We start from the raw sequence: 144,179 nt of genomic DNA, 5'->3' as shown, positions 1-144,179 counted from the left end.
GCATGGCGTCTTTGTCAGGTAACTGACCCTGCAAGACAGGAACAGACTGCTGATCGCTGGACTTAACTTCTGTTTGCCTCACCTGGCTGTCAAGAAATCTGTGACATTAGACAGACAGACAAAAGAAGGCGCTATCACACGCACCAAATCCTTCTTTACATTTGCTACTCAATACTATGCCTCACTGATTATGTACAGACGTTCTGAGGTACCCTTCATTGGTTGCTCTTCCTCAGGTTTATCCCATTTTTTCCATGCTTTAGATTTTTCTTATCTGAAATGAGGTTCTATGGACAGAACCCACTGTACCAACATAGCTCCTTGCTATTCTGGGTTATATAAAGAAAATTGACTTGACTTTACTGTCTCTTCTCAAGTACACATCTGTACACCCTCAAGCTCCTGGACACTTGCCAGTTAGGGCGGACATGGCACAGAAGGGGGCCTCCTGCTATCTGCCAAAAATCTAGTGCAACCTCCAGATGATATTAGTTATCGATATTTTACTAGTTGCCATTAAAGGTTTAAGAGGCTGTGATTAGACGCAAAAAACAAAGGAGATCCTTTATGCAGGGGGGGGGGTTCACGCAACGTTGTAAAACAGGGCTTAAAAGAACCCCTTTTAACGATATAAAGCTCTTCCCGGTGTGTGATGTTGTGGGGTCGTAAGAAAGGAGCTTCTGTGCTGTGGTGTTCTGCCAGCTCTCCAGGGTTTAAACCACAAACATTACAATTGCGGTAAGCATCGTTTGCTGCACTACTGCAACTCAGAGAGATTAAAGAGAAGCTCCATGTTTTATCTTCAGAAATGGATTATATGAGACCTGTTCTTTAATGCATCCATAGCGTTAAAATCAACTTATTTACTTAATTTGTAATTTTTAATGTAGAGCAGTCTTTATTTTGAGCTCCCCTTCAGAGAACCCACAGGACTCGATAGACGTGTGGTGAGATGTGTCACAGTAAACATCATGGCATTGTGTTATGTCTCACTAGGTGTCACTCAGCAAACAGGCTGAAACTTCAAATAAACATCTGTGTGGTATTGATAACTGACGACGCTCCATCTCTTTGGGAGATGCAACATTCTTGGAATTGGAATTTCCCTCTGGGATTAATAAAGTATTCTGATTCTTAACTAAAGAATGTGTGTGATGCTGTCTCCTTGTTGCCTACAGTGTATTGATCATGGTTGGCATGGACGCCGTGCAGCAAGAGATCTCGTCTGGCATCACTTCCATGTCCTCTGACCACTGTCATGACAGGAAAGCCACAAGGACGAGGAATTTTTGCAATGCGGTTATGGTAACAAGAGCAAGACCATAAACAAAGCCTCTTGGCTTCCAGTTCATCCAGTCCAACTCTCCTCATTGTTTTTCCCATTATACTGGCTTTATATTCTTTGCTTCCTCTGCCTCTCTTGCCTTTCGGTGTCTCCTTCCTCTGAAACACCCACCGAAGCCCTGGAGGATCTGGGCAGTCGGAGCATCATCATCAGAGGCCATGTGAGGTTGAGGTGAAAGATGAGATTTCCACAAAGCAACCATGACAATGCTGTCTTTTAATGTAGCCTGGAAATAGTGGCCTCACAGCTACTCTGCAGTTGACATTACAGTCCAAGTATCCGTAGATGATACGGTTTCTTCCGCTGTTTAAAAATTAGGTCAGCTTCCCCTGGATAACCTCCGTTTTGGGTTCTATCGTAAATAAATGTTATCTTCGGATATAATTTTATTGTCTTATGTGCATGTTTGCGTGTGTTCATGTTCAAAAAGATCTACATAACAAAAATAAATAGATGGAAAAGCACATTTCTTTCAATTTACCAGCGCCGTGCACTTTTTCTGTGGACCTCTGTTTACTAAGCTGCCAACAATGTATACATATTTTCTGCTACGTATTATTTAAATGAAATTAAATGCTTGCGGATTATATGGGTTAACGCTGTTATGGCTTCTCCTTGTCTTGCCCCTGGATGCCTGAGTAAAATAATGAGCCTGCCTCCACACCAGACCAGAGCTGCAGCCCTCTTTATTCAATAACTCCTGATGCTCTCTTTCTCTTTGCATCATTCACTTTTCTCTCTGTCAATTTTCTCAAACGTCCACTTCCACCTTCCTTTTAATTAATTTAGCAGTCCCCCCCCCCCCATGTTGTGCTACCTTTCCTGAGGGAGGTTCTGCCATGAATAGCCAACCTTGAAGGTTAGCGCTCAGGCCCGGCACCACGTCCCATTTGGCCCGGCTACGGTGGAAAAGCCGAGTGGTGACCACATAATGACCAGTGTCTGAGGGCCTGGTTAATTTTTCATGTTCAAACTGGCGGCTGACTCACAGGCCCAGACTTGTGATAATGTAAGGCTTGTCAGGCTCTCCGGGGGTCATAAAACACAGTAACCTGAGCCTCTGATCTCTTTTACACAATTTACACCAAGTCCTGTGTGATATCCACTTGTTGACAGACTCGCTAAACCGTCTTAAAATTATACTTTTCTTGACAATTTCTTTTGTCTGTATTTTGTATTAAAAAAACAACTCAAATTGATTATTTTAGATATATATTTTTAAGGTGCTAAATTTTCAAAATCTTTTTCTGCTTAACCAAAAAAGCATTTGTCCTCTTTGAATGCCCCTTTTTCATATGATCTGACAATCAGAACCTCTGGCCTGTTGCCATTGGTTCACAAATGCGAGCTTACTTGCATTGCCCTCTGACCTGTGCTCCCCGAGGAGCAACTCCTCCTGCTGCAGGCCCCATGGAGTCAGTCTCCCTCCCAGCACGGTGATGCTACTGTTCACTTGAAGCTGTATGGATTTGTTCCAACAAACTGTAAGCCAATCAAACTTCCAGTAAGGCAAAACATATTACACCTAAAATGTATTAGGAACATCCATCTTGGTGCTATGTGGCAAAGAAATAGAAATATAGTTTTGGGAGGCCTTCTAAATGAAAAGTTGGCTATCCCATGTGTGGGTGACTTCAGACTTTAAATAGGTTAGTGGGAAGAGTGCAGCAAACCTGAATGTGTTGTGCCATCTAGATACACTAATTACTTGTAGGTATAAAAAGAATAAGGCACACAGATGAGCAGGAGTAAGAAAAATAGACCACCTCTATGGTGACCCATATAATCCATTACGTATATAAATGCAAAACTCACTATGTGTTTGTGGGAAGTTGGTAAGTTCACAACTGTCAGGATTCTGTTACTGTTGGCCTTTGCATTTGTGACTGTCCTTTTACATCCTCATGAATAGGATATATATTTATACAGTGTATACTGTATATAAATCCAGACTGAAGAATCAATTTTAAACCACACATAAAGCTCACCAAGAGCTGCACGCCGCTAAATATGTTGCCAAAGAAAATGTTTGAATTCTATTTTTTAATAATGACTATGAGTGATCACCTTTGCACCATGTTATAATGATCTCATGAGCGCTCTGCCAGATTAGTTATAAATAACACATAATGCATGCATTCAAGACGCGCACTTGTATTTGCTGCGGGATAAGCCAGCACATACGAGGATGTTAAAATGGCACATCTGAGAAATCTCAGGAAATTGCCACTATTTGCAGTAAATCAGGAGTGCAAAGGCGGTGTAGTGGTTACTACTGTCGCCTCACAGGAAGAAGACTCAGAGTTTGAATCCAAACTCCAGGCCTTTCTTTGTGCAGTTGGCATGAACGTTGCAGCCATAGGTTCCCAGTGTTCCCAGTGTCAGCTGGAATAGGCTCCAGCAAGCTTGCAAAGAATGTTTGTTTTGCCAAATCAACTGAATAAAGATTTCATTTGCAATATTGTCTGTGAGTCTTCCTAAATATATTAATAGGTTTGGTGACACCAGCAAGGGGATTAGAACTGGTGAAGAAGCTGCAGTACTTCATCCTGCTGGTGATGTCCAACATACAATATCAGGTATGTTATCAGCGTTCCTAACAGACGGACATAAAGTCCTTGCTATGTCTAATGCTTCCAGCTGGAGCACGATGCTCAAAAAGTTTAGACTTGATTTCTCTGCAATCCTGAAGAATAACAGGTGCTAAGAGAGAGAGATAGAGAGAGAGAGAGAGATAACAGGCTTATCCAGAAGCTGCTACGGATCCAGGAGTCTTTGAATTAACAGTTGTGAAACACATCCTCGTGATACCAATCAGTGGTAGAGTAGATTGGGTCACGACATCTTCTTAGTGGTCAGCTGCTAATGATCATTTTGGCCAGTATCAAATGCCACTGAAATAAATCGTATATCACAGGAACCGCAAAATCTCCAGTGGACATAAACCTATCAGAGAGTACTGTGCTGAGAAGCCTCACGTCTTGCTTGAAATGACTCTCTGTGGCTTTTAAGTTAGAGAAACAAAGACTGATCATCTGCTGGTCAACGAAACTGGAATTTTTCTTGAGGTCTTCTGATGAAAGCCTGTTGGTTCTGGTAATTTTTTTATCTTTTCACACGTGCAACATAGCCGCGACCTTGGTGGAACTACCTTGTGGCTTTTGGAACGTCTGTCAGCGAGTGAATGAAGCCTGTGCAACAAAATACGAGACACACTTCATTCTTGAGTGGTGCCATCAAACACTTTGAGCAGTTTCCTCACAGCCGCAAAAACAGAGTGAAAGAACGTTTTTGCCTATTTTGTAACGTTCATTTGGACAGTTTGGCTATAATTGATGGGTAGCGTGTCACAGATCAATGCCAATTTCTCAATTTGCCACTTTGTTAATGAGAAATAAATATTTAGCATGGGAAAAATACATCTGGAAACTCTGATGGGCATGATATATGCATCTGTGCTGTGGGTTTCTCATTGGACTGGCTGGTATGTGGAGTTGTGTTACAGCAGCGGCTGGAAATCAAACGCAAAACATGACGCAAAAGAGGACAACCTCAACGGGGGTTGTAAAGGGGGAGGATAACCACACCAGTTTTGAGTTTGTGGCTGCATGGCAGCTGCCAAAGCTGACATAGACTCAGTAATAAACCCAAATTCCAGCCTGTTAATTCACTGTATCTATAACAGAAAACTGTATCATGCGTAGGATATTTATGTGATTGGAGCAATGGCAGATTCCTGTGCACCACTTATGGAGAGAAGAAGAGATTGTTGTCATTTTTTTAAGGCGGTGTTTAGACACTGTACATGCAACCTGGTTGTACATCTAACTCAGCTCTGTTTAAATGCCCTTAGGATTGCAGTGGATGTGGATTTAATGTGGAATTTGTTTTCTTTTAAGAGATAGACAATTTAAAGACAGGTGGAATTACATGACCTGAAACCTCTTGGATGAGAAGGGAAACGTCTTTGAGCCTTTCTTACAAGTCCAGTTGACTCTATATGCAACACAGAAATCCATTGGAGACATTCTTCAATCCTTTTGTTGCAGACTTGCACTAACAGGACTGTATTTGTCGACATCCTCGCACCACACGATGACATCCCATTCGTTGTCCGACTGTATTATGTAGCACAAATCACAACCGATTAGTTTCATGTTAGACAAATAAGCCAGAGGGAAACTGCCAACCTCAAAGGACACTTAATTTGCGTATGTCTGCATTTATGAGTTATTTGAGCACGAGGGTGGGGGATGAGGAGCTGTCAGAGCCTCGTCTCATTTGCAGGTGGGTCCTCCATTCGTCAGGGCTTAAGTAGTTTTCCAACAGTACATTGACCTTGAGTGCCTGGTATCGATTTCCTGTGGTACCACACCGAGAGGGGTCGTTATCACATCGCCCCTACCGTAAGGCACGATCAGGAACAGATTCCTGAAATCTTGATGCAGTGTTGATGGATCACCAGCCTCTGAAGACCATCCATCTTCGTACACCGTAGCAAGGGTGACACCTGCACTGAATTTATCATCATAGAAGCAACTGACTGGGATGCATTGTTACAGTGTGAGATAAAGTTCCAGGCTGGTACAAACGAATAGAGAATCACGTGTACTACGCCTGACCTTAGCGGAGACTCGTATCACGCTGCCTCCCTTAACTCATACCCGACATTCCCATTTGCTATAGCTACAGAGTTCCCGCGATTACAGCGAGGATAACATTTAGATTGCTGATCTGACAAGATAATATATGATGAGATAAGACTGTGTCAAGATATAGTTGCTCAGCTGCATATTAAACGCGTACACAGTGGAGCTACTCACGCGGTTCGTCCAGGCGTCCTCTGTCTAAACCTGTGACCAGAGTTTGAAGGAAAAGAAAAGATTTGACTTTCCACGACCTGTTCATTGGATTTTTGGGATGGATCACCTGCAGTCCTATCCCTATCACATGTTAAAGGCTAAAACAAGCCCCTTTTTTTTGACATTGTGCCTTTTTCATATAAGATCTGTTTGAATCGCATCACAGATTTTCCATGTTCCTCATCCTCCTGAGGTAACACGCCTGACTATCACCGTAATTGTTTCAGCGGGAGCAGTCTCTTGTGGCATCCAGACCACAGCTCAGATCCTCGACTGCAGGCCTCATGTGGAGAAGGGGGGGGGCTTACAAGCTTTATCCGCCAGGAGAACATGCCCTCAGCACAATGCTCCTTTTCACTGAATTCCTCCAGAGGCGTCACACAAACACACCCTGAGAGTGAGCTCGGGCTTTGGGCGGATGCACACACACACGCAGAAAGAGAGAGTGAGACATGGGCATTCAAGATCTCCCATACATCCATCTCCCTATTTCATTAACTCTGACAGCAAAAGAGATTAATGCAACGCACCACTAATAACAAAAAAGCAGCACCTAGAGCCCAAAACTTCTCAATATGCAGATGCTCTTCTCCCAACATCTTCATGTTAAGACTTGGATTAGGCTGCATCAAAGACGAGACCGTAATCAATTGATTTTTTTTTATTTTTTATCTGGGGTCTTTCACCAAAAGCAAAACTTCAAATTCATCTTACTTTCTCGTTACATCTGAAGTTTCTAATACACGTATATTGATATATATATTTATATGTCTCGAACAAGCATTTTCTCTATTTTATTTAAAAAGGACTATTCTAACACCATATATGATATTTATCCAAATAATTTCACAAAGAACTGAAAAGTTTATTACTGTATAAAGTTTGCATCAACGCTATCGTTATTGTACAAAACAGATTCCTTTGCAAATGCTAATTCACCCATTTTCTGTCTTCTTTGAAATGTTCCCCTTTGATCCACTCGGTTTGACACAAGACTGGCCCCCCTTCTTACCGGCTCGATTGAGAGCCCAAAGAGACAGGGCTAATCTATTCACACGTAGAGGATGGCCCAGGCCATGCTCCAGAGCGCTGCGCTTTGATAAGGACTAGCTTTGAATGATTACTTAAACTATTGATTGACATTTGACGGCAGGAAAAAAATAAAAATAAGAAAGAGATATAAAATCAATGAATCACTTCTATAATACTTAAAAGGACATGTTTATGGATCTGGGTGTCTCAGGGGTTTCCTTTCTTGTTACCGTAAGATGGATTCTCATTTGAATATCAGAATTTCCTTGCATTTCAAAATAAATCTGTTTCATTATTAATAAACCTTTTTTAATATACAGTTAAAGATAATTGGCCAAATTATGTATGTTCTGGCTGCATGAAGGCATTTCAGACAGCACAGCTCCAAAGGTAAAGCAAAGGGCTTATAAATAGACCTACTGGCGTGTGTTTGCATATTTTCCTTCATATTTGTGGTGTAAGCGTGGTAAAATAAATACAGAAATAAAGGCATGGGGCTGGATGGGTTTGCAGTGGTTCTTCCTGTTTCCACTTGTGGTGTCCTTGTCTGTGGTCTGCTTCTGGCTGGGATGGCTGTTGTTAGAACAGCCTCCTTCCACCAATTATTCACTCTGTGCACCACATAATTCAACCAGGGATGTACAGATCACCCCTAAAGAAACTAGTGTACATGGCGCTGCTCATTTCCTCCAGTCTGATGGGGAGGGATGAGCAGCAAGTGACCATGTTCTGATTTGAAACATTTAAATCTGTGGCCTTCCTTCCCCCTATCTTTGCTGTGCTTTGTCTTCCTGTGTCTTCTCTTGCACAGCATAGTTTGAACAGCTTTTCAATTGTGCGGCATCTGTAATTATTACTGGGGTGAAATCTCTCCAGTTTGTCTACGATGGAAAACAGTAGAATGTAAAAACGTCTGATTACTTAGATATAGTTTTCACAAAATAGTTTTTTTATATTTCTTAAATTAAAAAAATAATCTAAGTACAACTTTTGTTGCATGCGTTAATATCCCAAGTGTAAATTAGATGGCATACACCATCTGTTTAATAGATTGCCCTGTTTCTCTCTGTGCATCACTGACCTACATGTCTTCACCCACCCGAAAGCCAGCTTTCTACCCTTCTCTGTTTCCATCACTGGCCTCCTTGGAGGCTCTGGCCGCAGCTCCCACTGTGCTGGAACGCAGCATAGAAAGGATGCTGGAAGGGGAATAGACGGATAAGGGCCACTTAGAGTCTTAGAGGATGGCAAAAAAATATTCTCCAGAGACAGGGTGGCTTGGTGATCTCTGTGGGTCTATGTCTATTTTTTTATTTGCTCACCCACTCTGTCTTTGTTAATTTTGCTTGCCAGTTGTCATCTTTTCTTTATTTACACTCAATAAAAATACAAACAAAGCGCTTTCTTTTTGTGACAATTTTACCAAGTTCAAGAAAATATGTATTTTATTCTCAGTTTAGTCATACATTTAAATACATGTATATATATATATATATATATATATATATATATATATTTAAGAGCATTTGCCAGAGACCAGCCACCCAACCAGCTCTATTATACCCATAATTAGACTGGGTGGGCAAATACTTCCATTCAAAAGGTGTGAGTCACATGACTCCTGATCTCACTGCACCAGGTGCATGGCAGATGTAGCAATGAGTAAGCTCTGCATCCCAAATGCAGTTTCTTTTTTTATTGGTACACCTGTAGAGTGATTTGCAAAACCATCATACATACTAACAAAACAACTGAAATCACATATAACGGTTCTATCAAATATTATAGTGATAATATTATGTTTACTATTGATCTGAGGCCCCACTCACCCCTCTGTTTTTCTTTAATCCATTACGTGCCACTCGTGACACTGGATAGACACCAGAACCGTTCGCTTGCCACTGTGTGTTAGTTCAGAATGGAGCCTTCAGCTCCATGCCCAGCAGCCGTCTGTGATGGGTACTGGCCGAGGCCCAAGCCTCACGCCCACCCCAGACATATGGGAATGCAGTTTGAGTCTGGTGTCACCTCAGGATAAGCTGGAGTCGGCTACTCATTTTCCGAACCTTTCAGTCTGCTGTCATTCCTGCCACGCTGTCTCGTTTCCATTTCACCAACACTTCATATAAGCCTGGACTTCATATTCTATTTACCTTCTTAGACTTTACTGTTTATTTCATGATACTTGTTTTTAACTCAAATTTGTAGGCTTTTTTTTTGGTTAGCCTGGAGTTAGAGAGGAAAAATATATGTCCAGAGTGGAAACAATTTTCTTCTTTCAAAATTTTATTTGACATGTATTAACTATACAGTGTTGATTTTTTTTAAAGGACAGGTTTGGGCAGTTTTAGGTAACAATCAGCTTCATTTAAAAAAGAAATTTCCAAGAAAAACATCTACATGCCTTTTTTACAGGCACCTTTTACATTATTGTTATATTTATCCTCCGTCCATCCAGCCATCCATTTTCTTGTCGATGAGATGACCTCAATCGTCTCGTCTACAGTTGCTTCATCAGCCTTGTGGGTCGCGGTTGTTGCTGGAGCCGAACCCAGCTGACCACATGCGAGAGGTGGGGTACACCTTGACCCTTGTCACAGGGCCTTGTGTGACCTGCAATGTACAAATGTTGCAGTGAACATCCCAATAAGTAAATTAACATTAAAATAACATACAAGTGTCAACGCTACTAAAAGCACCCAACTTCTCCGAAAAATGTGTGTTTTCTGCCACAGTATGGAATGTACAATTGTTGAACTGTAGCTGTTTATGTTGAGAGCAAAGATGGATATAATATACGCTAGTGTCAGGGAAGAAATATGCAATGGCAAGTAGAAGTGCAAATGTCATCCTTCAGAAGAACCATTCAAGTCTCAAGGCTTTCTAATTGACTGGCTGGTGTTCTCCTGCCTCCATCTATCCTGCGGTCCCCATGGAGAGCAATCAGATGGATTGTGTAAACTGGCCCCTAATCAAGACCACCACTAATGAGAATGCACTGTTAATGACCAAATAATGTGTGTGCATGTGTGTGTGTGTAATTGGTTTCATAGGTCAATGTGTTGGTAAAGTGGCGAATGTACGATCTTGGAAAGAACGAGCAGTTTCTAAAATAAAGATATTATTTATTTTAGCACAGAAATTAAGTCACTAAAATGGCATTTGAAGTGTAAAGCCTTGCTTGTAGCTGAAATCAAAAAGATTTTGTCAGTCCACCATCCGGAGGGCGACTCAAAAAACATTACAGTCATTAGTGTCAAGTTCATCGCATCGTGGGCGGCAGGTAAAGGCAGGGCCATCGTGTGCTCACTCTCGATACCACATGTATGTAATGCCACCTCGCTGTCAAGAAAGGGATCAGAGCTTGTGCAGAATGTGGAGCACAAACTACTGGATATAGCTAAACTCACCTCTGGGTCAGCGCAAAAATTAGTTGCTGGGCAAAGCAAACACGTTTATGTATCTTGGGTATAATGGGGCATGGAAGGAGGTTTGGCATGCGATCAACAATTGTCAAGGTGTTTTAGTGGATTGGGAGATTGGGAATGGAGCTTTATAGGAGGTTAAACCTCTCAATTTGCCAGTTCATACAGCTTCCAACCCTCACAGATGAGCTATGGGCATTGAAGCAAGAATGAGTGTGTTGATACACCCCACAGAAATAACTTTCCTCTCAGTTTGGCTCCGCCTTATCAATAGGGCGAGGAGCTGGGGCATCTGGGGGCAGGGGGGGAGTTTGGAGTATAGCCCTTGCTACTTCATGTCAAAAGGAGCCAGCTGAGGTGGCTCGGGTATCTAATTGAGATTCCTCCTGTGTGCCTGTCTTTGGAGGTTTTCTGGGCATGCCTAACTGGGAATGTAGCCAGATATTGCTGAAGGGATTACATATCTCAGCTGGTCTGAGAACACCCCAGGAGGCGCTGGAGAATATCACTGAGAAAGCTACATCTTGAATGCCTTCATAGACCCTATAGTAAAAAAAGAAAAAAAAAGATCCATCAGAAAAGAGTCAAAATGACCCTTTATAAGAACACTGATGACTGTTTGAATTTAAAATAGTTAATGGGACGTGTTCCAATGTTTGATCAGTAGCAAATCAGCAGGCCACCTTTAATCCATGTTCCTATGTGGTGCTTTGTCTTACTGCTATTGGAACTAAAATGTAGGATCTAATTTCTTGCTATGCAGAGTTGAACATGTAACTGTTTTCTATGTTAGACAAGCAGCTGTTTAGTATCTGCATTATTTGCTGAACAACGCAGGGCCAGCTGGCATGGGTGCAGGCACAGCAAAAATGCAGAGGTCATGGAAGTTTAGGATGAAATTTAATTTCTTGGCTGGTAGAAGCAAAATCCATAATCCACTGGCACTGACTGGACAGCAATGGCCTTGTGTTTGAAACCTTATGACTACCAGTACTTTGAATTTAAATATTATCCAATGTAGTGAACTGGACTATGCGTGTGTGCGTGTGTGTGGCTGTGACGATACAGTGGGGTACATGATCAATCTGATCTCAATCTCCTGTATCACACCACAATCTAGTTCATCCCCAGAGGATCTCTTAAGACCTGTTTAAAATTGTAAACATGGAAGCGCTTAAATAAACTGCCAGGAATATCATACTCTTATACTTTGGTGAGCTCGGTGTCCTCATGAGAGCATAGAAGTAGACACCCATTAAGAAAATGCTCTGGATGACCATTTGCCGGTCTCCGATACGCCTCTAACAGTATAGGATATTGCGTTAAATACCGGTAGGTCCTTTCCGAGCTGACTGCACTTCGTCTCTGGAACAGATTAGACAGCAGGCAGCAGGATCTTTGGTGAAGGAGTACGCTCCTTTCTACCACAAGAGAGACAACTGAGAGGAGTAATCCATCACTACTTTTGTAAATGCCCTCTCGCAAGGGGATGCACAGCTAATGACTGCTTTGGTAGAGATGGGGATGGAGCTCTCGGGTATATCGGGGCCTTTTCCTGAGGTATAGGCTGAGATTTGGGGTCTGGATGTGATTTTTATTGTCCGATTGAAGATAATGGTAGAATGAAGGGTGCAATTGAACTCTGGGATGGGGGGGGGGGTAATAAAACGTTTGATGAGGTCTTAGTTTTAAGGCACAATTTTAGTGATTGCTGCTTTCTTGCTCATCAACACACCAGGCCTTAACCAGAGAGCTGCTCTGGCTGGGTTATGCTCCTCTACTCCACACTGCGTAGGGGCCAGGGAAGGGGGGAAGGGAACTGAAGATTGATGTCCTTTGGTGACACACACTGCTCAGGGTCTCATGTAAATGGAAAAAATGAGATGTTTAAAAGTCTGGCAGGGAAATCAAGCGCTCTTTAAATCCTCTGCTAGTCAGCCAGCGTAACAGCATTATAACTGCAGTTCGGTATGATAATGCCATTAATGACAGTAAAATGTCTCGTTTTTAGCAGACTTGCCGACTTTTATTTTGCATCTGTCTAGTATTTAGCCGTTTGAAGTACAGCATACATAGCAGTGCATGAAAGGCTTTGACGGGCTAAACGCTCTTTTTACTGGCCGTGAGTGAATTTGATATGACCTGAAGAAGCCCAACTTTGATGACCACAATTATTATAAAAACCTCTTATATATTATGTTTTCCAGGTTGTTCTCAAGTTAATCTCTGTGCGCCGAGTCAAAAATAAACTACCATGGTCTTTCTCTTATATATATATTATTTGTGCGGACCAAGGCAGGTAAGAACCCAAAAGCTCGACAGTAGCAGGGAAATCCAGAAACTGAGCTTTATTGTTTGTTACAGGGTAGTCAGCCCAAACCAGTGGACAAATCCAGATAGGGGCTGGCAATGAGGCAGTTCCAGAAACCAGGCAGAGTTCATAAACTGGGCAACCAGAAAGAACAGACAGGGAGATCCAAAGGAGCAGGCAAAGAGACAGAGTCCAAGGGTCAGGCACGGTTAAAACACAGGGGGTCAATTCAGAACACTAGAATTTAGGAATCATCGCTAACAATCTGGCAGGGGTGTGTTGTCTGAGCTGAGTATATGCAGTGTCCGGGCTGATGACAGATTAGCTGCAGGTGAGCCTATAGGAGCACAGGTGACCGGAATGAGCTGATTGCAGGAGGAGGATCTGGAAGACATGAGAAGTTAATGCTTGGAAAAGCACAGGCCCACCTCAAGCTATGACAACTTTGTCTTGATTTTAATTGTTTAAATTCTCCATTGCAAACACTGGTTATGTTACTTTAAAAATAAATTGACGAGAATATAATTTACAATTCATTCTTAATACAAATATAAAATTACATTTGAATGGTACAAATATAGTCGGTCAAATATACTTTATTTCCCTCAATTTAGATTTGAACAACATGTTTTTGGAGGTTCTTATAATGTAATTAAATGTTTAACTCTTCTACTCATTAGACCAGAACACAGTATAGTTACATAAATGTTGTTTTCTACTGAACCATGAAACTGTGTTATCTCCTCTGTAATGGCTTCACTACCATCATGACACTTGCAATATACTGATTAGAGATGGTTGTCACTGCCGGACATCCCTGTTCAACACTTGAACCCCGGCTCGCCCTCATCAACCAACCAATCCCAAAAACAACACTACGGGAGATGACAGCACTGCTGTGTAAACCACAGATACCCCTCTCCCACCTGAGCACAAAACCAAGGCCCACTACAGTAGAATTTCATCCAGGGAAAGATTAGGCTTTTTCTAAACTAACCCTTGGTCATTGGTCTTGCAGGGAGGAGCCTGGCTAAGGCAGATCACAGGACTGTAATGAAAAGAGCTTAACTGCACAGCGGCTGCAACGACAAACTGAATAACTATTCATTAGAACTGATTATTTTCATTTCTTGTACCATGTACACAATTACAAGAGCTTTTTTTTTATTGCATGAGCATTCGTGGAATAATGTTCTTCACCAGCATTAGTAAATTATTTGGAACAATATACCCTCCGGATTACGATGTTTGTTCACCACAGAAAGCCGTCCTATTAAATCTCGTCAAACAACCCATATCAATGTCTTCTCCAGCCCACTCTCCTCAGAAATACACGCTGCTTATTCTATCTGGTCTGGGCCAGAGCCAAAAACCTTCTAGCAAATCCTAAATTCATGTAACAAGATCTGGATGTTCAGACGCATGCCTACCACAATAAATAGGCATCATGTAGAGAGAGAAAATAGGGGAGGCAGGGGGACGGCAGTAAAGCTTGTCAAGATGTAAGCCAGCAGTGAGAGGTAATCTTAGAATCTTAAAGGCTCCATGGCCTGGAGGGGCCCTGCCCCCCTGATGCGCAGCATTTGGCCCCAACCCAAATCGTTAAGACAAACATCATGTCTTCTTCAATTAGACACATTTCTTACTTGGTTGGCAGTACATAGTACTACACACAGTGAATTTCTGTAAGATAGACAGGGTGCTTACTCAGTTTTGACTATGAATTATTTCTTACCCAATTGAACCCTTCTGGGAAATTATGTGCTTAAAGTCTGTAGTTTAGGAAATGAGCAGGATTTACAGTTGTTTGTCTGTTTTTATCTTGCTGTCTGGCAGCAGGTGAAGGTGTGAAGACAAATATCTCCCAGTGGTAACAAGGCTGGTTGAACATGCAATGCATATCCTTTGTCACCTCCCCTTATCTCGTGTCCAAGTTACATCCAAACCCTCTGCATAATGTTTTCATTACTTGGGCCATGTTCGTCTTTTAATGGGAGGTGCAAATGAAATCACTTGTTCAGCTGCCAAAAGAAGTAGAGCTGCATAATGTGAAACACCATTGAATGCTTTGGACATCTTCCATCCATCCATCCATCGTCATCCGCTTATCCGGGGCCGGGTTGCGGGGGCAGCAGCCTATGCAGGGAACATCTTAGCTTTTGTTTTCCTATAATATAATGTCTTATATAATTTTGTATTGTTAATTAACACTAGCTTCATGCAATTTTTAAATCCTGCTTTTGTTTAATTCGCAAAAATTCAAACATTACCGTTTGGAATGTATTCAGAAAGAGCCAATAAATCGGAAGTCGAATGGAAACGGCATCTTTTATATATATATATATATATATATAAACTGTTACAAGAGCTTTGTGCTACATATGGAACATGTCTAATTATCACCTACATGTGCAATGATGTGAGGTGAGTAATGGATGGTTAAATGTCATAATTAAAATGAGCATCAGCACCTTGATGCCATTGAGGCTGTTTATATGTACGAAGCTTGTGGGAACAGGTTCCTTGGGGGGTCACCCAAGTTGCTTAAGAGCAAAGAAACACCATCTCAGTAGATGTAGCATTTACAGTAAAATTAGCTCCTCCTGTTCCCTATAATATAGTTTTCCTGACTTGATGACGTGTGTCTGGACGCAGGCTTGCGTCTCTCTTAGGTCCGCCGGAGCACAATGGGTTAAACCCAGAGACTTCCTGTCTTGGCAGCGATCCCAGACAAGGACAAGCCTCTGCATGTAGAGGTGCAGACAGTGAAACATCTATGTAGCGGCATTGTGAAACACACACACAGTTCACAATAATCTATCTGCAAAACATCCACACAACAACATAACACATGTATTAATGCCAAATGTAAATGTATAATGCAAGCCTTTCATTCAGCAAACTATCAAGTAAAATAAAATGTTAGAAGTGTTGCTGCACACAGAAAATATGAATCAGTTAAGGGATTTAAGTGCGTTGAACCCCTATTTGTATATCGTGCCTTCTTCAAATCCAATTAAAGCAAATTAAAAGCCACATGTCTAAAAATATAGCTGTTCATGCCCATACTGTTAGAAAGTTTTGTTTTCTCGTCAAGAATAACTGTTGCAGAAAAACTGGACTTTGCTCTTTTCTTCTGGGATCAAATTGTCTGTTGAATTATCACCAACGGTTATCCCTCAGCTTTTGGCAGAGCCGAGCAGCCGTGCTGCCGCTTTGGCCGCTGCACCACACTAATAGTCTCTATACTATTCAGACTGGACCAAACTGCCAACCAAAGCAATCGCTTTGCTTTTGAGATTAACAACTTTGCCATGCCAGTACTGTCCCCAGTACTCCCACCCCCGAGTCCCAACACGGTCCAGAATGCTAAGTATTATAAACTGAATGTGCAAATCTGACTGAGTGAAGAATATATTCATTAAAATCTGCATGAAGCAACAACAGCACTATTAAAAACTGAAGATTTAAATTTACACCATCCATTCATTCGTGTTCTTCAACGAAGGGGCAGGAAAGAAGCCCAAGTATCCGTTTACCCAGCCAACTACTCCAATCTACCCCAGGGTCTGATGCCCAGAATACCTCAACAGGGAGACGTCCTGGCAAATACGAGAACCCCCACAGCTGACTCCGCTCGATGTGGAGGAGCAGTGGCAGTGATTGAACTCCTCACTAGCTCAATCCGCTCATATCCACAATCTTGTGCTTTTATTCATTTCCCAGAGTTCATGATCGCAGGTGAGAGTGGGAAATGTTGATTGACAAATAAAATGAGAGGTTCGTCTTGTGGCTTAGTTCCATTTTCACCTCAACATAACAATAAAACATTAGCATCACTGCTGAGGTTGTCTCCCACTTCATTATTTCCTCAACAACTTTTACTTTAAAAAGTGACTATTGAAACTTTCAGTCATCTACTTAGTCAGGCTGCTGATTGATTTAATCCCCCCGCTCTGCTGTCGCTCTTCTATTTCCAAATTTGAATGATGTGTTGCGTTATTAGACGGTGTATAGCAATGATCTTTTCTTTATTTAATACTGACTGTGCCAGATTGTGCAGTATGCCACACGAGAGGTGCGGTGCCCTGAAGCAAATCAAAATAGCAACATTTAAATGCAGCCAAAAGCAGCTGTTGTGCAGCTTTTCATGTTGAAACTGGCAAAACAGAGGGCGGCATTGTAAATTTGAGTATCAGTATGAACGACTTGATTTATCTGCAATATTGTCGCCGCATGGAATCACGTAGTTTTATATTTGTATCTCAAAGTTGCTGCCTCTTCGTGCTAGAGGCAACGATTCATGCACGTGCAATGGAATTACTACCTTTAAGGTGCAACTCAACTTGCTCATCTCCTGCTTCAGGTGTGCTGTCTGATCCGTTTGTCTCAGGGCTTCACTTGTCTCTTTGTTCTCTTGCCCCATTATTTTGCTACTCTTCCAGGAAAGGTTTGCCTTGCACTGCCGGTAAAAGCCTCATGTGCAGAGGTCACACCCCCATCAAGACTGTTCATGTCACTTACTAAGTTGAGGTTTTGGGTTAACTGTGCTGCAACAACAACAAAAAAACTTAGATGGAAATTTCAGGTCAGACCAGAAATTAGACCCAGATTGGTTTTGATTAAAGTTATGCACAAAGGAGAAACTAGGTTGTGGTGTACAACCAATTCATAATTTTGGTTTTGATATTTATATCGGCATTTGTAGAGTTAGCACAATGGCAGGAGTCATGGACGTAGTAAAGTTGGACATTGCATTTTTGTTTATGGGGATGTCAGAAAAGTAACCATTGTTCAGTAAAATTCCAGAACAATATATTTGCTTTATAACGAAAAGAATTGTGGTGTCTGAAGACAGTGCGTATAAAAGATAACGTTGGGACTCCCCACCATCACAGGATGTCATATGAACATCTTGCATCACTTCCTGCCTTCCTCTCACTGATATACCGCATACTCAGAAACACTCGAGCACATTCCCACACAAAGGATGAGTTGAGTCTTTTTTTGTTGTTGCGGTATTTCGGTTTTGCTTTCTCTGCTACTGCCCTTCACCTACTTTTTTGACTTGTATTTCCAGTCTGTTTGCAGGTTAACCTCTCTGATGTGTTCGTGATCTTCCAGAATAGCAAAGGAATAATGTAGACTTTGACCGCCATATTTATCTGAAAGTGTTGAAAGATTTCTCAGCAAGGCTGTTCCCAATCAGCCTACTTTAAAAAAAACAAAAAAACAACACAGCAAAGTACATAAATAACTGTAGCACATATATTTAAATGGATACAGCAGAATGAAAAATGGAAACTTTAACTAAGAGAAAAGGAGCAAACTTTGTTTTGCTGTGTCTGTATCTGAATCAATGCCCAGTGTGCATCGATGACTAAAGCACACAGCAGTGATCAGTGAAATACGCTCTCAGACCTTCCATAAACCCTCTTCACTCCAATTGACAAGTGTAATTTGATGGCACTCATAACAGAGTTAGAAAGCAATTAGCATCGTGGCCTGTTGGCACAAACAGTGCAGAGAACCCACCTGTTGGTCACTTTTTAATTTGGCGAAGTGCATAGCGCTGAGCCAGAACTCCTTTGATAGACTCAGAAGATGGTAAATCCTGTTAGTGCCAGCACAAACTCATCCACCGACCAATATCCATCTAATCCACTGGTTAGGAGCTCACCAAGGCACGCAATAAATTATTGGGGTGTCATCTGCCCTAGGATTAAAATCTAGACTCCTTCACGTTGAAATAGAGGAGAAGTTGAGAAGAAAGAGAGGGGAGGGAATGTAAAGGAAGAGGGATGAGGCAACGATGGGGGAGGGTGTTTAATTAAAGCGACTGATCCGTGCTGTTTGTTGAAGGACTAATTGTCTTTCCCCTGAGGAGGCTGTTTCCTCAAGGAGCCTCTCCAAATTGCACTCCAAACAGTAAATCCTTGTTGGTGGTGATGACTGCTGCACTAAGTGGGAAGGAAAGGATAATTTGAGGAAATAAGTTCATTCAAAAACAATAACTGCACACAAGTAGATCACTCTCTTGTTTGTGCTCTTCAGAGATCTACCGAGTCCATGGTGTTTGTCCTAATTAGGCCAGTGCTGTTGATCTTGTCAGACACTGTGCTGTCCTTCTTTTTCCCTGGGGAGTGTGTTTAACATGTCGTCCCCAGGCAGGTACTTGACCCACAATGGCCTTTGACCTTTCATTAAAGCTGCTCAGATTTCCTTTCCTACCCATGCCTCCCTGACCCAAATTTCATGCCTCGCAGCGTTTGACTGTAAACCCAGTTCTTTACATTTGGTAAGAATTTAATTTTAAAGGTGTTTTAGTATTCACGAACAAATCACATGACATCAGATTGTTGCAATGTTTTAGACCAGCACCATAAATGTAGTGCTACCTCCCACAGGGCTGTGGGTCCTCATTACGGTGCAGGAGAGGTCTGATATTTACTGAAGACCTGTGCAAGACCGTCCGCTTGCCCTCCCCCATGAAGAAATGTCCTTGACATATATACGTTACGGCCGCGAAGGCATGGATTTATTTGGACCTATATATACATTTTGGTATAGAAGGAGTTGATTTACACAAATATATACATACAGTCCTTCGGAGGAAATAATGGATGGATACCCCCGGAAGTCACCCTGGTGAGGTATTCCTGGCATGCCCCAGTGGGAGGAAAAACAATGTTAGACCCAGGATTCATTGGAAGAACTAGGTCTCTTGGCTGGCTTGGTAATACCCTGGTGTACCCCCAGACGTGCTGGAAGAGGATGCAGGGTAGGGAGAGGGTTGAGTTTCTCTGCTGAGAATGCTGTACCATGACCTGGACTTGGATAAGTATAGGAAAATGGATGGATGGATGGATGGATGGGCATTCAGGACTTTGCTTGGGCCTGAGGAGATGGTCCCAAAACATATTAGAAGCATTGGGAGCAGGAGGGGGGAGTATATTTGTTAGCCAACTTCATAAGTCAAGTCAGGATCTGTCCTTCTAGCATGTACAGTTCTGTGTATAGCCAAAGGACATCCTCCAATTGGTGTACAGCAATCTGTCACCAGGCAATTCAAGCCAGTGAGCTTTTTATAACTCCTCCCATATAGACAAAACGAACTCTCTCGCCCCCACAAATTGTGATTTGCCACAGCATTAGACAATGTAATAGTGTAGCGTTGACATATTTGAATGGGAATATTCAGCAAAATTGAAAGCGAGAGAGCTCATTTTCTCTCCATGTCGATGCTGCTGCAACATCGTATAAAACACAATCTCATGATGTGGCATGGGCTACTAATTCTGATGAACATTTCAAAGTGGCAAAATGTCAACTTTGTGTTGCTTTACATTTCAAACAGACACCTACAAGCTATCATGCAAAATCAGTTCTGCAATGGATATCACAGCCATTTCTTTTAAAATAAATAAATAAATAAATTAAAGCAGCTGTCATTGACATATGTTCCATTACTATTCTGTAGCTGACTTTATCTGTGTGTTTGTGCCTGGATGTGAATTTACCTGGCACCGTTGCAACATTTCCAGCCTGGACTAATGCTTTTAACAGCCAGCGTCAGCCTGAATGGGGTGCAATAGGAAACACATAGCTGTCATCAAAAGACACACTGCCAGTATCTAAAATCAAAAACAAGGTTTAATTTATGCACTGATTATGTTTTCATGATCACTGCCAGATAACTTTGATTTATAGGTTTTTTTCCCCCATTAGATTTGTTCTTTGTATTTTTTGTTTTTTTGTGAGAGGGACAAGGTTATAAATTAATAAATATAAACATGTTCTGCAGAGTGGCGAGCAGTACAGCGTCTTTGCGTCAACTCTGCATGGAGTGGGAGCAGCAGTCACAGATGGTGAGCAAATGTTCTTTTGAATGAGCATTACACAAGACTTGGTTAACTTTGCTGCAGATGGTTTGAAAAGCCGCCACCAGCAAACACGCCCATTGCAAACTTCTTCCATCAATATGTGATGCAATGTAACTTGATACATGTCAAACTTGCTGTATTTTTGTCTTTGTTTATGGCACATGCAAAAATAATTGTACTGAAAACCGCTATTGATTAGAAGCAGTCTTGTTAGTAATAAAACACTTTCATTATTGTCATTATTATTACATTTTCCCAATATTCTATATATATAATATAAGTATGTGTGTGTGTATATATACACACACATGCACACAGACACACACACATGCACAACTCACACCATTTCCAATTAGTGGTTTAGAAAAAATAATAAGACTGTCTGCTGTGCCTGGTCAACAGGGACAAGGTAAAATAACATTCCTAGACTTTAGTGAGATTAATGATATTTCCATTACATCTGGGCTATTTTATCTGACACTGAATTACAAACCAGATTTGTTTTCTTTAAAAAATTGCAGTGCTTGTTATTAACACGTAATTATGTTGTGTGAATAATGTCCATGGACATGAAAATACTACCACTGGACAACATTGATTGAGTTTTATGTCAGGAACGGAAAGTTAACCGACCATGTCTGGGGACTATCAGAAAAACACGCTTTGTTTCGACAAAATGCCTACAATACCACATTTCACCCGCTTTCACATTTGTACATCCAACAGCCCCTGAAGCCTCTGACAAATAGTCCCTCTGATAAATACAAGTTTTACAAGGTAATTTAGTCTTCTTCCGTTATTTGTGTTGGGACTCACAAAACCAAAACACAATCATGCTGCAAACAGCAGCCATCATGACAATGAAATAGAATGACACAAAAATGACAATAAAGTAACACCAAAAAAATATAAAAAATGCTGCTTAGTTTTAATTGAGTCTTGGGAACTATATCATATGATCAATGTTATTACATTAATTTGAGAACATGCAAAGATTGAAAATTATTCTTATGAATGAGCTCAGATTAATAACAAGATTATAGCAGGAGCAGAGACAGGGGGGGGGGGGGGGAGAGAGGAATGAAGAGGGTCTAGTGAGGGTTGCCCTTGTGTGCTAACAGTGATGCCCATTGTTTTTGTGAGTAGGTGTTTTGGTCTAGATCGGTGGGCCCGGTGCTGTAATTGCTGTTTGGAATGTCAGTCTGGCTTGAGGATGTGGTCCAACAACTGGGTGTCATTGTCCATGTGCACTCTAACACCAGAGCTCCGGAGACACGAACCACAATTTAGATTAGGAGCTTTTATTAACCAATATAGATCCTACGTCCTCATGGGAAGAGCATCCAGCACAGAGAGTCTCTTGAATATCTGCTCTGACTCCTCAGAATGTACATGTGATGTCTATCTTGGAAATTGAACTAATTCTCATATGCATAGTCTGTCTGTCTGTTTGTGCGTCAGTCGTGCCAGGCTATGGGTGCACGTGCGTCTTGACGAAACGATGAGACCGGTTGATTGTGATAGAAACTCTGAAACATTTTACTGAGAGCGTCAGCAGATTTAAGGCTATATAGACACACAGTAGATTAGGAATTACTTTGGATTTGTTGCCTGCATCTTCTCTCCATTGAACACTAAATGTTGGTTAGCCTCACAGTTAAACATGCTCTGGTCTGGTCCGTTATTGGCTTATCATTTATCACTTTAAAGATTTCGATAGTTGGTAGTACTACTGTCATAAATCAAGAAGGCCCTGGGTTCAAATCCCCTTGAGGATTTTTTTCCCCATGACTGCCTGGGTCCCCTACATGTATCTAAATTTCCGCCCAAAGTTCAAAAAGGATGACTGATAGATATCAAATTTATTTTTTAAGGACACCAAAACGCGTTTGATCACAAGTCCGGCATGTGACTTATTATGACAACTGATAGATCCGTCATCATCCAATACTGAAATTAATATATGTATCAAATTATGGCTTAATACTTAAACTGACAGCAGAACGTTAATCACAGCTTTTAAGAATGTAGCATTGCTGTGTTTGTATCCTGTGGTACCTACATTATGCATGCATCATTGCATGTAAAGCCATGGTGCTGCAATGTTATCAGTGCCAATGCAGTATGTTGTAAAATAGGTTATTACAATAAGGTGTTGTCGTCTCTCTCTCTCGCCATCTCTCTCTCTCTCTGCCTCTCTCTCTCTCGCTCTGTGTCTCTATCAGGCAAGCGTGGAGACTCATTGTTCTGCAGGAAATGCTGTCACCATACAGACTGCAGGATTGTATACTCTAGATTTAACCTTATAATAGTGTCACCAGCATTTAACCAACCAGCTTCCATTTTGCTTCATGTTGAAGCCCTGTAACTACTACAAAATAGAGTCTGGCAAATGTCAACTGAGGCTCCCTCTCTTTGTGTGTGGTATTTATTTATTTATTTTATATTCAATCTTTGTTTTGACATTTTGCTTCAATTGCTTCAAAAATTGGGAGCTTTGTTTGGCATCTCCTGCCTTCAGGCCTTTGGGCTTCCAGACACTTATAGAGGTTCACAGGAGGAGCAGCTGCAGTAAAGACCACTTGTAAAGACTGACACTTATTTACTTACATGTGGAGGCACTGGCTGTCTCTCTTCTCCTCAAACACTCTCCCTGTCACAGACGGTGCAGGTGTGAGGATGTTGAGATATGGTAATTTCCAAAGGTCATGACATACGCAGGCTGTAAGAGCCAATAGAAGCTTCAGCTTCACAACACGGGTCCGGAGTAAGAGGTTTTTCAGTGGTCAAGAAGCACACCTGTTCACCTGTTCCTGAGTTGTATGCGACTCCATCCCCCCACTCGACCATCTCTACGCTAACATTTTAGAAGGTTAAATGCTTTACTCAGTATTTTTATATCGGTCATCAACAATATTTGGAGTGAATCAAAGGGCAACAAAAAAAACATTTTAAAAGATCGTTGTTTTTTCGTTTTAAAATTGTAATTGTAATTTCATTACGCAGGATTTATTTGCTTAAAGGAGCCTTGTCTCATCGTTAAATCTATCCTGCGGTTGCGAATGCGCCTGACGAGCTGCCTCTGAGCACAGCCTTATGAGTGTCTCCCCAGTCTTTCTCATTTCATTAGGAGTCACTCAGCACTTGAGAGAAACATTCAATTACGCTCCAATGGTAATGTTCCTCAAATGAGTTCAATTAAATCATCTTCATTTGGGCTTCAGTCAGGTGTCTTAATGCTGGGTGCTCAAGGCAGGGCTCAGCAGAACATTAAGCGCCTCACCCACTGGGAGTGTTTGAAGGGCCGCGATCACAGTCCCAGAAGGATGGCTTTTTAACAGCTTAGCATTGTAATAGTTGAGAAGATATAGTTCTAAGAGCAGAGCAGATTCAACCACTCATAGGCCTTTGTAATATTAGTAAAGATATTGGTAGCAGATGGAATGCAAGTGATGCCTATTCACAGGTCACACAGCACTGTGGTAACTATCATACCATAATCTTGCAATTTGAATGTGAATGCTTTTTTTCTTGGTGTAAAACCGAATTGATATCACCCATTATTCCTGAGCTCACCATGCTGGATTATGAGTAATTTGACATGGGAAATGGGAATGTGAGGAAAGAGTGTTTTGTGTGGCATAAGATTTTCTCATAAAGGTTTAAATGTGACAGTAAAATGGTTAAATGTCATTACAAATCCAACAATTAGACATGGTGGAAATTCAGGGGCAGACCTGCAAGGATATTATAGGGAGGTTAAACATGATCATTCCAAGGCAGTACTGAAACTTTATGCGGATGTCCTTTCACTAATCTTACAACCCACTAGAAATGCCACAGCTGTAGTTACATAGTGGCTAATGTACGACTTTAAAAGGTAGAAGCTTCACAGCGGATTATCAGTGCAGTGTATCCGTGTGGAATAAACATTTAGTCACCTCTATTGTGTGCTAAAAGGTCCACCTCCTACCACAATGGCCGAACGCTGCACAGTCCAACATAATGAATGCAATAATTATGTGTTGCTGAAATAACTGTAAATCATTTAATGACCCTAGAAGGCAAGAGTTATTTATAAAAGGGGATTAATCAATATTCTCCAGGGGTGCATGAATAAAGGTCAGAAAATCTCTCATTAAGCTGTGCGCATACGCAAGGGTGTCTTCCTATGTGCACCGCTGTAGTCACGCATACATTTGGGAGCAGTTTTTTGTGTGTGTGTGTGTTTTCATCTTTTGTGTTTTTATTTACTTGCTTGTGTGGAGGTAATATCCGCTTGCATGCGGAGATATCAGAAGAACGTGAGATAAGCGGGTCCTGTATATGTTCTACAAGTCATTGGCCTATTTGACAAACACTATTTTGCACATAATTTCAGCAACATGATCCAGTAAGTGATGAGGAGTGAATCATAAAACATAAACTCACCACACAGAATTGTTTTTTTATGAAAACACAGGAAAACTGGGCAAGGCATTTCACAAGTCCGTTCAGCGACTTGATTGGCCTATAGTTGCAAGTTTCGAGCTCTGTTTGTTATCATGTAGCAGCTAAATAAAGATTCCCCCCAACAAATGTTGATGTTTTAGCCGTATGCATTATTTCAATACCATGAACCATGTGATATTTTATACCATGATAGATGGATTCTAATGATTTCTTTGATGAATTTGATGAAATTAAATTCAGGTTTTGCCTCTCTGACGAGAGCTACATCAAAATGTAATGAGTTCTTATCTGATACCAGATTTTGTGTAGTATTTTTGAAAAGAAAAGAAAGAAAAACATTTTGAACAATGCCTTATGTTACCCTTTATCTGGAGCCATATCAAAATTCGATTATAATAACTCAACTTAACTCAATAAGAGATAATATACCACTTAATTTCTATATACATTAACCTAATGCAGGCCAGCAAACCAATGCATCATGTTCATGTGACTATAATTATGGCTAACATGCAAGCCAGTCTCCCAACTCTTGTGTACTATTTACCAGGCTACATTGTTTACACTCAATTTCATGCACATAATACTCTTTACATTTATAATGCACATATAGGGCAAATAGCTATTATTATTAAATAGCTACCATGTTATTTAAATGAATATAAAAAAATATATAAGTAATGAATATGAGAGACTAAAGTTCAAAACGATGTCGCTGCTGATCATGTGACAGCGAGATAATCCAGCAAACATGTGTGACTCTTGGTGTTTACTGCACTGTAACACAGTCGGTGCTCGTCCCAAGCCACAGCATTTATGAGCTCAGGGTCTTTACTTCTGCAGTCACTCAAAGCCCACCAGCTGTGGGCTACAAATACTTTCCACCTATGGACCATCCTAAAGCCATCTCACACTATAGATCCGCTCTCACCCTGACATTGTGTCCGCTCTGCCCTCCATTCCACCTTCTCAGTGTCACCATCCTTCTGACTAATAGATTAAAGTAATTATGTCATGGCTCTGCCCACATTCTGTTGGTGGGATGAAAACTGACATCCCGGCTTTGTTGTACTAAATGAACTGTTGAATTGCATTGACTGGTGCAACACCAGCTCTTCAAGGTGATAAAGATATAAGGCATTCGAAGCTTTAACACTCAAACAAATGTTTGTGCTTTTGTTCTATTAATTCATTCATCCATGTTGCCTGATGTGTTCGAAGGTGCTTTCAGAGTCCAGGTATTTTTCCAATGCAGACATGGATGAAGTCGTAATTCTCAGTTAAGGGCTGTTTATAAAAGTGCAGGAACGCAAAGAGGCTGATTAAATGGCCTTATCCAGCCCTGTCTGGAACTGAGCAGCAGCCCCCCATTCGGAACACACCCACACACACACAAAAGCAGACACAATCTTGCAGACATAAAGCAAACAGCTCACTGACCTCTGCTCTTTTACTTTGTCCCTTCTATCGCTCACCAGACCACGACTAATAATCTGATTTTAATCGCAGTATTTTTGTTTTTGCTGAATTGAGAAGAAATTGCCATTTTCTGGGAAGATTTTTGCGAGCCATTGATAGATGTCCTTCATACATAAATTATTAAAGATGAGACAAGCATTCAGATTTGTTCGTAGTTGTTGAAATACTTGATAAAGAATTTTTAATACAATGACAAATGAAATTCTGTTGTACAAAGCTTGAGTCCAATCATCATCAGCATTAACAATGGCAATGATATGCTACAGGGATCTAATAACCATTCCTAAATAGGATTGGCTGATGTTTGGAGTTGAAGGTTTCTGATTCCAATCCAGTGCGGCAATTGGAACCAGAATCACACAAGATGCTTGTGACTTGTGGTGCCGAACATGGTCCACTCACTGATTTGTTTGCAGTGCAGGCAACGGTGTTAAGTCGTGTTAGCTGTTTCCTTCCTTGCACAAAATACATTTCAGTTGCACTGTGCGCTGCATTTTTCAGGCCAAATTAAAGTGACACATTTGTATTGTTGGGGTCTGCAGTGGTGCCCCGATCGAAGCATTCATCCAACCAGTGACGTGGAAACTACAGAACCCTCCCCACCTGACAAACACAATCAATGTGTTGAAAATGGTCTTCATGGCCAAGCAAATGTCTATTTATTTATCCGTCTGTGTTCCATAAATCCCTGGTGGGGCGGGAGTCTCACCCAGCTGACATTGGATGTGAGGTAGGGGAGACTCGGGACAGGGTTTCAGTTTGGGACAGGGACGAGAGTCACCTGCGAATGACTGTAATCTCTTCAGACTGTGTGGGAAGAAGCTGGACCACCTGGAGGGAACTCACATAGATGTGGAGAGAACATGCATGAGCACGGTGCAGCTCGTTCCCCAAAAACAAGCAACAAAACAAAATAAAAATAGATTTCCCGTTGGACATCTTTGTTAGACTCATTTTGTCCTCCACCTCATCGTTACTTCTCCCCTTTGATAAGTTCTTCTTACAGCACCGAGAGCCTCTCACTGTAGATCGCTCAGCTCCGCATCATCAATTATGTCAAAAAAGCACAAAAGCAGTTAAATTAGGTCCGCCACTTTCTTCTGTCATGACTAATGAGCTCTCCCTTCATTTGTATTAGCCTCGCTCTTCCGTGTCCATCCCGCCCCCAGGGAACGGGCCACTGCTGTGCATTCCTGTGAACAGGTAAGCCCAAACAGATGACAACTCAACTCAAATGGAAACAATGGAGTTTGTTAGAGCCACACATGCCGTGTTGAATTAATATGCAGGCATACGCATTCATTTTATGTTCAGTAACTGATAAAGATGCTTCAAATAGCAGTTATTGAGAGAGAGAGAGAGAGAGAGAGAGAGGGCGAGCTGCACTGGCATTGGGCACCTGATTGATTTGACCGATCATTAAATTGTGTCCACCAAGAAGAATAAAAAATCATCAACTATTGCAAAACTTATATCACATTATTCAGGAGAGAGAGAGAGACTGATTGTATGCTTTTGTCACAAGAAAGAATTGTGTTACTTGTCAGCAAGAAGGGAGACCACAGAGGAAATCAACACTCAATGAGATCATTTAAATACTCTTTTTCCAAGATGCAGAATTAAAAATATTTTTGTGTTTGTGTGTGTGTGTGTGTGTGTGTGTGTGTGTGCACAATACAACTGTATAAAATCATCCAGCCAGTCCCTGTGTCATCTTACAGTGCAGCACACAGTTAAATGGGAGATACCCATGCAGCCTTCGTTGTGTTGCTGTTGTACGTGAGTCAATTAAAAGTAGGCGACCTCTGAACTGAGATAAAGTCCAATGTACACCAGTGGTTTATGTGACTCCAGAGTAACACCTGTGCAAATGGTGAGATAAAGTCACTTTTATGGCTTTGGAATGTGAAATCAGTTTGATGACGTGACTTCTTCCACGTAGGTTTAACATTCTTATTTAAAAGGACCTACTCTTATCTTTTCCATAATTACATAAAGACATTAAATTGTCTACAGAATTGGAAGGAACGTGTTTTTCCACCCTTTTATGGGGAACTTTTATTTCTTTTAAAACGTGCATGAGGACTGGTATCGCATTGCCGGGCATGTCCAAAAGGTGGCAGTGTTGAGTTTTATAATGTGAGGGGGGGGGGGTCCTCGATCCACATTTCTCCGCTCAATGTGATCCATAGATTTTACATTTGCGTGTTATAAAAAATTATCTGCGTTGCAATACAGCAGAAATATTAAAGACGAACAACAAATAAATTACATTTATGTTTTCTGGACAACAACAAAAAATAACAATAATAACGCTGCATACATTACAAATTAGGAATTGACTCTCCTGCATCGGCAACTATTTACATGCTCTCGATTGACTAAAAAGTGGAACGTTGTGACCAACTTTATGTTTCAGACAATCCATCTATCAGCGTTTCGTTCTATCTTTTCTCAAATTGGTTTCCGTCCCGCGTCAGTGGATTGAAAACACACGCTCATCGCGTTAACCCGTGTAAATCCAAAGAAGTTCAGCGGCAGTGATTTTTTTCCTCCCCGGGAAACGCTTTAAAGATCTAAACGGTGGTCGCGTCGTCCCATCTGACAGTCAGCTGACGGCTTTTGACAGTTGCGAAAAGTTTTCTTTCTCCGGGCTACTCATATGTTAATTAGCTCTCGGAGTGTGCGACCCGATTGGCTCTTCGTCCGAGTCAATTTCCCATTTCCAGCCTGACGTCAGGGCAGCCACAATGCTCTTAAACTCATCTGCTGTACGTGATCCCTCTAAAAAAAGAAAGAAATCGCCGCACCAGTCAGCGGCTCCGAGCGTGCGTCTTTCCTCCCTCTCTCCGCTTGCGCAATGCATTCGTGAGGAAACCGTAAAGTGTTCAATGTTTGAAACACAAAACCGCCGAGTTTCACATGCCGAAAAGGGACTTCGCTCCTCGTGCGCGCGGCACTGGCGTGTCCGTGCAATAGATTCTGCAAAGAAAAACTACTCTTACGCGCCTGCAAGTCCGTGGCTGCGAAAAGGACGCTGAGAATCTCTTTTTTTTTTTTTTTTTTTTTTGCGCCCCAAGATTCGAGACAAACGTTTAAAAATCAAACTGGCTCACATTCTTCCCAACCAACACAGTTTGACAGCTGGGCTTCATCCCGTTTGGAGGACTGTCAGCAGCAAGAGGATGGCATCAGAGCTGGCAATGAGCAACTCCGACCTGCCCACCAGTCCCTTGGCCATGGAATATGTTAATGACTTCGATCTGATGAAGTTTGAAGTGAAAAAGGAGCCGGCGGAGCCCGATCGCAACATCAGCCAGTGCAGTCGCCTTATCGCCGGGGGATCCTTGTCTTCCACCCCGATGAGCACGCCGTGTAGCTCGGTGCCCCCTTCCCCGGGCTTCTCCACACCCAGTCCGGGTTCGGGGAGCGAGCAGAAGACGCACATAGAGGATTTCTACTGGATGTCCGGTTATCAGCAGCAGCTGAATCCAGAGGCGCTGGGCTTCAGCCCGGAAGACGCAGTCGAGGCACTGATCAACAGCAGTCACCAGCTCCAGTCGTTCGATGGCTACGCCAGGGGCCAGCAGTTCGCTGGCGCAGCCGGCACAGGGGGCCCCATGGCCGGGGAGGAGATGGGCTCCGCCGCGGCCGTGGTGTCGGCAGTCATCGCCGCGGCGGCCGCGCAGAACGGAGGGCAGCACCACCACCACCACCACCATCACCACAGCAGCAGCCACCACCAGGCGCCCGGCGTCCAGTCCAACGGCACTTCGGGGACAGTTCACCAACACATGCGCTTGGACGACCGGTTTTCAGACGACCAGCTGGTCGGCATGACGGTGCGGGAGCTCAACCGGCAGCTCCGCGGGGTCAGCAAGGAAGAAGTGATCCGGTTGAAACAGAAAAGGAGGACCCTAAAGAACCGAGGCTACGCGCAGTCCTGCCGGTACAAGCGGGTCCAGCAGCGGCACGTCTTGGAGGGAGAGAAGACGCAACTCGTCCAGCAGGTCGATCACCTCAAGCAGGAGATCTCTCGGCTGGTGCGGGAGCGGGACGCGTACAAAGAAAAGTATGAGAAGCTCATCAGCAGCGGCTTCAGAGAAAACGGATCGAGCAGCGACAACAACCCCTCATCTCCAGAGTTTTTCATGTGAGTCTCGACACTATCGTGAAAAAGAGAATATCAGATGAGGTGCTCACCCACGTTTACATTTTTTTTTCTTTTTTCTTTTTCATTTTGAAACTTTTATTTAGATTTGGCACAAATGCCTGCAAGGCCGACTTTTTTGTCAACTTTTTTTTCCCCTTCATTTTATGCTTTTCTACCCCTCCTCCCCGCAAGAAGTTTGATTAAGTCTGACTGTTTTTACATTTCTCATCCCCACTTTTAATTTTGGACAGGCATATTTTCCAAAGTATCATCTTCCATTTTTTTTAAAGTTCATCATACATAGCTATTTGTCAATATTTTTATTTTCCATCGCTGCGCATTAGATTTGCAGTGTTTGCGTAAAATCGGATTTTTGAAAGTTCATCCAACTTTATGCAGAATAAGAAGTGTGGATGCACGCACTTAAGGAGGGCTGTTCTTCTCTGAAGTTCAGCTTGTCCTCCTTCATCGTTTCACCTTTAGTTCAGTGTACATACCCCCGTCAAACCTGCATCCATCGACATTGTGCTTTTCCCCCCCACCTTTTCTTTTTTTTGTCTGCCACACTTGGAGCGTGGCGAGCCTGTCGTTTAAAGCCACCTCACTTTGTGCGTTTGCTTGTTTTTGTGTTGAGTAACAAAAGACTATATTCATTACAAACTTGTCATTGTTTTTAAGAACAAGTTATTGAACTGCCTTGCATGCTGGACATGTATGGTTTCTTTTTTTTTTTTTCTTAATGTGTTTGAAGATGTCCTTTTTGTCGGATGACTCCAGCATGACATTCATACATCATTTATGGCCTCCTCACTTTTTTGGGACAGCAACAAAAAAGTGACAAGACTCCCCCACCCATCTGTGCACAAGTGCATCTCGGCTGAGTTGAAGTGCACCACCACCGGCTGTCATTAGGCTGCAGCGAATGCGCTGTGCATTCCTGGTGGAAGTTGATCGGAGGGGATCCTGGTGTGATGGGGGGGGGGGGGCTGAAAAGACTTAACACTGTTAAGGAAATGGCCATTTCAGTTATGGAAGTTCAGTCTATTGCTTTAGCTCTATTGTTATTTAAATATTGTCTTTTTTTCCATCCTGCATTGGACAAACTTTGTGTAATTTAATACACATTTTTTTATAAAGCAAGTTTTAAAAGAGAACGTGCTCCAGGTTGAAACTTAAGTTAAGAGTATAAGTAACAAGAGTATAATTAGTGAGGAGACTATAGATGTTTTTAGGACATTGGTTTAAAGAAATTGGCTCGGTTCCAATGTGCAGCCTACATGGAGCAGTATTGTGCAGTGCATAAACAGCGCTTTTTGCAGCATGCTTTCAACAGGATTGTGAGAGCTGTCTGGTCTCCGCCACGCATTTCTTTATTTTATTTAAACAAAGAAAAATGAAAAGTGTGTCTTCTACGAACTGACGTATATTTTGGGCTGAAGTGCACTAAATAAAATCTCGCCTGTGATGCACGTGGAAGTCAAAGGAAAAGTTTGCATTCTCCACTTTTCAAGATGAAAAAGGTTTGCACGTCTGTTGCATCCCAATCGTTACGTTTTCATTCTTTATTGTCAGCTCAGAAGAGCGTGCTGTTTTGTCTTAAACGAACGTAATATGTGCAAAGCAATAACGATTATAATCAATGATGTCTGGACATTGTTAGATCGCCAGGGATTGAAACCCTACATGTAAAAAAATAAAAATAAGGGAGTAGCATTCGCCAATAAATCTTGAATATGTTAATTAACCATTAATCTTATATTTGGAATATATATATATATATATATATTTTGCTGTGCAAAATTATTTCACTCACTAACCATATGTGATGTTTCATGTTGGCTCGTTTTTTCCATTTCATACAATTAAATGATTTCATAAATAAATGTACGTAATCGTCTTCAATGTGTTTCTCACTGTTTTTGACTTGTCCACAGAGTTTAGGTTTTTATTTTTAATGATTTGTGATTGACACCTACTGAAAGATCAGCACATGATATTCTGCATTACATAATATGGAATACTATATTATATATTCAAGCACTGATTTTTATGAGCTTTCCTCCATCACTGATAGAATAACAAAAATCAGAAATATGAATTCATATCAGGTTATTTGCAAATATTCCCAAATTGTTAAAGAGAAAACTGGAATATACGGGGAATGTGTGAAAAGTTGCTGCGACACAAGTCCATTGTTACTCTGAAGGTGAGACCACAAGCAAAGATTAAGGCACATCGTTGCCAATGAAATATGCTTCTGCTCTCACAGGCTTACTTATCGGTCACATTTATCCCTTAAAAATTACTCTGAAGGAAAATCATTTTTTTACAATCATGTTTTCAAAAACATATCAAAGACTCAAATCGTATCTGCTGTTGTGTCATTGTTTTAACCCCATCCTAGTTTGATATCACCTACACTCCACTCATTAAGTGTGATGAGACATTTTCTTTACATATATACATGAACATCTAATGTTATTACACTCTGTTACTCCTATATCCTAAGGCGTGACCGTTCATTTGTATGTGTGTTACTTTAGTGTGTGTGTGTGTGCGTGGGCGGATGAGTTTGTGCATGTATGTCTGAACTTAAACGGGTATCGCTGTGTGTCTGTTTCATGGAATGACGGTGCAGATGACATCGCAAATGAACATTTCTTGTGGCGGTGCATGTTCTATATTCACATCCTCCTTTCACCCCTTTGCATGGCTTTTTTCTTCCTTCCCCTTCTGAGTAAGTGTAGTTTGAACACTGTGTTTTTTTGGACACTATGTGCTCACCGTCACCACTCTGTCATTCTTTGGCTTTCCTCGATTTTTGTCTTTGCTCCGTCCTGTTTGTCAGCGGGGCAGTCATGCAGGCATACTTCTAGGGAGGGGATGCAGTGAGGGCACGTCAGGCATGTGAGGGGGCGCCGGTAGAAGGTGCCAGCGTCAGTCAGCCGCTGCTGTGGTCAGGAGAGGCTCGGCGCTGCTCTGCCCTATCTTGCATTTCAGTTTGTGTCTCATTTGGACTCGTGCACTATAGCTGAAAAGACCACTTTAATGAAACACCAGAGGAGAAGCTTTTCTTCTAAGTTCTGGGACAAGGAATAGCTGTGTGGGCATCTAATTGAACAAAATGAACAAAATATTGGATGGCTGGAACAGGAAGACCGAGGTGCCAAAACACACTTAAAAGAAACACATAAGATTTTGACGACTGATTGAGTTTGGGTTTGTCCTTTTTGTTTTTGTAATGCAGCCACAGTTATAGAACAAAAGGTAACTTTCATAAACGTTAATTTCACACTCAGCACTGCATGTGTGTGTGTGTATATATACACACACACACACACACACACACACGTTGAATTTACAATGAAAAAGGCATCTTCCACACCATCTGCCAGCAATGATCTTCTACACAGCTCGTAAAAAATCCAGTTTTAACCCAACGCTTGTGTCCCACTCTGTTGTGTATGATTTCCTCTGAGGTGCTCGCTGCTGCTGTGGTGGCTGATTTGCCCAGAGTGAGGCAAGAGACTGAGACAATAGTCGAGCTTGGGCTGAATTAAATGATTTTGCTGATGATTAATAGTGGTGTGGGCCGCTGGCTCCTGCGATGTAGAGATGATAAATCGCGAGTGCAGCTCTGTGCAGCTGTGCCAGTGTTGGGTCTTACCATGCACACACCATGCAATTTACAGCCAAGCTTCTCTCCTTCTTCCTCAGTTTATCTAATTACATCTATTTGATGCGAGCAGCGGCTGTATTTTCATACCTCATATTACAACAATGTGCCGGCTAACTACAGGGAGGATAATTGTTCGCATTCCACTTTATGGAATTTTTTTAACTTGCCCTTTCAAAGAGAAATCTTTTTTTTTTGCTTCTTTGTTTTATTTTGGAACTTAGCTTGGTTTCTTTAAAAGCTGATGTGCATTTATTTGGTGGTTATTTTGATGTGTTTAGAGACACATGTAAAAAGTAATACTTTTGGTTTTCGGTTTAAGGCGGCCCTTTTTGACTTTTTTTTTTTATTGTATCCTTGTTGGGATAGTTATACCACTAATGCCCATGCACTAGAAAAGAAAACAAACCCACCATCCTACTTTTACAAACACAATTACACAGGCAAATAATGGCCCAACATAGATTGCTGTTGTTCCTTGCTTCCTCCGTATTCTGGCATTTATGGGCCGCTGAAACGTCAGTCTCTGAGCTAAATGACTTTTGCGTCACGGAGGTCTGATTTGCAAAAGCTGTTTGCTATCTGTGGCACCAGTGTGCAATGCCTGTGTAAGTCATAAATCTATAGCTTTTTCAATGATGCTGTTGATGCTATGCATTTTTGGCAGCGTGAGGAGGAATACAACAGTTGACAGACCCAAAAATTAGACTTGATGTGGATTCTAAATCCGTTCAGACATTGCCACAGGCAGGCCTGACGAGCCTCTGGTGTGTTACTGTTTGTGTGTGATTCTGCATTTTTTTTGTCTCCTGCTAGCCTGTGTGAGAGGTTGACAAGTGTCGTTGATACATGTGCTCAAGCAAGTGTGTGTTTGTCCATGCATGCGTGTTTGTGATTCTCGCTCGTCGACTTTTGGACAAGAGGATAAACAGAGGTCAAAAGTTAAGGCACACAAGGCTGCGCTCAAAGTCATTAAAGTAATCCCTGCCCTGGGGAGCTTATGCTCATTTCCTCTGCCCAGAACCCCTTGAATAGATGCACATGCACATCCACAGCACACAGTGAACCCAGGACTGATCGCTGCCATTTCTGTTTACCTACATCCTGCATTCATCCTTGTCCTCGAGAGTCACACTGTCATAGTATGCTCTTATTGTGGGAGTGTTCTAAATCTAATTATTTTAAGGGAAAATTGGCTTTCTATAATTTCTTTCAGTGTGTGTGTGTGTAAAAAGAAGAGGCAAGGTGATAAAACGATGAATGCGAGCTAGATCAAATGCACAGAAAAGGCCTTTATGTGTTTAATGATCCCAACCAGAATAAAGTCAATATAGTTCTATAATAATCCTAAATAAAATTTAGCCATTAAATTAGCACACGCCGGATGCCGTGGGGAAGCTTTCGGGGTGTACCCCGCCTCTTGCCCACAGCAAGCTGGGATGGGCTCCAGCGGCACCCATGACCCGGTAGGTGGAAAAGCGGCTGTAGAAGAAAATAGAAAAGGAAAATGGATATTCACAATGATGGGCATTGCCCAGTTATCTTCAGGTTATCACAATCAGTAGTCAAATATGTCTATATCTAGATCAATATATTGGATTAATATATATATACATTTTGTGGAAGAAAGTCACACCATGCTTTAATCGGACATGAAGCAGATATTTGTGGCGTCGTCACTGAGGTGTCCTTGAAAGACTGGGTGCAGGTGATGTTGGTATCGAGGTGGGCGGGGCTTGTCGGGGTAATATTCTATGTCTGTAAATGGACCGAAAAGAAGAGCCTGTAACTTCAATAAACACGTCACTATCTCTCAGCAGCCCCAGCACACGAAAGGTGCCACAGTTACAAAGTAAGTGTCATTGTGATGTTTCAAAATGCAAACACAGATTTCAAGTGTCTTCACCCAGATATCTGACAGAGTATTTGTTTCTATCCAAAATTTCTGTTGCCATTTTTAGTTAAAATGTGATTTTAATCAAATGTAGAGCTGGAAGAAGATTAATATCAGTGTGCAGCAACAATTATTTTAACCTGGAGAGATACAATTCATTGTGTTTCCCCTCCTCTGGATCTACAGTTTAATTAACTGCAAAAACCAGGTCGAGCACTGCAGCATACATGAAGAAATGAAGTCTGCCTTGCAATATAAGTGAGGTATTCTCATATATTTGTCACAGGTACCAAATACCTTGCTGTGATTTTGATCCAGTGCTTTATCATTTAGTAGTGCAAAGGTCAATTTGTGTCTGTTCAGCAAGCGCTGCTGACTTTTCTAAACTGCTGACATGTATTTAACATTTTCATTGAAATTAAATCATCTGTCACTTAAGAGAAAGTTGACACTTTGTGATTGTGTTTTAGGACATTCTGGTGAGCTGTAATCATGCTGCATCAATAACGCTTTTCTGCGTGGTCTATAATATCTGTATGTGGCCACGACTTGAAACCCAAATGATCTAAAATGTCCTTAAAGTGGCGTTTATAGACTAAGTTTTTCTACATCTGTCGTTTTCCACAACATTTAAAGGGGATACTACCTGGAATCACTGTGCAGAGAGCTTAAGCTAATGTCACTATTTTATTAAAACTAATTAGGGAATATGAAGAAAATAAAATCTCTTTCTACTGACACGGATCCTCGTATTCCAGCCTCCACGATTCTATTTGTCTGCAGAATTCATCCTCTCCCATTTAGAACAATTAACTATATATAATTTTGTGAAATGAGTACTAGGCCTTTTTTTCTTCTTCTTTTCTTGAATCTCTGACAGCCCAGTGTGTGTATATATTTTAGCTTAGTCTCTTTAAGTTACAGGGTTTTGATGCATGGGTTCTATCATTAGAATTTATTTGCATGCAAATAGTTTTTACATTTCTCTCTGCATCGAACGCTTACCGTGATACATGTTCTGTGTTTCCCCGTTACACAAGGTGAGAGTGGATTTTGCTCAAAATGGATCTACTTGTTTATTTGTGATTGTTTGTACCAGTATGCTTGTGTGTGTGTGTGTGTGTGTGTGTGTGACTTTGAGTTTATGTGACACACATGTCTGATGATACAGGAGTAAGCAGCGTGCGTATTTGCCCTGATTTTGATTTACATGTTCTTTCATTTCCCCCCCATCTTATCCTCTCCTTTAGGTCATCGAGAAAATTCCTTCATCTGTGATTTCAAGCCCCGCTCCTCGTCACCCTGGGATCTAGAGGTAGCAGCCCTTACTGTTTGATCCGTCTTTGCCTTTTCCATTTTCCTTTGCCCTGTTTATTTCACAAGAGCGAAATCCAATTTGCTAAACAGGTCTGATATAATGATCACTGCAGTAAAAATCTTGTCAAACCTAATTAATGCTGTTTATTTTGGTTCTGTGTTCCTATTGTATGCCCACGCCATGAAATTCATATTCATTATTCATTAATTTAAAACTCTAGTAGGCCTATTAAATAGAAAGTAGATACAATCGCCACATATATTATTGACTGTCCTATAACAAATTGCAGGTGGCTTTAAGGCTTCCATGATGAAGACATAATGCAGCATAGATTGTCAATTCATAGGGTAAAACGCACAGGCCTTCTTCATATTGACAGTATCTTTCCTAATCGCATTTCTATCTCCCCAGCACCATAACTTGCTTATTAAATGAAGACGAAAACACACAACACTGTTATGGTGTTTTCTGTCCTCCTGGATCAACATTCAAATGTAAATGACATGGTCACATTTTGTTTGAAAAAGGAGGAGAGAGAGAGAGGGTCCCGGACAGCCGAAGAGACGCAGAGTGAAGAATAATCTTCTAGTCGTGAAATCAATTCACTGAGACATACAGTATAGGAACCTGGGTGAATGTATACGACCCATCCGATTGTTCCTGTAATGTTTTCACTCATTGTTCCATCGTAACCATCCATGATGTGCTATGAAAGGATGAGAGAAGTTTTCCGTTCACATTCATGACTTCCCAGCACGGAGGGAAGCCGGATACATGTAAGTGTTTTTTCTGTGTTGGTGTGTTCATATATGTGCAGCCACTCTTATTTACTTGATTGTGTCTAAGTGGGTCATGGGATCAGTAGCTGGCCTTTCTCCAGCCCCACTTCACTTCAAGCAGGTATAGGACAAAAAGCCATCAAGGAAGACAAGGACAAATCATCTTTAGATGAAGTGTTTTAAGTGCTCTGATTCTCCTCCCACGTCATCACCGTGAATTAGGTGCCCTCTGCTCGCCGCTGAGAGGTGTGCAATATAAACAACACCAAGGGAACGGATGTTAAACGAATGAAAGTGGAAAACCATGAGGGGTGTCTATCTTTGTCAGCCTCGTAAATCTCAGCTCCCTCGCCACGCCGCCGCCGCGCCGACAAACTCCCAGCCGAGCTCGGAGAGACTGCGAGCACTGCGGTCTAGCTGATCCCTTTCTTAGCGGCTTCAACGGTGGTACAGGCAGAGTCATGTCTTTGTTTTATGCAAATCCATGCATATGCAGAGGGGTGGGGGGGGGGTGATGAGCAGTCTGGCCACGTAGCTCCAGGAGGACAGGCTGAGTGATGGAGAAGGAGAGCCATGCAGGTCTCTGTGTCCTTGCCTGGGGAAAGAGTGTCCTGACTCTGGACAGGACTGCCTCGACACCAGCGGGATACCGTGTCGCCGCAAACTGCACCCAACTCATGCAAGAGAGAAAGATTGTCAGGCCCACTGTGATGATGTTGAGTGGGCAATGAGATAAAGTGAGGCTTTAGGATGAGATTGCAAGTGTGTCTTACCTGCAAACGTGTGTGTGTGCGTCTGTGTGTGTGTGTGTGTGTGTGTGTGTGTAAGGAAGGCGGACACCTCTGGGGTTTTCCATGCAAAGAGATGCTTGAGTTCAGAGCCCAGCAGGGAACTGAAGGACTGAGAATACGCTGACAAAGATGAAACACCAGGTGTGTGCATATGTACTGTAAGTCTGTGAAAAAGGGAACTGGGTGCAAATATAGATTTTGGAAACCGGCTTGAGTGTATTTGTGTGTATTTGTGTGTGTGTGTGGGCGATCATAATAGAACAGGTAGGCAAAGCCACCAACCATGTGCGTGCTTGCACGGCAGGGTGCTTTGGGTGTAACATGCTGAAACGCTGTCACCCACATGCAGCATCTAATCATGACTACACCTTTCCCATCTTTACCAGTGCATCCCCTTTTGCCAGATTATTTGTAGAGTAACTAGCGTTTTTGTTTTCTAAATGTATTTGGTCCCCTGTCCTCTCTCAGCGGATGCATGCTAACAGTAACAGTTGGTCAGAGGCTCTCCTATCACAGAGCGCTCTATTCCTGGGTGCTAAGATGTAGGTCTCAGTCATCGAGGGCAGATGTAATCGATCCATATTGACCTGTCGTGGGGAAGAGAAAATTAATGAGATAGAGGAGGGGTGCAAAGGCCATAGAAAGAGCAGAGCAGCTCAGAAGTACAAAAACAAACCTCCTGCTCCATATGGGTCAAAAGTCAAAGGATGATTTATTCAAAACTTGATGTTATCCCTCCGCCTCTTCCTCCGTTCCACCTGCCTCTCGGAAAGGAGTGAGAAACTGGAGACTGCTCAGGAGGAGCTGACTATATTTAGCCTCGGTGACCGAAGACACGGTGGTGCAACTTTAAAGTTAAAAATACAGATATCCATGTACAGTGTGATGGTCACAGTTTGCGTCACCACAGGGCACCAAGCACAACATTGGGCGCTCGATCCGACTCAGATTATTTTAAAGAACTTGAAGCAGCTGCTGGTTCGCCGTGGTGCGAAGGAATCAAATTCAAGTGTGGAAGCATGAACATGAACTCGACTGTGAGCCAGTTCTAGATTTAGTCCAGCGTGTTTGGGTAAAGCGCCACTTTGCTAATTATTTTCCTGTGGTAGAGTTCTCAGCACGCCGCTCCTCTCTCGCTCTGAGCAGAGCGGCTCAGCAGTAAGTGCTTAGTCAGCCCTACTGGAGTGTGAGATACTGCCAGGCTTCTGTTGGATTGTCGGCGGGTTGCAGCAGGATGGGGCCGGGCCACCACAAGGGCAGAGGCTCGGCGAATAGGTCAGATCTACAGTCGCCCATCACTGAAAGGAACAGGAAATAAAATACCAGTATTGGGTACGAGAGCTCTGCATTGGTCTTCATCATCATTAATAATATCGTTGTCAGAGCTTTAGCTGAGGGCGAGAGAGTCCAGTGGTTTTGGATAATGATGATGTAAAAGTTTAGAATTTAGCAAAGGCATGGATTTAAATGCATAAACGTATCGTTTTATGTCTACACTGCTTTGCTCTCTGTGCCAATTCCTTGCACTTTGTGTCCTCCTTCTGTGTTTGTACTCCAAACCTTTCCTACTATATTTACCCCTTCTTTTGGACTGACATGCAGCTCCTCCCCTCCTGTTTTGTCCCGCTATCCTCCAAATGACTCTCCTCCTCACGAACCCCCCCCCCCCAGTCCTCATTCCCCTTCACTTCTGTTCCTAATACCACTTTCCCTCCACCCTGGCCTCACGCTGCACCTGCTACCCTCCCATTCTCTGCTCCCTTTCCAAACGTCACTTTTCCCCTCCCCTTCACTCCTCCACTCTTATTCTCCCCCTCGTTAGCTTGATGAATGGCTTCACTGCAGGGAAAGTGCTGATTTTCATCCCTCTGTCTGATTTCTGCTGGCTGTTATTAATTTCAAACACTCAGAGAAAAGCGAGCGAGTCAATAAATAAGGAAATGAACACACTTCATCCTGCCATGCAGCAGCTTTCAGAGTCATTCACCCAGGATGTGAATCCTCTGTCGGGGCCAGGGCTGCATTTATACTGATAGAGTTTAGCTCTGCTCTTGAATCACTTTTCCCTTTAAAAAAATAATAAAAGTTGTACATCACCGTTGCATCATATCAAACATTTCTAGGATGTTGTCAATGTCCTCCTTCAATCACACAAACAAAACCGGAGAGAGCACGAGACATGATGGCACAGACAAAAACAGCTCCAAGGAGACCCACAGTGTCCCTTCTCATCTTTCATATTTCACACCAATGCACCGTTTAAGAAATGTATACAGAGTGACAATGGGAAGAGAGATGGAGAAGATGCAGGGTGAATGCGGGGCTTTAAGAACCAGCAAGCTATCAGAGTTATTGCTGCACATTAAACGCTTCTGTCCATGCGGGATGGCTCGGGATCTAAGTGCATATAACTTGCATTCCAGGCTTAATGCATTGTGCTTGCCTATTAACATCAAACACAAGGACGCCTCTGAAACAACAGCTTCTTACTGTCGGGTGAGAATCATTGCAAGAGTTGTTAATTACTTTACTATTAATTGAACTGTGTAAAAATGGATGAATATAAAACCGAATCAGATGAATGGATGAACAGACACAGATAGCATTATGGTTCATACAACAAATTACCGTTCTAATCATATGCATGCATGTTTGAGAGACAGTAACACATCCTCGGTTGAGGGGGATATGTTTTGCAGGATAATTTTCTTCCCTTTTCTACGTGACAATTTATACAATATTTATTGTCCTGCTAATAAACACACAGATTTTATTAAGACGAAGCCCTTTAATTTTGCTGCTATTTCCTGACAGTATTTTATTGAACTCAATTTTGTAGGCTATTTAACCAAATCAGAGACAAAAACAAATATAATTCTGTAAACCTGTTAGAAATAAAATGTTATTTGCATATGATAGACAAAAGAAGGAAGGCGTGCTTTAGTGTGAAGGTAACATCTTCCTGTTTGACCTTCATATTTGATTCCAAGAGCATTTCCACAGTGTGAAAATATTAGTTTTTTGTATACTTTTCTATCTCTTGTGAAATACCTTGTGTCCAGTTACAATGAAAAATTAAACACTGATAGCAGGTGAAGCACTGTAACTGTCCCATTGAGTTTCTGTCATTCCTCATTTTGCCTATAAATAAATAAAATATTCTGACAGCTGAATGTCAGAGGAGGAGGAGGAAGGAGAGGAGAGGAGAGGAGAGGAGAGGAGAGGAGAGGAGAGAAGGAGGAGAGGAGAGGAGACTGTATTAGTCGTAGCTGCAGGGGTAGTGGAGCCTGTATGTCTGCTTCATGGCTCTGCGAGCGCAGACATAACTATTGTGTTTACAAGGCTGGGTTGCTCTTACTGTTAAATTATTGGGGTTTGGCGGGGGGGGGGGGGGGGGGGGGTTAATAGAGGGAGCAGAGAGGCAAGGGGTGGGGGACGTAAATATTTGTCCCTCTCTGTCATTGTTCGGGCTAACCACGCTGTGGAATGCTCTATGCTCATGTTATAATGACAGAGTTCGGGTCGTGCTTTGGATTGCATGACCTCAGAAACCTGACAGTGGAGCGATTCCTCCACGTCTGACGTCACGTTGGAAGAACATTTGTGATGAGCGGCTCACGGATGAAGGGATGCTGCATGTTCACTTTGAAAACTGAAATATCTTCACTTGTTTTTGTTTCAGAGTATATTTATTATTACGAGGCAGTTTTTCTGCGAAAGTCTTTCATTTATTTCATTTATTTATTTATTGAATGCCAATAAACCAAACTGTTTTATTTTGTTATTTTACACATTTATCCAAATTTTTTAGCCATATTACTTCAAGAAAAGAATTTAAAAGCTGTTTGATCCACAGTTTGACAAAACTGCTCAGTTAGAGTAAACATTTCTCATATCAAGCATTTTTCTTTTCCTATTTAGCACTTCAGATATGAGGAACAGAAGAGTGCATCATTTGATCAAAAGGCATTTAATAAAAAAAGACAGTTTTTTGTTGTTTCTTATAAGGTTTTTTTGTTCAGCTCTATCACATTTGTCATCTTGCCAAAGCTCTTACACATTTATTATTGGCTGAGATTAATGACTTTGTAGCAAACCAATCTTATTTGACATGGTGATACATGCACATTGATCTTAGTCAGGACTATGCATTTCAAGCACAATGCAATGTTTAATAATTGTGTCTAAAATATGTATAATGAGGGCAGATAACCTTGTTTTAACATGATTGAAGTAACAAAACAAGTCAGAGTCGTCACACTTTTCTAGAGCTTGATGTCTTTTTTATTTTTATTTTAATAGCTCTTGTGGAAAAATTCACACGATAACTCTGAAGTGTAACGCAGACCAAGCTGTGAAATCTATCGGTCAACTTGCTGTCGTCTTTTTGTCGACTTCAAAGGATTCACAGTCCCTGGGAAAGAATGTTGTGGCATTCACAAACACAAAAATCAAGAGACACCCACAACAAGGGATTCCTCACTCTTTTTCACATTTGCACCCCCCCCCCCCCCCTCTACCGGACATAGACAACATCCTGCCTGCTTCTTTCCAGTGCTCTTAGGTTTTTCATCCTCTCTGTGACACGGCCATTAAAGCAGAGCAATGAGTTCAAGGCTGATAGTCTCTGGTTGCGAGGAGCGGAGAGCCGTGTAGGATGACATTATCGGAAATTGCTGCATGTAGATAAAAAAAAAAAAGACACAAACAGAAAGAGAATACTATGGTTCATTTATCTCAGTATAAACTTCTGTCTGCTTGAATAACACTAATGACCCCCAAACCATAATAAGACGCCTGCATATACGTGGACATTAGCCATGACCGAAAGGAAGATTCTGCAGATTGAAAATCTCTGTCGCAAAAAAAATATATACTACCATTAGTCTTCTTCTGGATCCTTAAACCATTATGTCAGGATTTCAAGTAAATGCACTCTTTCTATAATAACCAGTAACGCACAACTACCAGTGGAGAGAGAGAGCGAGAGAGAGCTGAGAGTGATGGAGAGGGACAAAGCGTTCCCTCCTTTCCCAGCAGCTGAAGTGGAATAGTTGTGTTGATGGGTTGTGACAGCTGAGGGAAGGAGGGAACAAGAGGGAATATCAATCCAAAATCACCAAGAAACAGAGAGGAGGGGAGAGTAATTGAGGATGAACCGCCTGTCTGTTTCTATTGTCTTTCTCACTTTTGGGGCTGCATGCAGAATCTCATGTGTCTCCCTGACAACCGAGACCTATGCTCTGGGTAAGAAATTTTTATTGAAGCGATTATTCTATTAACTCTCTGGTCACTACATTATCAAAATGATTGAGCCAGTAATATTAATTCCACTCTGCCCGGCCCAGATCCCTTGGTCAAAATTAAACATTCGTCAAACGCGTACGCGTTAGCAGAATTAGATGCGGGCGGGATGAGCGCATCCACGCTCATTTCCGTCCCCCCCCGTCTCTTGATAGTAGCCCTAATAGACCCCACTCCCAGTGGCATACTGCTGTTCACCTACTATGGCTTTAATGAGTTGTCTCTGCTGTTCTGTGTGTGTGTGTGTGTCAGTATGAGCGTGTCTGTGTGCGCCTGAGAAAGAAAGATGTTAGCGATCCTTGTGGCCCTGTTTATCTCCACCCTTGCATTGGAGACGAGGGAGGTCAGCGGTAGGGCTGCTTGTAGCCATCTCCATTCCCACGGCTGCTGTCTCACAGGCACAGTGGTCGCAGGAGGATGAAAAGACGGTAGATTTGTTTTTTTCCATTCCCCTTTACACTCGCCAGAGCAGGAAGATCGGACAGGGGATGAGCAAAGCCCGGCCTATTCAAAGCATCTTTAAGGCCGACGCTGGAGGTGCCTGACCCGCACGCCCTGGTTCATGGAGCGCAAATGCTCACAAGACGAGTGCGCCCATGAATGTACTCAGCTGGGATGTCTTGGTTCAAAGCTTGGTCATACATTGACCCCCCCCCCCCCCAGACCCTCTGTGTGTTAACACACACTGGCAAACACAAGAGAAGAATTGACTGATATAAGCGCTCACTCTCTTACCAGCAGTCTCAGATGGGAGGCTGACAGTTAGCGCTTGAATAAAAATATATTTTGGGGGAATCTTGATGGAGGCTGAGGCGAAGCCAGTCAGGAGGGAGGGAGGGAGGGAGGCGTAAAGGAGTCAGGGATCGGGAGACAGAGAGATAAACACATTGATGCCAGCAAAGATAAATAGGGGATACAATTCAAAGGGTTGCTGCTCTCACTACCAGTTAAAATTGTTTTGGTATAATTTGAAGAAAGCTTGAGCTGTCTTATCAGTCAGACGTCTCCTCCTCTTTCCCATTTCTCTCCCACTTAACCGCCTCCTCTTTCACCTCCTCGTCCACATCCAGAATGCATGAGAGATCCTCGTGACTGGAAACACACTGTCACAATGTGCACTGATCGCTGCTACCATACGGTCACCTCCTCTCAACTCAACGCCTTTCACCTGTGTCTCTTTACTCTGGTACGCACACACGCACACACACACACACACACACACACTGACAGAGAATTAGCGGCTGCATTTGATTTTTAGTAATAGTTAATGTCTTAGCTGTTTCAAACAATGCATTTGGGGAAATGCAATGACTCTGTGAATGTTTTTTTTTTATACTAAGAAAAAAATCGAAACATTTACATTTTGGATTTGTATTATATTTGGTTTCATAAAACAAAATCTGGAAGAGGTCCTTAAAAATTGAGGTTCCTAATTTGAACTATGTAAAGAGAGCGAGTGAGAGAGAGATGCAAAGATGCAGTTACAGACAAGTTGTATGGGATTGTTGGGTGATGGTGCAGTCTTTCAGGTAACCTGGTTTCAGAGGGCTGAGCAAGGTGAACTGGTGCACTATTGGTCTCCACATGCGTAACCAAACTGTCCTATGATCGAGAGGTTGGTGGTTTGATTCCCGGTTCAGGCACATGTGTACACTGTCGTTGTGTCCTTAGGCAAGACACTTCACCCACATTGCCTGGGCGCACGCGGCGACCAGCAGCAGACTACAGTTAGACTGTAACTGCTCTAAACCGAATTGCCCTCCGAGGGACAAAATCAATAGTTGGTATTAGTATACGCACCGTGTACAAGCAGCATGTGTGCATCTGTGAAGAAAATGACACAAGGATTTAAAACACAAAAATCACACAGGAGGAAAGGTTTTTGTGGATGTGAAGAGCTTTATTAAGCCTGCCCAGAACAAGGCAGCAAGGTGGCAGCATGTCTGCGTCATTTGGGAGGTTGTCCCGGACACGCAAGGGCAACGTTCCAATGAACAGGAGGTGGTTGCGGTGACATAAGTAGGGCACAATGCCCTCGATGTACACAACAGTGTCACGACAGCTACATAAGGAGGGGTCAAGGGCATGCACAAACGCACGTGCACAGACATTTTATTTCCTATTTTCCCTATTGTTCTTTAAAGTGAACGTGTGACTCAGAGAGGAGATACAGTGCAGCGCCCGGTGTGTCTGGTTCCATCCATTTGGCAGCATCCTGCACACACACTGGGAGTGCCGTAAATAGTCAGAATGTGTCGCGCATATCTGCTGTGTTTGGACCTATTTTAGAGTTGACACAGGAAACAGGGCCATTCTGACAGCCACCCTGCCAGCCGGTACTACACACAGCAGTCCCAGAACCTTCTGTTGCAAGCACACACACACACACACACACACACACACCAATTCAGGAAAGCAGGCATACACAGACAGAGCAGATTTTTCCATGTTAACAACCAAGTGCTTCATCCAGCTCATAGACTTCCACGAATCATTTAATTTCCTTTTTAAGTCAACACGCTGTCTCTTTGTCTCGCTGTTCTATTCCAGCTTTCCACAAACTCTGACTGCAGAGACCTTAAACAAAAGCCCCCCCGCTGTGTGACTTGGTAAAGGCCCCTGTTCTTCAGATTCTGCCTTTCGCGTTGCACTTTTCAAACCGTGCAGAGCATAGAGAATCGAGCTGCTTTGCTGCCTTACATTTCTCTGCATAATAAGCTAAATGATAACTGTGGCGGAGGGAAGCTCAATTACCCAAGACAAAGGTTTCTGCATTACACGAGGCAGCTGGAGACCTGCTACGGTGTGCAGAATTAATTTAGAGCTAATCCAGAATATAATTTATTTATTTATTTACTTTTCCTGCTATGGTTTTTGTTCATGCGCCCATCAGTATTTCTTTTTCCTTTTCTTAAATTTCATTTGTACAAGAGGGCGATGGAATTTAAGGAAGCATTTTTGTAATTTAATATTTTTTGACACGGGGGGTTGAGTGTTTACCTAAATGAAGCTGCATCCATGTGATGTGACCGCGTTAGCTCATTTAGAGGCCATTAGCATACAGACTTGAATGACTTTTCAAAGGCTGCAGCAGAGTCACGCTCAGCAGCCTCTCACATTCGAGGTGCAAGATAAATTCTGCAGGCTGCTCCTGCTTTCCTACGTAATTATATGCTTTTACAGCCTGCCTAACAGTCGGAAATTATCTCCCGGAAATGAAGTTCAATTAATTGTGGCACTTTGTGGGCGTGCGTGTGTGCAGAAACACTGTCGTGACACTTCACAGGAGAATTGGCTCCTGTTGAAATATTTAATGAATTAAATAGCGAGGTGGAACATTTTTGTATGATAGTGACATGCAATGCTTATTCTTTTCATGCACGCACAAGTACAGTTCAGTTTCATTTCAATCAGCCACTCAAAGAACATTGAGGATGCGTCACATTTCAGCGTGACGTCACTGGTTTGTGTCACGTCCATCTTTCTCTCTCCATGCTTCATGTCACTTTTCTTACTGTCATTTACTAACGAGACTTAAAGGTTGAAGGACAAAATATGTGTTAAAAACTGGGAGTATTTCATTCTTTAGATGCTTTGCATTATTTTCAAATAAAACATATTTGGTGTTTATTTCCTGTATATGTTATAACTTCATTCATTTGATGTTCATGCGCATTAACCCAATTTGCAATCGATCCGCACCCACTCAGCTTTCTCTTGATATAAAATGCAGTTCATGTAACTAAAAAAAGAAAACAGGTAGCCAATATTTAAAACAGTGCTTGAAACAAGTTCCTGAAACTTGCTCATTTTAAGCATCACATTCTGCAGGTTTGTAGCGTGTGTGTGTGTGTGTGTGTGTGCGCACATTTACGCTCACTTCCACCTGTATTTTTATTTCTTTACTTTTATAACATACATCCACATTACCTGAGGTCATTCTTCTCTGCTTTGTTACACATGAAAACATGCTGGTCAGTGTGTGTGTCTGTGTGTGTGTCTTGCTGTGCTAGATCCGACGAGAGGCCCATTCGGCTCAGCAGAACGGCACATAAATGGCACCAGAGTGGTGTGAGTGTCAGATGGAACGTGTGCTTGGCAGACAGTGGCTACGCTATTAGCAAGCACTAACAGTTTTATTATTAGAAAATAAACGGTGCGCTGCAAAACTCTGAATGTTATTAGCACCTCACCATCTGGGTCTGACAGCTGTGTTCAGCCACCATCATGGCTGAACCGCTAACGGCTATATCTGAAATCGCCACGTTTCTCTACAGTTTCGCAGTCATTCCCAGCGTGTCTGTCCGTGGCTCTTCCTTCCTTCCTTTCTCTTTCGTTTCTCTATCTGTTTCTTGTCCTTGCATGTTTTCTCGCAAACACAAAGACATGCACAAGCACAGACAAGCATGGCCTGTATTTAACACAGCGTCTTGTATCATTTATAAAAAACACACCGACAGAAATCCAGTGCTGCATCCTCCTCAATATATATATTTTATTATTAGTTGTTGTTTTTTTAAATTTGAGATGCAACAGACAAAAAGAACAAGGTATTTTTCAAGGGTGGAAACAAAAAGCTCATAAATTATCAGAAAAGAAAGACTCATAAGCGTAGTGCTTGCGTGCACGCAACGTCATACATGTTAACATGTTAACTTATGCACTATGTTGCCTTTAATGCATGTGCAAGAGAGCATCTGCACAGATGTGTGTGTTTTTCCTCCCTAATCACACATCTTTTCAGGGCTTTATTTAAACAGATAACCTGCTACTCAAAGACAGCAGCATTACCAGAACCTCTTAACTTATTTTCTTGCCTTCAAGATTTTCACAAAAAAGAAAAGAAAAGAAAACATTGAAGGGAGACACCTCCACCTCTTATTGCAGACACTGCAGAAAAAGACAACCCTGCAAACTAAAACAGGCCAAAACTAAGGGTACATCGCCCATGCTAATCTACATGTATACCTACCTTCCTTATAGTTAGGGATGTCGATACCAAGTAGCGTGAAGGACTCTGGGTGGCATATGAATCTATTTCACATATGGATGCACAGGGGCAGTGTAAAGCGAGAGGATATAGAGCAGGGAAAAAGTGCACTTTCAATTTCACACACTCTGTCCACCTTTATGGCAGCTAAATCTCTATGTCTCTTTGAACTTTCTTTAAACATTTTACTTTATATTTATTTTCTTTGTGATTTAGTTTTCATCACTTTTGGCCGTGTTGCCTCAGATGACAGGATCACGGCATGGTGAACTATCATTTATTATGAAACTGTTCCAAATCTAATCACAAAGAGCCAAATAGGAAATACCATTTATTGATTTAACTCAATTATAAAGTACAAATACAAAAGCTTATATATGAAAGAATAATGTTTTCTTCAATACACAAATTACAGCCTCTGTTCATTATTTGAAAGTGATTTCTTTTGAAATCTTCAGCAGTTGTGAATTATTATGTTCAGGTTACAACTCTTAAACTATGAGTCACATGAACAAAATATAATATACCATCATTTTCATGAAATGTACATTTTTTGTACAAATCAGGTGAAAAATTAACAATACTATTCATTCCATTCATCGTCATCATAAAGATGTGCCACACTCTTCTGGCTACTTTTAAATTGTGTGCCATTTATTCAGAGTCTATAAAGAGATCAAAGAGGAGAAATAAATTATAGAAAGTGAAATATTCCCCTGCAATGTTGGAAAAAAAGAGCCAAATGTTTAGGTCAGGATATCCCTGCAGCAACATAAAACAATTATTATGAACCTGACAAATTTCACACGTATTTCATCTGTACAGTACAGCTCCACTAACTTGAATAATGCTGTGCTACTTAGCCAGATTTATTAATATTGTGATTAACCATTCATAATTATTTCAGACCCTTCTGAGAACAAACAGTGAGAGCAGTGTGTGCAAAAGAAGTCCATGTCAGTGAGCGTATGAATGAGAATCCATATGTGTAAAAGTAAATGCATTTCAGTATAATCAGAGTGATTTGACTGTTTAAGAATTAGTCTGAGATTTAGGATCTTCAAATCTACTCCGAGGAGTCTTTCTTCAATAATTTCTCACAGGAATAAACAGACCTGTCAGGATTTCAATATTAAAACCTTATAAATCCTGTACTAAACCATTTAATTCAAACCAAATCATCATAGAAGAGCAGTTTTATGAAACTTTGCTCTCAAAATAATGAAATAGTTGAACATGAAATGCACACGTTCAGTTCCGTCTAAAGCATTCTCTTATTTGCTGGGATAGCATATGCTCTGATGCCTGTTTAGGTTCTGTTGGACTGGACTCATGACTGTAGAAGGACTTCTTGAGACATCAAGATTTTTTTGTCGGAGGATCGATGTTGTTGGAAAAACCCAACTTGGAACTGGAGAGCAAACAGTCTCAGAAAACGTACATAATGTAATTGCATGATGTAATCATTATTAATGTACAGTCTGAGGTAATCAGTAGGAACACATTATATCTCCAAAATGCGGACAATGCGGGACAGGTGTGTGTGCATGTGTGTGCGTGTGTGTGTGTGTGTGTGTGTTGTGTCGATGTCTTGGCTATAATAGAAAAGATGATAAAAGATGATAATCAGAGGACCAGAGGATGGATGATGAAGAATCTGAAGCTACACCTACTTGTGTATCGATTGGCTGGAGGAGGCAATCAAGTGAATGGCCTACAACTCACTTTATGGATTTGAAGATGTCAATGAGACAAGTGGAGTGGCCGTCTCGAGCTTTGTAGAAGTCTGTCTTGGTGTTCTTTCTGTGAGCTTGACTAAACTCAACAAATACCTAAATAAACAACAACACGTCCAAATTAATTTTACAGAGACACCTTTTCAATGGGCACAATTCACCTCATGGGTGCCAGGGTTAGATCAGTAACGCACATACAAAAAAAAATATTTTCATATATTAATGGTGGATACAAAACCAACAGTCTTTTCAATGTTCTGTCACGCTCACAGTCCCATGTTTCAAACACCAGGAAGATAGAGTACATGAGAGCAAACCTTGCAATGTAAATAAACTCAAAATGTTTAATGACATTGCATTTAATGAATTTTGAATAATTGTGTGACTGGACATCTGAATTCAAAAAGGCAGCAATTTATACATATGTCACTGTAAAAATAAGAAAACATACATGATGTCACTGATCGTGACTTGGGCCCATCACCAAGGCGGCTGAGTTCGAGTATGATTCTTCTGGAGAACAAGGAAGCAGATAAATTATATCTAAAGTGTGGGAATATTTTTTATCTAGAAGCAATATGATTCTCTGTAAACTGGACGAGGGAAAAGTGATGTGAAATGGAAACGCTACAGTGCTTTGTCAAGACAGCATAAAGACTTCACAGTACCTGAAAGCCCCACGTAGAACACTTCTGATAGCAGTGGTCACATATTCATTTTAGTTTTTAAATGTTTGTTGAACAGCAGTCATTTTTTTGCACTGCTGCTGCTCCCTAGGAGCGTATTTTAAACCGAGAATCCAACATTTCTATTTATTGTAAGCTCAGCAAGCTGGAAATATCGACTAAAAATATATTCATCCTCACAGCAGGATGCATCAGGATCTCATTTTATATATTGCATGTAGCTTTAACGGAGCATGCCTATAATGGCTTGAGCTGTATTTACAATCTCTTAACTGTTTCAGTTCTTTCTTATTTTCTTTTTTGTTGACTCCATACTTCAGCAGGACATAAATGGTGACGTTTTAAATCCGGCGTGTCCTCGCCTACGTCCTCAGCTAGTCTTAGCCTGCTGCAGCTCTTTGCCTGAATGTCACTTTTGCTGCTGGATGCTGGATATAATGTTACTAACATTAGCTCAAGGAAGCTGCAGCCGGCAGCCAAGCAAACAGCCCATTCTAAAGTGGGACGTTTAGAACAGGCACCGTGCTCGCGCTAAATTAATACCACATCTACAACATACGAAAAGAAAAAAATTATTAAGTGATGATTTAGTACAGAAGTGGATATTTTAAATGTTCGGCTCCCAAACTATGAGACTACAAGGACACGTGAGGAAAGACAACCGATGAGAGGTTTCTGTCAGGGTGCTGGCTGGGAGCCAGATCCTAATGTGGACTGTGAAGTGTTAGAGTTTGACAACACTGAATGCTTTTTGCCTGACAGACAGCTTACTGCGCTGTTTCTGAGGCCAGATCAAATCCAGAACCCCTTCTGCTTCCATGTATTGTTTTTCTTTTCTTTTTTATGGTGTTTGAGTTTTTCCTCTTCTCTTCACCCACAGGTCATAATCACGGCTGACTATTACAAGTCCTACAAGGCGGTTCACCTCCCTGGTTTTTTTTTCTCCACAGAGTCATCCTCCATTTTTTTTCCCTTCAGCTATCCCATTTCCCAGTGATACCCAACCGGAGGTTCAACATATCTAAGGTTCTAGATTTTAGAGAGGATGCTTGAGAAATTGTGAATGATTCAGGACATCCTTATATTTCTGACGTACAGCAATACACAAATAGTTGAAAAACAAATTGATCCCGAGTAGATATTTTAGCCACTTATGACAGATTGAATTGACGGGAAATGCATTTGTTTTCCGCGAGACTTGAGTCAATTGACTGTAATACACAATCAGACACCCAAAAATCCAAGTTTTGGCCGGCTGCAGTAAAGACACCTCGGCTGGATGAAAAGACACCTTTATAATAGCGATTCCTCCTTCTGAAGGAGGAATATTGCCTTATCTCACCCGTTGTTCCCGTGGTGCAAACTCAATACAATAGCACGTTTTCACACTTGAAATTAGTTGCCTGCTCCTTTTGTGTTTTGTCAGTGCAATATGCCAAATGTATTTAGGTTTTTGAAGAGAATACATTTAATAGATCATACCTGGGGGGGGGGGGGTTGCATGTCTACTGACTACTGCATTACGAAAATGTTATTACATAAATGGACCATGCAAGACAAAGACTTTGATATTATCATAATTAAAAGTGAGCAGCACCATCTGGTGAGGGAGAGGAGCCGCACAAAAACAATCAAATTGAAAGCCTTTCGGTCAACAGAAAAACATGAAATACTCATATTTCAGCTGGAGGAAACTGACAAAGTCTACAAACTACACTTTTCTATAACCTTCTTATAACCCTCTTCTCTCCTCATTGTATGTGAGCGCATGCCTGGTCAGTACCCTGGGCCCGCTCAGGGTCTACAGTATGCTCCAGGAATAGTCCAGTCACGTGTCCGCTGTGTGGGATCTGTTCCCCTGGCAGGAAGCAGTTATATGGTTACAGTTATTTTTGTTGTTTGTCTGGGGATAGTTTTTACTGTGCTCCAGAGGATCAATAATTGTCATAAAAAGACTGCGTCATCCGGTGCCCTCTCTGAACAGGACAGCGAGGTGGTGTGTGTGTGTGTAGTTTAAAAAGGTGTGTGTGTGCGTGCGCGGATGCATACCCAAAAGAGATTTTGTCAGTGTTTTAGATGCAAGAGCATGTAAGGATGAGGGGACGTTTGGGTGCTGTTTGCACAGGAGACATGAAATGAACATTTACCTATGCATGCACGGCATAGCCGATTTTGCATGTTTTTGTAAGATGCCGGTGGTTTATTATAAGGAAAACGTTCTTTATTATCTGTGATGTGAATAAGTCGGAGACAAATGGAGAGTTTGATACAAGATGCTTCACACAATGTTATGCTGCATTTATGTCCAGGCTGTCCCCTGCTCTATTTCCATGCACCTCATTTCCGGCTCTGTCGCGCATCATCCTCTTTGACTTGCCGCATCTGTATTGCCCTCCTGTTTGCCCTCTCTGTCTGGAAGGCCACACCACATCCCCATCTATAGCATGTCCGTCTAGTATCTGTGTCTCTGATATAGCTTGTCTACTGTATATGTGCCACAACAGCCCTGAAGCTGCAGTTAGCCCTGGGGACTCAGAGAGGAGGTCCTATAACAGTGCAGGCAACGGAAGCTGGCTCCTAGCTAATTGGTTCCTGTGTTAACGGCGCACAGAGACAGTGTCAGAGTCAGCACTTTACCTCACTCTTCCCACATTCCCCTCTCCTTTACCCTCTCTGCAACCCTCCCTCTCCGCCAACCATGGATGCCGCAGGTTTGACACAGCTTCAGGACACACACTTAAGCTAAGATGTATACTGCTGGATATTTGCAAGTGTTGAGAGATTATTTGGGCAGTACGGTTGGCAGTGACAATTTGACAAAAAAAAAAAAAAGCCAATTTAAGAGTGTTGTGGAAATGAAAATAAAAATTACATATTTTATTTTCCCAAGAATATGTTCAATACTGTTCCTCACTTACTGTCTATTCTTTGACGCGTCATTCTATCGATGGTCGAGCAGATGAAGGTCACCACGTAAAGGGTTTGTTCCCTAAACGAAACCAGCTCCTCAAAATATGAATCCTCTTCAACTCATGTCCCCAAAACGAAGGTGGACTCTATGGTTGGTAATCACAGCGCTCTCTCTCTCTCTCTCTCTCTCTCTCCTGTGAGTGTATCCCAATGAGTCCGACAGCAAGCATTTTCGTGCTCTGATCACAGAGTGTTTTCATTTTTGGATTTTTTCAGCCATAGATTGGTGCTGTGTGTTTATATCTTCTTATGAACAGGTCTTGTGTTTCTATCTCAGGGTAAATACTGAACGTCTGCAGTGTATTTCATGTTGGAGACGGTTGCGTGTGATTTTTGAGGCAGTCTGCCTTCATCCTTTGATGTGATGCATTACTTCTGTTCTGCAGGTGCTGCGTTCCGAGCTAGTTAGTGAAAGATGAGGCAACGATAGGTAGCTCTCATGCTCCGTGTAAGGTAGGCGACTTAACCATGACTATCCTAACAGAAGCAATACCCACATCTCGACGCGGAAGTCATTATTGGCTACCACTTTGAGTTACTGACCTGCTGATGTGGCGCGGCATGTAAACAGAGTATGTGCTGGCACAGGTGGGATTTTGTAGAAAACACTTTGAGGATTTGAATCATCTTTCCATGGCCATTTTATTTTGAGGCAGCCTTTTCACACAGGGCGAGGACTGCGGATTTGCCATCTATCATCTTCAATTAAATCCCTCTAGACTCGAGAGAGGGTTTTCTTTGTAGCTGGTCCGGACTGGAAAAACGGCTTCTCTTAATGAAAATTAGTTGTGAACATAATTTTTCATCGATAGCACTGAAATTGTGACTTCTCACATTTAGCAGCTCCTACAACACAACTTCTGTGACGGGCCAGTGTCTCCCAGCCCACTCTAGCATCTTGCTGAGGCCTCCCTCCAGCCTGGAGACTCCAGCGCTGACCTCCTCCATCGGGGTGGCGGCCCAGACTCGGCTCCGCCCTCTCAGCCCCATTGCATTAAACATTGATGGAGCTGTAAGAGAAGGCTGGAGCCTGTCTCCTACTGTGGTCTGGCCCTTAGCCTATAGCGAGTCCCTGGCTGCAACCCGTCTACTTTCAATTTGTCGAGCTCGTTTCTCTTTGCTCCACTCTCATAGTTACACGAATCACAGCCAAACGAAGCTGTCAGCATCAAGTGCTGCTCGGCATAAGGAGACACATCTCGAGAAATGGTAGCGACGAGAGTCTGCTGATGCCTGTGGCCAGCTGCACAGCAGTGAGACGTGGCTTCCTGGAAATGATTGTGTGTGTGTGTGTGTGTGTGTATTTGATTCCTGTATTTGTATCTCTGTCTGTGTGCGGTGCATTTATGTTATGCATTATGACTCTTACCACAGAGCATGGCTATATGAAAGGAAGTGGTTGGAGACACAAGACGGCAGTACTTTCCTTCATTTATCAGTGTGTGTGTGGCCTTGTAATCGTGTTCCAACACTACATAAAAAAATCGAAGCATGATTTGATCGCCTTGTTATATTTCCTGAATATGTAAAAAATAAATAAAGAAATGTGAGAAATGAGACCCTTATATTGACATGTTGATTGTGTATGGTGATCAGCAGAGAAGCTCATAATGACAACTCCAAACACTTACCAGGATTTATTTTGCCTCCACCTGACAGCACCTGCTCCAGGAGATCTGCCCCATGGCCAACAAGTGGTGGAGTTTAGCAGCAGAGCAGACCTGATACCAAGTCCTGTTGAGACTTTGAATGCATTTGTAGAGTGTGATGGGAGCCGGGTACGGCCATTCGATTGTGAGAGAATGAGTGAGAATGTCGTAATCTGGCATTTGTGGGAATCAATGTCTGGCGTGTGAAGAGGCCTGATCCATGGAGGGTGTTTGAGGATGTTTTACACAAACTGTGCGGGATCATGTCTGATTATGTGACCATTGGGGACTAGAAAGTTTTTGGGCATGCTTGTGTTGTGTGCTGGCATATACTGGTGTGTGGCGTCCCGAGGAAGTCTGCTGGCAGGTCTGTACTCTAGTGTGCAGCCTTCAGGCAGATGCTCTTGCAGCACATTGGCCCTACTATGTACAGTAGGGCCAATGTTCTGAGTTACTCAAGGAAGAGATGTGATACTTCCTGCCGGGTCTTTGTAACACAAGAGCAACGCACATTAGAAAATAAAATCCTGATGAAGGGTTGCCGATAAACAGCGTACACGTATATCGAAGATGAAAAGGTTGTAATTTACGATAAGATTTACCTCAATTGATGGTTCTGATTTCTCCAGATCAGATGTGATCAAATCTTCTGAAATGACAAAACTAAGCTGGAGGATTCTCATTAATTTTAGGAGCTCAGACCAGTTGCCTGCTCCAAGGAACGATAATCACATGAGAATAATCGTGAGTGGAATAATCACAGCTCTGAGCCACAGCAAACAGGGATGAATAAATAAGACTGACTAAATAAATGATCGGTGATTGTTTGGCTTTAAGTGCTGTTGCTGTACCTCGGCATCCTGATTTAGTCGAAGCCTTCAGCCATCCCTCAGCAGAGCTATGGTCCTATAGCGGAAGAGAAACGGCTAAAAAGCCCCATTCTTCTTCATACCTTCAATATTCAATGAGAGCGCTAATTGCACCGTGCTGAAAGAAAGACAAAAGGGAGGGAGGAGGGAATGAGGGAGTGGATGAGAAGGAGGAGGTGGGAGGGATCTGCTGGCTAATGGTCCGTAGGGGGGGGGGGGGGGGGATAAAGGAGAGGGATAAAAAAGGGGAATTAAAAAAGTTAAGATGTATCCTCAGGAGGTTCCTTCCTCTGTGTTGTTACCTGTGCGTCTCTTAGCTATAATGCTAATGCTCATTAGCCAGTCTGTGTGATATCCGCCGAATCACGACTGTTAGCGATCGTCACCGGGAGCGTTCAGTGCGTTCACTGGTTACTCACACGCTCCTCTGTTGTCAGCCGGAATCCAAGTCAGGGCTCTTTTTTTCTTCCCCCCCCCCCCCCCCTCCCTTTTAGTTTTACCTCAAAAGTTAGTTGGAAAAAATATCTCGGAATATATTCACTCAAGGTGCACCCATTTGTGAAAAAGAAATGCAGGATGCATATGCATTAAACAGTCTTTGTATAAATAAAATGCCAGCACAGCACTTTAGTCTTCCCTCATCCTTCCTCCTCCATTTCTCTATTTAATCTTTGGCTGAGTTATAATACAATAAGTCCCTATAATCATTGGATCTCCTCCTCAGGACTTACCTGGGATAAATGAATGGCTTTAAACTGAGAGGGAGAGGAAAAACAAAGTGCAAACTCTCAATGAATAAAACTGAAAATGAAACAGTGGTAAAATATCATTGTTTAATGAGTTTTACAGCTGAATGTGCTGGCTATGGCCACAAGGGGCAGTGTGTGCAGGATGTGAATCAGGTACAAAGCTGTGGCGTCTCCTTTTCCTCTCCCCTACAGTCAGCCTGGGAAACGGCACCTGTAATACTGCTGAGAGGAGGTTTTTCTCATAAATCATACCAGAAAAAGAAAAAAATTGTTGTTTGCATTATTGAAGTGAAAGCATTACTTTGGCACAGCTTGACGCAGCATGTGCGTGCGTGTGCATGCGCGTGCGTCCACCAAATAGTCTCTGCTTGATAACAAGAAAAAGAAAAAATACTTTGTAAGATAGAAAAATGTATTTCTTATTGTTGTTTTATTTTACAAATACTGTTCTTCACACAGTAACACTGCAAATTGCTTGGCCATTCAGAAACCAGTTAAACGTGTGTGTTTGTATTGTGAAGGTGGTCACCGTGTTAACTGGAGGGTGCACATACTGGAAATGTATGCCTCTTTCTTGTGCACTCAAGTTTTTGCTGTTTTATGTTCCTGTTTTTTTACTCGAAAATTTTATAACAGCCCATTTGGTTCTATTTTTATTGATCACAGAGGCTGCCAAGCACAGGCTCAGCATGGGCTTTTCCTGAATTGCATTCTTCCTCCCATTCTTTCTCCTTTCATGTGCTCTCCTTGCAACAGCTTTATTTCCTTGGTGGTCTTTTTATTTTCATTTGTACGGCATATAAACACACAAACTACAAAATCACACACAAATTAAAGTGTTCGGTACCCAAATAAATTCAGAAATACATGATTTTCACTATTGATAGGATATAAATACGAATAATGACCCTCACTTGGCCCTCTGGTTCATTTTTATGTATGCACGTGTGTGGTCTCTGTTTGACTTGAACAAACAGAGACCCAGAACCAAGAAGGTTCTTGTGTTCTCATTTAGGCTATTTTGTCTGTCTGAATTAACAAAAAAAACTCCAAAACCACTTTGAAAATTATTTTAAATGCATGTTGTATATTAGATAACTTGAACAAAGAACGGGCAGTACAGCGGACCAGTGGTAAGCGCTAGAAGGTCACAGGTTTGAATCCGACTTGCGGCCTTTCTGTGAGGAGTTTAAATGTTCTCCCCGTGTTTGCGTGGGTTCTCTCCGCTTTCACCGGCTTCCTCCCACCACCAAAAACAAGAAAATTAGGTGAATTGATTACTCTAAATTGTTAATGGTGTGAATGATTGTCTGTCTTTGTGTGGCCCTGCGGTGAAATGCCGACTTGTCCAAGGTGCGACTGGCCTCATCAGTGCAATCCACCAGTCAATTGATCAGTCAACAGCATTCCTGCTTAAGCTTGAACCGGGTATAGTCATTGAAATTAAACCAAGTATACCATTTGCAGCTGCCAGGCTTGCTCTTGATTAATCGCTGGATGCATTTGTTTTCTTGTGTGTGATGAAAGTGCACAGACCCGTCACCAGTTGTGCTGTAACTTTACCCGGCGCTTGGGAGCCTGTTCTGGGATCTTGGCTAGTGGTCTTGTGTACTTCCAGCATTGAGCCCTTCATAACGGAGATTTTGTGAGTGCTGCACATGGCAACGCACGTCTGTATAACCGAGATCGTTCTCTAACAAGAGCAAAGTTTCCATTTTACTCCCTCGAGAAGTTAAAAAACACAAATGATCAAACGCTCCGACGGGCGTAAAAGGAAAAAGAGGAGTCGTTTGAGAAGGGCGGCGTGCGCTGGAGGAGACTTTAAAGAAAGACATAACCCTGAAGTGAACGATAGTAAACAGCTTTCTGGAGGGTTTCTAGAGAGGCTGCAGATGAGTGGTATGAGAAACTACCTGCTTTTGTTATCTTAACACCCAGCGGCGTGCGAGAGACAACCATGAAACACCCGGATCCTCCGTTGTCACGAGTGGTCTCTACTGATGTGAATGGATGCTCGCAGTGACATGCTTAGTGGAGTGAGAGTGTGCTGGGTCCCGGGCCTGGCAGCTTTATGAGTCCAGGGGGACCATAAAGACACAGGCTTTGCAGGCCCTCAGCTGCTCCCTGGGTTAGGGTTAGAAAAGCACAGGAGGACGGGGACAGGATGCTTGCACGGTCAGAGTTCATTCTTATCTAAGCCGTGTCTTTCCATTCACGGTAGCACGAGTGAAAGTGGGATCACTCTGCAAACAACTGAAGGTCGGATGCACAGATGCGCAGAAAGTTGCACACACTAGCACACAAACCTGCTTCTTGAAAAGGCAACACTTTAACTCCGAAGTCACATACAAGTGGGAAGTAGAATTACCTCGGTCCATTGGATGTGTGCAGACACATGCATGGACACACTGGAAGAAGACATGTCTTCCTGCTTGTGACATACCTGTGGCGTGTCTCTGACAGATGGATGGGTCGGTGTTTGTGTTAGCATTTAGATGACAGGAGGAAGCTCTGGGAGAGCTGTATCAGTGTTTAGACAGATACTACTGGACCCGAATAACACGCGCTATCCCCGGGCCATCAGGACAAGCAAAGCAGAGATCACAAAAAAGAAACTTTCTCAGATGCCATGTTTTTATGTACCGTAATAATGGCAGTTTTAAATGCAAAATAATTGAAGAGATGGTTAGTTTCATCGTGTCTCTTGTTTTAGATTGGAAATTAAACAGATTATTATTTTTTTTCATATGTGTTTGCCTCTCCTCATCCCCCCCATTGTGATTGGAGGTGGCCCACTTGGCAGGAAACGAATTAGTGTTTTACAGCATAATTTCCATCGTCTCATCCTCCTCGTGATAATGAGTTAATGGGACCAAGTTGCAGAGAAGACAGCGACGGAACGAAGAGCACAGGCGCATTTAGACACAATTGGAGCACACACACACACACCTATATATATACACACATATATATATATATATACACACACGCACACACACATACCTATATATATATACACACACACATACCTATATATAGAGATACACATACATACACAGGCCTCCAAGAGCATCTGTTTCTACCGAGTCTCTGAATCTGCAAGGCACCACGCACACACTCACTCACACACCTATATGTGTTACATACAGAATGTTCTATCGATTAAATGCAGATATCTTATATAAATCTTACATTCTGTGCTGAAAGGCATCCTGTTGTGACATTTTACAGCAAAGCCATGTTTAAATAAATACAATACAACTGGCCGAGCGAAACGGCAGAGGATGTGTGAGTCAACGCCAGTCACAGCAGTACAATCACACACTATTTTTCGGGCGTGTGAGCAAGCGAGCGAGCGTACCCCACACAACCTTTGACAGTAAAGGGTGAATCATCACATCACACTTTTCCTCCCTCATGAGCACAGTACAGGGTCAGCCTTGTTTTCTAGTGATGTGTGTCAGCCACACTTCATCCTCCTTTTCTCTTCTCTATGTCAACCCCGCTTTTCGCTGTCCCTGTCATGCTCTCAGCTCAGCGCAACGAAACGAAGAAGATTCAAGCAGCTTCAAGTTTGAGTGCATTCAAAACAAAATCATCTTTGGGTTTGCATTTGTTTCAGAGATGACTTTCATTTGACATTTCATACATTTATCTTGATTGTGATCAGGTTCTCTTTTTATATTACACTATTTATTTATCTGCATCTACAGCAGTGATAAGTTGAAATGTTCGTTTCTATATTACACTTATCAAGATCAGCCTCAGAGCCTCTGCCAGGCCTCTAAAATGCTCCTGAGGCCATTTGAGGGGGGGCTCCAAAGAAAGCCTGTGGTAAAAGCGGTTACATTGAGGTTCACAGGCGTGTGCGTGTGATGGATTGCATTTATGTATGTGTTCTCCTGTGCAAACCCTACATCCTGAGGGGGGGGGGGGGGGGGGGAGACAGAGAGGTAGGATGTGAAGTTTCTGTTGCCACAGATAGCGTATCATTTCTCACCACCTGAAAATTCACCAGAATGCAGCTACTGATGCTGTGCAAATGAAAACACGGAACAGGGATTCGGAACATCTAAAACGCCTGCTGACATGCTCTGCTGAGCGAGCTTACATAATGAATGTTACCTTTCAGCACACTGTCTTGACAATGAATTACCTGGATTTTGTGCAGCAGTACACGGTGACCAAGGCTTTCTGCTGTTAGAGACAAACCATCCATGTGTGTGGGTGTGCTGCCTTTGGTGTCATGTGCAATATTTTGGGGTGGGAGTATGGGAAGGTGTTTTATTAATACTTATATTGTTTTGACATCCTTAAATGTGTGTGCCTTGGAGGTAAACCGGTTTCAGGCCCGTAAAAAATGTTGATGAGAATCAGGATGGAGTGCAGTATTTTATTACTCACAATCTAAGCATCGCAAGTTGTTTAGTTGCGAGTCAGCCTTTGTATAAGTAGATGTATACGATTAAATGTGTGTAAATAATGCAGAAGTGATAAGAAAGGGGGAAAAAAATCAATGCTGCGATGTTGTGGCCCGAGTAGTTGCAAAATAAAACATAAACTCACTTGGATGAATGAGAAAGAATAATCACCGCTTTTATGACCAAAATATGACCACAGGCACTTTTCTGTTTCTTTGATACTCGGGTTACAGCAGATGGTCAATATTGAGATTTTGCTGGTGCACTTGATCTGTCACGCTGCAGAGAAAACGACACCTGTGATCAGCTTTAACAGCATCATATTTATATCCAGGTTTCATTTAAAGAAGAAGTGTGATTACTCGCTGAGAGTCTAGAGCGTACCCTTGAATGTCTTATTCCTTGTCTTACAGTCACGCTTGTTTTCCTAGCACGACTGTCAAGTGTCAGCCTAAGCTTCCGAGCACTGCGGAAAGAACGGTATCTATATCTGTTCCTTCCTGCCTTGCTCTATAGCAGGCACCCATATCTGACCAGATGCCCCCTCCCCGTCATTGTCCTCTCTACACCAATATCTCTGTCAGCTTCAGAATGAAAGGCTGCTTCCTGTCTGGTTTATCCAAGCAGTGACAGGATCCCATAGGTCAAACTTGACTTAACTTAATTAATCCCACATAATTAAAATCAGAAACAGAAAATGGCAAAGTGAAGTTGGTTTCATATTGGAGTATACTTGCTTTGCGCAAACGTAGGTTTTTCGAAAATTAAAAATAGTTTAAGGTTTCAGTCGCCTCTTGGGTACAACCATCATCTTTAACTCACTCTTTGAGAGATGTTTTCTATTTGACTGTCTCTTCAGCCCGCCTCCTTATTCTTGCCTACTCTAAACCGCTACCCTCCCACACACAGCGCTGCAGCACAGCAGATGAAGGGTGAGACGAAAAGTAAAAAAAAATGTAAAAAAGACAGGCCTCCGTCGGCTTAGTTACAGCGGCAGTCACACACAGCTAGTAGGCGCTAGGACTCATGCTGAGTCTGAGGACGGAAGACGTGAGCTCGGGCAAAGCTCCCGCTCCTGAGTTGTGATGCTTCATGTCTGTTCTGCTGTTACGCATCCAAAGCTGAACGAGCCGACAGAGTATCTGTCGGGAATCTCTTGATGAGTGAGTAATAAACAAAGTAAAGGTGAAGGAAGGGAAGTAGTTTGGGCATCTCTGTGGGAGCGCACGAGGGAAAGCAGTGGGTATATGAGCACGGATGAAGCGACGAGGCTATGAAGGATGTGCAGACGGCGCGGCAGACCACTGAGTGTCCGTGAAAGCGAGCGTAGCTCCGTCTCCGTCAGCCTTAATAGAAACACGCACAAGCCCATTATGGAAAGGTGTTTGAGAATAAATCATCTAAGAGGCCCCCTTTCAAAGCATTACCCTGTCAAACCTAATCTAACCCACCTCCGTCTACCCCCCCCAACCCTCTCCCTTACTGAGCAAAGCCATTTGCCGCCTCAGGCAAGGGCTGGGAACATAAGAGCAAAGTCAGAGCAGAGCCAAAGATTTAAGTCACCGCCTCAAAGCCTCCTCTCAGGATGCGGAGCGACGCAGTCGGCGGTTAAACCCAAAAATAAGTGTTTCGCACAATTTTGAGATGAACCCAGAAAAATGATGTTCAAGAAGAAGAACAAGATGGGAAAACAAGCTAATAGTGTTTGATGTGACCACTGATGCAGGAAACATGGATGAGAACTGCCTTCCTCATGTCTCCTCTGTGTCTGTCACACAGTGTGGTTTTCACCACAAGACGCATACCCTATCCTTTTGGGAGCCACAGGGCAAACCTTCTATGGCAGTGGGGCAAAGCAACGAGCAGGCCTGCTGTGGGTCCTGACTGTGAGAAAGGCGCTTGGGAGAAGCGGCGTGACGGCAGCTTCACTGAGGGTGCTGCTCGTCTCTACATGCACAGAAGCTCGCCTCTTGAGATCAGGCCTTTCATCAATTCTGTTGAGTCCAATAAGCATAAATATGTGATTATTTTTAATTCTAGCTGCCTTTTTTTGGAATTAAGGTTGTAATAACTTGGCTCGAGAAGGGCTCTGTGCAATTTTGCACTTCCGTTCGCACTTGAGGACGCGCACCATTGATCGGTTGGCTACGGGGCAATGAGCATTGTGTTTTTTGGTGTGGTTTTTTTTCATGGCTCCCTCCAGTGCTGAAGCAGGCCGATGCTTTGTGAGACAGCTCGGCCCGCTGACTGACAGCGCTGGATAAGGGATAGTGTGTCTCCCCTCAGTGCCAGCACAGCGAGAAGTGATAAACAGTGGCAACTTGATCCAGAGACAAGAGACGCCTCTGCCTCCGACAGAGTTCAAACTTAATGCACTTCTATTCTTCTTAGCCAAGTTCAGATCATCCTTGCTCAACCCCTCCGAGCATGGTGTGCTCTCCGCAGTTTTTTTTTTTTTTTTTTTGGGACCTCTTCTGTTTCATTCTTTACTTCGCTGGTCTATCTCATCCTCAGTCTGACAGACCATAATAATTTCAACCTGTCTGCTACCTTAGAGCTGGCCTTTCAGCCTCCCATTATTCAGTTTTCCTATAGCGCCAACAGGACCTGAACATTTTCCCCAGTCTGGAATATTTATGGAAAGTTTGTTTTATCTGTTTTTATTTTTTATTTTATTACTGCTCTCGTGCAAATGGGCCCCCATAGATTCCCTAGTCCCTGCCCTTGCAGTAATGGCAATGTAAACATTGGAAAGTAATTTGAATTCTAACAAAGTGGAGATTAGCTGGTGACAGTTTGTGGCATGGACGATTATTTCTAAAATAATCCTGTTTTGATATGCATCTGCGTCCCGGCAGGAATTTTCAATTTGTTTTCCCATTGCTGCATGTAAACAAGGTCTAGTGTCTCCTTATCAAGGCGACGCACGGACAAGAAGAGGGCGTATGGCTGCCTGCCTGCCCCTCGTCCTTTTTCCATCTCCTCCCCACACAACCTGTCTCCTCCACCCTTCATCTGGTTAGAGGTGCTGAGCAGCTGCGCTTGTCTGGGTTTCAACAAGTCTCTTTATCAAGAGCAGGTTGTGGGTTTTATGTCTGTTCCTGCAAGTCATTTGCAAACATGAAGTCCTCAAAACGCACCCCTGAATATGTTCTGCTTGAGGGGTTCTGCCCATTCCGCGTCTGAATAGGTAAATATGCAGCCTGGCAAAATAGCTCCCCATCTGCCAAAGGAGCCATTCTACCAACAGGCCTGCGGCCTGTGATAAATGTTTACACTTTTTATTGTCAACTAGGAGTTATGGAAATAATCAGCTTTTTATTTAAATTAGTTGGATTTGAAAAAAAAAGTCACTTTCATTTAGTTACAGATTTCATTAAAATATGATTGAAAAATACAGTTTCATAATAATTCATTGTCACGTGTGTGATTTGGCTCTGCTGGAGATGTTCATCTATTTCCCATGGTGCCTGTGGAGGTGGTGAAGACACAGGAAGTTCAGAGCAGCAAGATACCAGCTGCTTGCATCCCTGTTCTTTCATGAGGAGAGAAAGCTGGAGCGCTATTTATTTATCACTGATTGATTGTTCCTGCCTGAAGCTAATCAGCATGTAGGCTGTTGTGTCTTAATGTTTATGGGGATTATGGGAGGATAAACACGGTAATCCCCGAAGTTGTGCAGGACTTCCAATTATCACGCTGGTTCACCGAAATAAGGTCACCACAGATTTGACCGATTAATACAATTTAATCCAGCCACTATCCCTCCACTGTTAATTTCATTTAAGGTAAACCCGACTTTAGAGGGAGATCAGAATCCACAGGAAGCCTTCTTAAAGTCATCGGTGGCTCATCTTTGCTGTATATTGGGTTGTGACTGGAGCTGACCAGCTAGGTTAGGCTGTGGTCAGCGCTGTGACGGAGGCAGGCTTCCTTACAGATAGAGATAACAGGCAGAGGTGAGTGTCTAGTCCATGCTGACATGTCCGGATCGATTAAGGATGGATCACTTACTTACACTCATAGAGGCGTAGAGCGGTGATGGTCCTGACTGAACTGTGCCTTTGCCCAGATTATAGCATACATAATTTGTCATTGTCATAGGTTCTTTGGTACAATCGGATCCATTCATACAAAGTTACATAAAGAAGTGTGTACAAAACTTTTGGCAAAAAGTAGCCCTGCAAACTCTGATTGACAAAGACCATATGATTGATAAACCTCCTTTTTCCACACCATTAAGGAAGTGAGAAAAGAGGGTGTGGAGTGGCCTGGCTCTCACTGCTAGTCACCTCCATATCCTACCCTCATTAATCTACTCTAATACATTCACTGCTAAGAGCCGCTTTCCCAGGGAAGCGCAAGCAGGCTTTAAATTACAATACAGAGGAGTGGAATCATTACTACCTTTAATGTTCCCAATCTAATTGAGGCATTAATTTAAGTAGAGTCTCCAGTGAGGATTATTCATAACTGCTTTTTAATTTGGAAGGGTGATGAGTAGAAATATTCCTCAGATCAGAAGCAAAGTTTCTCTTCAGGTTTCTCCTTTTGCTGCTTTTCAAAGGCTCTCGCCTTTTTGCAGGCTGGAGTAGGAGGATGCACTCGGAGGACTTGTTTCCTGTTATTTTAACAAACACCACAGTGCAGCTCCTTTGGTGTGTTTCATTTCCATTTAAAGCCGGACTGTGTTCTCCAGCACAACATGAGTCCTGTACAGACAAATGAAAATCATTACGTCTAGGCAAACTGGACTTACCCCTGGTCCCTTGGCTTAATCAAGCCAAACAGGAGAATCCGATTCTGTACTTAGCGCCGCTGTTACCTATTAAGAAATGATTTGCTGTATTGTTGTTGTTTTTCCACACATAAATGTCAGAGACTTAATGTCTATATTTTGAACATGGCTCCTCTGCAGAATAAGTCCCCATAACTTATCATTATTTCAGGCACAGCTCTGTTACATAAGAAGGGACAGGGTGGCATCGCAGAAAGAGCTGTACCTGCAAACTGATGTCAAAATGAAGAAATCAGCAGCGTGACACAGGAGATTTCAGCTATAATTGCCAACAAGTAAGACAGGCTTTTGACGGTACGAGTGGCTGTCCCTAAATGATCTGCCAATGAGTCTCTGGCGGTAAAGCATAAACGGCTGATTGAAACACGGCTTTACTGTTCTGCCTGGGTGAACACGATGAAACGATGATGTGCAGAGATCCTGAGGACAATGGGCACGTTAGAGTCTGAGGCCTTCGGCGAACCGCCCTCTCTCTCTATTCTGGTATTGCACAAATGTATTACATCCATAGCCATTGACAAGGAGCTCTTCAGCGGCTTCAATGCTAAGCTTAAAAAGGAAAACCTTAACAAAACAAAAGTGTTTAATATTTGCATAGTTCAGCTCAGCAAGGGGGGGAGGAGGGGGTATTCGAGTTGGAACTCCAGAGTGAAAGCAGGGTAGCCAAATTTGGCCAAAGGAGAAAAATATGTCACCCGTGAGACAGTAATTTGATTGTTTGGACTCTCAAAAACATGCAACCCAACAAGAGTGCTTTGGGGACAAGTGCACACGCTTACATGCATATCAAAACACACATGCACGCGGATTACGCTCTGAGGGAGTTGAGTCACACCGATACTGCTGAAGTCCCCGCCCCCGTGGCAGTAGAACCAGGCAGGGCATGCCATCTGGAGCTGGGCGGGAGGGTTTGTCAGAGGGTGTTGGTACATACTTCGACCGTGTGGCTGACCATCTGGCTTGGCATACTGTGTATCAAACTTTGAGCAGAAATCCAAGAGAGAGGAAGATGGATGGATAGAGACATCTAAGTAGATAGCTGTAGGGTTAAAAGCAGCCAGAGCTCAGTGGCACTATTTTGATGTATGCATTCTGCATCTCTCTCTCTCTGCTGAGAAAGTCAATTCAGTCCATTTTTGAAACTGCTGCATAATCTCTTGCTGTCTTTAATATTTAAAAACTCTTTTTATTTTTATTTTTTAGCTTAAAGATTCTCGGACAGGGACAAAGTAGGGACACATTTTAGCATTACCTACAGCCCAAAGTGTCGCCTTTATTGACTTGCTTTGTCTGACAGAACAGACAAACTATTTTACTACTTAAAATATATGTTGGAAGCTTCAACCAGTAAGTTTTGCGCATTTTTTCTTCGGAAAATTAGTTACCGGTAAGTGAGCAGAAGAAAACAATCAACTTTATATCTTTATAACTTTATATCAGCCCCTTGCTTGATTTTTTCAACTGTAGGAATGTAGATTGTGTCAAATCAATTTTTGATTTACACATCCCAGCATCACAAATTTGTCTCTGAGGGCTTTACAATCTGCATATGAGCGTAAAAACACACTATCCTTAAAATCCGATTCAAAGGAATAGTCCCACCCCCTGTCCCCACCAAATATATTTCAGCAGGCAGCAATCAGGAAACCTCAGGAAGCAAAGCAGAAGGAAGGTTTCTTCTGCCAGGGATAAAGAGCGAGAGAGAGGTGGCAGCAGTAGGAAAAAAGATGAAAAGATAGAAAAATGGGGATTTTATCTTTAAAGCAGATGTGTGGCCTGGCTCACATCTGCATTAAGCCAAGTGAGGTATCCACTTCCCCTTAATATTTTATAGTTCCTTCAAAGAGGTCCTGCAGCAAGCACTAAGTCTCTGTATGGGTGTGGTGCAATAATTCCTACACAGTATCCTGTACCTGTATAGAGTTACCCATCTCTCCTTTTCTGATCTCCTTCCTTGCACGCTTTCACTCCCCATAGCAGCAACTGTGTTTGTCAACCCTGAACCCATGAACAGCGTTCACTCAAAGCACAGCCAGGGAACATACAACCTATGGCTCTGTAGACTTTGTTTGAAGAGATGAAAAAGGAAAGAAGAATATTGTATGGTTTGTATTTACATGGGTGGTGAATTCCTGACCAGTCGGAACGCCTAACAGATGGGTTGAATCCGGTGTAGCTTTAACTTCAAAGCTGGGAAATGGACTTAGAGTTCCTTAACACATCATGAATATTGCAAGATTGTAAAGTCACTCTGTTGTGGAACAAATACACTTTTGAAGAGCTCCGCCACACCTCCTTCCGACCCCAACTTACGGTAGTCGAGCCAATTGGCAATCCATTAACTATTTAAATGCACAGAGGGATGTGAGAAGTAGTGGCCTAGCATTTTAATGAAAGCCAGAGCAGACTGGCTCCTGACTGGACCACTCTGCTTCTGATTACCATCGCAGAGCGATCTGGATTTGATTAAAATTACGGCAATATTTTCGCCTTATTTTGAGTCTGTGCATGCATGGTCTCTTCTCACTAACGTGCTGCAGAGCCTTCCTGGCAACTCCGTTTTTATGCCTGCAAATGAAGACAGTGACAAAGTGCTACACAATCTAAATAAGTGTCATCTATCCATCCCAGTTCCCCTGAGGGAACTCTCACTTATCCAGCCATCACAGTCTTATCTTCAGCAGTGCCGAGAAAGGAACACCCAGGCTAAGGCCCTGTCAAATTCTGCCTCACAGGGTTAAAAAATGTAATCATCTGTTCCTTGTAAGATTTGCTAAAAATGTCATTCAGATCCATCCATAGCTTTTTGCTAACAGTCAAACAGACAGACAGACAAAACAACGCCGGCCAAAACATAACATCCTCGGCGGAGGTAATATAAAAAAGAAATGTCAGCAAGTATTGTCCACAGAGATATTTTAAAACCCTCAAGCAGGGTGCGAAGTGGCTGAGGCTGGTGTAGAAGGCATGCGTCTGTAAACACACATGTATATTTTCACATCTCTCTCTTCAGACACAAGCTCTCTGCAGCAGAGTCAATAAACTGTTTGTTTTAAATGCCTCTCGCTCTCTCTTTCATTCACCCTGTGTACTCCTCGCTTAGCGACGTGTACTTGTGATATGAAATGCTTTTCTCTCTCTCGCTTTCTCTCCGCTCTTCTGCAGCAATGCTCAGTCTCGCGCTGCCGCGCAACAGGAAGCCGCTTAGAGTGAAGTCCCCGCTATTGTTCCAGTCTGTTTCTCTCAAAAAGCTTTAATCGCTCCTACTAAGCGCTCTGCCAGGGGACAAACAAAGATTTGTTGATAGTTCACTGCTAAAAAATAGCACCCTGGAGGGTTGAACGCTTAACATGTCAAACATATAATAAAGTTTAAATGACAACATGGTCGTATGCCATGACAGGGACACCGCAGCGTCCTTTTTGGCTATCTAAGGGTCATAGCTTGAGCTTTCCTTTCTTATTGCTTCCATTTATTGGCAGTATGGACACTGTTGATTCATAGACCCTGGAAAATAAAAATATGAATTAGTGATGAGTGTCGTTATGTGAGAATGAAACTTCTTTCTCCATCATTGGTGTTGATGGAGATGTTTTATCTTTATGGACATAATCTCTAGGCGCAACCAGGGGGCCAGGTTTGGGGAACCACAGGATTTCATCTCTTCTTTTTGCGGACAAACTTTTCCTGTTGGCTTCTTCGAGCCTGAACCGCCAGCGTGTACTGGAGTGGTTGGCAGCAGAGTGTGAAGCGAGTAAATCCTCGGCCATGGTTCTCAATCGGAAAAAAGTGTTTTGCCCTTTCCGGGACGGTGGGGAGTCTTTGTCCCAAGTGGAGGAGTTCAAGTATCTTGGGCTCTTGTTCACGAGTGGGGGAAGGATGGAGTGTGAGATTGACAGACAGATCGGTGGAGCAGCTTTTGTCAGAGTTTTATCGGTCTGTCGTGGTGAAGAAGGAGCTGACCCGAAAGGTGAAGCTCTCGATTTACCGGTCAGCCTATGACTACTCTCATGGATGGTCATGAGCTTTGGGTCGAAATGAGTTTCCTCCGCATTGTGGCTAGGCACACCCTTAGAGACAGGGTGAGGGGCTCAGAGTAGAGTCACTGCACCTCCACATCTCGAGGAGTCAGCTGAAGTGGCTGGGAGCAGCTATTTTGGATGCCCCCTGGACGCCTCCCTGAGGAGGTGTACCGTGCATGTCCCACTGGGAGGAGGCCTCGGGGAAGACCTAGGACACGCTGGAGACACCCTGTCTCTCGGAAGGCGTGGGAACGCCACGAGATTCCCCTGGAAGAGCTGGTGGGGAGGTGGCTGGGGAGAGGGAAGTCTGGAAATCCCTGCTGAGACTGTTTTTGACGTCCCAATGTGTAAGTGTCAGTGCATGTGAGCTTTTATCCAGCAGATACATAAATGGTCAGATGGGCTCAAGTGGCCTTAAAGGTGCCTCCTCATGCTTAGAGCCTACATCGTGACCCTGGATAGCCTGCCTTTAGATAATCAATGGACATCAGTTAATTGGCATGTCCCAAAGTCAGTTACCACAGTTTTACTTTGTGTGTGTGTGTGGGGGGGGGGGGGGGGGGGGGGGTCTTTTAAGAGGATTACAGAGACCAGATGTCTGTGTGTTTAGCTTTGGATTTAACCAAGACAAGTTCAGGTCAGACTGGTAGGAATGAGCATCCAAAACACACACATACACACCCGCACTCACCCGCACACACATATGGATTTTGTTCTGTTATCAGCCATGCTAGTTACAATAATAAAAAAACATCAGTTGTACAGTTTAGTGCGCCTTCTTGTGATAGAGAAAGGTGCTATTGAAGATGCACTGGTTCAACAGAGGGCAGAGTAGATTATGTTTTTTTTTGTGCGGATGAAGTACCTCCTCGGGTTTCTGCGTTACAGTCTCTGTCTTGTTGGGGAAATGGAGGTGAAGATTGATCTGTACCTGCTCACCTGAGCAGCATGTAGCCATGTGCCTGTCCTCCCAGAGTCGGGGGGGGAGAGACAGAGAGAGACATTTTAAATGTATAACTGCAGCAGTTGAGAGGCCTCCGCACAGGATATTACAGATGGGCTCCCCATTTAAAACCCCAAACCTCCAACCATCCACTTTACAACATCCATCATGGAGCCCTCCTGTCCCCTCTGCGTGATGAGGGATGTGGCTGAGTACAGAACGAGTTGCCACAAAGGCTTTGGGACTGCAGCTACCTCTTGGGGCCTATACCTGAGACTGTAGGCATCCGGCTGTAGTAGGCTTTTGTCAGTCTGTCACCATGTCTTTTCTCTGTGACTTATGTCCCCTCAGGCATCTTTGGGTCTCTATTACCTCTGAGTGTATTATGGGAATGTCAAGACCGCCCGGTGTGGAGAGTGTGTTTCTCAGATTGATGGGCAGAGGGCTGACTGTGACCCGGCTGACTTTCACTCTTACTAGGGACAGATTTACATGGTGCACATTTTTGTCCATTAAGGGAGAGAAGAGGAAAGGTCTCTGGATGCGTGTGAGAGGGGATGGTTTTGGTTATTTATATCCATTGAAGTTTTGTATCTGCTTATTCGTGCAGATACAATACAGATTTGTTAGGTATTACTTTAACATGGTTAAGTGTGATATTTTTTCCCCTCAGACTTCTTAAATTTACAGCAATGACTTTTATTAAAGGTGCACAACCCTAATGAGAATCTATCCACATTTTTTTTTCTACATCAGGATCTCACGTTGAGGTGATAGGAAGATGAAACACAGTATTTGGTGAAATGATATGTATTATTGTGCATTTACAATCAGATAATGTGCAGCTGTCATTTTTGACTGAGAACACCGGACAGGTTCATGTGAAAGGAACACAAGAGGATGTTTTAACCTGGATTCTTCCTACGCATTTGCACACATCTATTTGTCAGGTCAATGGGTCAAGGTGGGTGGTCTGTGTATATCTGTGTATTTTTCTGGGGCTTTGTAATCACTTGTCCTGTCTCTCTATGGGTTTTCTGCTTGTATTGGAGCTGACAGTTTGTCGGTGGAGGGAGAGCTCTGAACCTGAGGGCTCCTCTCACTGCTTCTTCAGAACAGGGGGGACTGCCTCTAAACAAACATTTACTGCTGGTAAAGACAGGGTCGGCGCCTAACGATGTAGGTCAGCAGGGCTTTTTACAGCAGGGCCTTTATGGAGACGGATGCCAGGGATGGACAAATAGCAGGACGTTAGCTGTCAGCAGCACCGACAGGAGCCAGATCTGACTACACTGCAGTGTCTGTTTGCAGGTGGACAGGATGACGCTCATAAAAGTGGAGACTGTTATCTTCCGTGGCCCGGGTGTGTTTGTGCCCCAGCCAAGGCTGCCCAGAATGAAACTCCGGCAGAACTGTCCAAGCCAGAGTCAGACTGCACTCCATCCGATCATTTGCAGTGCATCCTCCTTTCTGCACTGACGACAGGGCTCAATTATAGCACTGCACCGCGCCGCCATGGGCATCTTCATAGCGCACGCCACCACACATGATTTGTCAACACAGTTAATACATCTTTCAGGGAGAGTGTAATGTAATGCTGTGATTTTTTCTGACAGCATAATCAGTTCATCCAACAAGGTTTTATTTGGTGACAGCACTGAGGGTCTCTCTCTCTATCTCTCTCTGCCCGAGGAGCTGCGCTCTCCACATGCTCACACCTTTAACGACTTCTTAAATGTCACAGAATGTCAGGCAGAGGGATAAAAGCAGAGGACCTCCTCCTGCTTGCCAGTGATCCTCAGCAGTTTTTACTACGCGACAGTGCTGCCGGGCAGGGCATATATGCACTCGGGCGTGGCCCAGATTTTTACCGGACCTGGCTGGTGACATGATTTAATGCACTTGTTACTAAAGAGACGAGTTAGGTGACCTCTTTTTTTCAGAACTTTCTTGCAAACAACACTATATGCTTAAAGATATAATTGAAATGCTTTTAATGCCCAATTTTCACAGGTAGGAAATAAATATTAAAGATGTATTCATGCATTATTTTATTCAGCAGTTAAGCATTAAGATATACTTAAGATAATCCAAGGCAAAATAATTTCCCCATTTGCCTCATGCACTCTGACACATCTACACATGTAAAGAGAACACGGGCCACCAAAATCCAACGTTTCCTCACTGTAGTCGGTTAGTGCAGCAAGACCGAAGTCGTGACACATGATGATCTTCCCTGAGATCGTATCTGACAGAGTGCAAAAATTCCTTAGCTAAAGCATCAGCGGTCTGGGTTTCTGGTATCGGATGATCATGGATGCGGAAAAGATGGATACTCCTGGAGTGTGTGGTTGGTTAGACCTGGTCTGTGATTGTGACACTGATCATTGAAACAACATTGGCGTAGGGTTACAGTTGTAAAATGAGCATGTCTTATAGGAGATCAAATGTATGTTCAATACATCTGAGAGAAATAAATGTGCAGAAAAAGCTCATCAAATCTTTATGTGTTGGTCCAAAAAGATAAGTGTTGCATCTATTTTTTTTACTGGGTCTCATTGAAAATCAGTGTAAGTTGACTGCGTGTCCCCTGAGGAGTGAATCACTGCTGCGATGAAATAAGCAGCCACTCTGCTCAATTTTCCATTGAGCTAACCAGGCAGCTCATCTCCATTAGTGCTAGTCTAACTAGCGCCGCTCTGGATCTCTTTAGCTCTGATCACGCCAGGAGTCAGCTGCGTCTCGTGTGTGTCTGATAGTGTGTGTGTGTGTGTGTGTGTGTGTGTGTGCCTGTGCGATTTTGTGAGCGCTCAGTACTCTGAGCCCTACAGCTGTGAGAGATCTAAATGCGAGGCCGCGATGGTGCTCCGTTAAGCTCAACAGCATGATCCTGTATCCATTACGCCGCTGCAACGATACGGACACAGTGTGCAGTCTTCAAAGACAAAGACTCATGACCGCCCAGTGTTTCCTCAGTTCCTCCGGCCACACAGTCATCCGCATAACCTTTATAGAACACACAGTAAACTGGAGAGGAGAAAGGATGGCAATTTATTCTCTGATCCCGAGAAACTTGCATCCATGTTTGAGGAGCATTAACACAAAGATCCTAGACTTTGTAATAATTACTGTCATGTGCAAAATGTGTTGAATTTAGTTCTGCGCTAATGCAATCTTAGTTCTATGTCTTTTGCAGTTTAACAGTTTGAAGGTCAGTGAATCAGGGAGACTGTCCTTGGAGGACACTGTCGGCTCTGACAACCTCTCTCACCTCGTGGACGAAAGTGTCAATCTCTTGTTTGAACGTCATATGGATCTAGTTTCCTAGTTCCCAGGCTTGAGACAAGTAGTAGAGATGATCCGTGTAGGTCTAGCCCTACCAGCCACCTGCTTTCCAATATCTTTGCACTCCATTCAATATCACTCCAAAGGACGGCAGATAGTTCGAGAGATTCTAAAGGCAAAAATGTCATGCATATCATGTGAGGTTTCTTCCCCGCCCCCCCAAACTCCTGGATAAAGAAATGATTGCCACATCAACCAGTCAGCTGTGGACTGTCAGGAGCATATGTGTGTGTGTGTGTGCGCCGTGTATAAATGAATGAAGGTAAATGGCAAGACAGGGTATGAAGCACTTCCTATCGTAATTTCACACTTGTCAGCTCCTGTGAGGAAACTTCACCTTTACACAAGGATAATAGAACAGGCCAGAAAACAGAGCGAATATATCTTAATGTTGTTGGATAAATTCTCCTTGAAGGAAAAATTTCCTTTGCAAATATATTCAACTCTCAGACGTACCAAAGAATGCAGGATTTATATGCAAATACATTTTAAACGGCATACTTTTTTTTGGCTGCCAATCCGTAAAAGGCATTTTGATCAAACATACTGTACACGTATCACAAAAGAATGAAATAAAATATGATAGCAATATTACCACAGCAGCACTACATTACTGTTTAAATCACTTGCAATTACCGTGAGAGTGCTCTGTTGGGGTAGCTCTAATAGGTTCACTAAATATTAACCTGCTATAGAGACTACAGTGAAATAAGGTAAGTATACATACATATATAATATATATATAAATAATTATATAGAATAGCATCACGTTTAACAGGAAGCAGCTTCAGTAATTGCAGCAAGTGTAATTCTTTCAATAAAAAGATTAACATAATATAAAAAGGACTTCATGTAGACACCTTGACTTCTGTCTCTCATATGCCGTAAATGAGGGAGCATGAAAGTGGCACTGCAAGTGTGTGTGTGTGTGTGCATGTGTGTGTGAGTAGAGAAAAGGAATGGGTGAGCAGAAGGAGGATATGAGAGCCTTCTCAGGGGACCTTAAACAAACTGACTAAAGTGGTCCTGTTTTCTGATCAGGCACAGAGAGTAGAACACTTAGCACTGCTGGAGACACTCTAAACAGCCACTGAGGAATTACTCTGTTACTGGGAAACTTCACAGATCCTACACTGGGCCGTGTCCCCAACAAAGTACTGCAGGAAACAGAACATGCAAATGCACAGGCTCGAGCCACACGCAGGTGCACGCAGATGTGCCGCATGTATGCCAAAGAGCACGGCAGGTCACGGATAGCCGTCTCTGATGAACACGCAAATGCAAATAAGATGCCATATGGGCTGGGGTCTCGCTGAGGAGGAGCGCCTCTTAATGAACACACACATTCCAGAAAAGTGTCATGCGTGACTTGAGACAAGGAGAAATGTGTTTCCCGCCGAGGAAAAGCCGTGACCTTATTCCTTCTCCATGTTCAGTGTTCTTTTTCCCCGTGTTGCCAGGTTTGGCCAAAGCAAGATTAGATTAAATTTAAGCCCCATGATGTCAAAACAAACACAGAACAGAAAGTTCATGTTTAATTAGGTGTCCCCACTTTTCTAAAGTTCATTTCAATTAGTCCCACCTCGGCCCCACTTTCAGGTCTCAGTGATTTGTCAATGCCTCAACTTCTATGTAAAATGTTGTCTCTGCATGCGTGTGTGTGTGTGTGTGTTTTTTTTTTTGCATGTTCGTTACTGTTTTTGCTTTGTGTGTGACCTCGACAACAAGAAAGGACTCATGTGCCCGTGACATTTCCTTCTTGTTCTTATGATGAATTACAGCCGTTATTTACTGGTTCAGGGGAGATTCACAGATCCCTGCTTTGTCCTCAAACAGTCGCAAAGAATGCAGAGACATCCAGAAAAACAAACTGCTCTGGAATTTTCATGTCATTCCTAATTAATAACAAAGAAGAATACTTTTTTTTTCTTTTTCCAATTTCTGAACTTCAGAACTTTAATGCTAGTTAGAAATGATCATTCGCCTGAAAGTAAACTTGGAAAATTTGATAACTTGACCAACAAAAAAGAAGATTGCTAAAAATTATTTAGACAAATTATCTGGTTTTGAAAAGTCACAACTGCTATTGTGTGTGGTTTTTAAGCTTTGGGATCCTGAAGATGTCCCATCTGCCCTTCATGTGACACACGAGCTGATCAATCAGCTGGAATGAATCAGGTCACCTTCGTAATGCAATCTTTGACGGGGAAAAAAATGTATGTGCATGAAATTAAAAGCCCCATGATGATAAGGAATCTAATTTTAGATCAGCTATACACTAACAGCTGTCTCCCCCCTCAAAAACAGAACATGTTGTGGTAACAGCGAATATCAAAAAGCATGATCATTTGACTTTGTTCTCACCTTTTGTCATTTTGCTGCAAATTCTAAAGATGCGGAAATGAAAAAGTTTTAAAGTTAGACATAATGTTGGTTGTCGTTTTGTTGATCATCAGCAGGAAAAAAAAAGAAAAAGAACGAGCAATCACCCGACTACCTTATCTCGCTCACCCCTTGGTGTGTGTGTGTCTGTCGCTCGCAGGGGTTTGAGGTGCTTAGCATCTCTTGTTTGCACACAATCCGTTGATGATTATTGCCCGCTTCAGGCTCCAGGCGCAGCGATACGTCTTTTCACAAAGCAGCTTCATTTGCATAGGTTTTGGAGAAAGCCTCTCATATCTTCAGGAGAGCATTTAAAATGAGCTAAAGATGAGAAATCGTGATGACAGATCACCTTGTTTGTGTTAAAGGCAGGAAAGTATCACCATCAGCTCAGCCGCACCTCGTAAATTGGCTCTTCATTTTGAAGGAGGCGCATAAGAACTTTTATGAATTTGTTCTAAAGTGGATGAGATGATTCTCAACACTTATTTTTTTTATGACTACTCAGGCCAAACTGCAATCAAGGTCCAAATATACGGTTATTTATTTATTACATTTTTCTGCAGATGGCACGGAAAAGTCCTTATTCAAGCATTTGCAAAGAAATGTGCTTTTCTTATGTGTTTTTTGATTTGTTTATTTATTTGTGCTATTTTGTAGTCATCATTTTTGTATTTTTTTTTCTGCTGAATGCAGCTGCTTTGGCCCCACCATGCAGAAAGGACCAATATGGCTCTGTCTGTAAATCGGAGCCCAGGGGCCACAAGACAGAAAAAAAGGGGAGAACCACCCAGCGAAATTTAGCGCGCAATCACTCCCAGCGGGCATCATTTGGGGACCGGGGAGACTTTCTCCCCCCCCCCCCCCTCCTTCTCTCGTTCCATTTTCCTGCATGGTGAGCAGGTTGGAAGACTCAATGCTAACATTGCTGCTGACACAACCACTCAGAGACGGCTGTAACAGCTCTCTTAGCATGGCACCTGTTATTGAGCCGTCAGAGAGAGCGAGAGAGAAAGAACGTGAAAGGGAGCGAGAGAGCTCACACTGGAGATGGAGGGAGGAGAAGGAAAGGAGAAGGAACTAAGCGTGAAAGCGGGAACGAGTGAAACTCAATTGTAATTTCGGGGCTGTCACAGTTCCGAGAGCTGGGAATTCTGCTGCCATCGGTGAGCGGAAAACGCAAAGTCCCCCGCGTTGGGACTGATCTCTTTACTTGTTCACAAGAATTTACACATTCATCATGTTACCGGTATAAAAAATACCAAACAAATAATAATTACACCCAACTCAGGCTTCTGTGTCCGTGGACCGGTCACCCATGTATCTGTGCTTCTGTGCCTCTTACACCGCTCTTATTCATTTGTCTTCATTCTCCTGGATATAATTGGCTTTAGATTTTTTTTCTATGACTCATAATACTTTCATCAAACTAATAACAATTATAAAGGCCATCTACATTCCACCTCAGAGAGATAACTGTCTGCACAGTAAAAGAGGTAGCAAATGTACTGCTTTCAAGTTAACATATAATTGCAAAGCAAAAAAAGCTATTTCGAATCTCGCGTAAGAGAGGGTAAACATATTTTAAAGGTTTTGCAAGTGGTAGATATATTTGTTTTGTGATGGGGAAAAAAAGAGAGCACGTTTTAAGTATTGAAGGACACGAGTAAAGTACTAAAACACCCTCCGCTCTCGTCCAATCGTCCACAGCTGTCCGTTCAAGCAAGGCGGTGGCATTCCGGCTGCAGAACAATCAAAATGGATTAACCAGCCACGCACCAGTCGCCTCCATGTAAATCAGATAAGCCTGCGATGATGATGATAATCAATCCATAATAAAATAACCAAACACAAATCTGATAGTGTTGTTCCAACAATTTTAATAGCATAGATTTAAATATTGCCATGTACACTAGACTGATTTATTGATGGAGAAGTGCTATCAAGCTTATATACACCCCGTTTCTGGTGGTCCGCCAATAATACCATTAACTGCATTGTTCAAACTGATTATGTGATGAGAAACACAATAATAATTGCAGGACTACAAACACACAATTTCATCCATTGAGCTAATCACTTTTCAGAGCATTATTAGTCCCCCCCCCCCCCCCCCCCCCCTTCTTTCTATTCTGCAGTTCACCATAAATCCTCAGAGAGGGTGGTGTATAAATCCTAGTCCTGAATTAGTATTGTAATTTCTGGTATCCATGCATGCTTTGCCAGCACAGACCTCAGTTATTAATCTGGGGGGACAGGTGCCATCGAAACAATACGCTGAGCTGTTGGCCCGGATACCGGGCCGACCCCGCCCGTGCCAGAGCCCTCAGTGCATTCAATTAGATTTACAGGTATGGACTGAAGCCCAGTTTAAGTGGACATAAAAAAAAAATGCGAGAGCTGCAAGGGAACCCGGTTATATGGTTTCTGTTTTATTGCTATAAGTGTAGATTTCAATATTTCCCATGCTTCATGCAACACATAAATGTAAATTCAGATCAGTATAAGTCGCTGAAGAATGGCTTTGTAGCCTGGCTATCCATCCGAGTGTCTAAATGGGGCTGGATTTGAAGTCCCGTAATGTTTTACCACCTCTCAGACAGACACGCCAACTGACAAACATGACAGAGGAAACACTTTGTTTACTTTTGTTTAAGCACCATTTCCTGTCCTAATACGTGTGTTGTAAGTGATCAAAAACGGCAGGCAATATGTGATATTGTCTCCAGTAAGGAGAAGAATGGGGTGGGGGTGGGGGTGGGGGGGGGGGGGGGGGGGGGTTGGGGGTTTGGTTTGTGTCATCCAAAGATATACAGCACCAGTTCGCACAGTGCAATGTCTGCTGGGAAATAATCTGACATCTTGTGCTCGACACATCCAGGCGATGAGTAGGGAAGGATCGAGAGGAAAAGGGGGTGGGGGTGGGAAGAAGAGATAGAAGGCAGGGAGTGATAGGACAAAGAGGTGAAGAGGAAGCAAGAGGCTGAGAGAAGTGGGGGCACGAGAGGGAGCGTGAAGGGAGAAAGAGGACACAATCAATTCAGCGGCCCGTCTCAATCATGTCATCGCCTGTCAGACTAGATTTAAGAATACAGCTTTTGAGAGACCTTCCAGAGCTTTGGTCGGATCGATGCTCAGGAAACGTTGGCCCGGATGTCGCAGACACATGTCACACTAGAAAAACAAATGATCCCAGAGCATGTCAGCGGGAAAGACCCCAGCCATAAGTTCGTAGCGGGACATCGTGCCATTCTGCCTGCTCCTTCGTGCTGTAACTTGTTTTGACCAATGGGGACAGAAAAAGCACATGAGCCATTATGGTAAAAAAAAAAAAGAGAGAGGCAGAGATGACGATGGGGTGAATGAATCGAGTCATTAAGCAGGCATTTGTTGGAGCCTGGCTCCCATATGACAGCACGGGATGGCACGATGCCTCTGCTGCCGCTCTCCCATAAACAGACAAACAGATTGGCTCGTTTGCCTCTCTCCCCTGGGCTGATTTTGCTTCCTACTTTCCGGGGAACACTTATGGTTTTCCTCCCCTGGGTCTCCGGAGGGACTGTTCGGTGTTTCAATTTATGGCATGGCTTCTTTTAATTAATCTACACTGCTGTCAGCCGTCAAACTAATGTCGAAAGCGGATCACAACCCATGAAGTCTCAGCTCAAAATTGAACAGATTTGATTAAAGCATCCCCTCAAAAAGTTTAATTGAAAATATGTTTTCATCAAAACAATGGAATATAAGTAGCTGTCCTCACGCAAGGAAGCAAATGTCATAAATTGTTTGTTCATACTACATAAAAAAAATTGTACGATGAGGAAAAATTTAATTTTTTTAGAAATGTGTTTAATAGAAGAAAAGAATTAGGTCATTTTTAATGTGAAAACTGGTCTAAATGTAAAGGGCAGGCCCGCCTGAGCATTCTTGTGGCTTCCTTCTGATCCAGCCATCTGGGACACGTGCCATCAGGCCTGACAGGAACATTGACTTCATGTTTCCCATCACTTTCTGCTGTCATCAAACAGGTGGGAAAAAATGCCATTAAAAATAAGATGCAAGATCTGTTTGTGTGGACACGATGTAAATTTTTAGTTGTTCAGTTGTGACGCAGTGAATAAGGAATCTACACTATTTTGTGTTTTTAAGCAGTACAACCTAACTCTGAGTCAAAGCTTATTTCAAGCCTTTTCTCAATTGATAGATTTTTGTTGTTGTTTTTTTAAAGAAGCCATCACATATAATTGTTCCTTCTTTTTCTGTCAGCTTGGCCCGTCATTGGTCACAACAAATCAGCCTTCTCCACTTCACCCTGTCCTTTGCATCCATTTATAATAACTGTTTGCTTTCATAACAATCAAACAGGACAAAAAAAAAACTGTTAAAAATTGTATTTCCTCTCCAAGTAGAACAAATTCTTCCTTGACCAGTGGAAAATAAAACATAATCATTCTCTCCACTGCAGAGGGGAAAATGTACCTCAGAATGATGAAAATCTGAAGACGTTGTAGATGAAACTGAGATGCAATTGTCTCCTTTTTCCTCTCACCGCATGACTCTGTTAGACACACATATTTTTCTTCAACTGCTTTTACTTCCGTTTCTACAAACCTCTCCAGTCCTCTCTCTCTCTCTCTCTCTCTCTGTCTTTTGATGCGTGTGTGTGTGTTACATGAGTGATGGTGCCCATCAGTGTAGTGCATGTGTTGTAAAACTGTCAGCCGCTGACAGACTGACTGATCTGTTCAACCCTTCGATTACCTCCACGGAGAGTGCAGGTTAGAGGGATACATATATATATCGAACTGTGTGTGTAGATAAAAAATAATAATAAATAATAAATAATTTGAAAAGTCGTTTGTTTGTGTTTCTTAAGAGAGAGAATTGTTTCTTAAGAGAGAGAATTTAGTTTATGTTATGATGTGTGCCTTAAGCCGTGGGCCTTCTCACGATTTTATTATGCTCGCATAATGACAATAAAGTATCTTGAATCTTGAATCTTGAATCTTGAATCTATTTATTTAATGTTGGTGAGCACTTATCAAATCTGGCACTAAATTAACCATAAAACAAACATTTGATGGTTTGAAAAGGAGACAAAAAAATATCAAATAGTCATATATAGAGAAGGAGTGTTCTTGTGTATTTTCCAACAGCTGTTGATTCAAAGGGAAAAAACTTTATTCGGTCCAGATGGTCTCAGTCAGTGGCAGAATGAGAGAGCTGACTCCATTGGCTCCAGCCATGTGTTTTTCCTCCTGATAGAAATTAAAATGGTTGTTCGTTTGTCATCGCTCGCTGCACGGCTCAAAATGTAGCAATGAAACGTTCCTTGCCGATAATCCACCATAATTGCTTAAATCTGCAGCAGAGGGACGACAGAAGGAACATTTCCTTTTCGATGCGATTTTAAAACCCAGATTGTTTCTTTTTAGTGGACTGCGGAAGCTGACAGTCAGAAGTATGTCTGTTATCTCCTCGCTCGATGTCATTGAAAATGACAATCCCTTCGTTACGCGACCTTTTATTTTTTCTAAACAGTACTGTGTTAGCCTCTGGTGGCTGAGCGTCAGTATCTCTGCCTCCAATCAGGTTTAACAAGCTGCAGTCGCATGTTATAGCAAGTATCAGCATGTGATAAATGTATTTATTTTAGTGGCCTGATAGGTATTGATTTCCTCAGCAGATTCTCCACAAGTTAACATTATGGGACCCTGGAGGGGGGAGCTGGGGGGTGTCTCTCTAACATCTCACACCTCGCAAACGAGGTGAGAAACACGCCGTTGCCGAGGTGTGGAAAGGTTAACAGTGGCCCCTGTCTGCCAGTTAAACATAAAATCAGTCATTTATTGGAAATAAAAGTAAGAGTATCTTAGCGGTCCCCATTACATAGATGAGTGACACGAGTTGAGTCACGCCTGCCTCCGAGTTGAGAATACATCCACAGGCTGGTTTTTCCAAAGGGCTGCATGAATTCAAAGCCACGCGCATGGAGGCACGGCGTTCGAGTCAAACATCCACAGCACCGTGGGAGTCATCAGGTGAATCATGAGAGGAGATATTCTGATTATGAGTGGCCCGAAGTCGGCCGAGAGCTGAGCAAGACCGAACACTCCGTGGGAACTCATTGTTCAGCTGAGTTTTGGTTTCTGTATCTTTCTTCTGAGGTCCCCGTCTTTTCGAACATCGTTTAGCCTTCCTGTGTTTAAACATCGATAGGCGACTCACCGAGGCTATTCTTTTCTTTCGATTCCTGCTGAACATTTCAGCTGTCGAGGAGAGCCACAGCGCGAGCCTCTTCTCTGTTAAAGAGCATATTATCAACCCAGAGTAACACAAATAAAAGGAGAAACTTCTCTTCACTTTTAGAATTAGAAAATATATATATATATTCAAACGACTCCAGATAGTATATTTTTAGAAAATATATTAGTTTTTTTGTTATCACATAATAATAGGCATGATGAACTAATTAAAAACTATTTTCATTTTAATATCATTTGTAAAGCTTTTAAATCAAACTAGAAAACAATGCTAGCGTTCATAATGATGTAGAATGTAACACTGCAATAATATTCTAATATTCATCTTAAAAGAAGCTCAATTTGATGTCATTGAGATGCAAATCGTTTTCACAGCATATTAAATCTGTCCACTCGTGCTGAGTCATTTTTTAAAGTCACTGAAAGAGAGGAGAGGAAAAGTGATGAAAGCATTTATAACTGACAAAATTGTGTTTTGCATAAATTGCTTGAAGTGTGAATGTGTCTCAAATGTAATTAAACAAGTTTTAAACAGACTTAAATCAGCAATAAAATAAAATAAAAATAAAAAAAACTGAGAATAACCACGGTCTGATTTTCAACTTAAATAAAATCTAATTAAAACAAAACTCAAAATGGACAAGAGTGAAAACAATCTCACTGGATCCTTGACAGTTGATGAAACGTGTTTGTCTCATGGTGTGTTTGGCTCTGCAGCGGCTGCAAACCAGCGGGCAGATTGCGAAACGTTGCGGCTCGTCTGTAGACACAGGAACTGATTAGGTGTCTCCAGTCTGGTTAACCTGCAACCTCCAGAAGTATCCGAACAGATTAGAGCCGAGTGCTCTCTATTGCCATCTCAATTGCACAGCTGGAACTAATAACTAATACCTATCGTTATTATCTCTCAGAATTAGTGCTCATGTTGGGTCGTGCGTACGTCGAGAGCGGGCGGTTCTGATTCTACTTTAACATGAACTTGGGGATAAAAGAAAAGGTGCGATGACCTTAAAGGCATGCAGAACAGCACACTGGTCTCTGCAGGGTTCCAGAGTCACACTTGACTAAAGACATTATTAGCACAACGTGCACTATGTGAATTTATGTATGCAGTATATCTGTGTGTGCTCTCCAAGCTGCACAGTGACGGGGGGGATCCAGAGGGAGAATAAGCAAAAGCAGCACAAAAAAAGCACTGTGTACGATGTTTGCTAAACTAAAACTGGTGTTTATGAAAGTCGCAGTCTACCCTGAGAAGAGAAACGCATGCTTCTTCATGCTTTAATAGTGACACTCAACTTTAACACAGGCCGAATATTAGGAATAAGATCACATTGTTTGCAGTTGTTGCCTTATTATTAAAAACTATACTACTATTACGGCAAGTAGAATTTTCTTGTGTGTGTGTGTTTGTGTGCGTTGGAGAGGTTAACTGACACAGGGTGAGTGAGGCGAATAGGATACAGAGAGGAGATCGGTAGATGAACCACACACATTTGCATCTCAGGAAGTGTTTCAGTCATATGGGACAGCCCCTATACCGAGAGCCTTCGTGCCTTTAAACCTCTCTTCCACACACAGGGGCTGCGTTTTCTTAATTCTGTACATGCAAAGAAAATCTCTCAGGAGCTCACATTGCTCAATCACGAGGCAGTAAGTCCTCTCTCGGCATTACCACTGTCTTTATTATTGCAATTTTTTCCATTATGTATCTGTTTTCCTCTTCCGGTAATATTGCATTAGATTTTCCAATACTCGTGGTGTGTTTTTCCATCTTTCACAGATCAGGACTTCATGGGTTTTTTAGATGAAGAATTATCAATACAAGCTGAAGCATCAGCAAAAAAAAGCAGTGACACATCGCCAACATGCTCTTATTCCCGGTGCCAGCATCAATAATTCAGTCAGTAACTCATAACTTTATTTTCAATGCATAATTGAGGCCAGCCAATGTTTTCTCCAGCCATTGATGTGTCGAGCAATTTTTAAACAATAAGAGGAGCAGTCCATTAATCTTTTAACATCTTTTTTTCAAACTTCAGTAGTTACTGGAAAGTATGGACAGCGAGGCCTGTTTTGTTCTCTCTAATGTGAGTGGTGTGTGTGTTGGGGGGGATATTGCCAGGTGTTTTCTCTCTACACTCGTGGCTACTGTAAGCATGAAAGTCTTAAAATGATTATTGTGGGAAAGCTGTGGTGAACAAATGAATAAGTGTAGACTCCACATTTAAAATATGCGGTTTAGAAAGGAAGAGGGTCCCAGCATGAGACGAGGTTTCCGTACCCGCATTCATGAACATTCTTATGTTTGCGTAGCGATGCAACTTATTTATCCTAAGCCTCATTAATTTTTTTATCAAGGCAACTCTATAGATATCTACGTTGGCTGTATGTGTAAGCAATTGCATTTGCAGAATGCTTCTTTAAAAGTACCCTAACTCCATCCAATGAGTTATTATAAGACGTGACTGCATTGCTTTTTTATTATTATTTTGGATTACTGTTTAATATTGATTTATTATTTTAATTACATGTTAATCTCAATACACATAGGTGCCACAGTTATGACTCTCTCCGGTCATGCTGCAAATTTCCTATTTGCAAATATTGAGGACGGCATCCTGAGAGGGCCATAAAAGTGAATGGCAATCATTAAACAGAGACTGTCCATCTACAATATCTGCATGTGTCAATATCAGCAACGCAAGCTAAACCGGATCGAATCAATTATTCATGTCCTGCTTTTTTTTTATCTAAAAATGTTCATGGTACCCACACAAAATGACAGAAAAACGTTTCTTGAATGAAGTGAATTAATCTATACATTTTGTAAATGTCGCTGCATCTTTTATTATTACATGTTGTGGTTTAAGAACAGAATCATTTTTCAGCAGCCAAAGGTTAATAAAAATATTTTTTCCCCTCTCAAGATGAAACCTCGGGTTGAAGTGAGCACTTGAACCTTTATTTTTGGGATAAGACACATCTAAGTGTGTGACAGCCAAATTAATTCAGAGAACCATTATCTTTTTCTGTAGTTGCCCTGTACTGCTTGCTATCTCCGCACTAAATTATTTTCCAAACTGATTGCTTTGTGAAGCATAACTTAAAAATACGCCACGGGGAACATCTCAGACTTTGCAGGAAATCGAGCCCAAGAGTGTTAAAATGGGGGCAAATAACGGAAGCAGTTCGCTGGAGCTATTTTCTTCTTTCTGCAAATTGCTTTATCTCCCACTGGCATTAAAATATGTAATCATAACTAATTTGACAGCAGTGTATTAATTAAGGATCACACTCCCACTTTCTGTGGAATGTGGTTATAGGCCACGATAGGTGATTTTCTTTTTTCTTTTTTTTGTTGCTTTGCACACATGGGGCTTTACATGCAAACTGAAAAACAGAAAAAGGTAATAATACCCCAGAAAACAAAAATCATTCAAGATCATCTCTACATGTCTGTTTTGTTCTTCCAGAAATTATATGGCAATTTCCCATGCACTGCTTGTCCTTGCCAACATTTTAATACATTTAGAATTACTATAATTATTAGTATCAGTATGATATTTTATTATAATTAAGTATGTTCCAATTATTGAAATAATAATATGTGTAAGAACATCTGCTGCATATACCAACTAAAACCTTCCAGTTCTTTGGAGTATTGAAATATTTCAAACATAAATTGGAAAGAATAAAAAAAAGAAATAAAGTTTTAAAACCACCCCCCCCCCCAGCATGCTTGATTGGAATCTAATTCTATGGCCTTTGCTTGAAATAATAACGTGCAGACGCTTTGCACATTAAAAGGTGATACACCGCAGAGTTTAGTATGCATTGCTCTCCCCCTCTCTTTCTGTCTCACCCCCCCCCCCCCCCCCCTCTTTCTAATTATTATTCAATGATAATGCTTTTTCAATCTCATTCCAAATCCCTCTATCATAAAGATATGTTTAAACTGAGACATGCATGAGGATGATTGGGAAAGGGAAAATTGAAAAATGGCAAATCCATTCATCTGGCCTAAACAAAATGTAACTGTGTGAAATATTTACTTTAGAGAGGAGGGTGTGTTTCGGAATAATCCGTCCACCACGTGGCGTTTGCATGGTTTGCTCCCGACATCAAGGTTGCTGGTTTAATTGAGCCTGTGCTGGACCCGCAGGGTGGAGAGAGTAGACAGAGGAGCATTGATAAACTATGAAATGGTTCCAATATAGACGATCGATGAGGCTTTGTGAGCAGCTCCCTCGGGGCTTTGATTTTCTTCTCAAACAACAATCCAGGATCTCCACTCTTCAAAGACAAACTCCGTCTTTGCCGTTATAGTTGTTGTTGCTTCCCACATGTTTGAGTGATGTCGCCGAGGTCGATTTCATCCATGTCCGTAAAGGCTCCCCCACACTTGGATCACCCGGGAGACAGCTTCTGCTGGTCTGTGCATTGGTAGCAACAACCAATAAAGGTCAATCTCCCATGCTAATGGCCAATTGGGTTTGTTCCCATTATTGGTCCTCTGAGCAGTGGTCAACAGATGGAGAGCTGGCATCAGAGACACAAGAGACGTGCCAACCGTAAGGAGGCTCGGGTCCGTTTCCAGGCGCTGCCGTGGATCCGTCTCTTTCTCTCCCTCACCTCGTGTTGGGCTTCGTATCACTCCATCATGCGCAGCTCTGGTATAAGGAGGCCCGTTGCAGCAGCGTCACAGGAGATCTGCCAGTGAGGGCTAACCATCTTACCATTTCAGCTAATTGCCTCATTAATGATTCACCGGTGTTAGGCTGCTCCAGCACTTCGCTGTGGGGAGCAAATTGTTCTGATTGGTTTGCCTCTGTCAATTATTGATGAGGCAGTGAGCTGAAGTGCTAACACCTGGCTATGGAGGTCCAAATGGCCGTGCATTCCCATCGCATAGTCTGTTATCGCACGCCTAGGGACCACATTCAGTCTTGAAGGGATGGAGTCTCGACTGTTGTTGTTCTCTGAGCGAGGATGTAGCGCGGCCCCCCCCGGGCAACAGCTGTGATCTCAGTTGTGAGGACTTTAGCTCATCGGACATGGTGTGTAAAAAGGTTGACACAACAGAGACATATAGATCCAGCTGCATCTCTATAAAATATGTAGTATTAAAACACATCTTTATCCATGTCTAATGGATTTCTGATATATTAAATCTGATGGTTATTTCAAAATGAAGTCTTTGGACAAATTGGATTGATATACAAAAGGGATAAGAAAAATAATATTCTATATAAATCTAATCCATTGATTATTGCATGAGCATATTTGCTGCATAGCCTTAATGTCCTGGACCATGGACATCCCACGACAGTATGTTTCCCATCAGGCTTTAATGAGACCTACCACGTAGGGAAAAAAAAAAAGCACAAACCTTGATTCAGACTATTGCCTTCCTTACACTAAAATCAACAGCCGCCTTCTTGTATTGTTGTTGTCTGGCTGCAGGTTGTCTGCACACCTCTCAGCAAGAATACCGATTTCCTCCTCCTATGAATTTTCATTGTTTAAAATCCCACTGATGATTGCGGCACCCCTGCATGCTTCACGACAGTTAGTCAGGCAATGCAGAGTCAATATTTGCTTTGTTTAGTTGATTGATAATACTTGCAGGCCAGGCACCTTTACTGTAGGGGTCATGCAATGGGAGCTCCTCCAGGTAGCAGATGTATAATGGTCGCCTCAAAGCACTACTGGCTACACAAATCTTTCTTGCACAGTGCATACGATGGTGAGAGGTCTCAGCAAGCATTTAAAGACATTTTGCCACAAAGAGATCAAATAGCAAAGAGAGAAGCAGGCACAGAGTGGACTCGACTCGTTCACGATGAATTTTGCTCATCTCTCCTTGGCCTTAATTGAAGCTGATTACAGAGTCACCCCCATGCTGCCACCACTGTCATTGCGAATCTCAGCAGCGGGTTTGGCATGTCGACTCACAGGGTGGTCACTGCCTTTGTTTTTACACCGGCACCAGTGGAAGTGGCCAAAGTGATTGTGATTCAGTGTGTTTTTGTGTGTGTGTGTGTGTGTGTGTTTGTGAAGCCCTACACAAATATGTGTGGGAGAATTAAGAAGCGGGTCATACTTCACTGACTCATTTTTCTTTTCTTCCCCCCCCCCCCCAACTCCCTTTTCTGTTAACAGATAACTGAAAGGACTGAGCAGTGATGACGTCATAACGGCTGACCAATCACAGGGAGACTCCTTCAAAGCACAACTTTCAAAAATGACTTCGCTGAAGAACTAAAGTCGATACCTGCTGAAATCCCTCACAATCCCAACAGAGAAATTATTTGAAGCCTCTTCCTTATCGCTCCCGTTTCCCTCCCTGATATTTTGCCTCCAGCTATTTTCTACGAAACAAATGGAAAAATAAGGTGAAAATAAATTAAATACAAAGACAGACAGACTCATACTGATGAGATGGTTGACGACACCATATAAATACATTTAGAAGGACTATTTTCTCTTTGGTGGGAAGATCACAAATGCATGCTTTTGTAAATAGATCACCATAAAATCCTATCCTTATTCCCAATATAGGAACCATACCAAGTCATCCTCAACAACGTCATACACCTTCATGACTGTGGATAAAGTACCCCTGGTTCCATATTCCCCATATGAAGTATTAAATATTCTTCTTACCTGCTCAGAGATAATGTAACTGTCATTTCCAGTAGTATTTCTCTACTCTGAGTTATTTGGACTGAAAAAAAGAAAGTCCTACTTCTTATCTTTGCATAACAACCTAGTCTTCCTCTCCGATAAACACATTAGTACATGTAAATAGCAACTAATGAAGACAACAGCATGGGACATACTATAGTGTATATTTACTACTCCCTTAGTAGAAAACAAATCTCAATATGTTGATATTTCAGGCAAGTTTTATTAAATATTATAATACACCTTTTAAAGACATAGTCCCAGCTATCTGGACATATCTCCTCCATATGCCAATAGAGACATAAAGGCATTAGCTATATGTGCTGTTATTATTTAAGTATATTACACAGGTTAGACAGAAGTCATTTCATTGGCATCATCAATCAGTTCCAGTAGGAAAGAAACTATAAGAAGAGAGGCAGGCAATTCACTCACGACTACCTTGGCACTGTTGAAATGTAGCATTTGATATTTTAATATATGCTGCATTTGATATTTAATTTTATATGCTTATAATTATTCTTGGTATTTGCCTATGTTGCCCATCCCATGGCAAGAATTGCCCTTTCCCTCCATGCGAGTGGGTTGGACCTGCGAAAGTGAAGGAGCATTTTTCCTGAACAAAGTTTGAGATGGCACTCCGATCCTGAGTCTACACATGCGGGAAAATAACACAGTTGTAGAAATAAGGACCCCCCCGTCTTCAGTGGACTATAAAGGCACCCAAATGGATGGGCAGATATTACACCAATCCAATGAATAAAAAACCTTGAGAACGGTTGTCCCACCCACTGGTGAAGACAGAAGAAAAAAGCTTTGCAAGGACAACATTGGGTTCCTGAACACCATCATGCATCCTCTACCTCTAGTGTGTGATGTGCATCGAGCAAATCTAAACTTATCACCGTCCTTCCAGTCGACTTTTCGACTTTATGTCCCTAAAGTCTCACGAGGAGCTGTGTTGCACGTGATTGATGGAGGAACATGGCAATGGGGAAAACAATGCAGAGGCTTGTTAACTTTGACCCGAACACACTCACACATTCAAGCATACAGAAACGCATACTTATACACAGTACCGCTCAAATAAATATCTGTATATATGTACATTTTAGCCGCTATGTACATAGTCTCAGATGCTGTACTTTGCATGCTGACTTGTAGATGGAACCTGACCATAATTCATAGAAGACGTTATGCATTGGACTAACTTTCTAAAGCAACACGGGAGAGCCTCATCAGCTTTACATTTCTTCATTTGTACTGCACACCAATAAGAAGGACATTGTTTTAACGCTCCAGTTCCTATTGGAAAAGGTCCACACTTTGGCCAAACAGCAACGCCGTTCAGTTTTAAACTCTTTGAAGAGACGCATAGCCTCACTCTTGATGTCAAACAGATCCTGTCCGTGGTGGAAAAGAGAGGAGGGAATGCAAAACAACTGGGGCGTTCCAATTAAGTGGCAGCACATAAAGTGGCATGGGGGCATCCTGCCAGCAAATGTCTATTCATCCTTTGTCAAAAGGCATTTGCACATCTCAACAAGTCTACACACTGCCAGAGATGTCAGAGAAGTGAGCCGATGAGAGCAGAGAAAGGAATCAAAGGTCAGGAGAAAGGATTTGAATAGAATATAGAGAGAAGATTTGAAATTGGACAAAAATTCCAATCTTGCAATGAGTTTATATTGTCATGGTCTTTCCACCTAGACAAATCTTTTCTGACTGGTAGCCACCTTGGAGAGTTTAATAGGCAGGTAGCACTCTGGGCTGTCTCAACCTCATGTCCTGCCTAAGGTAAACCGAGTTAATCAGCATGGTCCTCAGCTCAACCAGATGTTTGGCCTTATGGTTAAATACCCTTTACCCCTCCATCCAAATGATTCTTCAATACCTACACCTGTTCTCGTGCCTCCATCCTATACCAAGAGAAAATTTAGTAGAACTCTGTTCCTCTAAGATTATCTAAATTTGTCTTCCTCTTTGTGCAGCCAATTTCAAGGAAAAAAAAACATTCTTTATTCAGATTGTGTCAGACCACACAGAATCACATGAGAGCATTTACAGTAAACATGCAAATAAACTTCAAATTAGGACTTATGACTTGACGGTGATTAGTTAAAGACGATTTAAAATACAGGAAGGATGAACATGTCACTCAAACACAAGATGTAGTATATGGTAGGAAACAAGAAATTGAGCAAGCGCTGATTTTCTCTGCGCCAGAAGGCTTTCCACTTTCTGAGAAGTCAAACAAAGCCCCATTTCTGTGCAGCTGCAGACAACTTGTGACATGTTGATTTGTTGTTTCAATGATTTTATATAGAAAGATGGACACTTAAAGAAGCATGACCACATAATGACCCAGACCAGGGTCACTACGTGTATGTAAACATGCACGGATGTACATGCTTGTATGCAAAATGCAAAATGCAAAATGCGTGAAAGTGCACACAGACACGTATTGGCACGTCCTTGCTCTTTACTCTCTTTCACAAACACACACACACACACACATCATGCTAATCTAAACAGCAATGCTGTATGTAAACAGATCGTCGGCATAATGGGATTGTTCAGTGTGCAAACAATAAGCTGTTAGCGTAATCACAGGTCAAAGATATATTACCCAGAGGGCCACGCTGTAGGTATATTAACATGATTGATATGTGGGAGGGAGGAGGGGGCATGAATACGAAGGATATAGAGCGCTACTTATACAGATTTACCCCCTATTGGGCCTGCACTGCATTTCTCTCCTCTACCTCTGTCATATGGGTCCCACTTCCACAGCCTTCCTCACTCTGGCTCCTTCCCCGATCATGTCTGTCTCACACAGGATGCGCCACCAACCTCCCTTTACTTTTCTGTGCTTTCCGCTATCCCCCCCCCCCCTTTCTGTGTGAGGAATATCAGGATAAAGGAAGCTCTACGGCTCTCATCCGTAACTAAGAAATTAGCAAGACTTCCAAAAGAAAGAAAGAAAGAGACAGAAAGGCCTTTTGTGGCATTAAACTAGAGATATTCATATACTGATAATATGAATAGCGTTACTGCTACCCAATCATGTTGAACCATGATCGGGTGTCTCGCTGTACAAGTATCATGTCAGGTAATCCTGTATAGTTTAACTCCATTGTACAAACCACTTATTAACTTAATTGTATTTTATTTGATTACCATCCAGCCAATTCTCTCAACTGGTTAATAATTCTATGTTCTCCAAACTAAACACTCTATTAGTGTCATCACTGGCTAGCGAGTGTGTGTTCTGCACACATATGTGGACCACTAAACAGATACACACTGGGGCCAAGCCACAGCGCAAACACAGACAGAGTACTAGGGAGGAAAAAAGAGCTGTGAGATAGACGGTATGTACAGAGGTGGCCAGGCTGTAATAATAAAATCCCTTGACTTATATATATATTGTTGTATGGACAACACACTATAATTGAAATGGTGCTGAGAACATATCAAAAAGCTCAAACAGATTCATTTCAAATTATAAAATGTGAGCACATCTGAGGCTTGAATGTACATGTAAACCTTTTGATTCAATCTCATCAATGCAAAAGTTGAACAAATTCATTCATTAATAGCTGCTAATTAGGTTGAAAGTCGAAATATAGGAGCTGTTCTTAATTAAGACCTTAACGAGAGAGGGGAAGTACCCCTCCTGCGTTTCAGCCAGAGACAGACAATCGATGAGCTTGAAATTTGGCTAGATGTAGAGCCAGGAGAGCAAAAGCCAGAGTTTAGTGAAACTATTCAGAAAAACGAAGCAATTTTCAGCTCAAACCAATTACAATTATGATTTTGGATCCATTTTGGATGACTTCAGCAAATATTTTATCATATCCACTTTCAAAAGTGAGGGACTTAGCCAGTAAGACTAATGGCTAATGTGATACTATCAGTAATACAACACTAATGTGATAAAGGTATCCTTCATCCTTGACTGCAAAACCTAGTAATTTCTCACAATTGAAGTTTAAGTAACTCAAATTGGCGGCCATAATGCAGATTTGGAGGTTGTGACATTGTCTCTTGGATTAAGATGTTATTTTTAGGCCACATGTTAAATTACAAGGAGGTTTGATTAAATCACAAGACAAAATAACCAAAGGAACCAGCAGCTCTGTCCACGTCCCAACTTTATGATGGAGAGTAGTGAAGTGGCTCATGCATCATGGCCCCATTTTCTCTCCCCCCTCTCAGATGTGATCACATATGAACACACTCTATACCTGTTTTTTGCCTCCTGGGTGGGTGTGATGATCAACTGTGACCTCAAAGCAGACATTGGGGTAGAGGGAGTGTCAAAGGTAAAGGGATTACAAGTCAGACAGTCCATGTCAACAGCTCTACTTAAATCCTGACTCCCAAGGACTCTTGAGTTCAACATATTACACATATAGATCCTATCAGTCACAGAAGTACTTATCCGTTTGGGGATTTCAAGTCAAGTACCTCTATAAATGCTTGAAGTAAAGACCATAACGCAGCATGGATAGTGCTGCAGAGCTACATCTTAATGGATGAGGACAATCCTAATACTAATACTAAACATGGAGCAGAGCTCCCCACGTCACACATCTAATGAGAGGGATGAGCGAAGCACCTTAAAGCCCTTACTCCTACCTCATTCTGGCCTGTGCATAAGCTTGTGGATGACCAGTCTGCAATCAAGCCCACCACTGACACGAGCTCCCCAGAGGATTTGAGAGGAGGGGGTAGATGGAGTCTATCAGATTAACCAAAATGCCTCAATAGAAGTAAATGCTCTTGGCTGACCTCGGTGTAATACCATTGATAAATGCTCAAAACCAAATCTTTAGCAACTGATTAGGTAATGGAGGAAAACGCATCCTTTTAGCAGCCATTAGCTGCAGTGAAACCAAAATCAAACTATCCCGCAAGTTGTAAGTGAATGCATCAAAACCGAGTTTGACATAAGTGATATGGACTTTTACAAATATCCAAGTTGCCAATGTGGGAATAAATAAATAAATACGGGAATAATAAATTGCCAAGAGCTGTAGATAGGTGGCATTTCAGCCTGCACCATTTAGCTGTGCAGTCTGGTTTCTGACAGCTTGATTTAGTCTTCCTGCACCTGAGCCAGGAAAGAGAAAATTAACGACAACAGAAGAATCTTAACTAGACTCCAATTTGCCTGCTTTGAAACACAATTGATGAAGCTAATGTTTATAAAATACACAGAATGGACTGTCTGGAAGCCATGCCAAGCTTGTTGTGATCATGCAAAATTAGTGCATACTCATTCAGATACTTGGGGAAATTAATGTGATATGCTCCTACTCTGCCTTCGATCCCTGTTTTTTCTTTCTTTTTTTTTTTTTTGAGGGGGGTTGCATTACAGCTTGTGTTTAGGGTGTAGAATGGAGATTAAAGTGGCTCAAAGGGGAGATGCTGGGATCCATGCTGTTCTTCCTGCTGTGAACAGGGTGTAATCTTTCAGTTTTTAAGAAGTGAAAAGTTTGTAGAGTCCAGAAAGTTACACATGCGTCCCCTTCTGGGCCCCCTACAGAGCGGAGAGTGTGAGACAGCAGGGGACAGCCATATGCTATGTTCTTCAAAGCGCCCATCTTTAGTCAACTAAATTATACAGCATCATCACACACCTGACAAAAATAGAAGAAAAAAATTGGCTTGAAAAACAAACGGATTATGACAAATGAATACCTTAAAAACATGTTTTAGGAAATGCGTTGACTTTGAAACTTAAAGGACATTTTAAAATGTGTTTTGTGGAGTTTCTTTCAACTCTATTTTCCAGTAGCCTGGGTCAGTTCATGCTTTAGTATTTAAATACACTGAAAATGCTGCTGCTGCTGCCGGACATTTAAAAATGCATGGTCCCTCTCTCAATGAGCCCCTTCACTGTTGCCAGAGGTTAATTTCTGCTCGGCCCGCATTTCAATTGCTCTGTAGTAAATGTCCACATTATTTCCCACATGAACCTGGATGAGGGGTTTGATTATCCAAAGATAGGCCTTGGTTGGCTCTGTTATTGTCAGAGGAGTCGTAAGCTGCAGTAGCCGCTTCTAGGGTCTTATTGCTATGGCGATCAGCCCCTTGCCACTTGGCCTCTGTGACCCCAGTCAGAGATAAGCTTTATGGAAAAGCACATTAACATTCTCCTGCAGTCACCGCCCTCCTTTATCAAAGGCAGTTCTGTGAAATCAAGTGTTTATGAACCCCCAATGAGGGTATAGTGCTGCTGATTGCCTACATTAGAGGATGACCATAAATGAACTGGAGATGGACGTAGGACCTGTAGTACTAGTGAGAACCAAGGACATGATGCTAATGTTATTCTCACTAAATGAGCAATATCTTTAATGAATGCAATGCCCCATGCGTAGGCTACTCGCCTCTGGATTACAAATAATGTCATCAGCCTAAATATATCCAGGTCTTCCAATTCTCTGTCGAAAAACCGACACCACAGTAGCATCATAAACATTAAATGTGACGATGAATGTGACCTAACGTTATATTTTAGTTCTATTAACTGTATGCTGTTGGTCACACAGTTGTCCTTTGTACTAATTTGTTGAATTAATGTCTTCTTAATTTGATTTTCTTGCACATGTGTTTCGTTGATATGGCCATTTTCTCTGTGGCCACCAATGACACTAGGACGAAAATAAAAAAATATAACATACTAAGGTGTCAGTGTGCCCCTGCTTACAGCCTGATTGCTGGTGAAAGATCCTTTCACTGTGTCTGCCATGATGGATGGTGATAGCCCAGTGTCTTTGTACACATAAGGGGGGGGGGGGGCTCTGTTGTCTGCGGACCGATAGAGTGAGTGAGAAATAGAAAGATGTAGCTGCAGCTTAATGTCTTCCTCTGATGCTGTGCATGCTCTTTTCCTATTTGCTTTTCCCTTCACGGCACGGTTAACATCGTAAATTAACCTTCCCGAGCCCCCTGTGCTCAGACACTGGTGTGCAATATAGACAAAATAAAAAAAATAGTTATCTTATGCAATGCAGTAGCACCGGTCAGAGACACAGCCAGTTACAGAATTGTGCTACTCCTTTGTCAGCGATGGGGAATAAAACAACAGCCTTTATTCAGTCAAGCAAACATTCTGTTTTATGTGCATGTCCTGTGTACTCCGCAAATCTGTATGAGGCTGTTTTTATTTATTTATTTATTAATTTTGCTCTCCTCCATCCCAGAAATGTAAATGAAACACATGAAAGAAAATGCGTTGTCGATACTCCTCTTCTTAATTCAAGTCTGTAAATAGGATGTAAATACTAAACAGCTATGCATGCTAATATACAAGCAATTTGTTCAGGTACCTTTTGTAATCCAGATTTCTCATATGGCATGTAATGACAAAAAGAAGAAAAAAGCAAACATGTACAAACATAAACTTGTGAACACGGATGCGGTTTGTAAACAAAGTCAAAACTGGAAAATCTATGTTTTTGCTGTAAATGTTTTCCTACTGATAACGAATGCATTGGCCTGACATTTGTTTCGTGTTTGTTTCATAAGGTAGGGCTGAGGCAAAAAGGACCATGAATCACTGGTTTGTGGATAAGTCTGGTTGGGGAATAAGATGAAGGGAAGGAAGGCTGTCCAAACATACTCTTGGTTTTCTTTAGATTGCCTCTGCATGATCACATGCATCCACTTGAGAATGAATTACATATACTTAGTGTCTAACACAGCCAATAAAATGCCAATGGCTAAGCTGTTGCTTAAAAGCAGTAGCAAATGGGCCACCATTTGAGTTATCACACCAAAAAGACGTATCACCAGCTTTAAAGTGTGCTTTCTTTTTAAATAGCATACATTTGTGTCTATTAAATAAATCCAAAACCATTAAATAAATGTGAAGCTGGTACAAGAAGCGATTTTGACTCATTCCAAATTCTCCTGATCATGGTTTAAAAGGGAAAAAGATTTTAAAAGACTTAAATCTGAACACTATGTCCCGTGAAAATGAGCACTGTCCATATGCTAAATTTGCCTCTGCCCTAGCAACCCCAATGTGACATTTGATCGAGACAGAGATGGAGGAAGTCTTTTTGGATTCTAAGAGTGTTTATTTTCAATCATGTCAGAACCATGTTAAATCCCCACGGCGCTCATGGTAGATGGAAGTGTCTAATTTTTAACCTGTGCTAAAGATATTTTACATTTAATAAATACTGTAACAAGAAGTCACTTTGTGTCATGTTCTGAAATAGAAGGAGTGCGTAACACTGGAAATCCCCCCGATAACGCGACCTTTAACCCCTAATTCCCAGGCGTTTCATTTCACCTTGGGCAAAAAAACCCGCCTTTGATTTGTCCCTCACCTTCCTTTTGCTGTTCCACCAATACACATAAGGCCACCAATCGTGTTTGTGGTGTTTGCTGAAGCTTTTGTGGTTTATCAATGACATTACTCATTGCCTGCGACAACAGGCATGGTTAATAGTTTTGTGAAGGTTATCAGACAAAGTCTTCGATTAATTAAAAGGCACTCACAGCGGCGCAGAGCGATGCAAGACGTGGCTGTGTTTTGTACATTTCAACAAATTGTTTACAAGAGGACACATTCAATTAGTTATTTCATTATCGCCCTAGGTGCAATCAATTGACAGTGCCGATAACAAAGCCACATCAATTTGTGAGTCGACTCCAGCACATTTCTCTAAATGATTGAAGAGCCCGACGACTTTAGACCCTCCTGAGCTCCCAACCCCCTCAGTGTTCCATTAGCAACACAAGTGTGACAGTTTTGTTAGCAATGGGAAAACATGTACTTTACATGGCGGCATAACATAAATAAATCCACTCCTCAAAATTAATATTAAAATGGTGTTTTTGGGCAGTTATGCCTTTATTTAAAATACGCAGACAAAGAGGTGACAGGAATTAAGATGCCTGCCTCTGCATCATAGAGGCGGCGTGACACAGGCCCCGCCTCCAACAAAAAAGCAATGATACCTTCAATGCATTAATGTAGGACGGTGTAGTGGAATCGAGGGGGCGACAGTACGGCCTTAAACAGCCGTTGCAAATGGGGGCTTGTGTCATTTCCCTCTCTTCACTCGATAAACAAAGCGAGTGACATTCACTCATCACTCAAGAGGCTGAATCTCTGGCCCTGACCCGATAACATCAAGTGTGTGTGTCACCTGTCAAGTGGCTTCTGTCACACTTCAGTGGGAGCTCAAATACGGCTGTGTGTGTGTGTGTGTGTGTGTGTATGTGTGCGTGCTGTGGGCTGTGGGCTGTGGGTTCAAAAGTGCCTGTTGGCACGCACGCACAAGCTTCTCTAGGCTTGATTGGAGTTGAGAGTTTCAAAAGGGGGGGGATGGTGCTTGAGAAGGTATACCAGGAAACTGAGAAATAAGGAGGGGGGAGGCACAGCGACCCAAATGAGAAGGACTTGTGCAGACACTGTGAAACTACGCATCTCATTTTGTAGGCTTCGCAAGTCTCATTCCCATGCTCAGATGTGGGAATGCAATTATTTTCACCTATAAAAAGGCAACATATGTCAAGATCATAAAAGCTCTTATTGGACAGAAATGTATTAAAGCAAGTTATAGAAATGGAGAGCGGTAAGGCACAAGCGATAATGCAATGGTGTTGTTCAGCTTTGCATCGTGGCCCTGCATGAGCAATGAAATTCTGCAGTTCAGGCACCTGACAGAGGAAGAAGGGTAGAGGAGTTAAACAGAAGATGTAATGTCTTTAAGATCCTGAGGAAATGGGAACATTTACTACGACCACGTCATGTCAGTGTTTCCTACTGCATTCATCTTATCTGTTATGGGATGTATAAATAAGCACACTTACATTATATTTCAAAGGTACACAAGCACCCTCGGTATATTTTCTTTTTGCACACCATGGACTCTAATGCAAGAGCTCCGGGATGAACAATGATCTACAAGCTCCAAGCTGCTCGGCTGCCACTAAGCAGAGCTGGCATCCTCTGAAGCGGATACGTGATCTGAAACGGCGTGTTTGTTCCCGTACTGTAAATGCTTAAGTCATTGTTGAGCTCTGAATGAGCAATAATAAAGCATAATTGTGATTCTCACAATACCCAAAGACGTGGATTAGCCAATGGGGAGTATATCCCATTGAGGAATGTATCAGCATCTTCCCATTATCTAATACACAAAGTAAAGGGAGAGATGATTATGTCTGTGGTATAGTTCGCCGAGAACAATGGGAGAGTGTCTACCTCTGTTCATTTGTTGCTCAGGACGAATGAGGCGGATGTGCGCTATTGTCTGATGTTATTGTAATGGTAAAATACAGATTGTGTTAATGTAAACGATTGTAAATTACTCTTTTTTTTTTCCCCCCAGACAGGAGCGAGGGCTTTGTATCCCTTACCGAGATAAATACCATCACAAATGAGGCTGGACAAAACAAAAGGGGAACAGAGAGAAACAGGCGACGGCGGAGGGAGGGAGAGTTTTTTTCTGCACCCATTGTGTAATGTCTGGCAACGTGTTTGTATGTTGTTTTTTGTCATCTTTCACACTGACAACTGCATTCTGACAGTCATACTCAAGGCAAACACAAGCACAATACCGTTGTAGGCCTGGATATGAGACAGAAAAGTCTATGCATTTATACATCAACAACCGTGTACAGATTGCAAAGTAAAGACTAAGAACAATTGTTTTTGTTATTGTCTTAATACATATAGTTCAACTGAAGAAGATGGAGATGATTGGAAACTAATTGAAATGAGACTCTTTCCAAGAACACAGAAAATATGTGCAAACTTACAGCAGACTTGGATTTTTGTCAAATGCCATTAAGAAGCATCCTGGTTTTCATAAATCACATCCATGCACTGATCTGAATTTAAAAAATTGCACTTATTATTCCAGCAAAGTGTGTGCTATTAAGAACTGTGTAGGCCTTAAAATGTAACAATGCCCGTCTCTGGTTGTGTATTGGTGATGATAAAGGATGTTTCCTTTTGGTAACTTCTAACTCTATATTTTCCCATAACCTCTGTGTTCTGTTCAATCGAGTATTGATGTAAACTTGGTCAAGGTTGTGCAGGCCAGCTGGTCAGTTAGTCGAATATGTCCACATGGCGTCTGCTGGACTGTTCCGTGGAACATAGATCGCTAATCCCTTGTTTGTATTGGAATCAATGCCATATTGATCACAGACTAATTATATAATCATACTAGTATTAATATCAGATTAAATTGATTCCTCTGCACTCGTTTGCTATATCAAGGCAATACATTTTTTTGGAGGAGATCTCAAGCCTCCTCGTCATTGATCCTGCCTTCGTCTTTCCGGCTAACCTACAGGAAATGATGCAGAAAAACCAATTGAAGGTTATAATTTGAAATCCGGCAATGAACTTCATTAACAGGTAAAAACAGGTAAGAACACTTGAACATAGAGAAGAACATGAAGCAGATAATCACGATCGGAGAAAAACTGCACATTGTAATAAAATTTCAGCTGAGAATAAAATATGATATCAGCCTGCTCATCCACAGCTCTGACCTTAACTGAAGCTGTAATTGATGGACCAGCGATATACTTGCTTAGCCTTTGGTAGACTCTGTAACTGATTGCCTGGTACCGTTGCATTGTGATCGCTTGTCTTACATTGAAGTTAAATCAGAAAGGCGAGAGCAGAAAAGGCTCACAATATCACAGCGTAAAAGACGCAGTGCACTACGTGTCTGTCAACGATTAGGGAAGTGACAGCAGGAAGTGTCAGGCATACATCATACCAAGAGACATTTTGTGTTCAAAAGCATGCTCTGTGTTGTAAATGTTTCCTTCCTGGTTCATAGGACTTCAACCGCCATGCCGTGGGCAGTCTCCTGACCTTCACCTGCTATAGAAGTAAATTGCGTTAAAGAATGACATGTCATTTATCTGGGCCATTTAGCTAATTTCATGATTAATAAGTTTAACGCCTCTTAATAATTTCATTTGGGCCTATGATTGAAATCCTGCCGAGAACGGCTGAGCGCAGTGGGAGGCAGATGAGGACGTCTGGGGCTGAGACAGTATGTCTAGGGCTAAGCAGAAGGAGAGGAGGCGTGAGTGAGAGACAGAGACAGAGAGGGAGAGAGAGAGAAGTTTCCCCGAGGACTACACATCAGTCTATTACCACCATGACCTTTTCCTTCCACTGGTTATGCCATTAGAGAGGAAATCATAAAGTCTTGATTAACACAGTTATCCAACATGCTGAAAGAAAAATGGAAAAGAAAAAATATGTTCCTTCATTAGGAAAATGTGCTGCATTATTAATGCGAGAGAAGTTGGGCTAAGTGGACCTCAGAGCATTACGTATTCTTGGTTTAACCAGAGGTGATCACTGCAGAGACTCAACGTCTGTACTCCACAACATATTTTTACAACAGAGTCACACAAGGGTTTACTCGAAACTTGTGAACTAATCAATCTGAAATTATGCTATAAAACTCCCAAATATCGACACTTTAAATTCTGTATTGACTTCTCATAGACTCTTTGTTTATTTGCTTCTTATTGCGTTTGAGGTTGTTCCTTTCGGTAGAACATTTCCTTCCACTGTTGACAGGTGGAGGAAACGTCTCACAATTTAGCTGCACTCACAAAGAGTCCTGTAATAAAAGTGACAATAATCTGGGGGTTGTGGTAAGATTACCAAAAACCTGATCATGCCATCCTGACAGATTTTTTGTAGGTGAGATGAGTTCAGCTCTGTGTAAAATCATCACAACACACACACACACCCACACACACTCATATTAGCAGTTTGAAGCAATCATACTCAACTGTTGCACAACCCTATCAGCGCCTGTTGCTGTTTCACCTCAGTCACATCAGACTCAGTCACATTTTCAGTTCTCACTGACTCCTTTGACATAAGAACAATGTTGACATGCTGAAACCAAGCGATATCATGAGAGCCTGCATGACTGAGGGTAAAGTGGCCCCTCAATATACTTGTTCAATCTCAGCAATCCTCCATCATGATGGAGTAACTACTAAAAGGCACCTTTCTCCCGTGTGTTTCAGATCAGATCACACGAAAACAAAGAATCCTGTTCACCGTAACATTAAATTAAAATAAATTGAATATGGTCCCTTCTCAACTTGGGGTCCATCTCTCCTTATGATCCGTCCTTGTAAACCTATGGCCGTAGAAAGCGGGTACGACAATCTCACAAGTAATGTGATACTTTATCTGGTAATACTATGATGAGAAAAATGTTCAATGCATTTACTCTTCCTTTAGATACAAAAAGTTACGGTTAACAAAATTAAAAAAAATATGCGACAATTAGAAATGATTTCAGAAGGTTGCTGCTTTTAATACATTTCATGACCTCACATAATTGTAATTTGTCCAGGCTAATTCCTCTGACATAAACAAGAAAGGCATCTCGGGAATCTCTCAGGAATAGATTGTGTGCAGTGATCAGCCTCTTCTGCCTGTAACGAAAATGCAGTGACCTTGCCCTCTCTCTGCTCAAGATTCCCGTCTCTATACCTCAGCCGACTCCACATGACCCATGCAACACAAGGTCATGACGCATCCGCCGTCTCCTCAAAGCAACACGCTTTGTGGCGCGTGTTTGAATGCAGAGCTAAACACAGAACGACCTCCAGACAACCTTGAACGGCCTGCTCCAATCTATACAAGCAGAAGCTGATCTTTATCTATAGCACGGCAGAAAGGAGTCCTCTCTAATTGTGTGAAGCCACATGTTGTCAAAGTGGACAAAGAGAGTCTATTAAGTACACGATTTGAGGTGAAGCAAACCAAAGACTCTGTCAAAAGGAATCCAGCTGGCATCAGCTCTAGGAGCATGTGTGTAACTCAACAGCACTGCAGCGAAGAGCCTTTTCTACAATTCATGCATGTTCATTTACACTGGCTAAAACCACGGCGGGTCCAGTTTGTGTTTTTAAATGACAAACTGAGGCACATGACGTTAATTCCATCAGTGCCTGATGCGGCGTTCTATGCATGCATTGCTCATTACCAAACAAATTTCTCCCATGTTATATTGCAGCCGATACGGTTTGAAAGGCGAGAGGCGCCCGGATGTCGTGATTTTTCCCGTCTCTCACGCTTGGTTACTTTGATTATCTTCTCTGTGTCAGCTGTTCATTGCTACTAGATACCTTTTTAAATAAATAAAAAAAATCTAATCTGTGGGCCGCAGGCATAATCATGTGACAAATGTCACACCTCCATCCTATTCAAACACCTTGTCCTCTCCCATATTTACACTGATGTACAATTCAATGTTTTTACTATCCTCCATCAGAAGAAGGAATAATAATTCTCCCACTGCACTTCCTTCATAATGTCTATACAGAATAAAGGCGCATGAGTCTTGCCTTGAACAGGCTGTGTAACAGGGGCCACAACAATGTCTCTTTTACACAACTCAAACTGAACAACAACTAAAAACGAGTATCTCTTTTGTTTATTTTTATTATTTTTGTAAAAAACTCCTATGGACATCCGATGGCAGACTACCTTAATCTTGTCCTGAAAACACATTGGTGTGTCCAAATTGTCAAGAAGTCTCTGGAGGGGATGGGTGGGGGGCACATTGAGCAGAAATGGATATGATCCCTGTGCTGATTTTGGTTGGACTCTGGAACACAACGTGTGGGTGAAACTCAAAACCCTTTAAATACTACAGAGGAAAATAAACACAGCTCACATCCCAAATAAATGTCTGTTTGAAACTGTATGTCGGGCTAATATTTTGCCATCAGTCGTAACCCACAGAGAGAATGGACTAGATTTTGAAAATTGACTTTTTCCGAGGATTTTCACTTTGAGGGTGGTGCAGATCAAAGGTTGTGCGTTGCCTGCTTGTCAGGGCAAACTACCAAAAGCCACATTACTCTGGCAGCAGCAGCCTCTCCCGACAGGGCGCAGCTGGAGAACACTGAGGCCAGTGTTTCGGCTTGAGAAATCTGTTGCTTCACTTTCAACACCTTCATTCCACCTTTACCGATGCTAAAGCAAAGGCCACAAAACATGAGCAAAACCGTCACTACAGCACAACCCCATAGAAATGAATAAGCATATGGAATGCAGAGACTGACTCCAGTACAGAAGGCGTGCACATGCAGGTACAAAGAAACACACACACGTATACTCCTCATGATTTGTGTTAATTGCCATTTGGGTGGGGTAATTATTGCACTTTTCAACGGAATCTGTTGAAGTGAGGGCATGGGGGGTTAACAAGTATTTCATTTAGCAATTATTATTCTATCAGCAGCTTTTCTGCTCCTGATTGGTGTTTATTGGCGATGTACTCAAGCTGGTGTTGCTGCCCTGGGTGTTTTTAAGTTTCTCATTTCGCTTTTAATTGCCTGCTTCCACCTGTAGAGCGAGGAGTGGAGAGGTTTCCCCCCTCTCACTGACAAACACAGCAGGCTTTGAGATGCCAGCCGCTCTTTTTAACAGGCCAATGACAGTTTCCTCCTGTCACAACTCTGACTTCCTGTAAAAAAACATAACCTCATTAAAACTGCCACCCTGGTCTGTGGGCGGGCCTCCTGATCCTCCCCTCCAATTAAGAGTGGTAAGGGCTGTCGCACTGACAACCCCCACTTTGAGTTAAAATCCAAACACTCTCGGGGCTAACACCATGTGTCAAAACATAATTATGATCTCACCCATACCTCTTGTCCAAAAGAGAAGAGGGAGGGTGAGAGAGAGAGAGAGAGAGAGGAGGCTGGGGATCGGCGAATGGGTGCAGCGGAGGGAATAATGAACTGAGAAGAAATCAGAATATGCAACCATGGTACGTTATTGCTTCATGGCCCCTCCTCCATGGGCCTCTGCCGTCGAAATAAAGCCCAACATTTATTCTGTGTTCATCTGGACAGGGCATGTTCCTCACACCTGTCTGTGGATGTTGGTTCCAGCGAGCAGCGAGGGTTTAGCTCAGAGGTGGAAGTCACAGAGTGACATGGCTTACTCACCCCGTTATCCTTTCACTCTCTCGAGCCAATCCAAACGCACGTACATGCACAAAAGACCCGACAGCATTGCAAACGCTCCATCCCTTCTAAACTCTTGCCCCAGCATGATGCTCATGTTCTTAGTTCCTTGTGCTGATGTGAGTGGAGAACAGGAGGCTGAAATGAAATGAAGAGGGTAAAGAGAGAGGAGAATGCAAGAGGTGGGGGTCACAGAAGAGTTTGACTACAAAGGTCTGCAGCAAACAGCCTCATAGCGAGGCCTCAGTGACCCAGTGACAGGGAACTGCAGGAGCCAGCACGGCGCAATCTGCACTCACTGTCGCAGCTGCCAGTCAGCCAGGTTTGATAACTGATAAATGGCGTGACATCCGTTACCCCGCCATGGGAAACCGCACACCCCGATCCACAAACTTTTATTCCAGCCAATTAACAATGCAATTATCTTGAGCTGCAATCGACCGTGCGCTGAGATTGTTTTGTTACTATTATTACTCTTTTTTTAGCGCTTTTGTCAACAACCCATCCCCCGCCAGGCTTTATCCTTACCCTCGCTAGTCCTGCGATGGGGTCTTGAGTAAATGAGAAATAGACAGGTGTTCAGGTGCGTGATGTTTGACATGCTCACACAGCGTGCGTTTATCACAGGGAGGAGACTTTGTTTGACAGCCGCTACTCCCCGGCCATGATTACATTATCTTTTAGTGTGCTGCTGAAGGGCGGGACAACCCGGCATGCGAAGCCCAACATTTGTGAGAAACGTTAAAAAAAAATATATATATATATATATATATTATCTGGGGTTGAATTTGACTCGCACTGCGTGGCTATCTTTCTTACATATGTGACATTAAGGAGTTTTACATTTAGATACGCTTTCGGAATGATGATATGTGACCTTTACAGATCAGTTGTTCTGGCTAACACAAGATGAAGCATCTCAGTTTGGTTCTTCTTCATTCTGACTAAGTTGATGCTCGGATTGTCAGAATTTTAAGAGCTGTTTGATCAATTCAGACAAAAACAAAACAGCTACGTCAAAGTCAGAATTTCTTATTTTATTTTGAGCATTTCTTCTTTCTCATTTTACTTGCTAAACACACCTGCAGGCCGGGGCTGCTCTGGTGTGGAGAGATGGTGATGGTGATGCTATTATTTTAAATGTTCATCATAACTCACACTCGAGAGAGGAAAAACTGACACAGCGTGATGTTTTTTTCTTTTTTTTTTCCAATGACTGTGTGACATGCTTTGAAACCTTCATGACATTTACCAAAGTTCACTAGATTTTATCTTTTTCATGACAAGGATGTTTTATGTTTAGATGTCAATTCAATCAGGTAAGTGATGGCTGGACAGTTTGTATGCTAAGAAACACTGAAGGTATATGATGCCTTATTTATAATCTTTGTAACCTCTTTGACAAGGAAATTAATTAATAAAGAAAAGCTCACACACAACTCATTTAAACAAACAAAATAAACTGTCCCCTTGTTGGGGGCCTTGCAGAGAATGGATCCTGATGTTCGGTTTTTGAAAGCAAAAAGTTTCTGGGATCAGGAAAGTGTTGGAACACAATTACATTTAGAGAGGGAACTGCAGTGATTTCATATGTTTAAATTGTACAGCTTGTATAGAGATGGCAGGTAGTTTAAGATCAATTGCAGTGACAGAATAAAAAAAATGTAAGCATTCATCCTCGTATTTAAATGTCAGTCAAGTACAGATGTTACGATAGAATAACTGTTGTATCTCCTGCAGTGTAACTCGGCTCCAGACAGTCAACTCCTCAGATTAAATATGAAGTATTTGTCTGGGAACCATAAATTAAGCAAACCCTAGCACGAAGATGCAACCATCTATTAATCTCCGTGTTTCTCACAAGCAGTTAAGTTTCTGTTGAATATAAACTCACTGAGCAGAACACAAAATAAAGAAATAAACATAGACATAGACATAAACATAGATATGTCAGTTACAGCGGCTACAGAGCCATTATGTCCCCCCCCCACCACCACCCCTTAGGATGGCAGTGTGACTGGAGAGGGGTGGCAATGGGATAAATGGGCCCAGTGTTTGTAATGGAGAGGAGTGTGGCTGCTGGCCAGGCATTTGAGTAAGCAGCCCTTGTCCTGGAGAGGAACACTTCACACTCTGCCAAATGGGACTACCCTCTGTAGGGAATGGCATGGGGAGACCTTTATTCCTATCCGTGTGTGTGTGGTGCATCTTCATTGCGGCGTAAGACTTCTATGCATGTGTGCTCACGTGCTTAAGGGAGAGTGATGGAGGAGAGACCTCTGGAACACCCGGTCCTCCTCCCTTGTGTAGGCTGACAAAGAAGGTGCTGCTCTGACCTGCTTGCAAGCATTTCCAACTTGACCTGTGGGGTAGCCATGGTGAACTTGTGTTAAAATGTCACACAGAGTGAGGCACGGCATCTCTGCTGGGAAGGGTTTCACCGGACTCCACACGTTTGTTTTCAGGCATTAGGCTGGCCGGTTGTTTGTTTTTTTAACCTTTAAGCACACATACACACTTGCAGGTAACACAGAAACACGCCCACAGTTCCATTGCTGTAAGTGAGTGAGTGTTTGGAGCGGGTGGACAGGACTGGCTGAGTGGACCGTTTCACGCGTCCATGCACTACTGCTCCAGCAGCATAATGAGGTGTGACGCATCAGACTAAGTGGCTAATGGGGTGTGAAGTCATTAGAACAGTGCCCGTATCCCTCTAGCCCTCCGTGTCTTTAACTCAATTGCGCTAAGCAAACTATCTCATGTGGTTCGATATCAATACACTGCTGTAATTTATGCTACTTTTTGCATGTAATTTGTTTTTGTGTGTACCATGCAGTGACAGTCAGCTTAGTATCTATATTTTTTTTTCATTGGCTAAACCATAGAATCTTATTCGGTTGCTTTGTTAACTCGTTAAGCGTTCACGTAGTTTCCTTCGAAACACTCCGCCTGCAGAGAATGTGGACAGCCAAATTTATTTTCGAGATGAACAAAAATCAGTTTGACAAGTTGGTGTAAAAGTGGCCGACTAGTATATGCCTGATGAGTATAACAAAACACAAAAACACATATATTAACATCTGTTTAAAAACCACAAAGAGAGGGGGAGGTTAGCATCTGTTCACTGGGATCAGACATCATGTAAAAAATCACCAATAATACTGGAAATGAGACAACCCATCCACCTGACAGGTGTAGCGTAACAACATGCTGAATGGGCAATGTGATTAGTGCACAGGTGTGCATCTGAATGGTCACGAAGGCCACAGATTATAAAGGCCATGCCACCATTGCTCCATAACAAAGGTGATGCCCTTGATCGATTTGACAGGTGTGGCTGATTGAGGAGCTGATTAGGCAGCTCCTCACTGCATAGGTGTGAAGCCATGTGAGTATTTGGTGTGACCATCATTTTCCTGTTGCATTGAGACACATCTCTCAATATAAATAAGTTCAGAGGGCAACAGCTTTGTTGGACTTCGGTGGATATTCTGAGCAAAATTTATAAAAGTCTTCTAAAGCTTCAGCATCTAGTACATTGTTTGATTTATTGCACATTTTCCTGTGTCCCCTCCCTCACCCCAGTTCTGTTCCTTTAATTTGGTTTTGGGCGTGGCAGAGGACAGACTGGCTGGACCAAACGAGGCACACCTGATCCACATCTGAGCTCGTCACCAGCTCTCCACTTAGACTCTGTTCACCTGCCTGGCCTCTTCCAGATTATGCTTTTGTTTCCGTACATACAAGTCTTCACTGTTGAGCATATTTTTTTGTAGAAAGAGTGAAAAGCTAAAACCATTATTGTTGGGAATAAAATGCCAATTGAGGCAGGTGGTTGTAAACACTGCACGTCACTATTCCTTCTTTGTCTCTCATATTGTGGGTTTTCACCGGAAAGAACTTTGTGAAAGAGCTGTGTTGTTTAGCAGGTTAACAGGGAAGACATTAAAGAAGAAATGTGACAACAAAGAGTGTGGATGATCGGAAAAGACTCAGAAACCAACATATTCAAAGGTTGTGTGTAGGTGCGTGTGTGTGTGTGTGTGTATGTGTGGAGCTCCACACGCATTCAAGCCTGAGAGTGAGAAGAGAGAGAAGTCTTAGAACACAGTGAAACATCATATTCCCTTAACAAAGGCAGATACTGTCCCCAGGCAGTGATCCAGGTTAACTTTCACATTCTATCATTTAACAATGAGGTCAGGGGCTGCGATAGGAGCATCTGATTCCACACCAGACCGTGCTGATAGCCCTTCCCGGAGAGAATGTCTCCTCCCACCAGGGAGGAACAGATAACACTGACAGCTTGGGAGCCTTCATAGACTGCAGGATTCGACAGATTAATGCTCACAACTTCTCAGAGCTCCCATTAGAGCTTGCCAGTCTCCCACTGTTGGCTTCTCGATGGACTGTTACCGTGGTTTGCATATCTTCTCCGTTATATTACAATTCATACTACTCTATAAAAATACACATAAAAATATGTATTTCAAAAAAAAGAACTTCCAAGATAACTTAATATCCCCTGAATGGTGAGTTGGTTGGTATAGCGAGAACCTGACATCTCATCTCATCTCATCTCAAGCTCTGATTGGCCTGCTCTAATATTCTAACTTTTAACCAGTGATCAACCTTCATAGCTAAACTAAACCAATCCAAGTACACCAAGGCCATGCTGCCAATCAGAGGAAGTTGTATGTACCTACATATTTGAGTGATCGGCTGTCTATCCACCATTGCATATCAATCATCATCATCATCACATTATCATCATCTTACATTATGTTCAATTAGCTGGTAAGTAACAAACTGTCATATCAGTATCTGCCTTAAAGTCCGAGTAGGATACTATTTCACCCGGAAAGCAGCCACAATTTAAAACATTTCTATACACGATCATGTGACTGAATTAGAAAACTCAAGGCTTCTGCCATCATTTACTTGATCTATAGGTGTATTGTTCAGAACAAACACAATCGTTTAAAAAGATTTTGAGCTTTGCCTTCACACGTTATTCTTGTTCAGCCATCTATTTTTCAACACCACAGCTGTGGTATTCATATGAGCCAGCCCAGTTAAGGTACATATTTGTCTGAACATTATTCTCCTACATAAGAATAAAACAGTATTTACAAACAAAACAAAATAAAAGAAATTACATCTCCAGTCCAGTGCACTGCCTGATACCAAGGACATAAAAAAGTGTCCCTTTAGTAAAGCACAAGATGATTTACTGGAGAGAAAAAAAACACAATCCTCTGTTTCCATGCCATTGCACATTGGAATCCAGGTTTGCATTCAAGCACAACACATTTCACAAAACATCTAATGTCTAAAGAGTCGATGTTGGATTTTATAGAAAATAATTGTAAAAATGTTATCATTAAAAACAAATTGAGATGTAAAAAAAACACTGTTCCAGTGCAGATATAACTCAAATCTACCTCCGGTATAAAAGGTCTATCCCAGCAGGGAGCAGGCAAAATGGAGGCATAACAAATTAGGGGCTCAACACATTTAAAAGCCATCTGGCTTTGGTGGTTTGTGAGATGCACAACATTCAGTGGAGATTTATTCCTATGAAAACCAGTTGCAACAATAAGCAGACACTTTCATCTGGAGAGTATAATCATCTATAGCCTGCACTTTTGCACATGCCAGATCCACGCTGCTTTACCCACCACATGACCCAATGCATGATCATTACAAGACGATGACCCTGTCATCTAAAAAGCAATTTGGGCAGACATGGCAACACACCATCCAGAAGATGACGCAGAAATCATTCATTAGACATGGCTAAAGCTTAGTCGGGTTTGTTAACTGTGACACTTCCCAAATTATTAAACTAGACAAAGATTCTGCAACAACTTTGAATTTTAAAGACGATGCATGCAGCACAACTTTGTCTCGACCTGACATATCTTCTTCCCTTTGCCCTGTCACAGCATGTAGCCAGCACACACAGGACCAAGGTTCTGGTTTGACTGTTTGCCAGTGCATGGAACAGTGTCATGAGCCTGACTCTCCTGGAGCCAACACCTATATTTTTCCTGACTTTTTTGTAATATTAAGATTAAAATCATTGAAGTGAATATTTTACTGCTTGGTCTCTGCCTCGTGTCTGCATTTGGATCCTCACTTTGAAATGCTGGAACATCACACAACTGCCAACGGATAGCGGTAAAGGCAGTTCCATTACATCAACGGCTTCCTCATACTGTATGCCATTCTGTGATACTCATGGTCATAACAGGTGGAGTGAAAATCACTCACCATAACAATCTCACGAACGTCCATATGTCAGAAGGGAGGGGTCTATGGCCCAGTCATTGCAGCGGGGTCAATCCCTCAACCCAAATGGCCCCGTTTGGGTCATGTGACCGGCGAGCACGCTGGAGCACTCGTTACAGCAGATAGAGGCAGTACATGATTATCAGGAGGTCAATTTATGCAAGAGAGGCAAAACGTGAGAGTGAGAGGTCAGAGCTCGCCCATATCTCCTAGGCATTAAAGATTGACATGGAGAATCTGAGAAGCCCTCACATGTCTCCTCGCCGCACACACGCACTTCCCCATTTAAATATCTGACAGACGATGAAAGTGCAGCCATTAAAATGTCTGCCGAGTGCTTCTGGAATGAAATGAGGGAGATAAAAAACACTCCCCTAGGTAATCAGCGGCGCTATGAATTAGCTGTGAGTTTTAGCATGTTAAAGGATCGGGTGCATGTTTAACTCATTTGTAGTCTGTTCCTTCTGAAAACCTCAGTCGAGTGATGATGCTAAAAGCAGCTTCATGCTCTCCAGCTGGTGGTCGAAGGAGAAGGAATCAGCACATGCTAATACTTAAAGCCAGGGAACTACGGTAGTCAAGGGTAAATTCGCAAAAAGGGCTGCGATACTCATGACACCTCATAATTAATTCTATGTGCATTTCCCTTGAGTGTTTATGCATCATTTGTTCAGATTGTGAATCTCCCTCTTCATGTATTGTGTATTGTCTAATACATCAGAACGAAAGGATGCTGGGGGTCACAACGAACCCAGCCTCCACACATTGCAGGTTGAAATGTGTGTACAAAAAACAACAAACCAAAATGTGTTTTTTTTGTTTTTTTTTGATAGATGTAATGTTTGTGCAATTGTTTTTCATTATCTGTTTTGGAAAGCTTAAGGTACTGCGAAGAGACTCGGATGTCGACACGGACCAGCACTTCGCCGTTCGGTCTGTCTCTTTGTGTAGACTTTGGACTTGCTTTGTCCCCGTGGGTCTGATACCAGAGCTTTTTCAGCAACAAATAGGACAGAATTCAACATCTTCAGTAATAATAATAGTGGGTCCTGGGCATCATATTGTATTTTTACCATACTCTATTTGTTATTCTTAAGGATGTCATGTTTCAGCAATTGGGAATGTCCAGTTCTGTGTTTTTGTTTAACTGTACAGACGACTGGGGTACCAGGCCTCGATACATTTTTAAAGTTGTGACATGATGCCAGTTTGATTTGATTTAAATAAATAAATTGATAAATAATACAACAACAGTGTCTGGGGAAAGTCTTCAGTGGCTTCTCCTTCTGCAGACTTTGCTGATGTCCTCCTTTGCTCTCATCAAGGTCTAACGAGATGCGTAAATATGTAGCACAACGTGCTTGTACAAACGGCCTTTATTGTTGCTTTTTTCCTGATGAGGATGGGCTGAGATGATATCTTGGAGTAAACCCTAGGATATAGTCAGAAGGGTAAAGGACATCTGGACTTCTTGCTTTGCTGCCATCTTAACTTGGACCAGCTTAAGCAGCGGAAAATCAATGGAAGGATGGAATGTTTTGCGGCATCATCTCGCTGTGTCTGATTTAGTCTCTGCTTTGTTCACTGCCACACAGATGTTTTATTAGCTTTCTTCGCATAATATTTTGATTTTATTTATATATATATATATATATATATATATATACTATACAATAATACAGATGTCATTCTGGTTTTTAGGATTGATGCAAAATAATATTGAAGCCATTTTTTTTTTTTTACATTTGTATGTAGTTTACACGTGATGCAATTGTATTTATTTTGTTTTGGGGGGGGGGGCAATGGTAATGACAGGAACTTATAGCACGGATAAATTCCATTTCTATTTTGAGTTAGTATAAGTGCATACTGCTTGGAATATGGATCTCTTTATTGTGTGGATTGATGGCACATGAGAATCCAGCAGAATTGGTCTCATTGAAGTTGTTGTTGCGTCAGGTCTTATCATGTTTTAGCACCATCTTTCTGTTGTAATGCATCGTGAAAGGCATAGCGCCATCAGATAAAACTGGCTGCAATGCAATTTAAACCAGACGTGAAACCATTCAGCGCACTCAGGATGTACACATTGTGTGCCCTGAGCAGTAATACATTTATGAATGTTTTGCATGGAGAACCTGTATTTCTTAGTAGTATCAGAGGTATAAGAAAAAAAAAAAAAAAAAAATTTCTCTCTGCTTTTTACCGTAAGATAACAATTGAATGGGCATAAACAGAAAATGTGTCCTTTAAATGTATCGTCTTGGGCAATTTGACAAAATGTGAATGTGTTCCATGCTTTACCTGCCTGGAACAGGTTATTGTGAAGAAACATTCAATCTCCTCATTTGGTGGCGTTTACTCATTGAACACAGTGAGAAGGGGAAAAGCTCTTAAAATCGGGAAATGGCCTTCAATGTTACAAGTAATTACTAGAAACGTATGGCTACTACCCCACGGGGAGGAAAAAAAGTATTTAAGTAACATTCAGTGTGGTAAACTTTACATTTGATAGAGACTTTACATTCAAAAAGCCTCACATAGACACACATACATCAGTGAATACACATTCACAGAGGTTGACTGAGGTTTCGATGGCTTTCAAAGCAAGTTAAGTGAAGGTGCCACCTGCTCATCGGGACACATTAACGCTGGATGTCAGCCGATTTATGTTTTAGGCCGATTGAACAGTCCCTTAAGGATATTATATGAATAATAGCTGCAAAGTAAAAATGATATATTGTTTTATATTGGAGTCATTTATTATTCTGTGTATACTGAAGTCAATATGGATACACCAGCTGACAGCATAAGGTTGTTGGTCATTGCTTGACAGTAATAATGTATTTGACTAACGTCCTAATGTATACTTTACCTTTCTGTGTTATGTAATTGTGATTTTTATCTACCTGTTATAGCACTTTAAGATTTCTTTGAATTTTAAAGTTCATTATAAATAAAATGTATCATTATTATTTGACTGCAGCTGTGATAAAAGCATGCTGCCTCTGTTTTGTGTGGGGAAAAATGCTGTTATTCTTGGCCTCGGCTGTAAATGAAATCACTACAGCAATCAGCATTTAAAATACTCCAAAAGCAAGAGTGCATTGAAGCATCAGAATTTTCATGTGCACACATCGGTGTTGTAAGATGTGTTATTGTACCCCGTTTGGTGAGAACACATGGTCTCCTTGCTGTAAATTCGTAGGTATACTACAATGTGTGCAGAATGCAAAATCATCGGGAAGGAATGAAGCTAATGTTTTCGGGCGTTGGCGTGTCTCTGGGGTGGGCTGGACTCACGCTGGCTGTAGAAGATGAGTGAGGTGAAGGGCTTAGCAGAGGAGCAAGCACAGCTACAAGGGCCTCTGTCCCAGGCCAGGCTGTGAGCTGCAGCCCTGTGCTGATAAGACTGTAATAGTCCTCCTTAGAGGACCCAGGGCTCCGCTCCCCTTATTAGTCATTTATCACACCTGGCAGCCTCAGTGAACCATAATTACTCTTCCCTTATCCCCCCACACTGTCATGTCCATGAGAGCGAGTGGGGCAGAGGGGGTAGAAGAGAAATAGCTGTGAGAAACAGTGTTTTGGAGTGAAGTGAAAGCGGTAGAGAGGGGTTAGCGTGAAAGAGAGAGTCTAAAGTGGACATATGGATGGTTCGCCGTGCGTATTAAGCCTTTGAAACATAAAACAAGAGTATTCACACATGGAGGAAGGAGGCGTGCTAACCCTTTAAATTACCTCTTAATGCGCCATATGCATGGCACGATGGCGAGGAATGTAATCTGACAAATGCACCCCTTGCAAACAGACGAGCCTTTGTGCTGCAAACGAGAACCAGTTGTTCTGACCGCAGCTCAAACCTTTTTTGACAAGACAGGAATTAGACGGACGATGACAGGCTACTAGCCGATTAGGGTAAAAACAAAACTTTGTAGCGTTCAACACCAATTTGATCCTTTATAAACTATATTGAATGCACAGTTTCGCACATCATTGCAGTATTGCAAGACAGTATTTAATACAGCTAGCCTGCTCATAGACTTGCAGTGTATTTGCCCTGCACACATCTCTTTTGCAATTAATAACTACGACGTTAAGCTTGCCAGAAGTCTGCCTGCCAAGTTATCATTTCTTGAACAAATTAATTACTGGTACATTTTCTCTGCTTCCGTTACTTTGTTGCCACGTGCCTGGCTGACACGAGAGCACCCTCCTTAGCAGAGTGAGTAGATCCAGATGTGAGCCACGTGTTTCCAATCCTGAGACGAGATCTGCCTGCAACACCCCAAAACCACCTCACTGTGAACTGCCATCGGGTCTCACCCTCCAGTCAGTGGTGTTTCATTAGCAAAGAGATTTTACTGTTCACGAGAAGACAAAAATAAAATGCAAATCGCGAGTCAATTTGCTGCAATCTTTTTCTTTTTTTAATTCAATTATTGTTTTAGCCTGATCACAGTGACCAAGATGCAGGTCTTCGAGTCGGGCCATGCTCAACTGTAAATGTGCAAACGTGTCTCTCTCAGTGCCTTAAAAAAAGCCAACATTGTGTTGTCTTTTAGGAATGTTCAGCAGAGGAGTGGTGGAAAATGAAAGATCCAGACACAACTAAATTGTGACGGCGGTGCAGACTCCCAGCATGCCCTGTCCATTCCCAGCTAATAAGAATATCACCAACAGTTGTGTCGTCCTTCACAGATGGAGACCACACTGGGGCTCGCACAGCTAGGTCCAGATGTGTGAGGCGGGAAAGAGCAGAGGGAATGCAGCAGGAGGGGAGAGAACGTGTGAATAGAAATGGGATTGCATGAATTTTACTGTCATTAAAAAAAACCGAACAGATGTGTGAGTCCCAAAGGAAAGACATCTGTGTGCACTCTTTTTCTCCCTCTCTCACCTCTATCTTTCTCACACTCGCACGTGCGCACACACACACTCGAACAACTACATAAGGTGAGAAAAAAAGTGAATGCTCTTGGCTTTTTCAGATCTGCATTGCTGCCTTCCTCCATTTAAGCAGGCTTTTATGGAGCAGCTTCCTTAATAGCCACTCACTTATAAAACAAAGCTGTAATGACATGCAAATGACTCACACAGAAACGGTGTAAAGAGGATGTGATGTATGGGCCGTCTGTGCACAACACAAAAAAAGCACACGCACACACAAACACGCACAAACCAAAACAATAACCTACAAAGCACAAAGAAACTTCGTTTGGAACAACCTATAGAAATATGCTTCTTTTTTGTTATCTTTCCCCTTTGATAAAATACATTATGCAGTGTTTGCAAATAATACTATTGCATTGTTGCGCTCTTTGATATTTGTTTAATCTCGCAATGATTATGGCAGAATTTATGCATTGAATCATTAGCATTGCTGCTATTTCTCTGTGGAGATGCTCAGTCTTCCAGGTCTTGTTGGAGCTCTGTATTGATAAAGTCAACTGGACTTGTAGGAAAAAAAGCATTGAGCACCACAGAAACCTAGGACGTTTGTGGAATCAGGAAGCAGAGTGCGGCTCATCAACAGGGATTACGTGCAAAGCATGTTCTACAAAGTCTTGGGAATGGACATGTCCTGGTCAACAAACACCACAGCATCCGTGAAGCTTCAGCAGAAACTATACGTACTGAGGAGAATAGTCTGGGACAAGAGCTGTTGGTAGCCGTTGGTCCTCCTTTGAGACCACTGTAGCAGCATGCTACAGTATGTTGGATGTTTAGTGGCAGAGAGGACAACTCTTTACATTGTAATCAACCTCATCCAGTAACACACTTGTTGCCCTTTGCCTTTGAAGACATTTCCTACCCTTGATGCCTTGGGGAGAATAACATTCTTATGCTGCGTTCTCACTGAGTGTGAATTAAAAATGTAATGTAAGGCAGTTGCATAAAAAAAAATCCATTATTAGATGTGAGTAGGTGCAAATGGCGTAACACAAATGACACACAAGAAACCAAGTTGAAACGTAAAATTAAAATTCATGCATGCAAAGAGTTATGATGATGCTGATGTTATTTGGGTAAGATAAAGAAAATAATTTAATGAAAATGCTTTGCAGGGGCTGTTTGTAAGTAGTTTAATCAAATACTTCATGTATTGCATTGTTGCTAATTATTGCAAGACAACAGAAACGTGGATCAGAAAGCAAAGAAAATTGATAGCAGTCGGAGGTGGGGAATCGAGAACAACAATAGGATGTATTGGTGTGTGTGTTGCAGCAGTTTTTCAAACATATTTCAACATCTAAAACTCTGCAAATATGTATATGAACACTCGATATCTGCTGGTAGCAAAATAAAATGCATTTCAGCAATGCTGGTGGAAAAATCCCTTTGGGGAAACGCTCAACTGTGACAATAATATTGCTTACTCAACTCACAATTCCCTAGAAATTTTGTACGACTGAAAAGCAGTTGATTGGATTAAAAAAAAAATCAAACGCTAAAGTGACATCTGCAGAATGCACAGACAAATCTACAACCGTTACCAAATACTCTGATAAATACCACCTGAGTGGGACAGATAATAGTTTAGTTATAGTTTCAATGAACACATAGAAGCAGTTACCATCTCATATTTATATTAAAGCATTTAACTAATGGTGTGTGTCAGGAAGTCTGTTCCCTGTGAGAGATATACCAGTGCATGGATCATTTTGGCCCCTTTTTAGAAGGAACATTCAATGTGAAATGATTACATTATTTATTTATTCTTTAGTCAGATTTATTCGAGACATTTGCCGTGCATTTTCCTGTGCCGTCGTCCTATTTTGGTAACAGAACTTCAGCACCATTTTTTGGAAATCCACCTGCGACAAAAGTTTAGGGAGGGGAAGTGGATCCATGCTAATGTAAAGCAAACCAACAATTCACAGCTTTCCATTTTGACATTTTCTTCCACCTTCCCTCCTGCACTGACTTCACCTCAGTTCGCCCTTCCTCTGACGCTTCAATCGCAAAATGACGGCATGTATATCAGCTGTACTGCTCAGAAGCTGCCAGAGCATCTGCATCCTGACTCCAATTAGGAGAACAAACCACAGGGAGGCATTCCCACCATCAGGAGTTCAAAGGTCAGCTGACAGGAAGGAAAGAAAAAATGCATATAGGCAGACGGCAATTACAGTAAATACAGCAGCAGAGGATGCCTTCGTTCTCCAGTAAAACCAACTGAAATAATCAGTTTCAAGTTGTCTGTCACTGTCTCTCACGCTCTCGTGTTCACGCTGCACGTCCGTCACCTCTTCAGTCTGTTTCCTCTTCCCTCCTCGCTTCCTTGGCTTTGTTCTGCTGTACTGTATTTATGACTTCCTCTGAAATCTCAGTGTCTCCTGCACACTTATGTAGGCAATAAATCACCCGTTGAAAAGGACAGCGGACAGGAGGCGAGAGATGGAAAATTAGAGGAAGGCCTTCACCGTTGTCTTAGCAACCATTTAAAGGCCCACCTGAGAGCTTTAAAAATGAGACCTGCTGGAAATATTCGCCAAGGCAGGCAGACAAGAGGTCCGGCAGCATTAGTGAACGGTGTTTGTGGGGTGTCATCGGCGTCAACTGTAACGCTGTAGAAACACACAAGTCAGTTACACGTTTCAAATAATTGCAATCCATTTTATATGTTGAGAGCAACCATCTGTTTTTGCTTATCATGTGGTTAAATATTCTGCAAGGCCGCAGCAGGTTTGCTCATTGGTGGCTGCTTCTTAGAGCGCGCTTGGTTGGAGCAGCTCAGCGCATGGATGCTTCAGACTTGTATGGGACGCTTGGACGATTAATTTTTAAGTGTCTTGTAAAGAGCCGTGAGATTCATGGACTGGGGGCCGCACAGCAGACAATCCCTAGATCCTGATGATGATGAAAACCGGCTCACAAAGCACAACTGGAAAAGTGCACCGTTGGCGTCAGTCACAACTTCCATGTACCTGAACACTTCTGATTGTTGAGGTTTATATTATTTCTGTAATTCTAATTTTATAGTAGCATTGCTCCTATTTCCATGTACAGTACATCTCCCTCAAGTTCCGGACCGACATCTGCTTTAAAATAAAACAGTGCCCCGTCAAACACCAGCCAGCTAATCTCAGGAAGAAAAGAAATCCTCGAAAGAAAGACAGACGTGGACAGGGGGGGCACTACTGTTTCATTAATATGCCCCTGGGAGTACGGTGGCAGTAGCAGAGCAATGAGAGGAGGGTTATCAGCCCTCGTTTGTGAGGAAAGCTACCCCCCCCCACAACCACGAACTCCCTTTTCCCTTGTCTCTCACTAGACTCTGGGTCCATCAGATCTCATTACTCTAATGGTAGTGGCAGTGATTAAGGCTTCCTGGCTGCAGACGCCTTTGTTAGTTCACTTGTGTTTCCCCTCCATAAAGACAGTCTTCAGGATGCCTGTGGCCGAGCTCCCCCCTCCTCCTCTTGTAGGGATGCAGTGCTGGCAGACCCCCTTGGACCTTTGAGTTATCGTGGGAGGAGGTGGTGGTGGTGGGGGTTATCACATTTGAAGAAGAGAAAGCCAGGAACCGCTCGCGTCCTGCACACACACTGATAATAAGGTTAGTGAAGGTATCTAGCTGCAACAATGCATCTCTCTCTCTCTCGCTCTCTCTCTCTCTGTGTGCTTGTGTGTAAATTGTGCAAGAATACACACAGACACAGCTGCTAAAAAAAATATTCCAACATACAACAATAGATTCAAATAAAGGGAAGCAGCTATTTATTTAATAAACACAATGTTCATGCAAAAAATAAATACATGTGAATACATCTCGAGGCATCCTCCTCTGCATTGGTGTATAAAGAGGAACTAAATTCAGACCAGAGCATTTGCTCAAAATCGCTTTTCCCACCAATTTTCTTCAGAGAACTTTCTAATAAAATGAACCAGGATTTGAGTTTTAACATTGCTATTATTTAAACGTGTAAAGAAATCCATGGAGTCAACAGTGCAACAGAAGCCGTTACCGCCTGACCCCACCCCCCATCCACTACATAAGGCCAAAGTGCAGACAATCATTGTTCTCTGCACGCCTTTACTGAAGCAATTGTGTCTCTGGTCTCGATGTGAAGCACTGCCTGGTCTTCTTTCTCTCTGCTTCATTCATAATGGATAGATCGTTGGATTGCTGTCACCAATAGTCTATCAGTAACTGAAAACACAGCTATGGGTCTCAAAGATACAGCAGCGGTCACCACCGCAGCAAATCCACGTGTCTTTGTTTTCGTCATGAGGGCAGATTAAAAAGAAAAAATGCACTCAATTCAAAGTGAAACAACTAAAAGACTGGGTTAAAATACAAAAGAGAATATATACTATATATATATATATATATATGTATTCAGGTACTGAGTATTTCAGGCCTTGACATCAGGTGCAGTGTTGCCCAGTAGGAGGTCTAAAATATAACAATTAAAAATGCTCATTGTGGCGTGTGCCAATAACACCTCTGGAGGCCATCAGCTGCCAGACGCTAAAAACCTCAAAAAACGATGACCATGCAGGACAATAGCTGTCATGGGAGAACATCAAAAAACAACACGCATACAGAAAACAAGTAAACAAGCACAATACGCACAAAACAAACATGTGCAAAGATCTGTTTGTCCCCCATCTTACCTGTGCACAGCTGCTCTCCCTGTGCCGTCAGTGGGCCTAACCAGGCTAGGCCTGTCCCAGAGGCCTGTACTGGGAGGCCCGCACACACTCTGACATCTGGACTACGCTGGAGGAAGGGGTCATTTCTATCCTCTGATTCTTTTCGCTTATATCCTCTCTGTATCATTCCATCTATCTTTGTCTCTCTTTGTAACTCCCTCCCTTTCTTCCTCCTCTCTTTTCTCCATCCTTTCATGGAGGTGTCTGCAAGTCGCAGTCACAAGGGACAAATTGATAAAAATATCTCCACCTGAGCCATTTGACTCTTTAGCAACATGGCAATCACCTTGTTCCCTTCATGCTGTGCTCTTCCCCCGCCTCTCTTCACATAGCCTCAGTTCACTTCTACCCTCATTTCAATCTGACAGGGCTATTGAGGAAGGAGAGGGACACTCCCAGGTGTGTAGCTACAGGCGAGAGTGGAAGAGACTGGTGACACATCACAACAACCTTCAGGTCATTAATCAGTTCTGTGTGTGTCGTGGTTCAAATGTCTCCACTCTTGCTAATTATATTATGTTTAGTGTTTTTCTTTTCTATGATGCAATCATTATCATTTCTGTGTTATATTAACATAATCTTGCAGTCAAAGTTGAGAGCTAAGCGGTGATTTCCGATATTTAGATTTGTCCTTTATTGACCTCTTTGTATCGGTGCGCAGTCCTCAGCCTCCATCTTCGTTTCACATAGAGCTCGGCATAACGGACTTTGTTTCCGCTCTTATAAGAGACAGAACTTATGCTTAAGCCTCTGAGATGCTTTAAAGAGCTGCCATAACCTTCTGTTATTCTTCTAGTTCTTTGTTCCTGTCTCTTGCTTGATAAGGCATGCCAGCTGCCAAGGTCACTGAGACAGGAGTGAGGAAAAGAAGGTGGGGAGGGGGGGTGATGAGGTGTTTCTCTTGTGTAAATGAATAGTTCTATCTCTCTCTAGATGAAGAGGAAGAACCTCATCAAAATGTTGTCTCTTCCCCTCACAAAACGATATAACACATTCACCTCAGATGAATGAGAATTGTCACATGCAAAATCATAATTACAAGCCCACATATTCCCTCCAGCACCAGGGAACGGCTTTATCTTTACACATTGGTCTCTTCTTGTGTCTTATAGGGGCGGATCCTCTAAGCCTTTCTCTTGTCTGCAATCTGCGATTGTTGTATTCCAAAGGGGGTATCGGGGCTGAAAGGACCGAATTTAACAAACCTAATTATCATGCCTTAATTAGTATCAGGGGTAAACCTCGGTGGGACACCTGCAGACTTAATTTATATCCTGACAAGCCAGGAACAAGTGTTAATGTGCCGTATTTATGATAATGCCCCAAAGTGTGCAAGAGGAGCAGGAGGAAGCTCACCTCAACTCTTCCAGAACAATGTGAGAGGCAGGTAATTAAAGGGAAAGGGTCTGAAGTGCTCAGGGATCCGCCTATTCCCAATGTTGATACACAGCAGTAGAATATCAGCTGTCTATGAGACGTCATAACCGGGCTTTCAGTTGTTTGTATCAAGGTAAAAAAGATTAACATCTCAGAGTTTTACCGATTAATTCATGTCGGCTTTTCATAACAAAAAAAATAGTGATCGAAAAGCGTAAAAAGAAACGATAATAAGGCATCACTTCCAGTTGTCTCTGTGTTATGCAATTGTCTAAGGCCTCAGCAGGGAAATGTTGGCCTTCACAGAAAATTCTGCTACTACAAATAAACGGGACAATTGTTGTCCTATTAGTCAAAAATAGATGTGCCGTTTGTCGACCGCAAGCGTACCTTTGCAACTGAAAAAGTAGGTTAGCAGGGCGGGGATGAAACCTGGAAAATTGTGCATGTTGTGTATCGTGGCTCTTTGTGCTGCTGTAAAACCACTACAGACTTCCGGCAAGCGTCATCAACATGGTTTGCAAAGAGAAACATGCGGAGGACATGTTTCCGGTGATTAGTAACAGAGGTCAAACTGAACGGAAATGTCCTTTACATCACATTAAAAGACAAATTATTTATTAATGTAGCAGAATGCAAATGTGTGCACGCCACGGGATGAAAATGTCTTTCTGGCTCTTTGTTGCACACATTTAAAAAATAACTCCTTTTAATCTAAAAAATATTGAAATAACTTTTCATTCTACCACTATACTGTTTAATAAAATTTAATAAAATGTAAAAAAAAAAACAATTTCATAATTTGTGATTCATATACCTGCAAAGGATTACAATGGTAGCAAATCAATCATTCATTACACATTTCTACAGTTGACATTGGAGGAAGATTCCGTGCGTATATTCAGAACAGGTGCTTTCCATTTTATATTTTCTACTTCACTTTTTTTCTGGTGAGAAAAGGAAGATTTCTATTCTCATCTTAATGCCTTCATGTCCTCATCACGTTTCTAGAAACGTAGGTTGTTTGAGGCTTCACCCTTTAATTGTGCCACATAAAAGAGATGGATACAACGTTTTTACATACACCGTGGGTTGACCTATTTCACAGATCTGTGAAGGGCCATCCACCTCCTTTCATGTAGTAATTTATGATCTGGGTGACGGCAGTTGTCCGTGTTTGATGCCAAATTGGTTCAGTGCACTGCGTTTCTCAATATGTTGAATGAGATATGAATGAATTCAGTCACAAAACGTTTAGTATTTGAGGTGACATCGAACACAATCCTGATTCTTAAAGTCTTGCTTCTGGGCCGAACTGCCCTCGCTCAAAGTTGGTGGCTCTGCAGAGGAAAATAGATGCCCTGCAACTCGGGATTATCCATCATACACTGAAAGCTAAGGTCATCAGTGAGATGATAACATAAGTGTGTGTCTAGCATGTGTGTGGGGTTGGTGTGTGTTTGTAAAGGTATGGTGCTTTCCACACTGTAGAAAAGCTACTCGGAATTAGTTTTTGTGAAGCATCTAAATGACCAGCGTCCGTGTATAATTGAATTTTTATTCATTAAACCAAGTGTGTGTCTCAGATTGGGCAGATTGTGAAATGAGGGTGTTGGCAGGCAGACAGAAGCACCCCCAGTCCGGCTGAATGACTTTAAAAGCCCTATCTGCTGTTGTCCCCCCTCTGCACCCTCTGCTTATCACCCAGACAGATTTCAGGGGCCTTGAACCGTGCATAGTCCATCCACGTGTGAGAAGGCACAGGCACTTCTTGAAACAACATGACCCCTGCCGCAGAGCGATGGAGATAGCGCTTCAGCCCGCATCACCCTGAGAAAACACAAAGCCTCACCATCTCCTTGGCTGCTTGAGTCATCCACCGGGATGACAGGAAGAAGGAGGAAGATCATCTGAACAAGCACACCAGAGGAAGTTTGAAGTCTCTGCCTGGAGTCGTTAGAGATGATCCCTCAGGAAACGGGACAAATATCACAATCACTCCGCATGACTGGTTCCATGTCAATAGCAGATACCCACGGGTGCACACACACACACACACACATTCATGGACACATATAATTTCTCTTTGTCTCTCACTCACATGTGTTCTCAACGCCTACCCTCCGAAGGAGCGCCCAGTTAATCTCAACATTAATAATTGACTTCAAGTTTAATTTGAAAGTCAGACGCATTGTAAGCAAGGAGACGCTGCTTTAAATAATGTATACGGCCCATTCAGAGGTAATCATAATGTCATTGATTAATATACATTGGTGCTGTGGAGCATACCTGATGTGTGTGGGAGCCGGGCGCTGGTTATAATAAAACCTGCTGCTCAGAGCTGGTGTCGGGCCCGGAGCATCTCTAGGGCCCTGTCCTCCTTGTCTGATGTTTCCGTCAGAGCTTTGGTGCTGCTGATCTATGGAGGCGCATGCTGGGAACTGATTGGATGACACGAGGGCTCCCGCAGAATCACCGCTAAAAGAGAAGAGGCTAGCGAGAAAAAGGAAATGTGATTGGGCAGAAATGGAGGCAAATCAAAGAAAGAGCAGGGGACTTTTTTTCTCAGTAGAGATAAACGACACTCTTTGGAATGAATTTCTAAAAATATTTTTACCCACAAGATAAGAATGGCAGTGTTTGGGTTAGTTTACAGTGTGTGTGTGTGTGTATGTGTGTAATACAACACACTTGTATTGCACACACGCACACAAGCAAAAATGCATGAAGTACCTCAAACTGACATGGAAGGATTGGGGTGGAAATTAATTCCCAGTCTTGCACCCCTGTTGATACCAAGATGCAGATGCCATGTCACCCCAAGTTTGGTTTAGACAAACACAGATCTGCCCAGAGAGGAGCGATGAGGCCCCCCCGCCCCCGATGAAAAATTCATGCACGGTCGTTACCTAGGAGCCGTTCAGAGTTTACAGAGTTGAAAGACATGAACCAATTACAGAGTAAAACTCAACTATCTGGACACAGCACGTGCATTTCCATAGACGCTAAAGTAACACACTGAAAACAATAAAGAGTCATCCGACACTCTCTTTCCCTTTCTCTCTCCCTTGCACACACACACACACACACACACACACGCAGGCACACAAATCTGGAAAGGTAAACAACTCCTGTCCAAAACTCTCCTCCTTCAGGAGATTTGGAAAGCTTTGGCAAGCTTGAGTGAATATGTTGTTTTTGTTAATACATAAAGATTAGGGAAGCAGTCTCTGGGCTCCTTCTCTCCCTCCTTCTCCCCCCCCCCCCCCCCCCCCCTACCTTTCATCCCTCCCCAGCCTCTCTTTGAGTCTGGCAGGAGAGATGGTCTTGTCAGACAGCTTCTCTCCCACGTACCGCGGCGCTCTGAGAGGTGTGGAGCAAACAGCCCGAATGCTGCGAGGCTTCTGTCTCTCTTTCTTTCAACCTTTTTGGTCGGTGGAAAAATACTCAGTGACAGCAGGCCTCGTGTTCTGCCGCGTGTTTGACGGCGAGAGGAGGAACAGTTTACGCCAGATACAAAATAGCACCACAAGGCAGATGCTTAGCCAATGTGACAAAACCCCACCGTTGTAGAAGGACAGTCAGTTATATGTGGTTTATTCACGTGTGACACTGAGTAAGTAATGGGGAAACGGTGACCTAACTGAAGGGGGTGGTTTTAAAGAAGACGCTCTTATCTCAATCTTGTGGTATTGCTGGAGTGGAGGTGTATGTAAGCACGAGCATGCAAATGTGGAGCAACAGACAGGTAGTTGCTAGAGATAAGGACCGACACTGGCCTATCGGTCATTTTATCTTTATCTTTATGAAAAAAAAAAGAATGAAGGCCGGATGTTGGCAAGACGTTATTTTATTTTTTCCCCCAGCCTCACAAGGAAAAAAAAGCTTCACCGATTAAATTAGCGGAGAAAGCCGTCCATGTCTGATAGAACGATGCTGTTCGCTCCGCCTGCACAGCAAAAACAGCATCAGTTTGGAAGCTTCCCTCTCCGTCTTCCGCCCACAGTGTTTCCTCTCATTTCCATCTCTCACCAGGCCCATGATCCACTCCAGTCAGCCCCAAAAGAAAAGCTTTTTATCATCCAAAATAAGCCGGGGAGAAATGGCCAAATCACATCAGAGGCAACACCAACTGCACATAAAGAAGTTCTCCGGTGAACAATGGCGCTGCCGCGACCACCACCTCTGTCTCCCAGCTGAGTCGCGCAGCCAGAGCTTAACCAATCATTGGGGTCAGAGCAGCCGCATGGATGACCAAAGTGCAGCCACCATAATCTAATTGTCATTGTATTGCCTTCCAACATAAAAGGCATCTCTTTTCAGAATCACGCCGGGATTGGAGTGTGGATGAATGGGTCTGAGGCTCGCGTATGTGACTTTAAACTGATTTAAGGCCGTCTAGTATGGTATTAAAATGCACTTTGGAGTAGTGGTGTCATTCAGGCTTCACAATGGAGCTCAGTTTGAATGATGCAGCAGAGTTATCAAAGCCTAGCATCTTCATTTCATGCTAACTCAACATTCTGATTACGCAAATATGTTTAAAAGTATAGGGGGGAAGGCTGGATTCTAAAAAGTGGCATTAAGAAGATGTGAGCAATTAATCTAAAGAACAGCACTCCCTGTTGTGGCAAAGCAAAAAAAAAAAATGAAAACGCATACAGGTGGAAGGGATGAAAGTGAAGTAGAAAAACAATGGATGAAAGTAAAGAAATATCAAGAAGATGAGAGACAAAGGGAACCAAAGTGTCTAAATTAATCTCAGGTCATGATTCAAGGTCATTTGGGGAAAGTGTGTGTCTCTCTCTCTCTCTCTCTCTCTCTCTCTCTCTCGCTCTCCCTACAAGGGCTGATTTGGCCACTGTCTTCATCTCATCACGATATGTATTAGCCTATATCCATGCTTTAATATGAATTCCGTTATTCCGTCTAATACTCCCAAGTCCTGTTTTTTTTTATTCATACAGATTGTATTTTATTTAAAAGTTACCTCAGTGCACTCATATCTTGGACAAAGCGACATAACTTTGAAAAACACGCTCATCTATTTATAACGCTGCACAACAGCAACGCCAGAATCCATTTTAGCTGCAGCCTCCTCCTTCATTAACCAATGGCACCTTTAGCTTATGGTCGGGGCTGCAGCGGTGTCTATAGTGTAATGAAATGTACGAAGAAGAGCCACTTGGTATGCCAGCAATGTGGCAGCAGGTCCCCGTGCTCGGTGAAAACCACACGCTCGCTTTTATAGATTGCATAATGGCTTGCATGAAAATGGTTTCACACTAACATAAATCAAATGTCAAAATACAACCGGAGCAAGACAATTCCCGCGGTGCACACATGGACACACGCAAAAACACAATGGTGGTGTGCACACACACACACACACGGCCGACAGATACACATGCTCAGAAGAGCCAGTCATCCAAAGAGCTCACAGTCCTGCTTGTGCAGCTACACGTAGCGCTTGATAGAGTACATGATAATTTATTAGGAAATGTTAAATATTCATCAATATTAAATTAATCATTTACAGCAGATCTTTAAATTAAAGGATGCCCTTGAAGTTTTACATGTTAGCAGTGTCTTGAGGAAAGAGGCATTTCCCTGTGGGCATCTGAAATCTCTGATGTACAACACTCGGGCAGCTTTTGTATGACTGTTATCAAACGTGGATATTGCCTTTCTCGCACGAACACACACTCACACAAGCACAGAGCGAATGCCTCTGTTAACGCCGTTAATTGTAATGTTATGTCCGTGTCTAGTATCTGCTCCAGAGCTGTGATTGTTTTCACTGTGAGATGAATGATTAGAGGCCAGTCAGACAGAATCCTGCAAACTACGGTAATTTGATAAATCAATCTATGATTTTTTTCCAAGCATAGAATAATGCGCATTTAACATCTGGTTCTGCACTTAACGTATAATACTGGATGGATCTTGACGGAAAACAAAACAAAACTGAAGATTGGTCTAACTTAGATCCCATTAAATTTTGAGCGGGATCAGGGTACCCGTCTGGATTTAAAAAAATAAAAAACAAACAGAACTTTCCCATTTACTTATAATGGGGGGGGTCCCCAAAAAATATATATCTTGTAAAATATGTATTGAAATGACTCACATCATAAAGGGGTCTCATACACACAAGCATGCAACATATCTTAGGACGGTGTATCGTGTAAATCCAGTTACAAGGGAATGAGCTACTTGGCAGAGGTCTGCGCTCTGCGGAGTGCTTTTCTAGTTGGCTTATTCATGTTTTACTCAGCTATTTCCTTTTCCCTGTGAATATTACACAATTGATCTATTCAATTTTAGCCAATATCACCATCAGAGCATATTTATTTAACAGCTTACAGGTCCTTACACTTCATACATCTGCAGCCATGAACGCTGAAGCGGTGAAGGACAAGGTTCAGGACGCGCCACCTGTTAGACAGTTGTACAGAAGCCCGGTACCAACTACACCTGTGCTTCTCTCCTGGGTGCACTGAGATCACCTGATACCTGTCCCTCTTCTCACCCTCAGGTAGATCCTGAGGTCCTCGACCCACCTGCCCCCAGAATGATGCGTAAGGGAAGTCTGCAGACAGTTCTTTGGGGTTTTCTACTCTTTTTTTAATTCCTCTGCATATACAGTAGCAGCATTACCTCTCATTCTCTTTTACCATTCTCCTTATCGCTTTAGCTAATGCCCTCAGGCAGGAGAGCAGCGAGTCAGGTCACCCCATCAGTATGAGGAAAAGCGAGGTTTGGCAATGGGTTGAGCAGAAAGGCGGCTTATAAAAGATTATACTACCAAGATAGCAAATAATCAGGAGCTAATTCATTGTGTGTCCCACTCTCATCGCTACCTAATCCTCAATATTAGGGGGCTTACATCTACATTTGCAGCTGATGAGAGTGCTTCTCCGCTCTTAAATTTAAACGGCACATACCGCATGGAGACAGCGAACTAATATTAGATTTGACCCTCACTTTTTCCGCTATTTGTAATAGTTGTACATGATTTTAAAAAAAAAAGTTAGATGTATGTGCTAAATCCATCACCTGAAGGATTGAAAAGGTCTTTTGTGTGAAAGGCTCAGAGTGCTTCATCTGGATTTTATGATTTTATCGCTAAAAGCTAGTGGGTATCAGGTCCTCAGATAAAAGGCTTAGCTCCGATCCATTCCCCTCCTACAAATCCTTCCTGTCAACACAGGTCGTCTGTATTTCAAGTTTTTGAATTTATCTGGAGCAACAACTAAAAAATAAAAAATGCTTAGCTTATTAAAAATGATTAAGACAAATGAACGAGGGTGCATTTTTTTAAAAATTGCAAAACTCCATATGTGTTTGGCTCTAATTAGTTCTTTTATCATTTCAATGACACATTTTGTGCCAGAGCCTTTCATTATAGCCACACGTGGACGTGTTGTATCCGGCAGGAAAACCCTCATCTATGTAGCCGACGCTTCACCATAAATCAGGTTAAATTCCCTAGAAAGAAGAAGAATGCAGGAGGACACCGCACCCAGCACTAAAATAGCATCACCCTGGGCTACTTCTGATTGAATGTTTTATCACACAAAATCCTGAGTGGCGGAAAAAAAGAAACTAATTCATTCATCCTGCTCAAGAAAAGAACTGTAACAAGCATGTAATTCTGCTGAGATTTTGTCATTTCAGAACACTTTGATTTGTCATGTTGTTCATGTCTTTTCATCCTTCTTTCTTTCTGCACTCGGCCCTATAGTGTGGAGGGTATCGTGCACTGTAATTCAGGTTTTAATGACCCCCCCCCCCCTCATTCATTCACCTATCGAGTATCTGCCACCGTGGTACCAGGGCCCCATGTGCTCATCACTGCAACTCAGTAAAAGGTGTATATACAGTATATATGTGTTTGTAAGTAGAAGTCCGTGTCAATTTAGGAAGGCCATTGATGTCAGGCACCACTGTGGCATCTGGAATGAATGGAGGTGCAGTTTAAAGAAATGCACCCAGGCTGCTGCAGACGGGTATATACATTACATCCATTAACTCTCCCATGCATATTAAGAAAAACGGCAGGCAGGCCTTCCTTTATTTCTGCCACCTTCAAAGGATTTGCATGGATTGATGATGTGCAGGGGAGTCGCACGCAGCCGTAGCTGCAAAACACCTGCCAAGATGAGGTGACAGTAACTTATTTCACTTGTAACCAAAAGGCACAGGGATGGGGAAGAATGGATTGCTGTTAGTTACTCATAAATAGCTGGTATACACAATATGTAGTGTGGGTGTGCTCTCTGAAATCAAACCTTCAGAGACATAGCATGCAACGCTCCAAATCTGCTGCCTTGTTTCTCTGTTCTGAGCAGAAAACCTCGACACGGCGGCCGTTCGTAATCGTAAAAAGGTGAAAGTTCATCAGGGAACTGGGGCGGAGTGTCAAAGGCTATCAGCGTTTTCACAGCTGTGAGTTGGAGGATCTTGAATTACCATCCTGTAAAAGGAAGCAGGTCATTAAGAAGGAACACCAACACATGGAAAACTGATCATGTGTCCACTGGTTTCAGAGTCTCGTCGTCATTTACGGGCACACATCTCTCCTGGCGCCCGAGGCCGTATTTAACCTCAGAGTTAAAATACTTGAACCTTGCACCCGCATGAAACTGGGCTATTAAGGTCATCCTGGATAAATGTATTCATGAAGTGTGATCTGCATGAACGGAAAAAAAAAGAGCTGCGAGACGGCGCCGCTGGAGTCGTCTCTGCCGTGATGATGTGATTGATGATGATTAGAGACCTTGTCTTAAAATCGATTTTACAGGACTTGTCATCTGCATTTCATTTACAGACTGAGTAACTGCTCTGTGCTAAAATGCAAACATGTCTCTTTTAATTCAGAGATGCCACGTGTTTAACATGGAATGCGACAGAATGCATATGGACGTAAACGTCTCTTTTCTTCAGTCGAGGATTTTGAAGAGTTCAAAACTGAGTAAAGAGGAAGAAAGACAGCAAAAGCAGAGGCAAACAAGACAGGGAAGACAAGCAAGCGGGAGGAATAATGTAAAGCTTACAAGACACATTGGATAAAAGGGAGCAAAGCTTATTTTATGTTTCTTTTATAGGAGGATGAAGACATGGGGAGCGAAGCGTTTTTTTAAATATACATAGGAAGGTTGAACCGCTCTTTCATCCAGTTTCAAAAACACTCACTGCTCATGAATATAGAAAAGAAACAAGCATATCAAAAGGCGCATGAGGTCATTTTTCCCATTGATTTTTAGTCCAATCTATTACTGGGAAGTCGTGTGTACTTGCACCGATTCTCTGTGTGTTCTCTGACCTGATGGGTGGATCGCGGCTCATGAACTGAGAATTACAAATAAAAAAATGTAAGCATATTTCTTTCTTATCTAAGCTATGCCAGCCTTCCCTCTAATTTCCTCAGCTGAGGGCCCTTTGAGTGATATGGGCCAACTGTCTCTCACAGTCGGACAAGTGACCCCCCCTCCTCACCTTTGTCTCATATGGGGAGCCCTGGGGTCGGGGCTGAAGGAAGAAAGAAGGCTGAAGGCTGGGCCGGATGAAAAATGAGGGTGTCAGAGCATTGTTGCAAGGTTAGCACACCCGCTAATGGAGCTGTGCTGGGCAGGACACCCTGAGAATCGACCCCGCCAAGGGGGGGCATGTACAAGCCCAAGATAAACTACTGTAGGGGGCATGGCACTGCCCCAAGCCCCTCTACTGCCCACTAAGCACTCACACACACAGACACACACAGAGACACATAAACCAGAACCACCAGCTAGAGAGACACTCCACATTTACAGCTCACCATCGGATGCAATGCTGAGAGATCCCAATGCCCCTCTTAAAGTGTAATGTTTGACACAGCACTATTCAATCTTTATGAAAAAGATCAGTAGCATTATAACTGTACTCTGATGGATAGGTCAGGGTTCGAATTTTAGTGCATTTCTTTAAATGACTTTTATATTCACCATTCCAAAGGGATGATATCCACCAGAAGACTGCTTTGATCCAGGAGAAGATACATGGACGTAGTGAGGGAGGACCTGAGAGTGGCTGGTGTTGGGGCGGACGATGCAAAGGACAGGTTGAAGTGGAGAATGCTGATTTGCTGTGTCAAGCCCTGATGGGACAAGCCGGAGGAAGAAGACGACTGCCTTGACAGCAGAGACATACGTTACATAATTTGGAGTGCATGACGTGAAAACTATTTCTCTACGGAAAATGGACATTTAAGGCCTTTAAGTGTAAAGAGGGTGCTCATTGGTTCACATGTCCGAATGACATTGCTTGCTCTTCTCACTGCTTACATGGACCACATGGACAAAATGTTGGTCTTGTCTTTTCAGCAGCGTGAGATATTTTAATACGCTCACGTAAATCGCGATTATGTCGTGAGCACAGAGGGTACTCCAGATTGCCGAGAGAAAAATGAGAGAAAGTTAAGAGTGAGACATATGGCTGACATGCTCCTGCTGTGTAGGGTCACGCCGCAAAGCAGGAAAGGATGGGGGCAGATTCAGACTGAGGGGACATGAAGAATGGCATGCCCTGGAAGATCTCTTGTTCACTTGGGACTCTGAGTTGACAAAGATGGCTCTGTTCAGCAGAGTGGCAGTCATATTAATGGCCGGTTCATGACCGTTTGTCAGGGGAGGGGAAAAGGAAAAGACAGGAAGGAGGAAAACGTTTCCCAGCAGGCCGCTAAGGAGACTGACTTCCTGTCAGGAGAGCAGAGGAATGCTGACATCTTCCTGTTGGCTGCTCACCGGCACTTTTGATTGGTCAAGAGGGGATATAGATGGGTCAGTAAGCCATGCTTTGATTGGACAGAGGGAATGCGGCAAGGTCAATCTGGAGTCGAGTCAAAGTCGGGTCAAGGGTGAAAGTTTAAAATGAGAAAGACCCTGCAATAGAGTAAGGGAAGGAAGAATGGGGGCTAAGTGGAGACACATTTCAATGATCAAAAGGGGAACTCATGTAGACTCTTCACAAAAACAAATCAGTGGCGCTTTGCTGCAGCACATCGAGATTCACAAGTCTATTCTCTACAGACTCAACACTCTTGAAGAACTTGGAGGTGGTTTTTGCTGCTGTTTATCTGTCTCTGTTTTCTCATCAAAGTGGAGTTGCCTTTTTCTCAAAGACACTAAATTGTACATAGATGTGAATGATTGTCTGTCTTTGTGTGGCCCTGCGATGCATTGGTGGCTTGTCCAGGGTGTACCCGGCCTCTCGCCTGTTGACTGCTGGGATAGGCTCCAGTATGACCTGCGACCCGGTAACGGACAAAAGCGGTCAGGAAGATGAATGAATATCTGAGGTATTCACGTCCCCCCTGTGCCTGTGTCTCTACATCTGACAGCGTATCATGGGAGGTGAAATGCGCTGGCTGCAGACAGTCTAGAATCCAGCAGAGAGAGGCCCGTCCAACAAGCTTCCCCAAAGCCTCCGTCGCTGATCTAACAAAGCCCCTCTTATTCGGGGCAGCAGACATGGGCCCACAGGGAGTAAACCTCAAAGACTTTAACAACACCTCAAACCCCAGCCTGCATGATAGCTTGTTTCTTTCATTACCAAGCTTAAACGGAGACTCCGCGGGTGCCAGTGTGGGCATGCCCGTATTAAAGTGAAAATAAGCATCTGCCCACACATTATCGCTCACATGCTACCGACACCCACAGGCATTATTTCGTGGAATTTTCCAGCACCAGCATCCCATCACCAGGTTTAATATGTTTCCATGTGTGGCTGCAATTAAAGGAAGGCCACACTGGCTCCTGTGTGTGCAGCCCACCATGTCTTCAGTCACATGAAAACAACATATGCTCCCTATGAGCAGCTACAGCATGTAGCATGTGCTATTAGGCATGATGCCTGTAACTAAATAAATAGAATTAAGCAAAGAGATGGCACAAAAAAAGATGATTTAATTCTCTGCTAATGACTCCACCGTGTTTATTGATTGATTAAAACAGTCTCATGAGAAAAAGATTGCATGAGAAAAATCATCCACCGAACCTGAACAGGACAAAGGAAAGACTAAAAATTGCTGCTATTCCGATCATCTTTCCGCCCACCTGATAACGTATGAGAAATGAGCCATACCAATACAGAAAATGGTCCGCCATCTATCACCTGCAAGCCGAGAGCATTACACTTCTGTTGTCTGAGAGTGCGTAGATTCAGTCACTCTGTACTAAACCCATCATATTCGGACCGCTCGACGTGCTGATGACATTGTTGTGCTTAATCATAGTGAGAGAGATTGAATAAACGGAGGTTACAGTGGGTCGGCATATCATAGTCATTGTGCAGAACCTGAGAAGAGGCTTGAGCTGACAGCAGTAAACGGTGAGCTGAGGTAAGAGGGGTAAAATAGTAAGGAGCCGAAGCTGGCAAAAGGCTATCTAGTGTTTGAGTTTTGGGGACAGAGGGGTTAATAGTCCAGGGAAGACAGGCCTGGCACCAGCATGTTATAATAATACACTCGGCAGCTAGAATTGTGTCAACCCCGATATTCCCCTCGAGAGAGAGAAGGACACAGCCTAATCTGTATTCAGTCCTGACATTGTCCACATCAGATATGGAACATTAGCCTCTAACTCTCTCTATAGACTAGTGTCCATCGGTTTATATTACTTTATGTTAATAGAGAGAGAAAACTTCATGTGCTGTCGTTTGTCATTGTTAGCTGCCGTGCTCCATGAGCCTGTTTGAAATGCATTTGTTTAGAAGGGAAAAAGGGGTGGGGGGGGGGTGTAAACCTGACCGCCCTGGGAACCTCGTTGCTTCTCCATCTCTATTGATCTTTGGTCTGAGCGAGGGCCGACCGTGCCCCCTTCCTCGCCTTCTCCGAACCATCTCCCTTCCATTCCACTGCCAATGGTTTGGGGTGAGATACTGGTACGTGTGCGAACATTCTGTATGTGGAAAAACTTCAATGAGAAAGATTTGGTTAAAAAAAATGCATTTGTTGTGGTGAAATAAAAAAGGAGGTCAAAAAGTTCTCCTGAAGAGGAAGCAGCTGCTTTACGCACAAAGCGCTGCGGGAACATGAATGCTCAGCATAGCTGGCTTTGTCATTTTTGAATAACACAAAACGAGGGAATGTCTGGCAGAGAAAACGTTCTTTGAGTCTGAAGATATTCTTTGACTTCTGTTTAAATTAATTCGGCTAATTGTCTTCGGCCCAATTAGAGTCTTTTCTGCTCTGTAGTCTGGTGAAACAGTGCTGAGCTAATTGGATTAAAATCTTTATCATTTTCTAGGGAAACACAGAGAGAAAGGGGGATATGAGAAAAGACTGATGTGTTTTAATTAAATCTAACCTTAATGACTGCTTTTATTAACACAGACTCCTCCGTGCTTCTGCGCTTTAAAGTCGACTTACAATTTGGTTGCAGACACTTTTACTTGACCAGTATGTTCACTGTGAAACCTTATATCACCAAATAACGTGTAAATATTACCTTTTATTTTGATTTTTTTTTATTCCACTATACTGATCATTGTGTTACTGGCTGGGCAGCAAAGAGCCTCATTATAAACCTGTCAGTACTTGGTACGGTAAAAAAAAAAAGGATGATCCTGTTTACCCACCAGCCATTCTCATCCTCTTAAATACCAATAATAGTTACTGGTATTACAGCAAGGAGAATTTATAGAGTTTTTAGAGCCTCTTAAACTCTGCTTTTATCATAGGCCCTTAGATGGGCTGGGTGGCGCTGACTGAGGAAAACAGAATGTCATCAACGAGAGCTCTTTGGATGATCGAACTGTGTGGGCTCCTATGAACTTTGAAGTATTTAAGGTCTCCCATCATTGAGAGTGACCACTTCTAGCCACTTGTTAGCAGCTCAGAATATTAAATGGAACCCACAGAGGAATGATCATATTCAGGATCCCTTCATGTTTTCTGAGTCTACAAGGATTCAAAGGCAGCGGCAAATCACTCCTTGAAGACACTTATTCAAGAGCTCATCAGAAAGACGAAGCTCAGTGACTATTATGAGGACAACGGAGGAAAAAGAAAAGAGCTTGCAAAGGTTGACCATTAGTTGATCATATAAAATAAATATGGCACTAATAGTCACTGTTTGGGAGGGATAGTTGTGGAGAATATATGTTTTATGCAGGAACTGAGTGACATGTGGGTGAATTACTTTTAGCGAGTTCTGCCTTTCTAAAGGTAAATTAAACACACTGAAGAGGACTTATACACATGCAATATTTTCATCCAGGATTGACAGGACAAGCATCCTCCTAACGCCATAAAACAAACGCATGTGCATCAATATCTGGACTTCCCAGCTTCTTCAGTCTGAAGAGTCGCTGCATTGATTGAGAGAATCCCGGCCACTTTTCTTTAAGGAGCGGTGTGTCCAACACTGCTCCCCTCTGAGGATCGCTTCCTAACATCCTGAGAGGAGGAAACAGGAGAGAGCATCTGGAAAAACAAACAGAAACACAGTCAGAGGAAGGCTGGGCTGATAAACAGCCAGTCTATGGACTGATGCAGCTCACCGTAAACGAGTGGATTGGACTGGCAGGATAGCAGGAACATCGGGGAATTGTCCGCCTAATACAGCAGGACTCATGGGATGAGAGTGAGCCGGAATCAAAGGCCTGAAATCTGACACTTAAATGTACATACAAATTATAAAGTAAAAAAAATAGCATCCAACAAACTGGTCATCCAATTAACATTCTCAAGTTTAACAGCATTATGGATTAAAACAGTACAAATCATTTAAAAAGCAAATAAAATGGCCAATTACCGCAAAGTATCCAAAATCTGTTCAAGATGAGGGTCAGTATATGGCTTGAGAAAAGCACTGTTTTGAGAAGACAAATGTTTTAAAAAAATTATGTGAGTGTTTTGCAAAAAAATGTCCAAGAAAAATGTGATTGTGAAATATTCTTTGGAAGGTTAGAAGACTATGTGTATGTATGGATAAATATTGATATTGAGTAATATCCTAAATAATTGGATTGTTATACAAACTGATTGTCTCCTGACATAGTCCGGAGGGTGGATGTTATTGTGGTTATTGTATTGTAAGAAAATGATTAAAAAGCCTTTGAAATATTGTCCTTTGTCACTGTTTCATTTCATTCAGTGAATTGAAATAAAATTAATTCATTCATCCACACAGGCAGGAATATTTATAGAAGAATATTAACACCAAAATCTTTTCACTCACACAGTGTGGAAGTTTAGGTTTAGCCTCAACATGAAGGAAAAAGCAGCGCTTCAAGCTCAGCAGCACAGTCATGTCTGATGATGTCATTTTAGATGGACATGAAATATTGAAACCATTTTATTTCATGCCTGTCGAAACCAGAAATACGCACATGCTGATCGTCTGAATGGGATTTCAAGGATCTGTTTTGCAGCCAGGAAATGTTTGCCATATATTTGAAAAGGACTGCTTGGGAAAATGGATGTCTGAATCCGAGTGGGGAAAATGACATTGCACAGTGCATGGAGCCGAAAGAAAGCGATCAATGCAGATCATAAACGCAATACAATAAAGTAATCCATTGCCATTACTAGAATATGGACATTATATTGAAGGCCTTTACAGACTGGGACACGCTTTGCTTCAGTTCATCTTGGATGAGTGTATGAGAAAAAAAAAGAATACACCACCATAAGGGCTCAGCAATTTGTTGGAAAAGAATAAAGCATAGCAGCTCAAATATGTGTCCAGCCTTGCTGACAGATGCTTTTATTGACCTCTTAGGCTGTCCTGCTACACAACCAGCGTCTGTGTGAAATCTGAGTCCTTCTGTCACACTCCCAACATCTGAATCTGTGAAGAAAATCAACATCCTGTCCGTCCCGCTGTCATTTAACCTGAAAGCAATCGAACCATGTGTTGAAAAGTTTCCCAGAGTACCCACAATGAAAAAGTGTCCTCCTTGTCGTAAATGCGCCTGCTCTCATTATTGATTATTTGTCTTAAGCAATGTTTCTGCATGGGACAGTATAATACTGCATTAACAGTGTTATAAAGGCAATGATAAAGAATTAACGTTTATATGATATTATGAAGCTACAAGGGTTCAAATTAATATTCAATTAAAAAGTGCAGCTTCTTTTTTTTTTTTATGACAAGTCACGTGGTGATTTAAGCACTTAGATTGCACTTTTCTAAGGATACCGAGGATACCTATTAAATAATTCAGCAAAAGAAGAGATGAGCATGCAATAGAGGTGAAGCCTAAAGTAACTCTATCAGAGTTGGCTGCCTGACGTTCCCACCCTTGGCCCCACATACTTACACAATAGATGCGCCTGCCACTTCTCTGAGGTCAAAGGCTGTTTGGCGACCACAAACCACATAAAATTGGTTGCTGTGTAGCAACGGCAGGGTGAAGACCACAGGGTGGTCAGCGAGCAAACCTGAGTCGCTATGTAATCATGTCACGCTGACATGTGACCACCCACATATATCAACCGAATGAATACATTCTGGTACAAACCTGCTTTTATGCTAAAATGAGGTCATGTTAGGGAAAAAAGAAATTCTCTTTCAGCGGTAACACATTGCAAAGTACCGTAACATTAACAGCAAGTTTCCTTTGACTTAATAGAAAGTTCAAAGACAGAAATAAGGCACACTATTCCTCTGATCAGTTTCCAGAATATGTGAATCAGACGCTTCTTGCTCATGCTTGTCCTTTATGCCTTTGTGCAAGGTAAACCTGATTACCCCCTCCTATAGGACTAACATGGGTAAATCATCTTTCTACAATACGGCCACCCAAGGGTGGAACGGATTGACTCCCGCCCTCAAAACATGCACCTCTTTGGCCTCCTTCAAAAAGGCCCTAAAAATACACCTTTCAGGGGGACAGAAACGGAGATAGCCATCACGACTCTCTCCGGGTCAAACCCCCCCTCCTTTTTTTTTGTCCACCTATGTTGCACGTATTAATTGCTTTAGTAATTTATTGTAATTTATGTAAGTTATTTATTGTCATCTCGCATCAGTGGTGTAATTTATTTTAGATTAATTGTTAGTTTGCACTGGCGGTGTAATAACATTTTATTTTTGTCTTTCTAATGTTACGTTGCATCAATTGCGTAATTTAATATTGGATTTATTTTTATTTGTATTGTTATTTGTATTGTTTTTTGTGGATGATTTATGTACGAAGGACTTTCAACGGAAACAAGCCCGCAAGGGCTTTTTTGAAATGCTCCTCTTAGACAGGATGTTTGACGTTATTTGTATTGTAATACATGCTACTGTTTGACTGTACTTGTACTGTAATACATGCTACTGTGTGACTGTACTTGTACTGTAATACATGCTACTGTGTGACTGTACTTGTACTCTAACATTCTATCTAATAAATATATTCATCATCATCATCAAATGTCATTTTATCGTCATTTATAATAATGTCACCATCTAAATGAGCCCAGAACAAAAAAGAAACAATTTGCACCCTGAAATTATCTGACATATATACCAAGGTCTCTAATTCAGTCCAAAAAGTCCCACAGATCATTTGTCATGGACTTGCAACATGACCAGTATTAGCACTTCATTAATCAGGCTCCCAAAACCAGACTGAAACTGTTAAATCAGTCATTTATTTTTATTTTGTTTGTTTGGAGGTTTTTTTTAGTGGTATAAACACTTTTGAATTTCTCCTGAGCATAAACAGTTGTGGTTTTAAGCAAACAAGTTTTATTTTTCTGGTCAAGCAAACCAATGTATTCCCATAAAAATATACATAAATTGTCTCAGTTGAAGAAATTGTGTTTCGAAGTGTTTAATTTTTTTTCCCTTATGCAAACCGCAAGTGTCCCATTCCACGCCTAACAAATGTACTGTTCTCAGTTTAAAAGTGACAATGAATGAATTAGCCACAGCAAATGTGTGATTTTACACAGCTTTTGATCTGATAAAACTTATAGAACAGAAGACTGATGGCTTGCTGAGGGACACCTTAAGTTGTACAATATGTCTTCAGTCAATACCCTAAAAAGGGAGAAAAGAGAGGGAGTATCAGTGAGAGACAGATCAAGAGCCGGTCCCAGAAACGCATCACGATCAATTAGTCTGGCTGTACAATAGCAGGAAATCTCATATTGGGGTCATGCATTCCTTATCAGCGTGTGAATTTTCACATGCCAGATAATGCTCTAATGATTAATATAGTTGAAGAAATAATTGTGTAGAAGAAGGGTGTTATTTTTACCCCTTGGCAGCTGGTAGCAAACACAGTTAACCTCAAAAATGAAGATCACACTTGAGGGCACGTTATCAAGTCCTCCCACACATGTTGCAAGATAAAAAAGGACTTGGGCACAATTAATCTGTTTTGCCATGGATTTACAAAGATATATTTTGCAGTGAAATCCAACTGATTTCTGAGGATTGTAAAAGGAACTTAGCAACAAAGACCAACTTCCTGTTGAAAAGTGCACGCCCAGTGCTGGTGCCATGCCCAAAATCACATTTCACACTCAACCTGCAGTTTGGATGTATAACTGTGTTCACATTACTGCTGCAAGTATGACAACATGCAGTATATTAGGAATAATTACATGACACAGTAAAGAAAAAGAGTTAACGTGCGAGGATGGACACATCACCCTTAATGATCGCCATTTTATCTATGTAACAGGAAGGGGAGGGACTAAAAAGACTCGGAGCTTGTGAATATTGCAGCCAAGAAAGCGATGATTATGGCAAAGCAACATTTTTGACAGTAATGTGATATTTGCAGTGAAATGTTATTTTTTTGCACACATACGGTAGCAGTATCCAATTTGAGACACTATCCTGTTGAAATTCAAGCGCTCGAATTGAAGCACCTATATCTTAAATGCAGCATTTGAGCATGCTCACAAGAGTAGCCATTCAGGGCACGGCACTCCTCTCCTCTCCTCTCCTCTTCACCTGCAGTGTGGAGTGACCTACCACAGAAACCACTCAGTGGGCACTGACTTTAAAAGCCCTGATTACTAGTGGTGTGGAGCCACTGACGCAGTCAATTGGCAGTGTTTTTGCTGTGTGTAGTCGACTCTTGCTTAAGTGTAGAATGTTCTACTTTCTTTAGAATAAATAAATACATCTTAAATTAATGTTTGACGTTCTATTTTAAGTTTATCTTTCTTTCTACAATTTTTCTAGCAGACAGGCCTTCATTTGGAATGTGTATGAATAAACCTGTGTTTCCCTCTTTGTCTTTTTTTTAATCCCAGTGTAAAATTTAATGTGTCACTCACTTAATCTCATGGACGCTTCTGGGATAATCAAGCAGTGCAAAACTGCATTGTGGGATGGGGCCGGAAGCGATGCTAAATCTCCGTCACCACTGTCTTTTCTAAGCAGGTGTTGGCGCTGGTGGACATGCCACTCTAATATCATCAACAGCTTTATGACCTTTTGTTTGTCCCAGCTGCCATGTTTATGATTGGCTGACTTCGCGTTCATGTTCAACAACATTAAACATGCATAAGCTAGACGCTATGGCACACTGCGTGGAAAATAATGCTTTCTCGATAAGCCCTGAATGTCTAAAATGTGGGACATAGACTGGGCGAGGACGTTGGACTAAAATGGCAAATGT

At 42.2% G+C, this 144,179-nt stretch overlaps 1 protein-coding gene across 3 annotated transcripts; it reads left to right on the top strand.

Annotated features, from left to right (window-relative positions):
• The first annotated feature begins 29,891 nt into the window (after positions 1-29,891).
• On the top strand, positions 29,892-90,920 carry mafa (MAF bZIP transcription factor a). Of its 3 annotated transcripts, none has more exons than XM_068760808.1 (3): positions 29,892-30,942; positions 37,763-37,827; positions 90,693-90,920. In XM_068760808.1, the coding sequence occupies exons 1-2, from the start codon at positions 29,975-29,977 to the stop codon at positions 37,788-37,790; spliced, it is 996 nt and encodes a 331-aa protein (XP_068616909.1). In that variant the 5' UTR covers positions 29,892-29,974; the 3' UTR covers positions 37,791-37,827; positions 90,693-90,920. The 3 variants fall into 3 exon arrangements, with proteins under 3 accessions (XP_068616909.1, XP_068616917.1, XP_068616901.1); XM_068760816.1 differs by lacking the exon at positions 90,693-90,920 and adding an exon at positions 39,442-39,458; XM_068760800.1 differs by lacking the exon at positions 90,693-90,920 and having other exon boundaries at positions 37,763-37,913.
• Positions 90,921-144,179: the final 53,259 nt, after the last annotated feature.

This window comes from Brachionichthys hirsutus, chromosome 1 (genome assembly GCF_040956055.1).
Source record: "Brachionichthys hirsutus isolate HB-005 chromosome 1, CSIRO-AGI_Bhir_v1, whole genome shotgun sequence".
Lineage (NCBI taxonomy): Eukaryota > Metazoa > Chordata > Actinopteri > Lophiiformes > Brachionichthyidae > Brachionichthys > Brachionichthys hirsutus.
This window is presented reverse-complemented; position numbering and strand designations above follow the sequence as displayed.

What these genes read in the sequence shown, in the direction of transcription:
- mafa (XM_068760808.1), top strand. Translation starts at nt 29,975, where the DNA reads ATGGCATCAGAGCTGGCAATGAGCAACTCCGACCTGCCCACCAGTCCC. An exon ending in TCATCTCCAGAGTTTTTCAT is followed by an intron (nt 30,943 to 37,762) that starts GTGAGTCTCGAC and finishes CCTCTCCTTTAG; the next exon opens with GTCATCGAGAAAATTCCTTC.